Raw genomic sequence first — 144,179 nt, 5'->3', positions numbered from 1 at the left:
CCTTGTGAGTTAGTAACTACTTTTCCCTTGCTGCTTTTAAGATTTTTTTCTTTATTGCTCTGTTTTGCAAATTTAATTATAATATGTCTTGGTGTTGGCCTGTTTTTGTTGATTTTGATGGGAGTTCTCTGTGCCTCCTGCATCTGGATGTCTATTTCCTTCCCCAGATTAGGGAAGTTTTCAGGTATTATTTCCTCAAATTTTCTGCACCCTTCTCTCTCTCTTTTTCTTCTTGGACTCCTATGATATGAATGTCATTATGTTTGGTAGAATCACTGAGTCCCCTGAATCTGTTCTCATGTTCCATAATTCTCTTTCTCTTTTGTTCAACTTCATTATTTTCCATTTTTTAAATCTTCTGTATTATTTATTCATTTCTTTGCTTCTTTCATCCTTGTGTTCATTGCATCAAGTCTATTTCAGATCTGTTATTTTATTTTTCATTCCTTATTTTTTTTTTTTTAGCTCTTGTATCTCTGCAGTAAGGGTCTCCTTGAAGTCTTCCATTCTTTTCTCAAGCCCAGTGAGTATCCTCATGACTGCTGCTTTAAATTCTCCATCACACATGTTACTTATATCTATTTTACTTAGATCTCTGGCCATGACCTTATCTTGTTCTTTCATGTGTGATGAATTCCTCCATCTTCGCATTTTGTCTGTGTCTGTCATCTTCTGTGAGTTAGAAAAGTCCATTATGTGTCCTGCTCCTGAGAGTAACTGCTTTATAAAGAAGAGGTCGTATAGTGTCCAGGGTATGGGGCTTCAGGAAATGTCTCAGGTGTGTGCTGCATGCGCTCTGCCATTATGTTTTGGCTGCTCTTCCTTCAGGCCAGTCATCTGCCCAGGCTCCCCTTGCCTGCAGTGGGCAGTATTGATCCTTGGCTAGAATGTGGCGAGTTTTAACTAGGTATGCTCGGGCCTTCTTGTTAAATGAGACGTGATACCACGTCCACTAGAACTAAAGCCGTGAAGAGCTCTCTAGTTGGGAGATGTGGTGTGGGCAGGGATTCTGTTGGTCTTCTGGGAAAGGGGTCTATTGCACTGGGACTGAAGTAAACTTGACCGAGAAGGGCAGCACCACCAGAGCTTAGGGGTGTGGGGCTTGCTGTAAAGCAAGGTACGTGGTCAGTGTTGATGCTGTGCCATTTACCTGCAGGTGGCTTTGTGGTTATGGTGAGAGGCAGGGGAGGGCAATGGCACTAGCTAGCTCCTTTGTCTCCAGAGAGGAGTCTCTATGGATGCTCTTTCTCAGTGAAACATTCCAAGAAGAGCATATAATCTTCTGTTTGTGTGTCCCAAGCATTTTTCAAATGGCTACTTCCACACTCTATGTCTCTGAGTTGTTTGCCAGCCTTCTCTCCAGGAACAGTGCAGTGGCCTCTGGGCTCTCGCCCAGCTAACCCTGATGACTTTTTTTTTTTTTAATATTTTTATTTATTTCTAGGAGAGAGAGAGCGCGAGCAGGGGAGGGTCAGAGAGGTAGGGAGACACAGACTCTGAAATAGGCTCCTGGCTCTGAGCTGGCAGTCAGCACAGAGCCCGACGCGGGGCTCGAACCCACGAACCGCGAGATCATGACCTAAGCGAAGTCTGACGCTTAACCGACTAAGCCACCCAGGCGCCCCTAACCCTGATGACTTTTAAAACTCCAGGCTTTAGGGTGGTGTAAGCAGGTTAGGCAGCCACCGTCAGGGCTGAGCTGCTTCCCACAGGTGGCTCTGCATCTATGCTGAAGGGCAGGGGAGGGAAATGGTGCCAGCCAGCTCCAAGAAGAGTTAATAATCCCCCCACCGTGTGCCCCAGTGTTTTTCAGACCCCTGTTTCCATGTGGTCTGCCCCAGGTTTTTTGCCTGCCTTCTCTCTAAGAGCAGGACAGCACCCTCAGGACTTTATTCCACCCAAGCCTCTTCACCTTTAAAGCACCAATCTTTAAACCTTGCAGGTTGCAAGAACTCACAAAACTCAGCCCCGCTCATTCTCCCAGCCAATGGCTTGGGGGGAAATGTTCTCCTTATGCTTTTCCCTGTGTTCTCCTGTCTCTCTCACACTTCTCCGCAACCACAGCTCCCTCCCCCTCCATAGCACCTGTGATCAGTTTCTCCCCCACACATCTCTGCACCTCTTGCCTTTCTCAATGTGGCCTCTTCTCTTCCTCGAGTTGTGAAGTTTGTTCTGTCGGTCTTCAGGCTGATTTCTGGGGCATTTAGAATGATTATCATTTGACAGTTATCTGGTTGTGTTTGAGCTATGAGATGAGCCTAGGTTCCTCCTATGCCATCATCTTAGCTCTCCCCCACCTCTATTCTAATTTTTTGAGGAAACCGTATACTGTTTCCCATAGTGGCTGAGTCATGTTGCACTGCCACCAACTATGCACGAGGGTTCTCTTTTCTTCACACCTTTGTCAACACTTGTTATTTCTTGTCTTTTTGATCATGGCCAATATGATAGGTATGAGATAATATCTCATTGTGGTTTTGATTTGCATTTCTCTGATGATTAGTGATGTTCAACATCTTTTCTTGCATCTGTTGGCCATCTGTATGTTTTCTTTGGTGAAATGTCTTTTCAGATTCTCTGCCCATTTTTTTTATTGGATTGTTTGTGTTTTCATATTGAGTTGTGTGAGTGTTTTTCCATATTTTGTTTCAGTTGTATCATTTGCCAATATTTTCTCCCATTCAGTAGATTGCCTTTTCATTTGGTTGATGGTTTCCTTCACTATGCAAAAGCTGTTTAGCTTGATATATTCCCATTTGTTTATTTTTTCTTTTGTTGCTCTTGCCTGAGGAGAAAGATGCAAAAAAAAATTGTTGCTGAGACTGATGTCCACGAGCTTACTGCTAATGTTTTCTTCTAGGACTTGTATGATTTCCTGCCTTACATTTGAGTCTTCAATCTATTTTGAGTTTACTTTTTATATGATATAAGAAAGTGGTCCAGTTTCATTATTTTGCATGTAATTGCCCAGTTTCCCCAACATCATTTACTGGAAACTGTCTTCTGCCCATTGTATGCTCTTGGCTCCTTTGTTTTATATTAACTAACCATAAAACCATGGGTTTATTTCTGGACTCTATTCTGTTCCATTGATTTAATATCTGTTCTTGTGCCAGTACCATACTGTTTTTGACTATTTTGTAGTATAGTTTGAAATCAGGAAGCATGATACCTACAGCTTTGTTCTTCTTTCTCAAGATTGATTTGGTTATTTAGGATCTTTGGTGGTTCTATAAAAATTTTAGGATTATCCTAGCTATGTGATAAATGCCACTGTTATTCTGATGTTTTGAATCTGTAGATTGCTTTGGGCAGTGTATGGACATTTTAACAACATTAAATTTTCCAATCCACAAGCACAGAATATTTTTCCTTTTATTTGTGTTCCTCTTTAATTTCTTAATGTCTTAGAGTTTTCATTGTATGAGTCTTTCACCTCCTTGGTTAAATTTATTCCCAGGTATTTTATTCTTTTTGATACAATTGTAAATTGGATTGCTTTTTTAACTTCTCTAATAGTCATCGTGAATGTATAGAAATGCAATAATTTACGTATATTAATTTTGTTTCTTACGACTTTATTGCAGGATACTGCATGACTGCACTATTAACTTTTTAAATTAGTTCTAATATATTTTGGTGGAGTCATAAGGGTTTTCTCTATATAATATCACATCATCTGCACATGGTGACAGTTTGATTTATTGTGTTTCTTATCTGTTATGACTTCCAACACTATGTTGAATAACTAATGATCTTTTTAATGTCTCTGTAGTTTTGCCTTTTCCAGGGTGTCATATAGTTGGGATCATACAGTAAGTAGCCTTTTCAGATTGTCTTCTTTCACTTAGCATTCCTCCATATTGTTTTCATGGCTTGGTAGGTTTTTTTTTTCTATTGCTGAATAATATTCCACTGTCGGATATGCCACAATTTGTTTATTTTTCACCTTCTGAAGGATATCTTGGCTGCTTCCAAGCTTTGATGATTTTGAATAAAGCTGCTATTAACATCTGTGTATAGGTTTTTGTGTGGATATGGTTTTCAACTTTTTGGGTAAATACCAATGAGTGAGATTGCTAGATCATATGGTAAGAGTGTGTTTAGTTTTTGTGAGAATCTGCCCAACTGTCTCCCAAAGTGGCTGCAGCATTTTGCCTTCTCACCAGCAATGAATGAGAGTTCCTGTTGCCCCTCATTCTTGCCAGCATTTGGTGATGTCACCGTTGTGGATTTTGACCATTCTCATAGGTGAGTAGTGGTATCACCTTGCTATTTTAATTTGTATTTCCCTGATGATCTATGATGTGAGACATCTTTTCATATGCTTATTTGCCATCTGTGTGTCTTTTTTGGGTTGCAGTGTCTGCTCAGTTATTTTGTCCTTTTTTTTTTTTTTGAATGATGTGTGTACTTTCTCACATTTTTTTAAATATTTTTTTTATTTATTTCTAGGAAAGAGAGAGAGAGAGAGAGAGAGAGAGAGTGAGCAGGGGAGGGTCAGAGAGAGAGGGAGATACAGACTCTGAAATAGGCTCCAGGCTCCAGCTGGCAGTCAACACACAGCCTGACACGGGGCTGGAACCCACGAACCGCGAGATCATGACCTAAGTGAAAGTCGGACGCTTAACCAACTAAGCCACCCAGGCGCCCCTATTTTGTCCATTTTTAAAATCAGACTGTTTTCCTACTGTTGACTTCTAAGAGTACTTTATATATTTCAGATGACGATCTTTTACCTGATATGCCTTTTGCCAATATTTTCTCCCAGACTGTCTTCTCATTCTTTTGACACTATTGGCTTTTAGCTACACTTTTATTTTGAGTGATTGCTTTAAGATTTGCAATATCCATATTTAACTTATAGTTTACCTTCAAATAATATTATAGTGCTGCACATATAGTTAACCTTACAGCAATATATTTCTATTTCCCATTCCTGTCCTTTTATTCTTCTTTATACTATATGTTATAAATCCCACAAAACCTTGTCATTTTTGCTTCAGGCTGTCAATTGTCTTTTTTAAAAATTTTTAAAATTTATGTTAGAGAGAGACAGAGAGAGTGAGCAGGGGAGGGGCAGAGAGAGAGATGGAGAGAGAGGACTCAAGCAGACTCTGCACTGACAGCACAGACCCTGATGTGGGGCTCACACTCACAAACTCTGAGATCAGAACCTGAGCCAAAACCAAGAGTCAAACATTTAACCAACTGAGACATCCAGGCGCCCCCACTTTTTGTAAAGTTAGGTGAGTTTTGTAAAGTTAGGTTTAATTTTACTATGTAAAAGTTTAAGTTTTAAATGCTTTAAAGTAAACAGTTCTGTGGTATTTAAAATATTCACAATGTTGTGCAAACATTACCCTTATCTAGTTCCAAATCATTTTCTTTTTATTTTTTAATGTTATCTATTTATTTTGAGAGAGAGAGAACTTGTGTACAAGTGAGCAGGGGAAGGGCAGAGAGAGAAGGGGAGACAGAATCTCAGGCAAGCTCTACACTGTCAGTGAGGTGCTAACATGGGTCTCAGACTCACAAACCAAGTGATCATGACCTTAGCCAAAATCAAGAGTCAGACGCTTAACTGACTGAGCCACCCAAGCACCCTCCAAATCATTTTCATAACCCCAAAAGGATGTGCCTGCACCCATTTGCTGTTATTCTCCATTCCCACTCCCTGCAGCTCTTGGTAACCTCCGGTGTGCTTTCTGACTTCATGGATTTACCTATTCTGTATATCCCAAATAAATGGAATTGCACCATAAATGATCTTTTGTGTGTAGCTTCTCTCACTTTGTATTATACACACATGTGTGAAGGAAGTTAACTGCGTTGTTAGTTTATTATTTTTTTGCCACCACAGATTAATTTGCTAACAGAATCTTGTTTTGTTTTGTTGAGAGAGAGAGGGAGAGAGAGGGAGAAAATTCCAGGCAATTCCCATAACAGGGAGGGGTAGAGAGAGAGGGAGAAAATTCCAGGCAAGCTCCACACTCTCAATGTGGAACCCAACATGGGGCTCAAACCCACCAACTGTGAGATCGTGACCTGAGCCAAAACCAAGAGTCCGACGCTTAACTGACTGAGCCAACCAGGCGCCCCCCTAACAGAATCTTTTACTGATTTTTCCATATAAAAATACTATGAACTTATTTTAAAATAAAAGGCATACTAAACAGTTGAGAAAAGTTACAATAATTTTTATGAGATTAATCACCAAAAATTAATATTAATTAATACTGTCGATTAATATTGTTGATTTGCTGCCAGGAAGTGGCTACACACATTATTATGAGTACAGTTAATACTCCTCATAGTATTCAAGCAGAGAAATAATATCTAATTACCAAGAGTTTATGCAAAGTAACAAAAATAGAGTGAATGATATTACACTAAGGAATCAAGAAATAGGTTTTGATATACAGGAAGGAAAACTTGATACTGAAGACGCCAGCAATTCTTATTAACATTAATATATGACCTTAATTTCAGAAATGTTTTGAAAGGGATGGAAAAAGCTTCTGTAAATTCATATAAATCTGGCATATCAGGGGCTTTAACCTGTTACCAGCTGAGAGAAGCAAATTGACATAATTTTTATGCATATTAAATCAATTCTGTCCCTCTGCTTGGAAGCTTTAGGATAATAAAATGATTAATATGCACATTAGTTCCAACCCTACTTGCTACCATTTATCTGTATTGTTTAAGATAAAAAAAACATTAAAAGGAGTTTAATAAACAGATTTTGTTTCTGGCAGATGGTTCTAATGTGACTCTTACAGGTAACTCAGAATTCAGATAGATAAGCTGATTAAAAAATAATTGCTGCACAAGACTTTAGAATTTTGTGGAAGTAGAGCACACTACAAAATTACCCTCTCTTTGAGGAGGGGTAAATACTAGTATGTCTGATTCATATTCTTGTGCCCCTCTTCTGTTTCTGTTTAGCTAACTGAAGACTGTGGGTACCTTTTTATTTCTTTGAAAATGAGTTAAAAATTTTCATGCAGTAAAAGGGCATCAGGAAACTTGAATTTTAGCCTGGCTTTGCCTATAACTATAGAACATCAGAGCAGATGGGGTGTCTGGCTGGCTCAGTCGGTAGAGCATGTGACTCTTGATCTCAGAGTCGTGAATCAAAGCTCCATGTTGGGCATGGAGCCTACTTAAAAAAGAAAAAACAATGCAAAAAAACAGAACATCATAGCAGTTAATAGCCTCTCTAGGTATCAAATTATAAGCTCTGGGAAAAGCATATCTATTTCCATTTACTTATGCATTCAATAAATATTTATTGAACATCTAATGTATGTAATAGGCCGGTGTGAAGTCTAACGATACAGTGATGACCAAGACAGATAACTCCCTGTATGTAGGGTGCTTACATCCTAGTTACAAGGGGAGAAACAAACATGTAAACAATATGATATTAAAGCTGTAAGTGCTATGAAGGAAGTATGAAATAATGGATTAACAAATGACAGAGCCAGGGTGCTATATTAGATTTGGTGGTGAAGGAAGTCTTGTCTTTTTTTTAATTTTAAACATTTATTTATTATTGAGAAACAGAGAGACAGCACGAGCGTGGGAGGGGCAGAGAGAGGGAGAGACACAGAATCCGAAGCAGGCTCCAGGCTCTGAGCTGTCAGCACAGAGCCCAAGGTGGGGCTTGAACCCATGAGCGGTGTGATCATGACCTTAGTTGAAGTTGGATGTTCAACGAACTGAGCCACCCAGGCACCCCAAAGGAAGTCTTTTCTGAAGAAAGACTAGTTTTATGGAAGTCTTTTCTGAAAAGAGTAGTTTTAAGTAGTTTACGCTGAGATGATGAGTAAGGCATCTGAAGATCTGGTGAAAGAGCTCTTCATAATGAGCAATAGCAAAGGAACAAGTCCTGATGCAAGAACAAGTTTAGCATGTTTGAAGGAACGTTGTAAGTGAAAGATAGAGTGAGACAGTGGTGTGACATGAAGCCAGAGAAGTGGGCCCAGATCATTTTACCTACTGGATTTTTTAAAAAAAATTTTTTTTAACTTTTTTTTTTAATTTATTTCTAGGAGAGAGAGAGAGAGAAACAGCGTGAGCAGGGGAGGGTCAGAGAGAGAGGGAGTGACAGACTCTGAAACAGGCTCCAGGCTCTGAGCTGGCAGTCAGCACAGAGCCCGACGCGGGGCTCGAATCCACGAACCGCGAGATCATGACCTAAGCGAAAGTCGGACGCTTAACCGACTAAGCCACCCAGGCACCCCTCTACCTACTGGATTTTAAAAACAGCTTTGTTGAGGTACAGTCGACATACAATAAATTGCGCGTGTTAGTTTTCTAGGGCTGTTGTAATAGTACAAAGCTGAGTGGTTTAAACAACAGAAGTTTTGGTGTCACAATTCTAGAGGCTAGAGTCTAAGATAAGATGTTAGTAGTGCCAGCCGCCCTCTGGACGTGCCAGAAAAGATCTGCTCCAGGCCTGTGTCCTAGCTTCCGATAGTTCTTTGCTTTGTAGCAGCATATTCCCGTCTTCATATGGCATTCTCCCTGTCTACATGTCTGGGTCCAAATTTCCCCTTTTTATAAGGATACCAATCACGTTGGACTAGGAGCCTGCCCTGCTCCAGAATGACCTCATCTTAACTAATCACATCTGCAACTCCTCAAGTTCCCAAATGTAGCCACATTCAGAGATACTAGGGGTTAGGACTTCAATATATGAATTTTGGGGGTGCACAATTCAAACCATAGCACTGCAAATATTTAAAGAACGCAGTCTGATAGGTTTTGACTTACGTGTATGCTGTGAAATCATCAGAATCAAGATAAACATATTCATTAACCCTGAAAGTTTCCTCTGCCCCTTTGTAGCCCCTCCCTTGTGCCCTTCCTTCCCTTTCCCCGTATTAGGCACTCAGTAATCTGCTTTTTCTCTTATGATTAATTTGTATTTTCTAGAATTTTTTATAAACAGAATCATATGGTCTGTTTTTTTCATATAGCATACTTACTTTTTGAGGCTCATTCATATTAATTACTGTATTAATAGTATAGTCCTATTTATGGTTGGAAAATATCCCATTGTGTGTGTGTGTGTGTGTGTGTGTGTATAATCGTTTGTATATTGTGTATATATGTATATATAGTATATTCACATGTATATGAATATACGTGTATATAATCATTTGTATATTATATATATATAACCATTTGCTTATCAGCTGTGGATGGACATTAGTGTCTAGTTTGGGGGCTTTAGAAATAAAGATACTATGAATGTTTGTGTGCAAGCCTTTGTAGGGACATGTCCCTTAATTTCTCTTGGGTAAGAGTGGACTGGCTGGGGGCACCTGGGTGGCTCAGCTGGTTGGGCGGCCAACTTCGGCTCAGGTCATGATCTCACGGTTTGTGGGTTTGAGCCCCACGTCAGGCTCTGTGCTGACAGCCATCTCAGAGCCTGGAGCCTGTTTCAGATTCTGTGTCTCCCTCTCTTTCTGACCCTCCCCTGCTCATGCTGTCTCTCTCTCTCTCAGAAATAAATAAAACGTTAAAAAAAAGAGTGGACTGGCTGATCATATTATAAGTGTATATTTAACTTTTTAAGAAATTGCCCGTTTGGCAAACTATACCATTTTACATTCCTACCAGGAGTGTACAAGAATTTTACTTGCTCCACATCTTTGCTAACACTTGATAGAGTCAATTAAAAAATTTTAGACATCCAAAGAATTATGCAGTAGCACATCGTTGAAGTTTTAATTTGCATATTCCTAAGACTAATGATGGACATGTTTTTGCTTATTTATTGACATACAATGTTACATTGGTTTCGGGTGTACAGCATAGTGATGTGACAAGCCTATAGGTATGTCCTCACCACAGTGTAGCTACAATCTTGTCACTATACAATGCTATTTCCATATCATTGATTATATTCTCTTTGTTGTACCTTTTGTCCCTGTGACTTCTTCATTCCATAACTGGAAGTCTGTATCTTCTACTCCTCTTCTTCCATTTTGCCCATCCTCACACCCCTTCCCCTCTGGCAACCATCAGTTTAGTTTATTCCCTGTATTTATGGGTCTTTTTCTGCTTTTTGTTTGTTTGTTAATTCATTTTTTTTATACTTGTAAGTGAAATTATATGGTATTTGTCTTTTTCTGTCTGATTTATTTCACTTAGAGTAATACCCTCTAGGTCCATCCTAGTGTTTTGCACATGGCAAGATCTTTTTTTTAAATAATTTTTTTAATGTTTATTTTTGAGAGAGAGAGATACAGAGCATGAGTGGAGGAGGGGCAGAGAGAGGGAGACACAGAATCTGAATCTGTCAGCACAGAGCCCAACTCAAGGCTTGAACCCACGACCTGAGCGGAAGTCGGACACCCAACCGACTGAGCCACCCAGGCACCCCAAGATCTCTTTCTTTTTAAAGCCCAAGTAATATTCAGTCACTATTCAGACAAAATATAGAACATTATCATATCCCCCTCCCAAAAGGTTCACTCATGCCTTCTTTTAGACAAGTTCTTGAACAGCATGGGAATGGAATGAGAGTATGTACTTTCTGTTTTTTCAACTTCTTTTAGTCAACATTATGTCTATGAGATTCATCAATGCAATTGCATGATTCAGAGTTCATTCTTTTTTCACTATTGCATAACATTCCATTCTATAAACATGTCACAATGTATTTACCCATTCTAATGTTAATAAACTTTTGGTATATCACATTTTTTATCCGCGTTTATCTATTGATGGACACGGGTTTGCTTCTATAACTTAGCTATTGTAAACAATGCTGCAATGAAGATAAGGGTGCATATATCTTTTTGAATTAGTGTTTTTGTTTTCTTTGGGTAAATACCCAGTAGTGGAATTACTGAATCATGTGGTACATTTATTTTTAATTTTTTGAGGAATTTCCATGTTGTTTTCCAAAGTGATTGCACCATAGTTTTTACTGCTTTTTTTTTTTTTAATCATTTATCTTCATGTTAGCTAACATACAGTGTGTATAGTGTAATGTTGGCTTTGGGAGAAGGTTCCCATGATTCATCACTTACATACAACACCCAGCACTCATCCCTCCTCAGTGACAATCTCCCATTTTCCCCGCCCCTCCCAAGCATCCACCCCCAACAACCCTAAGTTTGTTCTCTGTATTTAAGAGTCTCTTACGTGGGGTGCCTGGGTGGCTCAGTTGGTTAAGCGTCCGACTTCAGCTCAGGTTATGATCTCACAGTTCATGGGTTTGAGCCCCACATAGGGCTCTGTGCTGACAGCCATCTCTCAGAGCCTGGAGCCTGTTTCAGATTCTGTATCTCCCTCTCTCTCTCTGACCCTCCCCTGCTCACTCTGTCTCTCTCTCTCTCTCTCAGAAATAAAACATTAAAAAATTAAAAAAAAAAAAGACTCTCTTATGTTTTGCCTCCCTCTCTATTTGTAACTTAATTTTCCTTCCCTTCCTCTATGGTCATCTGTTAAGTTTCTCAAATTTCACATATGAGTGGAAACATATGATATCTTTCTCTGACTGACTTATTTCACTTAGCATAATACCCTCCAATTTTATCCATGTTGTTGTAAATGGCAAGATTGCATTCTTTTTCATCACTAAGTAGTATTCCATTGTGTGTATGTACATGTGTATATCTTCTTTCTCCACAGCTTCTTTATCCATTCATCAGTAGATGGACATTTGGGCTCTTTCCATAATTTGGCTATTGTTGATAGCACTGCTGTAAACATTGGGGTACATATGCCCCTATGCATCAGCACTTCTGTATTGGACAAATTCCTAGTAGTGCTATTGCTCGGCCATGGGGTAATTCTATTGTTAATTTTTTGAGGAACTTCCACATTGTTTTCCAGAGTACCTGCACTGGTTTGCATTCCCACTAACAGTGCAGGATGGTGCCCCTTTCTCCACATCCTCACCAGCATCTGTAATTTCCTGAGTTGTTAAATTTAGCCACTCTGACTAGTGTGAGATGGTATCTCAATGTGGTTTTGATTTGTATTTCCCTGATGATGAGCGATGTTGAGCATCTTTTCATGTGTCTGTTTGTCATTTGGATGTCCTCTTTGGAAAAGTGTCCATTCAGGTCTTCTGCCCATTTCTTCACTGGATTATTTGTTTTTTGGGTGTTGAGTTGGTAAGTTATTTGTAGATTTTTGATACTAACCCTTTGTCAGATAATGTCATTTACAGATATCTTCTCCCATTCCATTGGTTCCCTTTTAGTTTTGCTGATTCTTTCCTTTGCTGTGCAGAAGCTTTTTATCTTGATGAGGTCCAGTAGTTCATTTTTGCTTTTATTTCTTTTGTCTTCAGAGACATGTCAAATAAGAAGTCGCTGCAGCTGAGGTCAAAAAGGTTGTTGCTTGTTTTCTCCTCTAGGATTTTGATGGTTTTCTGTCTAACATTTAGGTCTCTCATCCATTTTGAATTTATTTTTGTGTATGGTGTAAGAAAGTGGTCCAGTGTCATTCTTCCGTATCTTCATGTCCAGTTTTCCCAGCACCATTTGCTAAAGAAACTGTCTTTTTCCCATGGGGTATTCTTTCCTGCTTTGTCAAAGATTAGTTGGCCATATATTTGTGGGCCCATTTCTGGTTTTCTATTCCATTGGTTTATGTGTCTGTTTTTGTGCCAATACCATACTGTCTTGATGATGACAGCTTTGTAGTAAAGGCTAAAGTCCAAGATTGTGATGCCTCCCATTTTTGGTTTTCTTTTTCAACAAAACTTTGGCTATTCTGGGTCTTTTGTGGTTCCACACAAATTTAGGATTGTTTCTTCTAGCTCTGAGAAGAATGCTGGTGCTATTTTGTTTGGGATTGCATTGAATGTGTAGATTGCTTTGGGTAATATCTACATTTTAACAATATTTGTTCTTCTGATCCATGAGCATGAAATGTTTTTTCCATTTCTTTGTGTCTTCTTCAATTTCTATCATAAGTTTTATATAGTTTTCAGCATACAGATCTTTTACATCTTTGGTTAGGTTTATTCCTACACATTTTATGGTTCTCGGTGCAATGGTAAATGGGATCGATTCCTTTATATCTCTTTCTGTTGCTTCATTATTGGTGTATAGAAATGCCCCTGATTTCTGTACATTGATTTTATATCTGTGACTTTGCTGAATTCATGCATTAGCTCCTAGCAGTTTTTTGGTGGATTCTTTTGGGTTTTCCATGTCCTCTGCAAGAAGTGAAAGTTTGACTTCCTCTTTGCTGATTTGGACGCCTTTTATTTATTTTTGTTGTCTGATTGCTGATGCTAGGACTTCCAGTACCATGTTCAACAACAGTGGTGAGAGTGTACATCCCTGTTGTGTTCCTGACCTTAAGGGGAAGGTTCTTAGTTTTTCCCCCTTGAGGATGATATTAACTGCGGGTCTTCCATAGATGGCCTTGATGATGTTGAGGTATGTTTCTTCTATTCCTACTTTCTTGAGGGTTTTTGTCAAGAAAATATGCTATAGTTTGTCAAATGATTTTTCTGCATCTATTGAGAGGATTATGAGGTTCTTACCATTTTTTAAATTAATGTTGTGTATCACATTGATGATTTTGCTGATATTGAACCAGCCCTGCAGCCCAGGAATAAATCCCACTTGATTGTGATGAATAATTCTTTTAATGTATTGTTGGATGTAATTTGCTGGTTTTTTAAGATCGTTTATTTATTTTGAAAGGGAGAGAGCAGGGGAGAGAGGGAGAGAGACCCCAAGCAGGCTCTGCACTGTCAGCCTAGAGACTGATGTGGGGCTCAGTCTCTCAAACTGTGAGATCATGACCTGAGTCAAAACCACGAGTAGGATGCTTAACTAAGTCATCCAGTCACCCTAATTTGCTAGTATCTTGTTGAGAATGTTTGCATCCATGTTTGACAGGGGAATTGTTCTGTAGTTCTTTTTAGTGGAGTCTTTCATTTTGGACTCAATACTGACCTCATAGAATGAGTATGCAAGTTTCCCTTCCATTTATATTTTTTGGGAACAGTTTCAAAAGAATAGGTATTAACTCTTCTTTACATGTTTGGTAGAATTCCCCTGGGAATTCTATCCAGCCCTGGACTCTAGTTTGTTGGCAGATTTTTGATTACTGATTCAATGTCTTTATTGGCTATGGATCTGTACAAATTTTCTATTTCTTCCTGTTTCAGTTTTGGGAGTTTATGTCTTTCTAGAAATTTATTCACTTCTTCCACATTGCCCCCTTAGTTTGCATATAATTGCTCATAATATTCTCTTATTATTTGTATTTCTGCAGTATTGGTTGTGATGTCTCCTCCTTTATTCTTGATTTTATTTTTTGGGGTCCTTTTCTGCTTCTTTCTGATAAGTCTGGCTAGGAGTTTATCAATATTGTTAATTCTTTCAAAGAACCAGCTCCTAGTTTTGTTGATCTGTTCTTCTGTTTTTTTTTTCAATATCATTGATTTCTGCACTAATCTTTAGTATTTCACTTTTTCTACTGGTTTTGGCCTTTATCTGCTGTTCTTTTTCCATTTCCTTTAGGTGTTAGGTTAGGTAGTGTATTTCAGGCATTTCTTCCTTTTCAGAAAGGCCTGGATTGCTATATACTTCCCACTTATGACAGCCTTTGCTGCATCCCAAAGGTTTTGGACTGTTGTGTTTTCATTTTCATTGGCTTCCATGTACTTTTTAATTTCCTGTTTATTTTCTTGGTTAACCCATTCATTCTTTAGTAGGATGTTCTATAACTTCTAAGTATTTGTGGTCTTTTCAAATTTTTTCTTGTGAGACCATTATTCTTTTCTAAGGTATTAACTTCCCAGGCAGCAGGGGTATAAATTTCCCTCTCAGTACTGCTTTAGTTGCATTTCCAAAATTTTTATGTGTTGTGTTTTAAGTTTTAATTTTTAATTTTCATTCTATTCAAAATACTTTCTAATTTTCCCTTTGAATGTTTTTTATTCAACCCATGGGTTATATGAGGTATATTATTTAGTTTATAAATATTTGAAGTTATTTCTGATAACTTTTTATTATTGATTTGTAATTTAATTCAATTTTTTGTCAGAGATCACATTTTGTATGATTTGAGTCTTTTTATAAAAGAGTGTGTATCATATTGTTTTGGGGTGGTATGGTCTACAAAGGTCAATTAGGAAATGTTGGATAATGTTTAAATCTTTTCTAGCTTTAATAATTTTCTGTCCACTTGTCTATCAAATGTTGTGAGGGGCATTGAAATTTCCACTTATAATTATGGATTTGGAAATTTCTCTTTGAAGTGCTATCAGTATTTCAATAAATTTGAAGTTTTGTTATGTGCATAAACTTTTAGAATTGCTATGTCCTCTTGATGGATTGGTTCTTTTATCATTTTCAAATGACCCTTTTTAATTCTGGTAATATTTTTTTTTTTTTAAACATTTATTATTGAGAAACAGACAGAGCAAGAAACAGGGGAGGGGCAGAGAGAGAGGGAGACACAGAATCCAAAGCAGGCTCCGGGCTCTGAGCTGTCAGCACAGAGCCTGACGTGGGCTCAAACCCAGGAACCATGAGTCATGCCGTGAGCCGATATCAGACACTCAACCAATTGAGCCACCCAGATGTCCCTGGTAATATTCTTTGAAATTTAGTTTGTTTTATATTAACATAGTTACTCCAGGTTTCTTTTGATTGATGTTAGCATAGTTTATCATTGTATATTCTTTTAACTTTTAGCCTATTTGTGCCTTCATGTTTAATTATTTTTTTAAAAAATGTTTTTTTGAGAGAGAGAGAAAAAGAGACAGAGAGACAGAGAGAGAGAGAAAGAGAGAGAGAGAGAGAGATAGCATGAGCAAGAGGAGGGGAATAGAGAGAGGGGAAAGAGAATCCCTAGCAGGCTTTGCACTGTCAGCACAGAGCCCAACCTGGGGCTCAATCTCATGAACTATGAGATCGTGACCTAGGCTGAAATCAAGAGTCAACTACTTAACCCACTGAGCCACATAAGCACCTCTGTGCCTTCATGTTTAAAGTAGATTTGTTATAAGTGGCATGTACTTGAGTATGGTCTTTTTTCCTTCCGCTCTATGATAGTCTATGCTTTTTAATTGGTGTGTTTATAACATATGTTAATTTGCTGAGTGAGAAATTACTACAGACAACAATTTAAAACAACACAAATGTATAATCCCATAGTTTACATGGATCACTGGTCTGGTACACCCCACAAGGCTGACATTAAGGTGCCAGAAGATTGCATTGTCATCTGGAGATTTGACTATGGAAAGATTCACTTCCAAGCTCCCTCAAGTTGTTGGCACAATTGAGTTCCTAGCAGCTGTATGATTGAGGTTCTCTTTTTCTTACTTATGATCAAAGACCACTCTCAGCTCCCTGCTATGTGGTGCTTTCTTCAACATGGCAGTTTGCTTCTTCAAGACCAATGGAGGGTATCTGCTATCGCTTTGAATCTTTCTGACTTTTTCTCTTTCTGATCTTCTTTTAAGAGTCTATCCATAAGCAAGGGGAGGGAATTATACAAGGTGTGCATAATAGGAGTCAGGAATGTTGGGGGCTGAGATTCTGCCAGCACAGACTATTTAAATGAATACAGTTATTGACATGGTTGGATTTAAATTTGTCATCTTGATGTTTTCTATTTGTTCCATCTGTTTTATTGTTGTTGTTACCTTTTCCCTTCTTTTTATGACTTCTTTTGGATTGGGCATGTTTTATAATTTCATTTTATCTACTTTGTTGGCTTATTACCCATAGTTCTTTGTTGTGTCATTTTAATAGTTCAAGGATTATATCTTTATCCATCTTTAACTTAATCTTAGCTTACCTTCAGGTGATATATATTATATGTATATATATAATTTTACATAGGGTATAAGAACATTATAACAGAATATTCCCATTTCTTCCTCTTGGCCATTGTGCTTTTGTTGTTATATGATTAATTTCTTCATATATTATGAGCCCTATATTATGATCTTTTCCTCTAAACGTTTGGTTACCTTTTAAAGAAATGTAAATAATGATACAAAAATCGTTTACCCATGTAATTACCATTTCCAGTGCTCTTCATTCTATTTTATATATCTAGATTTCTATCTGGTATCATTTCCTTCTGCTCATGGTGCAGAACTCTTAGTGACAAATTCTTTCAGATTGTGATTGTGCGTGTCTGTGAAAGTCTTTATTTTCCCTTCATTTTTGAAAGATATTTTTCCTGGCTTAAGAATTCTGTTGATAGGGTTTTGTTTTGTTTTGTTTTTGCAGTACTTTAAAGATGATAATCCACTGCCTTTTAGTTTGTCTTGATTGTTGCAGTGAAAAATCTCCCATCATCCTTATCTTTGCTCCACTCTGCATGGTGTGTCTTTTTTTCTGGGTGCTTTTAATTTTTTTCTTTTCTTTTTGTTATTGCCTTTAAGCAATTTAATTATTATGTGTCTTGGTTGGGTTTTCTTCACATTTCTTATGTTTAGGGCTCACTGGGCTTTTTGAATCTGTAGATCTATAGTTTCAATCATGTTTGTAAACTTTTTTGGCTTTTACCTTCAAGTATTTTTTTCTGTATCCCCTGCCTTCAGGAGTCCCAACTACATATATGTTTGGAAGCTTGAAGTTGTTCCACAACTCAATCATATACTGTTAATTTTTCCCCCTCTGTGTATTTTATTTAGAATAGTTTGTATTGCTATATCTTTAGGTTTACTGATCAGTATCTCTGCAATGTCGCATCTATTGTCAACTCATTTAAATGTAGTTTTCTTCACAATCGTTGTTTTCATCTTTAGAAGTTCAATTTTGGCCTTTTATATCTCCATGTCTCTACCTACTTAATCTTTCCTCTAATTAACATACGAAAATTAGTTATAATACCTTTTTCCCAACTTTATTTATTGAGGAATAATTGACAAAATAATTGTATATATTAAAATTATACAACATGACAATTTTATACACACACACATACACACATACACAGTGGAATAATTACCAAAATCAAGATAATTAATATACCCACCATCTAACATAGAGTCTTTTTTCGTTCTGTAGTGAGAATGCTTAATATCTACTATCAGCAACTTTCAAGTATATATAATACTATATTATTAGGCCGTCTTTGGAAAGATGTCAATTCAGGCCATTTGCCTATTTAAAAAAAATTTTTTTTAATGTTTTATTTATTTCTGAGAGGAGACAGCATGAGCAGCAGAGGGGCAGAGAGAGAGGGAGACACAGAATCTGAAGCAGGCTCCAGGCTCTGAGCTGTCAGCACAGAGCCCAATGCGGGGCTCGTACCCACGGACCGTGAGATCATGACCTGAGCCAAAGTCGGACACTTAACGGACTGAGCCACCTAGAAGCCCCTACCATTTACCTATTTTTTAATTATATTATTTACTTTTTTTTTTGCTACTGAGTTGTATGAGCTTAATATATATATATATTAAATATATATATTTATAAATATATATTAGATATTGCCTCCTTAACAGATACCTGGATTGCAAATATTTTTTCCCATTCTGTAGGTTGCCATTTCAGTTTATCGATTATTTCATGTGCTTTCCTGAAGCTTTTAAAACTTGATATAGTCCTACTTATTTATTTTAGCTCTTGTTACTTGTGCTTTTCGAGTCCTATCCAAAAGGTCATAGCCAGGACATATGTCAAAGAGCCTTTTCCTATGTTTTCTTCTAGGCATTCTAGTTTCAGAGCTTACATTTAAATTTTAATACATTCTGAGTTCATTTTTTTTTTTTTTTTTGAGAGAGTGCACATGAGTTGGGGAAGGGCAGAGGGGAGGTAGAGAGAGAATCTTAAGCAGGCTCCATGCCCAGTGCAGAACCCAACCCATGACTGTGAGATCATGACCTGAGCTGAAGTCAAGAGTTGAACACTTAACCAGCTGAGCCACCTAGGTGCTCCCTGAGTTAATTTTGTTGATTAGTATAAGATAGGATCTAGTTTTATTTCTTTGCATGTGGCTATCCTATTTTTTCAATATCATTTGATTCAATAGACTACACCTTTTTCCATTGTGTGTTCTTGATCCCTTGTTAAAGAGTTGACCACATATGTATGAGTTTATTTCTCAGCTCCGTGTTCTGTTCATTGTGATATGTGCTTGTTTTTATGTGAGTATCATACTGTTTTGATTACTATATCTTTGTAAGACAGTTTGAAATAAGGAGGTGTGATGCCTTTAGCTTTGCTTCCCCTTCTCAAAATTGCTTTAGCTATTTAGAGATTTTTGTGGTTCTATACAAATTTTAGGATTATTTATATTTTTGTGAAAACTGTCATTGGAATTTTGACACAGATTGCATTGACTTTGTAGATTGATTTGGATAATATGGACATTTTAACACTATTATTTCTTCTAGTCCACGAATGCAGAATAACTTTCCATTAATTGTGACTTCCCCATTTGTTTTCATCAGTGTCTTATAGTTTTCAATCTATAAGTCTTTCACCTCCTTGTTTAAATTTATTCCTAAGTACATTATGGTTTTTTGATGCTATTTTAAATGGGATTGCTTTCTTAATTTTTCTTTCAGATAGTTTATTGTTAGTATATAGAAATGCAACTTACTTTTGGGTGATGATTTTATATCCTGCAAATTTACTGAATTCATCTATTAGTTGTAATGTTATTTTGGTGGAGTCTTTAGGGTTTTCTATATATTAGATTATGTCATCTGCAAACAGATAATTTTACTTCTTTTCTGACTTATATGCCTTTATTTCTTTCTCTGCCCTAATTGCTGTGGTTAGGACTTCCAGTACTTCATTGATTTGACAATAGTGAGTATCCATGTCATCTCTGATCTTAGAGGAAAGGCTTTCAACTTTTTACCATTGAGCATGATATTAGTTGTGGGATTGTCATATAAGGCCTTTATTATGTTGAGGTACATTCCTTCTGTACCTAATTTGTTGGTTTGTATCATGAAAGAATGTTGAATTTTTCAAATGCTTTTTCTGTTTCTTTTAAGATGATCATGTGATTTTTATTCACTTTACTAATATGGTGTATCACATTGACTGATTTGCAAATGTTAAACCATCCTTACATCCTAGAGATAAATCCCACTTGATCATGGTGTGCTCTTAAATTTGGTTTGCTACCCTTTCACTGAGGATTTTTGCATCTATGTTTATCAGGGATATTGGCTTATAATTTTCTTGTGATGTAGGTCCTTGTCTGGCTTGGTATCAGGGTAATGCTGACCTTATAAAATGAATTTGGAAATGTTCCTTCCTCTTCAATTATTTGGGAAGAGTTTGAGAAGGATTGGTATTAATTCTTCTTTAAATATATCTTTTAATTGGAGAATTCACCAGTGAAGCCATCTGGGCTTTTATCTTTGGGAGATTTTTGGTTACTGATTCCATCTTCTTAGTTATTGGCCTATTCATATTTTTTTATTACTGCCTGATTCAATCTTGGTAGCTTGTGTGTTCCCAGAAATTTATCCATTTCTTCTAGGTTATCTAATTGTTGCTTTGTAATTGTTCATAGTGTCTCTTATGGTTTTTTGTATTTCTGTTGTCAATGTAATGTCTCCTCTTTCATTTATAATTATTATTTATGTCATGTCTTTTTTTTTTTTCTTGGTGAACCTAACCTAGCTAAGGGTTCGTCAACTTTGTTTATGTTTTCAAAAACTCCACCTTTAGGTTCATTGATTTCTATTGTTTTTCTAGTCTCTGTTACATTCATTTATGCTCTAATTTTTATTATTTTCTTCCTTCTAACTTTGGGCTTTGTTCTTCTTTTTCTAGGCCCTTGAGGTATAAGGGTAGGTTGTATATTTAGTATCTTTTAATTTTCTTAATGTAGGTATTAATCACTATAAGCTTTCCTTTTAGAACTGCTTTTGCCTTACCCCATAAGTTTCTATATGTTGTGTTTCCATTTTCATTTGTTTAAGACTTTTTTTTCACTTCTTTTTTGACCAATTGGCAGGCGAGGAGTGTTTTTGTTTAATTTCCACATATTTGTGAATTTTCCAGTTTTCCTTCTGTTATTGATTTCCAGTGGGCAGAAAAGATGCTTGGTGTGATTTTAGTCTTCTTAAATTATTAACACCTTTTTGGTGACCTAACGTATGGTCTATCCTGGAGCATGTTCTGCACGTGGTTGAGAAGAATGTGTATTCTGCTGCTGTTGGGTGGAATGTTGTGTATGTCTGTTGGGTCCAACTTGTAGTTTAAGCCCATTATTTCCATATTGATTTTCTGTTTGGATGATCTATCAATTTTTGAAAGTGGGGTATTTAAGTTCCTGATTATTATCGCATTGCTGTTTATTTTTGCCTTCAGATCTGTTTATTATTGTTTAATGTAGTAGGTACTCTGATATAGGATGCATGCTCTTATAGGCAGCATATAAATGGGTCTTTTTATTTTTTTCATTCAGCCACTCTATATCTTTTAATTGGAGAATTTAAACCATTTATATTTAGAATGATTATTGATATGAAAGCACTGTCACCATTTTGTTCATTGTTTTCGATTATTTGTAGTTCTTTTTTTCTTCTCTTGTCATCTCTCTTTGTGAATTGATGATTTTTTAATATGGATTCTCTTCTCTCTATTATTTGTGTATCTATTGTGGGTTTTTCTTTGGGATTACCATGAGGCTTATATAAAACATGTAATGTTTATAATCTATTTTAAGCTGAAAGCTTTACTTCATTTGCATGAAAAACTTCTACACATTTACTTGCCTCCCCCATTTTATGTTTTTGGTGTCCCAATTTACACACAGTATAAATTAACAGACATTTTTTTCAATAGTTCTGTCATTTAACTTACATACTAGAGTTCAATGTGATTCACATAGTTTTCAATTCCAAAACTTCTGTTTGGTTATTTTTTATTATTTCTATCTCTTTGTTGAACTTCTTTTTCATGACTGTGTTCCTGAGTTTGCTGACTTGTTTACATTCCCTTGAATCTCTCTGAGATTCCTTAAAATAATTATTTTGGATTGTTTTTCAGGTAACTCTCAAATTTCTATTTCTTTGGGGTCATTTACTGATAATTTTTGTGTTCTTTTGGTGGTGTCAAGTTTTGATGTTCTTTGTCCACTAATTCTATACCATTTCTGGGTCAGTTTCAACTGATTAATATCCTTTTCATTATGAATTGTATTTTACTACTTTTTTAAAGTTTATTTATTTATTTTGAGAGAGAGGGTGTGTGCACATGTGGAGAGATAAAGGGGGAGAGAGAGAATCCCAAGCAGGCTCCACACTGTGAGTACAGAGCCCGATATGGGACTCAAACTCACAAACCATGAGATCATACCCTGAGTCAAAATCAAAAGTTGATCATTTAGCTGACTGAACCATCCAGGGGCCTGCACTGGATGTATTTTCCTGCTTCTTTGCATGACTACTTATTTTTTATTAAATTCCACATATTATGGCACATTCTTGGGTGCCAAATATTGTTGCATTCCTATAAATATTCTTTGGCTTTGTTCATTGACTCAGTTATGTTACTCATAAACACTTGATCCTTTTAGGTCTTGCTTTTTAAGCTTTTTTCTGGCATGATCAAAACAGCATTTAGTTTAGAGCTAATTTTTCCCCATAATTGCGGCAAAACCCTTCTAAAGTATTTTTCTCTTCCTACATGGTAACTTATTTTTCTGAGATTTAGAAGCTTCTGGCATAGCTATTCCTGGTACATAAACTAGATTCTGCCTTGACATCTCCTTCCCACCTCCAGGGAGACCCACCTAGACCAGGACTCATTTTTTTTTTTTTTTGCATTAACTTTTATTAACAATAAAGACCAGGACAAATAAAGATCAATGGGGTTGTCAATAATCAAGAATAGCATCTATAGTTTATTGAATATCTACCATGTGTCAGATGTTCTATTATTTTCTCAGATTCTATTAAAACCACTAACCAGGATAAAGGCGTTGGGGAATCAAGGCGCCCCTCTCAGTTAAGTATTGAAGGGTGAGTAGGCGGGTGCCTGGGTGGCTCAGTCAGTTAAGCGTCCGACTTTGGCTTAGGTCATGATCTCACAGTTCATGGGTTTGAGCCCCGCATCAGGCTCTGTGCTGACAGCTCAGAGCCTGGAGCCTGTTTCAGATTCTGTGTCTCCCTCTCTCTCTGACCCTCCCCTGCTCACGCTGCCTCTCTCTCTCTCAGAGATAAATAAAACATTAAACATATTAAAATTCAAAATAAATAAAAAGAACTTAAAAAAAATTTGAAGGGTGAGTAGGAATTAGGTGAGATGAGGCATGCAATGGGGGATCAGGCCGATGTTCCAGATACAGACAATGGTATATGAAAGGAGTTGGAGGCAAGAAAGAATGTGACTAATTTGAGGAATTCCATTTAGATTGGCTGAAGGACATAGAAAGTGGAGATCGGGTGGGGAAGTCAGGGAGAGGGTGGACAGATAAAACCAGAGAGGTAAAATAGATGGCAAGGGATGTGTAAGTCTAACTCCTAAACTAAGGAGTTTGGACTTTTTTTTCTGAGGGCAGTTGAAAATTCTCATTGAACTTTTGGCATATTCCCTTGTTACAGAGAGGCAGATGGATTGAAAGAAGTAAAATTGAATTACAGCTGTGTAGATAGAGATATATGTCTGTTGGTTTCAAAAGTTCAATGATGATTTTTTCATGCCCTCCCTCAGCCATTTATGCATTAAACATATATAATGCTGCCTGCTATATACTAGGCATTCTGACTAAATAGTTCTTAAACCAATAAGGGTTGAATTACCATAAATTAGCTGTCATTTACTGAGCACTTATTACATGGCAGACACTGCGTTAAGTGCTCTACATAAACACTGATATTACCTTTAGGTAGGTGAGGAAACAACTAAAGGTCGAGCATGCTAATGTCATGGTAAATGGCAGAGTCAGTATTTGATCTCAGATCAGTTTGACATCTTGTCAGATTTGGCCATTTACTTAAATGAGTATTCTCTCACACATATACATTTTATTTATTATTTCTTCAAATCTAAAGATGAAACAATAAAATATTTTGTTTTTTTAAAAATGTTTTTAAAAATTTATTTCTGAGACAGAGAGAGAGAGAGACAGCGTGAGCAGGGGAGGGTCAAAGAGAGAGGGAGACACAGAATCTGAAGCAGGCTCCAGGCTCTGAGCTGTCAGCACAGAGCCTGACGCAGGGCTCCAACCCATGAACCGTGAGATCATGACCAGAGCCCAAGTCAGATGCTTAACCGACTGAGCCACCCAGGCGCCTCTAAAATATTTTGAACTAATTAAAGATGGATTTTGTTTTAATCTGCAATGCATATGCTAATTGCCATAAAAAAAGTTGCCTTTGTTCTGCAGATGAGCAATAATCATCTATTATCTGTAAAGGAGCATTCAGGCAAAATTTGGGACACTCAAGCCCCAAATGAATTTATTTGTAAATCTAAGATTTACTTAGATGATGTTGAGGTTTTTTGTTTTGTTTTTTTTCTCCTTCTGTGTATATCCTTTGTTAATATTAACAAATATTAATAAAGGATGTATTTAAAAGGGTAATTTTATTTTGAAACAGGAGAGAGGTAAATTCATGCTGCAATAATGTCAGAGTTTCCAGGGGAATATGTTGTGAAATTGTTTGTCTAAACACATTTTATTTGGGGTTCAGTATGAATTTTCAATAGATGCTTTTTTCAGATAAGAAAGCAGTAATTCAAACGCAATTATATAAACAAGAAGATCAGAGAGGAATTATCCTGAAGGGTATAAAATGAACCAAGAGCTTTTAGTCTGGGTCATTATACCATCAGCTCACCAATGCAAAGTAAGGTAGGTGTCTACACTGAAAAGGCTTTGTGAAGTGAAATTGTTCTTACTTGAGTTCTTTCTTCATTTTCACCGTTTTAGCCAATATTCAAAAACGGCAAACGCTGAATGGTAATTTGCTTCAGAATTCTAATTATAGCTCCAAAATTGTTCAGTGGCGGTGGAGGTGAGTGAACAACGTATATAAAGATAAGAAAAACTTCATCAACTTAAAGAGGAACAACTGATCAGTTCTCTAAAGAAGGCTGATTGATGTTCATGGCTTTCTCCATTTACATTTTGATATCAATATTTTTATTAATTGACTAATCTGTGTTTTAAATCCTGTCAATTACTAATGGTTATGTTTGATGATCATATACTTCTGGGAAAACTTAGAGTAAATCCACTTTGGATAGTGTCCAATGGACACACCTGCCTTATAGTACATTTTGGTTTCTAGAAAAATATATTGCTTTAGTGCAGTTCTGGATTGTTCATAGGGTGGGCAACTGATTTTTTTTTATAGCAGAGTAAGAACTTTGGACACAAATGATTAGCAAAGGAATTTAGCAGAGTAGAGAGCAATGTGCTTATGAGAGCAAAAAAAGAGGGAGGGAGGGAAAGGGTGGGGTAAGTGGCAAAGGAAAGAAGATATAATAAGAAAAATCTCAAAAGTGTAGACAGATGGTCATGCCACTGAAAAAGGCATTTCTTATTATTAGGGCCTGAAATCATACCTTCAGGTGCTTAATAAATCATTTATGATGATTTTAAAAGAGGCAATTAAATTGCAGAGATGAGAATCCAGCTGACCATAAAGGAGAAATTATGGCAGATCATATAAGGGAGGTACTAATAGTGATTAATATAGTGTTATATAGTAACTAGTCTTTCTTCCACAGTGTTCCAGAGCTTCACATATATTGTTTTATTGTTTTTATGATTTTTAAGAAGGGGCATGTAGAGAAATGAAGGCAAATGATATTAAATTGCTCAGTTACACATAATTGTAATGAAATATGGAATCAGAATTCTAGATCACTAACTCGTATAGCACAGGGAACTGACACTAATTTACCACATAGAATCACAATCTTATTTGTGCTGAAAAGACCTCCCTCCTCATCTTCTGGTTTTAAGCCTTCTTTCTGCAGATGAAGAAACAGAGGCCCAGAAAGATTCTGTGGGTGAAGTTTTACTATTTGCAATAAAGGGGAAAGAATAATTCTTACTTTTTTTACACCCATAAAATTATACAGCTACTATTGCTTGTAATTCAGCACTTAAAAAATGTTTATTTATTTTTGAGAGAGAAGGAATACAAGTGGGGGAGGTGCAGAGGGAGAAGGGGCCGGGGGATCCAAAGTAGGCCCCTTGCTGACAGGAGGGAGCCGGAGGTAGGGCTCAAACTCAGGAACCGTGAGATCATGACCTGAGCTGAAGTTGGACGCTTAACTGACTGAGCCACCCAGGTGCCCCAGTAATTCAGCACTTTTAATTTTTTGTTTTGTTAGTTTAGAATTTTACATTTAGAAGAGGAACTCTCAAAAAATATACAGTATCCATAATAAATGTGACAACAATGGGTTAAAGTTCTAAAAGAGTGTTTTATCCTAGAATTTAAAAAAATGGTTAGGTTTACTTGTCTCTTTATGTTTTCCAAATGAGAAAATAACGCCCAATAGATTAAATATATAGTCAATTTCTCATTAATCCATGGGAGATCTTGAAATAGAATTCTGTTTCTTAACTCCAACCAATATTCTCACCCATAGATCACCACACATCTACTTTATGCAGAATTATAGCACTAATAGTTAAAATATGTGAGTTAATTATTTTATATGCAAAAACCTAGTAATTGGTTAGACAAGCAAGAACCATATGATGGCTGAATATTTTATATCATTTTTAGAAGATGGTTTTAAAATAATGGTACCAATTCTGTACCATAGAGGGAGCTCACATTCGTGAAGCACTTGAGAAAACCAGACTCCATGAGCAAAGAATTCTTATAGTTTCACTCCTTACCTGAAATACCAAAACATTTCAAAGAATACGTGAATATGCAACATTTTATCCAAAAGAGTCAACCAGAAAACCCTTTTTAATGGGTCACTTCGCTTCCCTGTTTATACAGAAGACATTTTTAAAAATAGTTTATTGTCAAATTGGTTTCCATATAACACCCAGTGTTCATCCCCACAAGTGCCCTCCTCCATGCCCATTACCCCCTACCCCCTCCTGTCACCCCATCTGCCCTCAGTTTGTTCTCGGCATTCAAGAACCATGAGAGACTCTTGAATATAGAAGACATTTTTTACAATTTTGTGTCTTGGAGTCATGATTTGGACTCTTTCAGAGCACTTAGAACAGTGTTTTTATTATTGGTGTTCATACTTCTCTACTTAGGCAACAGTTAGCGCTCAAAGTCACGGACCGTAGCTTATCCATTTTGTATTTCTCATTGTTTGGTTCAAATGCTCAGTATATGCTTATCTAATTTATCTAATATAAGTTGTAATAATATCCAACTCCTTAGAATGACCAGTCAATATTGAACAGACTCTCCATTAAACAGGTTCTATTGAGATGCATAATATTCTTCTGCTTGAGGCACAGTGGACCCTCTGTTACCATCCATGCAGTCAAACTTCATCTTACTTTCCTGGCTAACCCACACTGGATCTGTCCTTGATGGTATTATTCTCACTGCGTCAATCTCTATTTTTTGTTTCTATAATTTTTTTTAAGATAGTGCGTTCCATACATCTTCTTAGTAAAATAATTTCAACCATCAAAGAATGTTCTCAGGGTTGATAAAGGGGGGTTCTAGATTTCTAGGTTTGCCCTTTAATACCAGTTGGAATAACTCTAGAATAGTTGGCCTATTCTAGACTTTCTCTAGCTTCATTTTGTCTTCCTTGACAGGCATTGGATAGAATCACATGCAAGCTTACTTGCACTGAGATGGTGCTAAAGTTTGATTATACATTTTCTTGGTTTCTTTATGCTTTCCCATTGTGACCAGTCTGTTGGCCTTTTCAACTATGGAACCAAAGATTTTAGAAAACTACTGTTTTGAGAAAGCCCCTCCTGAGGCCTGTTAAGTCACTTCTTAAAATTAGAGGCAGGCATTTGGACTGTTTCCACTGAATGAATTGCTTTACACGGAGTCAATGTGTCTCTGTCACTCATCTGTTGTGATGCTTCAGGCTTTCCATTTCACTGCCCAGTGTTGCTAAGTGGCACTTACAAGTAGGACACACCCTATGTGAGTTCCTACACTATGAGATATAGGGCTCATGGCCATATTGAAGTGTATAAAGAAAGGTTATTGAGAGTATTAACTATGTAAAAGCACCTAATATGGGACTTAGGACAAAGTAGGCATTCGATAAATACATATATTTACACACAGACACACACACACAGACACACACACACATCATAGCTCTTTCTGAACGTCCCTTCTGAATGTCCTAAAGGATTCATGTAATAGACTCTTTAATTTTATCTTTGATGTAGCATGACTGCAATCTACCTGATGTCCATGCTTTTTGGCCTTGCATGTGGGCAAGCGATGTCTTTTTGTTTTCCAACTGAGTATATGATGCATGTCGAAAGGAAAGAATGTGCTTATTGCCTAACCATCAACACCACCATCTGTGCTGGATATTGTATGACACGGGTATGTAGTTCATCTCACTTCTTTGAGCTGAAAATTAGGTAAACCTAGACCCGGTCCATTTCTATCTAGAAAGGAAATGAGATAAATCACAACCTCATTTTGCAAATCTAATGGGTATTGGCTCCTTACAGGTAGAGTCCCTATGTTATAATATATAGACCTACTCAGTACAATTGGTACAGATAATTTTTATAACAGTTTTACTCCCAAAATTTATTTAAATCTTACCTTGCTCCCATGATCAAGGATAAAAGAGAGGTATATGTGTAGGTCATTTTTGTCTCTGTGGGGTTCAGTGTGGACATGTTGAATTGGTATTGGGGAATGGGACTAAAGAATCCCCCTGGCCCCTGTAGTCCTATCTGTATCAGTGGAATAGAAGTGAATTAACATTATGCTTCCTTTTCTGTTCTTCCCTCAGGATATCAATGGCAAACTGTTTCTTCCCAAATATGCTCTGTCCCAAGATGTTTGTACATATAGAGACTTCATGTACAAGACTGTAGAAATACCAGGATGCCCATACCATGTTACTCCCTATTTCTCCTACCCTGTGGCTGTAAGCTGTAAGTGTGGCAAATGTAATACTGACTATAGTGACTGTATCCATGAGGCCATCAAGACAAATTATTGTACCAAACCTCAGAAGTCCTATGCGGTGGGATTTTCTCTCTAACTTCAATAGCGATGCAAGTTGCGATTCAGTTAAATGTGTTCACCTGGAATAAAATTAATAAAATATCGATATGTTTCACAACGCATTGTGTACGTTTTGAGTACTATTTCATCCAAGCCTGGACCCACACATGCATTATAGAGCTTAGGGGATTTAGAAGAAAAGGGTGAACAAAAGAGCCTTTTGAGCGCATATAAAGGATGGTTTCACATGGAAAGGCAGAGTGCAGGGAAAATGGTGAACAGGGATAGCAAACACTAATGAAAGCCAGCCTTGGCCAGTCTTTCTTAACAGAAGGCCATGAGGTTTGTCTTGATATAGAAAATGAACGCAGGGTTGCTGCAATTAGAAGTAAAGGGTAATGAAGGGTAATGTGATCAGAAGCTGAAGGAACATGTGGCAACAGGGTACTGGAGAGGCATTACTTCCAAAGGCTAGAAGCAGGACTGGAGTGGAGAGGGAGAATAAAGGATATGTGAAATCTGCTACATAGCATTTTATTCTAGGTTATTTGAATGCATATGAGAAAACTTCACCAAAACTCAGTAGACAGTATATTCGATTCTAAAAACTGTTCTCTTTAATTTAATTACTCTGATGGGCCAACTGACTTATGAAAGTTATACCCCAAAAGCCTAGAAAAGAGGCCATGATCATTTTACATGTGGAAGTCTAAATCCTTTGTATTCTTTCAAGTAATAGGAGACACTTTTCAGCATTTATACCAAAAGCAACTTGTGCTTTTCTGGCTTTTGATGTCCTGAAAAACTAGTATGATTTTGAAAGATTTCAGAAAGGCAGGGGTGAGGGGTGAGGAGGATACTAACAGATTAAATAGCATAGGATCATCCTAAATTCTAAACCTTCATCAATATTGAAACACTGTTATCTGGCAAATGCACTTGGTAAGTGTCTGTTTATTTTTCTTTTCCTTCCTTAGGGACTCTTTCATGAGTTTGGTTTCAACACATGCGTGATGCGAGACAGACCTAGTGCCTTGCAGACTTGACCTCAAAAGGATGATTTATCCTGTATTCGCCCATTTCTCTCCATCTAAACAGCTACCATCAGGGTAAAAGTCAACGATCATCAGGGTTGGCTCCCTTTGCTGTATCCCACCGTCACTGGCTACATTCAGCCGGGCATCTTGTAAATGCCCGCATGCTGACATGGGCGAGTGCGCGTGCGTGTATGCATGAACGCGCATGCGTGCACGTGCGGAGATGGTGTAGATGGATTACTACCATGCCCATGCTCTCTCAATGGGGACCGAATAGTTGTACATTTATATACAAAGTCAGGAATCCACATTATGCTTACCTTCCTATTTGAGGTTGACATTAGCAGAGTTTCCCAGTATTAATCTGGGGCTTTAGTTTTTTTTTTTTTTTAATATTTTATTTATTTCTAGGAGAGAGAGAGAGAGAGAGACAGCGTGAGCAGGGGAGGGTCAGAGAGAGAGGGAGACACAGACTCTGAAACAGGCTCCAGGCTCTGAGCTGGCAGTCAGCACAGAGCCCGACGCGGGGCTCGAACCCACGAACCGCGAGATCATGACCCAAGCGAAAGTCAGACGCTTAACCGACTAAGCCACCCAGGCGCCCCGGGGCTTTAGGTTCTTAAATCACTTGATAACATGAATAGTTAAAGCTACATCTTTGATTGATTAATGAGTAAACTCTTTAATGTTCAAACCTAACTGGCACTAATCACAGATGGCTTCATGGAATCTGAAAAATATTTTCCAATGACTTGAACTGTGAAAAAGCTGGGAGACTTAGGGAGGCCCCTTAAAACTAGTTCTGCTCAGAAGACATTGCATAAATTAGCTTCCTCTAGCTGTAGGGAGGAGGCTAGGCCTGAACAACGGCATCATGGGCCACAGAATCCTAGAATGGCATACCTGAGACAACTTGTCTCCACCCACTGTAGGCAATCCATTTAGACTAGATGCACATATAAGTTATATGAAACTATTCTGAAAAGTGCAGGAGTCTAAGACAAAGAACCTTAGGAGAAGGGTCAGGGATTGGCATGATCATCAATTTGCCTCAACTGGATCCAGAAACATGCATATATGAAAATGCTGTTTTAGAGAGTATCAATATTTTTTGGGTTTAAGAGAGGGGGAATGAATAGAGAGCTTAGAGATAGAAAATAAAGAATCATTGCTGGTGTACTAAGGGAAAGATGGAAACTTTGGAATATCTTCTGAAGTGGTCTTTAAATTCAGCCTAAAGTTTTTATTTTTTTTTAATTTTACGTTTATTAATCATTGAGACAGAAACAGAACATTAGTGGGGGAGGGGCAGAGAGAGAGGGAGACACAGAATCCAAAGCAGGCTTCAGGCTCTGAACTATCAGCACAGAGGCCGACGCAGGGCTCGAACCCACAAACCGTGACATCATGACTTCAGCCGAAGTCGTATGCTTAACCAACTGAGCCACCCAGGTGCCTCCAAGCCTAAAGTTTAAAGGAGTCAGTTCTTGGCAGTAGAAGTTTGGGACCCAGGTCTTTAAAAAAAAAAACAAACATCCCTTTTGTTCCTCATTTGATTCTGAAATATAAGGAATTTTTTCCCCTAACTAAATGGATTTGGGATCAGTGCAGCAGCAATCTCTGCTTTTCTAATGGCCAAACTCTTCAGAAGTATGTAAGAAAAAGAAAGAAAAGGCATCCAAATTGCAAGTCAAACTGTCACTGTTTGCAGATGACATATTACATACATAATACCCTACAAACTCCACCAAAAACCTGTTAGAACTAAAATAAATTCAGTAAAATTGCAGGATACAAAATCAATCTACAGAAACCTGTTGCCTTTCTATACACTAAAAACAAAATTATCAGAAAGAGATTAAAAAAACAATCCTACTTACAATTATATCAAAAAGAATAAAGTATTTAGGAATAAATTTAACCAAGGAAGTGAAAGACCTGTATACTGAAAACTTGAAGACATTGATGAAAGAGATTGAAGAAGCCACAAGTCAATGGGAAGATATCCTGTTCATGGACTGGAAAAATTAATATTGTTAAAATGTCCATAGTAGCCAAACCAATCTACATGTAGATTCAATGCAATCCTTATTAAGATGCCAATGGCATTTTTCACAGAACTAGAGCAAACAATTCTAAAACTTGTCTGGAACTACCAAAGGCCCTGAGAATGAAAGCAATTAAAAAAATGTTTTTGTTTTATTATTGACGTGTAGTTGACATATATTAATTTCAGATGTACACCAGTGATTCAACAATTCTCACTATACATACGACAAAATATAATATACATATGTATATGGCATATGTTGTATACACTACAATATATATTACTCAGTGCTTACCACAGTAAGAGTACTCGTCGTCTGTCATCATACAATATTACTAAATATATTGACTATATTTTGTATGCTGTACTTTTCATCCCCATTTGAGTTATTTATTTATTTATTTATTTATTTTTAAATGTTTTATTTATTTCTAGGAGAGAGAGAGAGAGAGACAGCGTGAGCAAGGGAGGGTCAGAGTGAGAGGGAGTCACAGACTGAAACAGGCTCCAGGCTCTGAGCTGGCAGTCAGCACAGAGCCCGACGCGGGGCTCGAACCCACGAACCGCAAGATCATGACCTAAGCGAAAGTCGGACGCTTAACCGACTAAGCCACCCAGGCGCCCCGAGTTATTTATTTTATAACTGGAAGTTTCTTCCTCTTAATCCCCTTCATCTACTTCACCCACCCTGCCACTCCCTTCCACTCTGGAACACCAGTTTGTTCTCTGTATTTATGAGTCTGTTTCTATTTTATTTTGCTTGTTCTGTTTTTTGTTTGTTTGTTTTTTAGATTCCATATATAAGTGAAATCATATGATATTTGTCTTTTTCTGTCTGACTTATTTCACTTAGCATAATACCCTCTAGGTCCAACCATGTTGTTGCAAATGCCAAGATCCCCTTTTTTTTTTTATGGCTGAGTGATATTCCATTGCATATACATATTACATCTTCTTTATCCATTCATCCATTTATGGACATTTAGGTTGCTTCCATATTTAGGCCATTGTAAAAAATGTAGCAATGAACATAGGGGCGCATATGTCTCTTCAACTTGGTGTTTTCATTTTCTTTGGATAAATATCCAGAAGTGGAATTGCTGGATCATATGATACTACTATTTTTTATTTTTTGAGGAACTTCCATACTGTTTTCCATAGTGTCTGCACCAATTTACATTACCACCAACAGCATAGAAGGGTTCCCTTTTCTTTGCATTTTCACCAACACTTGCTACTTTTTGTTTATCCATTAAAAAGAATGAAATCTTGCCACTTGTGACAACGTGAATGGACCTTGAGGGGATTATATTAAGCAAAATAAGTCAGACAGAGAAAGGCAAATGCTGTTATTATCTCACTTATATGTTGAATCTTGAAGAAAAAGAAAAATAAGCTACAGATACAGAGAACAGAGTGGTGCTTGCCGGAGGTGGGGGGGGGGGGGTTGGAGGTGAGTGAAATAGGTGAAGAGGGTCAAAAGGTACAAACTTCCAGTTATAAAGTAAATAAGTCATGGGGATGTAATGTACAGCATGGCATTATTGCATAGTTGAAAGTTGCTAAGTGAAGGTAAATCTTAAAAATTCTCATCATAAGAAAAAAAATCTGTAACTATGTATGATGACAGAATAGACTTATTGTGGTGATCATGTCACGATATATACAAATATCAAATCATGTACATCTGAAACTAATGTTCTATATCGATTATAAACCTCAGTATCTCCTCAGTAGAAAAAGTTCTCATTTACATAAGAAATGCCCCTTCCCCACTTCTCAGTAGCAAGTCTAAGTACAGTAAAAAACATTTTTTATCAAGGTAACTTCCGCTCTAACCCTATTGTTCAGTGTTGGATTCTTTCCTGCCCTCTCATCTCTACTGGTTAATTCCTAGTTATCTTTTCAAATAACTCTCGCTCACTTTCGCTACTTCTGTTACCCTCCTTCCACTTGCTGTTTTTGTCTGCCTAGCATCCTGCCTTCTGGCAGGTGCACCTGGATTTTCCTTTGAGGTTCTTCCCACCCACGTTTCCTTCCTTCCTTCCTTCTCCCTCCTTCCCTCCCTCCTCTCTGTGGCACTGCAGCTCTTCTCTCCCCCAATTCACCTCTTGGCACCACATACCCGCTGTGTTCTCTGCCTCAGATTATGCAGATTGTTCTGTTAATCCTCAGATCAATTTCGTAGGTGCTCAAAATGGATTGATGTTGATCTAACAGTCCAAGGAATGAGACAAGTCTAGGGCCCCCTTACTACTCTGCCATCTTAACTCCTCCCCATATTGGAAAAATTTTAAACAATGAGTTACAAAATCAAATTTGAACGTTTCACTTAGCTTTAGTATGAACAATGATTAGAGGACAAAGGTCAGAGGGTTTCATGAGGATTTCTAAGCAATATACTGGAATCCCTACCAAGAAGTAGACAGATATAGGGGACACTGAGGGAAAGAGGAAACTAGAATCATTCCTGGGTTTCCTGACAGCTGGAAGATGGGGGCACATAGGAGGAAAAGCAGATTACAGTGATGAAGCAAGTTGGAAATGACTATAGGACATCTAAGAGGAAACATAAACAGGCACTGAATACCTGGGAAGGATACATACATTCCTAGAGCTCAGGAAGAGAGTCTCACTAGAATTATAGTTTAGGAATCTGCAACAAAAAGTGGTAGTGCCCATATTTGAACAATATGAGTAGCCTTTCACCTTGAAGACCTCAGTGAGAATGCTTCAAAAACGAGAATCCTCTACTTCAGTAATGTTTAAAGCCCAAAGCAGTTCTTTATTTCCTGTCCATTCCTTATCTCGGGCCGGAGAGTCTCTATCAGCTACCTGCACTTCAGGGGAGAAAGACAGAGGGGAAAGAGGGCAGTGCACTGAGTGTGTACAAGAAAGCAGTCCCCTTGAAAGCAGCTAGAAAGGAAGAGTGAAAACATGCACAGGGGACTGCACAATAAAATTGTTCCCCAAAAACATTGACAGGGGGAAACGGAGAGGGTTTCAATACTGCCAGTTTTTAATAAAAGCGGAGCACAGAGTCTGAAGTTTCAGAGGTCAGCCCCTGGGGGGTGCTCTGGTGAGGAAGCAAAGCGGAGGCCCAGGAGCAGGAAGCATGGTCTGAGGATCCCCTGGGTCCCACAGAGAGAAGTGGTTTCCCAGCTTGTGGTGCATTTGATACAGGTGATATGACCTCTCCGTGGGCAAAAGAGCTGGCAGGAACTATCAAGCTGCCATGTTCGCCCGGATAGGAACAAAGATCCCAGCTGAGGGCAGCAGACCCTGGTGCTGGCTGTATGTTCAATTCACCATGTACTCTAAGCCACTACCACTGTGTGCTGGTGTGCCTGTTTCCTGGAACAAGCAGCCTACAGCACCACGAGACTCTCCCAGGTCACTGTGGGTCGGAACCACAGACGTCTCTGAAATGTGGATTTTGAAACACAGCAGTGCCTGAGATAAAACTCCGGAGAGAGGCACCACCTCATAGGGACCACTTGGACACAGGGGGAAGGCAGGGAGGTAACGGAAGCAGGGGACACAGGAGGGATGAGGGCCCAAACTTCCCACTGTGGACAATACAGAGCGGGGTGAAGCCATTTTTACCATTAGCACACCAACACTGATGGACCCTAATGAGCTAAACAGTGCCACCAAGTGGAGAACTGAGTCATTACAGCAAGACCCTCCCCACTGTGTCCTCCAGGCACGCCTCCACTAGGGCAAGTCAGCCTCAGAGTCAGAGCAGCCTGCCCCTGCCCTAGACGACCAGCACAAACCCCTTCCATGGGCTTAGTCTACTGATCGTACTGAAACTGCAAAGTTTCAGCTCTAGGGAAAACTGGATCTAGCTTCATTTGGATTTTTTTGTTTGTTCTTTGGTTTTTTTGTTTTTGTTGGTTCTGTTGCTCTTGTTTTTCTTTTGTTTCTTGGCTACAGAAAGAGCAAAATTTTTTATTTTTAAATTAATTTTATCATTTTTAAATTTCTTTAATTTGTATTCTTTTTCTCTCTCTTCTTTTTTCTATCAAGCTTCTCTTAACAAGCAGACCTAAACACACCTAGGATCTAGCTTCCTTTATTTGATTTTTAAAAATTTAAAAAATGTTTACTTTATTCTATTGTTGTTGTTGTTGTTATCTTCCTCCAAAATGACAAGATGGAGGAATTCACCTCAAAAGAAAGAACAGGAAGAGGGGTGCCTGGGTGGCACAAGTCAGTTAAGCATCTGGCTTTGGCTCAGATCATGATCTCATGGTTCGTGAGTTTGAGCCCCGTGTAGGGTTCTGTTCTGAGAGGTCAGAGCCTGGAGCCTGCTTCAGATTCTGTGTCTCTTTCTCTCTCTGCCCCACCCTCACTCACAATCTGTCTCTGTCTCTGTCTCTCTCTTTCTCTAAAATAAATGAACATTAAAAAATTTAAAAAAATAAAGGACAGGAAGAAATGATGGCCAGGGATTTAGTCAATGCAGATATAAATAAGATTTCTGAACTAGAATTTAAAATGATTACAAGGATACTAGTTGGGCTTGAAAAAAAGCATAGAAGATACCAGAGAATCCCTCTCTGCAGAGATAAAAGAACTAAAATCTAGTCAGGCCAAAATTAAAAATGCCATAACTGAGATGCACACCAAAATTGAGGCCATAAAAACAAGGATGGATGAGGCAGAGGACTGAATTAGCAATACCTAAGATAAAATTATAAAAAATAAGCTGAAAAGAAGAAGGAAACAAAGGTCAAGGGTCATGAAGGCAAACTTAGGGAACTCAGTGATTTATCAAAATGTAATAACATTTGTATCAGAGGAGTCCCAGAAGATAAAGAGAGAGAAAAAGGTTTATGTAACAAATTATAGCAGAAAACTTCCCTAATCTGGGGAAGGACACAGACACCAAAATCCAAGAAGCACAGAAAATTCCCATTAAATTCAACAAAAGCCATTCATCACCAAGACATATCATAGTCAAATTCACAAAATAGAAAAGAAAAGAATCCTGAAAGCAGCATGGGGAAAACAGTCTTTAACCAACACGGGAAGATAGATTAGGTTCACAGCAGAACTGTCCACAGAAACTTGGTAGGCCAGAAAGACAAGTGGCAAGGTATATTCATCATGTTGAGTGGAAAGAATGTGCATCCAAGAATAGTCTATCCAGAAAGTCTGTCATTCAAAATAGGAGAGAGAAAGAGTTTCCCAGGCAAACAAAAACTAAAGGAGTTTGTGACCATTAAACCAGCCCTACAAGAAACTTTAAGGGGAATTCTTTGGAGTAAGAAAAAAAAAAAAAAGACCAAAAGCAACAAAGACTAGAAAGGACCAGAGAACATCACCAGAAACACCAATTCTACAGGTAACATGATGGCACTAAAGTCATATCATTCAATAATAATTCTGAATGTAAATGGACTAAGTGCTCTAATCAAAAGACATAGAGTATCAGAATGGACAAAAAACCAAGGCCCATCTATATGCTGCCTACAAGAGACTCATTTTAGACTTAAAGACACCTGAAGATTGGAAGTGAAGGAATGGAGAACCATCTATCATGCTAATGGGTGTCAAAAGAAAGCTGGAGTACACATACTTATATCAGACAAACTAGGTTTTAAAACAAGACTGTAACAAGGGACAAAGAAGGGCATTATATCAAAATGGGTTTATCCATCAAGAAGATCAAACAATTGTAATATGCCCCCAACACTTTCAGCTCCCAAATATATAAATCAGTTAATAATAAACATAAAGAAACTCACTGATAACAACAAAATAATAGTAGGGGACTTTAACACCCAACTTGCAGCAATGGACAGATCATCTTAGCAGAAAATCAACAAGGAAACAATAGCTTTGAATGACACACTGGAGTGGATGGACTTAACAGATATTATTCAGAACACTTCATCTCAAAGTACACATTCTTTTTGAGTGTACATGGAACATTCTCCAGAATAGATCACACATTGGGTCACAAATCAGCCCTCAACAAATACAAAAGACTGAGATCATACCATGCATATTTTTGGATCCCAATGCTATGAAACTTGAAGTCAACCACAAGAAAAAATTTTGAAAGCCTTCAAATACAGGGAGGTTAAGAAACATCCTACTGAAGAATGAATGGGTTAACCAGTAAATTAAGGAAGAAATTAAAAAATACATGGGAGCAAATGAAAATGAAAACAAAACAGTCCAAAACCCTTGAGATGCAGCAAAGGCAGTCCGAAGAGGAAAGTATATTGCATTTCAGGCCTATCTCAAAAAGCAAGGAAGGTTCCAAATAACAACCTAAACTTAACACCTAGAAAAGGAACAGCAAATAAAGCCTAAAGCCAGCAGAAGAAGGGAAACAATAAAGAATAGAAATGATATAGAAACAAACAAACGAAAAACACAGTAGAGCAGATCAATGAAACTAAGAGCTGGTTCTTTGAAATAATTAACAAAATTGATAATCCTCTAGCTAGACTTATCAAAAAGGAAAGAGAAAGGACCCAAATAGATAAAATCACAAATGAAAGAGGGGATATCACAATCAACACTACAGGAATACAAACAACTGTAAGAGAATACTATGAAAAATTATATGCCAACAAACCGGATAATCTGGAAGAAATGGACAAATTCTGAAAACTCACAGACTGCCAAACTGAAACAGGAAGAAATAGAAAATTTGAACAGACACGTAACCAGTAAAGAAATTGAATTAGTAGTCAAAAATCTCCCAACAAGCAAGAGTCCTGGGCCAGATGGCTTCCCAGGGGAATTCTACCAGACATTTAAAGAGTCAACATCTATTTTCTCAAACTGTTCCAAAAAACAGAATAGAAGGAAAACTTCCAAAGTCATTATATGAAGCCAGCACTACCTTGATTCCAAAACCAGACAAAGATCCCACTAAAAAGGAGAATTACAGGCCAACATTCCTGATGAACATGGATGCAAAAGTTCTCAACAAGATACTAGCAAATCAAATTCAACAGTACATTAAAAGAATTATTCACCATGATCAAGTGGGATTTATTTCTGGGCTGCAGGGCTGGTTCAATCAATGTGATACACCACATTAATAATAATAATAAAAGGATAAGAACTATATGATCCTGTCAAAAGATACAGAAAAATCATATGACAAAATACAGAATCCATTCTTGATAAAAACCCCTCAACAGAGTATGGATAGATGGAACGTACCTTAACATCATAAAGGCCATATATGAAAGACCCACAGCTAATATCATCCTCAATGGGAGAAACTGAGATCCTTTCCCTACAGTGAGGATCAAGACCAGGATTTCCACTCCCACCATGACTATTAACATGTATTGGAAATCTTAGTCTCAGCAAACAGACAACTAAAAGGAAGGAAGAAGTCAAACTTTCACTATTCTCAGATGACATGATACTCTACGTAGAAAACCTGAAGACTCCACCAAAAAATTTCTAGAACTAACACATGAATTCAGCAAAGTTGCAGGATATATAATCAACATGCAGAAATCAGTGGCATTTCTATACACCTCTAATGAAGCAACAGAAAAAGAAATCAAGGAATTGATCCCATTTTCAATTGCACCAAAAACAATAAGATGCCTAGGAATAAACAAACCTAACTCAAGTGGTAAAATAGCTAAACTTTGAAAACTATAGAACACTTATGAAAGAAATTGAAGAGGACACGCAAAAAACATAAAAAAACAGAAAAAACAAAACAAAACCCAAACAGAGAAGCATTTGTGCTCATGGACTGGAAGAACAAACATTGTTAAAATGTCTATACTACCCAAAGCAGTCTACACATTTAATGAAATCCCTGTCAAAATGCCACCAGCATTTTTCACTGAGCTAGAACAAACAATCCTAAAATTTGTATGGAACTGCAAAAGACCCCAAAAAGCCAAAACAATTCTGAAAAAGAAAAACAAAACTGGAGGCATCATGAATCCAGATTTCAAGCTATATTACAGAGCTGTAGTGATCAAGACAGTATAGTACTGGCACAAAAACAGACACATACATCACTGGAACAGAATAGAAAACCCAGAAATTGACCCACAACTATATGGTTAACTTGTTTTCAATAAAGCAGGAAAGAATATCCAATGGAAAAAAGACAGTCTCTTCAACAAATGGTGTTGGGAAAACTGGACAGCGACATGCAGAAGAATGCAGCTGGACCATACACAAAAGTAAATTCAAAATGGATGAAAGACCTTAATTTAAGACAGGAAGCCATCAAAATCCAGAGGAGAACACAGGTAGAATCATGTGTGACTTTGGCTGGAGCAGCTTCTTACTAGACGGGTTGCTGAAGGCAAGAGAAGCAAAAGCAAAAATGAACTATTGGGACTTCATCCAGATAAAAAGCTTCTGCATTGTGAAGGAAACAATCAACAAAACTAAAAGGTAACCTACAGAATGGGAGAAGATATTTGCAAATGACATATCTGATAAAGGGTTAGTATCCAAAATCTATAAAGAACTTATCACACTTAACACCTCCAAAACAAAGAACCCAGTTAAGGAATAGGCAAAAGACACGAACAAACAATTTTCCAAAGAAGACATCCAAATGGCCAATGGACACATGAAAAGATGCTCAATGCTACTCATCATCAGGGTTATGCAAATCAAAACCATTATGAGATACCACCTCACACTTATCAGAATGGCTAAAATTAACAAGAAACAACAGGTGTTGGTGAGAACAAGGAGAAAGCGAACTCTCTTGCACTGTAGGTGGGAATGCAAACTGGTGCAGCTGCTCTGGAAAATAATACAGAGTTTCCTCAAAAAGTTAAAAATGGAACTACCCTATGATCCAGAAATTGCACTACTAGGTATTTACCCAAAGAATACAAAAATACTGATTCAAAGGGATATGTGCATCCTGATGCTTAAACTAGCGTTATTTACAATATCCAAGTTATGGAAGCAGCCTAAGTGTCCACTGAAAGATGAATGGATAAAGAAGATGTGGTGTGTATATATACAATGGTTATTATTCTGCCATAAAAAGAATGAAATCTTGCCATTTGCAATGATATGGATCGATCTAAAGAGTGTAATAATGCTAAGTGAAGTAAGTCAGGGAAAGACAAATACCAAATGATTTCACTCATGTGGAATTTAAGAAACAAAAGGGAAACATGGGAAGGAGGGGAAGAGAAGAGAAGGGAACAAACCACAAGAGACTCTTAATGATAGAGAACAAACTATGGGTTGATGGAGGGAGGTAGGTGGGGGGAATGGGCTAGATGGACGGTGGGTACTAAGGAGGGCACTTGTGATGAGTACTGGGTGTTGTACGTAAGTGATGAATCACTGAATTCTCCTGAAACCAATACTGCTAACTAAAATGTAAACTGTCAGAAGGAAAAAATAAAGATCACAATATGTAAAAGTAAAGTAAAAAATATTTCCTAGGGGCGCCTGGGTGGCTCAGTTGGTTAAGTGTCTGACTTCGGCTCAGGTCATGATCTCGTGGTTCATGAGTTCAAGCCCTGTGTTGGGCTCTGTGCTGCCAGCTCAGAGCCTGGAGTCTGTTTTGGATTCTGTGTCATACTCTCTCACTCTGTGTCTCTCTCTCAAAAATAAATAAACATTAAGAAAACATTTCCTATGATCTCTATACAGAGAGAAGACACCTTGGTACAGTTTAATGGGGCCCTTCATCTCTTCCTGACTTCTTGACATGTCCTCATGGGATGTTTCCATGTTCTCTGTTTCAGGGTCTTTTATGTTGTTCCCCCCAGAAGCCCCCTTTTCTTCTCGACTCCTATTCCTTTTTACTTGGCTGATTTGCATGAGTTCTTCAGGACTCAGTTTAGAGACCTCAGAATTTAGGAAACCCCTCTCCCCTGACCATCCTTTCCAAGGTTGAGAAGGTCTCCGCGTGGTTAATGATTATCATAGCGCTTACCTCATGGGAGTTGTATTTGCCTGCTTTTTTTCCACTCTAGGTTTCGAAGGCAGAGACTTCTCTTGTTCATCTTAGCATATCAGTATTTTGTAAAGAGTTTCTTCAAATGTATAAAATAGTAGCTCCCGAATAAAGTAAAAGAAAATTCCAATATTAGAGTGGGTTGCATCTTATAAGGCAGGGCATGCCGAGGGGGATATATAGGGGCTCTGGCTCTGGCTATTGGTAACAAGCCTTTGAATTAAAATAGAATGGGGAAATAGATCAAAAGCTATTCATTAATTCAACAAATGAATCTGTTCAAATAGGTATTTGGTATCATGCAAAAGTTATAGTCAGTTGTGCATGGGGATGCATATTTGATTTATAACTGAAGTCCTTATCAATATAATAATTATAAAGATTTACTATTCATTAGTTGCCATGTTTTTGCTAAGCATTTTGTTGGTTTTTTCTTTTAATTTAAATTTCTTCTATTTAATGTAAGTAAAACCATCATTTAATTATACAAGGAAAAAACCCCCCAAAAAGAAATACCAAAGCTTCAGATGGGTTTCTGGCTAAAAACTTGACAAAATCAACATAGATTTTGCTCTGCGACATTCAGGACATACTGCTTCTCTCCATCACACTTTCCGTGTCCCCAGGAGATAGCATTGGGATAGTGGTTTCCCGGAATGCCTTTAACTTTTGTTAACACTGAGGATGATTAATATTTTGCATTAGTGTCGTCTTTTTTACCTTTCAGTGGGCACCTACATATAATTTTATTTTATACATAAGATATGTATTTTATAGGAAAAAATAAAGTCATGTTGAAAGAAGCTAGAAAACTTTTGTTCCCCTTAAAGTATACCTTCATACAAATTTGATTTTGATGAGTCCAAACTAAGATGCTGTAGTTAACGGACTAGCTTCAAGGGCCCACAACCGCTCCCTCAAAGGGATGTCAACAGAGCAGTGAACCAGGTAAGTTGGAGTGTACTGCCTGCATTTACAAGGGTGCCCCTTCCTTTTAATCTTTGATACTTCAGAAGGGAAGATACGCTATCTCCTTCGCTGCTGTCTTCCCACAAGCCTTATTCTCATCAAGCAAACCTATTAGCAGGGCACATGGATATTAGCAACTATCTTCCATGACTGCATGGGGACTACGGTGGCCCCAGGATCAGTGTGCTGCTTTACAGACTGAACCATGGACAACAAAGGAGCGATTCTGGGGAAGGGATGTAGAATTTGGACAAAACCATGTTAAATGAAATACAACTATTTGCATGAACGTCCTTAGGGTGTTGCTTTAAGTCCAGTTCCTCATAGTTAACTGTAGAAGGATTGCCTTTTTTAACCATATTCTTTTTTTTAACTCATTTTTTAACTCTTGCCTTTTTAAACCATATTTTTTGGTGGTTGGACATTTGTGTAAAGGTGTGTATAGAGATATAATAGAATTTTAAGATAAAAGCAAACAAGCAATTCCAGTACATAGAAAATTTAATTTGAAATAACTTAAAATAGTTCATCAGGAAATTTTTAATTCAGTGCCTTGGCACCAGATGCTTAAGAATATGTTTGAGTCTGATCTCAAATCAGTTCAGGTAAACAGACATAACCAAAAATTTATATATGTGTGTATATATGTGTACATATACGTATACACGTATGTATGTCTGTAAACACATGCATATATACGTATATTCAAGTTGCATATGTATATATTCGAGTTATATATTCAAGATATATAGATTCAAGATACATAGGAATTCAAGATATATATAGATTCAGGATATATATAAATCTACCCTCATTCAGGGGTGGAATTCTCTAATTTTACTCATGGTACATATTTTCGAAAAATTACTCCCCAAACGGGTACATGAATCATGTATGGAACAGTTCTCTAATCTTCCTAACTATTGTTGTCTTTAAGGTTGTTAATTCGGATATGGAATGAAACTCAGTTTTGTTGAATCAGAGAGGATTCTGAGCTGCAAGAAACCTGAGTATGCACCTGGGCCTGTCTTCAGGTAGACGGATGAACTGAAGCCAGAGAGATGGGACCGCTTGCTCTGTGCTTCGAAGGTTGTATCTGTCACTTACTGGGGTATAAGCATCTATTTCACGTAGTGACTTTCTTAAAATAATCTTTCCATCAGCTATAGACACAGTAAGGTAGCCATGTACGATTATATTTTTAGCTGGCTTCCAATGGTTTTTTCTGGAAAGGCTTCCTCCAAAGTTAGTGGCAGTAGCAAGTATGGCGGAAGCATGGTTCTCTATGCGCATGACACTATTTGTAGCAATTAGGCCTTTTCAGCAAAGCATTTTGTAAAAGTTTCTTGGGACTAAGCACATTGCTTTAGTGCACCCACAAAGACTTGTGTTCTCACAGGTCTGTGAACTTACCCGGGGGCTTCCGAAGTCCCCAGTACTTTGACTTTGCCTGGCCTTTTAAAATGTATTAACAGTAAACCCTCCACGATCTACCAAAAGTACCACGTTGTTAAAAATTGACAGATACGTCAGTTTAGATCCTATCTTTGGGTTTACATACCCACATTAGAGCATTGAGACCATAAAGAATACGAAAATTTTATTTTTATAGGGGACTTACACGAAAAAACATTTCTGTTCTGTGTGTTTAAAATTTTTAAATTTCCTTAGCTTGCCTCTGCTGTGTGCATACAACTAGTAGATGCTTTTCTTTCTTTATTTTGGTTTGGCCAAGGATGCTTACAATATTTGAATTAGGAAGGATTTTGTTTTCTTAAGTGGTGAAAACTGTAGTTTGTAATCTATGAAGAAGACTTCTCTAGGTGAATAAAAAATAGAAAGAATTAGGAAACTATGTAAACTCAAGTTATGAGGTATTTCAAGGATACAGTGCCAGTGAGAATTCTCTTTCCCACGACTTGCAACTGCCAGATCACTTGCTTTCGTCTTTCTATCTTTACATTTGGAGAAACATGGAAAATTCGGAGATAAAAGCACTTTTGTTTGTGGGAGGGTTGCTGTAGTTCAGAGTAGAGTCATAAAAGGAAAGTAAGTCATCAAGCAATGTTTAAATGTATTTATATAAGAAAAAAGGTCTTCAAAAAGTTATTGAAAGGTTGGGTTTTTTTTTTTAAGTCCTAAAAGCAGTCACTTTTATAGGGCACGTGATTGTCTGAGTGACCACTCTTTCCAGAGGGAGGTTTTTTTTTTTTTTTTTTAAATACTAGGAAAGTATGAGTGATTCGAATAAGAGTTTCCATGCTATATTTAGTTTTACAGATGTGTTTCATTCTAAAACTGTGGTTTACTGTGTTCCGGGAAGAGTAGGTATATAGAAAAATCCCAGGGAGCCCTGACACGCAACTTGGACGCAGTCAATTTTAGCACTACACCACCATCTCTCAATTCCTGTAGCTGCTTCTGTTAACTAGAAATCCCTGAATTCTCTGAATCTACCTTTCTGTGGCTAGAATCTGAGAGAATGACCCATTATCACTTCTTCTGAACAGCTAAGTTGTTAAAGTTTACCAAAGTCTTATGATTTTTTTCTGAGTGTTAAATAGGTTGCTCCTCTAACATCACAAGAACCGGGAATTTTCAGCAAGCAGATTTCATTCCACACAACGCGTACACCAGAAACCCGCAGATCACACGTGAATGTGCTCGCAGTCAACACACACAGCATTCGCTCAAGGGGTAAATTAGGAATGGGCCAAACATACATACATGTGCAAATGTACAATTGACAGCAAATTATTTTCGATGCTAATGTCCTTTGAGTATTAAAAACGAGCCAGGACACAAGTCCTGTGACAGCCGTGTGGAAGCTCTCAAGTGTAGTTATCACGCAGATGTAGCTTCATATCACATCTCGCGAGTTTCGGATTGCACAGCAAAGGACCATGCTGAAAATCATGCCAAAGATCTGAAAAAGAAGGTGCCTCTTGTTAATGACTTTCAAATGATAAAAATTGATAAAGCGGTTAGCAAACTGCCTGGGTGTCTAACAAATCATTAGAACCAATACTGGCTCTAAGTGGCACTTTTATATATAATACTTATGGCTGCAGGTTAAAGACTTCCATATTAAGTATCGACTATTAAGTGCTTATGCTTTGGTCTAAAGAGTTTTCTGTTGTTGGAAAAGTTTTGAATTTTTGCAACAGTGACCACATATTACAAAGTAGAGCATCTCTTCATTCTTGGGCCTTTTTAAGGCACAAATGATGCATCACTATTTAACTCAACAGTTTTCCCAAAGCATAAACTGAGGTGTTAGAGCAATGATATTACTGACGTCTTCTTCTAAAGAGCTTTTTTTGTTTATGCGAGACAGAGTGTGAGCAGGGGAGGGGCAGAGAGAGATGGAAACACAGAATCCAAACCAGGCTCCAGGCTCTGAGCTGTCAGCACAGACCTGACACGGGGCTTGAACTCATGAACTGTGAGATCATGATCTGAGTCGGAGTCGGACGCTTAAACGACTGAGCCACCCAGGTGCCCTGGTACTGATCCTCTATCTCTTGGATAATTCTTTGAAAAGCCAAGTGCTTGGCAAAGCCAATAGCCACTGGTGTGGTTTGAGCAGAAGGATGCCAGAAGATCCTTCCCGTTCTCAGTCACTTCCCCTGCACTGTGGCAGAGCCTATGGGATGTTATCTGTGGGTGCAATGTTTGTAAACTACTGTCAGTGTTTGTTTAAAGAAATCCATACCGTTCTCTCCTCAATCCTATCCTACATTAGACTAGAATCTGTAAATGCTAAGTTTAAAACGACATGTATTATCTGTTATTTTGGAAGGGAAGGGGTAGGCTTAAGTAGGAGAGGAGCCAGCGGCTGGGCTCCAAGCTTTACCAGCACGTGGCAGGGGAGACACCTAATGGACATCTGGTTAAACTGATTACACTTAAGAAAAAAGGAATTCAAGAACCTCCAGAGTGTTGATTCAAGATGACCGATAGAGGGCGTTCCCCTTTCAGCGGGGCTGTAAGGTGGGCTACAACCCCTGCTTCACCCTGCTGATACTCTAAAGGAACTTTTCCAGCACTGTCCTGACATTGTCACGAGTCACGGATGACTGCCTGCAGGACGCTCGCTCACTGAGATCGCAGAATTGTTAGGACCGTCTATTTGATAGACCCCCTGATGCTGCGCATTTTCAAGTCTTCTGCCTCAAATCTGTCCTCAGGAAGCCACAGAATAGCAACCAGGCGAGCCCCAGAGCAGGTGAGGAGGGCCGGAGAGACATGGGGATCGGGAGCTCCTCAGCATAGTATTTCACCCACATGTCCCACCCCTCTCTCCTCTAAATACAGAAAAGAGATGCTTGTGTGCCCTGGAAAGCTGCCAATTCACTGATTTTCCTTGCAATTCCCTTTGTGCCTGCCTTACTTATGCCATGAATGAGTCTACATGGAGAGCTAGAGGGTAAGTACTGCCTCGGCTCCTGGACAGTGGAAATCACCTCTTTCCTGGCCTGATTCCAATCTTACTTCCCTCCAACTTATCTCCACACGGCAACACAGGTCCTTCTAACCCTCGGTGGCTTCCTTCTACCTTAAGGATGAAGCCCAGCCTTTCAAAAGGGCACACAGAGACCACAGTTCTGTGGACCCTCACCCCCTCTTCAGTGTCATCTCCTGCTGCTATCAAATCCTTCAGCCTCTTAATATCCTTGCACTTGTACCATAGAGGCACTGAGCAGGTGCTTGGGTGCACTAGGCTTCACATTTTTTGTGTGTTATTTCCTTTGCCTGGAATCTGGGTTTGGGGACACTCAGACTATGCACAGAGCGAGCATCTGTTGAGCGCTATGTTCCAGACACCTTATAGGAGTTAATTCTTAAGAATACTTTATATGTATGTGTCCCATTTCATCTTCGCAACAATTTTATGAGGTTGGTACATTAAAATTCTCATTTTACAGAGGAAGGAATTGAGGAATAGAGACATTAGGAAACTATCCCATGATCCCAGGGCTTATGAGTAGTGGAGGTAGGCGCTGAATCCAGACAGTGTGATGCCAGAGCTTTCACTGTTAATCACGACACTGCTACATCAGCAAATCCTAAGTGAGAGGGATTAGCCCGATATGCTCTTTTAAGTTTCTAACAGCAAGAGACCGAGAATTGAAAATCACTTGTCTAGTTTACGTTTGGTGGCCTCAACATGGCAAGTTATAAACTCGAGGCCATAATTAGGTGAAAGTTAAAATGTGTATCCTATTTTAGAGAACCTAAGAATTGACAGATCTAATAAGCTTTGCTCTTTGAAGATGTCCTGTCAACCAATGTCTGTCTTTTATGAGAAATCTCTCCTAAGGTGCTGCCTTATCACACTCAAAGACAAACAACATGCAAAGGCTTCTTAGCAAAAAAAAGGTAAGCTCTGGAACTTTCTCACCGTGAGACCTGCGATTCCAATGCCGACGATTCCGATGAGCTGGAGCTTAACGCTGATTATGGCCTCAATTTCATCAATGCAGTTCTGTTTGGGGAAGAAAAAAAGGAGTAACAAATGATAGTCTGATTGAACCCTTTCCTACTCTACAGAGCCTCCTGGGGAAGTCAGTCCCTGTCAGCTTCTGCTCACATTTATTTTTTTTTTTTAAAGTGTTTTTTTTAATGTTTTTTTAATTTATTTCTAGGAGAGAGACAGCGTGAGCAGGGGAGGGTCAGAGAGAGAGGGAGTCACAGACTGAAACAGGCCCCAGGCTCCGAGCTGGCAGTCAGCACAGAGCCCGACGCGGGGCTCGAACCCACGAACCGCGAGATCATGACCTAAGTGAAAGTTGGACGCTTAACTGACTATGCCACCCATGCACCCCAGCTTCTGCTCACATTTAAACCACTCCTCTTCTCATCGTTCTGATAGCCGTAAGGGAAAAACGTACACTGGGGAAAAAAATATAATCCTCTCCTTTGGGTAGAATGTTCCTATTTAGGCCAATGGCTGCTTCGGAGCCCTGAAACCTGGCTGGGGAAAACTATTCTAGGACCCGAAGCATTTAAAAATTTAGGGCATCTTCTCACTTTCAGCATATAAAAATAAGTAAAATATCCCTCCAGATAATAGCTCCTTGCTTTTGTATTGCCATGAATAGTTTAAAAGACTTTTCTACATATGTGGTTCAATTTACTACGCAAGGTAGGCATTACTTAGAAAGAGGCTTAAAAGACCATACAGGTTCGAATTAAACAAAGGGAAACCAAACGTTAGCAGTTAGGGGACCGACTCTTTCCCGTGATGGCTGGGCTGGGTGGGTCTCTATCCTTTCACCTGTGCACATGAAGACTAGTGCAGGGCAGGTTCAAAGAAGGGGGGGTAATTGGACAGGGAACAGAACAGATCACTTGTACTTACAGTTAGTTTCTCCAGCTTCTCATTGGAATCCTCTTAATTACAGAGTTATGCTGTCTATTCAATTTTGTCTTTAGGCTGACCAGGTCTCTTTGCTTGTCACTGGTTAGTTCCCTCTAATCCCCACATACACTATTTGAAACCCTCACCACGATCCTCAGGTCTCCTATCATACTGTATTCATTCATCATTCATGCATCCAACAAACATTTCTCCAGCAATCTACCTTCACCAGTCTGTCACTGGAATGGTGTGGCAGACATGAAGATAAGAAGACATGATTGCTTCTGCCCTTTGGGAGCTCACAGTTTATTTAGTTTATTGATTTATTTTATGAGAGAGGAAGAGAGCGAGCGAGTGAGCAGGAGAGGGGCAGAGAGACAGAGAGAGAAAGAGAGAATCCCAAGCATGAAAAGTGCAGAGCCTGATGCCGGGCTCAAACTCACGAGCTGTGAGATCATGACCTGAGCTGAAATCAAGAGTCAGTCGCTTAATCAACTGAGCCATCCAGGTACCTCAGGAAGCTCACAGTTTAGAGAAAGATACAGACCCACACAAAAAATAATACATTATAATATACCACTGCACTTCTTGAGAACCACGGCACTTACTGGAGAAAATTCCTCAACCCTCCTCTCCACCTCTAACACTTACATGCTCCATTCATGCTGTGCCAGGCATGCTGTAGGCAGTCGGCATGCCAAGTGAACACTGCCATTTCCTTCTGTCATTTCCTTCTCTCTCATCAAAGCCAAGGGAGTACGCTTCTCAGTGGAGAGTTAATCCCTTTACTGGGGCGGGATCTCTCGTTCCCTCTCATCTCCTCAGGAAGCCTGTGCTCTCACTTATCTTTCTCATTTAGCCTCTCCTTCTCTATTGCCTTTTCCACTCATGGCGTCACACCATGCCTGGGTTTCTCAGTCTAAAACAGAACAGTCTTCTCCTCCTCCCCCCTTCCTCCTCGAGCACTAACTCATATTCCATCCCTGCTTTCAAAGCCAGCTTTTGGGGGGAAACTAACTTGTATTGGTTTGCTTAGTTATAAAAGAAATAGGTGCTTACTGTTGGAATTTGGGAAATACAGTAGTTCACCTTTATCCGTGGTTTTTGCTTTTGTAGCTGGTTACCCATGATTCCACAAGTCTGATTGCAGATCCTTCCCGTGACATACCGTCAGGCCATCAGTAGACTAATGCTACATCACAATGTCTGTCACTCACCTCACTTTATCTCAGCACATAGGTATTTTATCATGTCACATCACCTCACAAGAACAAGGGTAAGTACAGACAGTACGATGTTTTGAGTGAGAAAGAGACTACCTTTTATTACACTGTATTATTGTAATTGCTTTATTTTATTATTGGTTATTGTTAATGTCTTACTGTGTCTAACTTACAAATTAAACTTTATCGTAGGTATGCATGTGTAGGAAAAAAGACTGTAAATAGAGGGTTTGGTATTATTTGTGTTTCAGCCACCCACTGGGAGACTTGCAACATATTCCCTGCAGATATGGGGGAACTACTGTGGAATAAAAAAACAAGAAGAAGACATATTTGTATTACTACACTAAAGATAATCATTAACACTGTGAGTATATTCTTTTTCTTAAATATTTTATTCTTTTAAGTAATCTCCAAACCCAAGGTGGGGCTCGAACATATGGCCCCAAGATCGAGAGTCACATGCTCTACCCACTGAAACAGCTAGATGCCCCAGTTGTTGTATTTTTAAACTCAAACACACACTTATAGGCAACTCTGTGCTTTTTAAACTTAATATTATGACTTCAAAACTACTTTCATCAAAAATCCTTTGAAATAGTAGCTTTTAATGGCTATAAAACAATTCACTGTCTTATAGTACATAATTTAGAATGAATATGAATAGTACTGCAATGATAACACATCTCTGTCCATATCTCTAATTTCTTTTCCTTAAAACAAATTGAAGAATGAAATTTCTGGATAAAGAGCATGAATATACTTAACTCACCAGTCTATTTAAGTTTCTTTTTAAATTTAAGTTTTTATCTTAATTTCAGTTGCTTAACATAGTGTGTTATGTTAGTTTTAGGTGTACAGTAGACTAATTCAACATACATCCATACATGTGATCCATACATCACTCTATGCTCATCACTACAAATGCAGTCTTTAATTCCCTTCTCCTATTTCACCCATCCCCCCACTTCCCTCCCCCCTGGTAACCATTAGTTTGTACTCCGTAATTAAGAGTCCGTTTCTTGATCTGTCTCTCTCTCTTATTCTTTCTCCTTTGCTTATTTGTTTTATTTCTGAAATTCCACACATGATTGAAATCATATGGTATTTGTTTTTCTCTGGCTGATTTATGTTGCTTAGGATTATATTCTCCAGCTCCACCCGTGACATTGTAAATGGCAAGGTTTCATTCTATTTTTTGGGCCACATATTATTCCATCATATATATACCACGTCTTCTTTATCCATTCATCTATCAGCGGGCACTTGGGCTGCTTCTATATTTTGCTTATTGGTAATAATGCTGCTATAAACAGAGGGGTGCATATATCACTTTGAATTAGTGTTCTTGTATTCTTTGAGTAGATACCCAGTAATGTGATTGCCAGATCACAAGATGGTTCTATTTTTAACTTTTTGAGGAACCTTCATACTGTTTTCCACAGTAACTATAACAGTTTGCATTCCAACCAACTATGCACAAAGGCTCCTTTTTCTCCATATCCTTGCTAATGCCTGTTCTTTCTTGCATTGTTGATTTTAGTCATTCTGACAGGTATAAGGGAGTATCTCATAGTTTTGATCTGCATTCCCCTCATAATAAGTAATGTTGAACATTTTTTCATGTGCCTTTTTTGGCCATCTGTGTGTCTTCTTTGGAGAAATGTCTGTTCATGTCTTTTGCCCATTTTTCAATTGGGTTATTTGGTTTTGGGGTGTTGAGTTTTTGTAAATTCTTTATATAGTTTGGATACTAACCCTTTATCAGATATGTCATTTGCAAATATCTTCTCCCATTCTGTTGGTTGCCTTTTAGTTTTGTGGTTTCCTTTTCTGTGCAGAAGCTTTTTATTTTGATGTAGTCCAAATAGTTCATTTTTGCTTTTGTTTCCCTGCCTCAGGAGACCTATCTAGAAAAATGTTGCTACAGCCAATGTCAAAGAAATTACTGCCTGTGCCCTCTTCTAGGATTTTTATGGTTTAATGTCTCACATTTAGGTCCTTCATCCATTTTGAATTTATTTTTGTGTATGGTTTAAGAAAGTTGCCCAGTTTGATTCTCTTGCATGTTGCTATCCAGTTTTCCCAAAATCATTTGCTGAAGAGACTGTCTTTTTCCACTGGATATTCTTCCCTACTTTGTGAAGATTAATTGACCTCATAGCTGTGGGCTTATTTCTGGATTTTCTATTGTGTTCCATTAATCTATATGTCTATTTGTGTGCCAGTATCCTACTGTTTTGATTACTACAGCTTTGTAATATAACTTGAAGTCTGGAATTATGATGCTTCCCAATTTGCTTTTCTTTTTCAAGATTGCTTTGGTTTTTTGGGGTCTTTTGTGCTTCCATACAAATTTTAGGATTGTCTGTTCTGGCTCTGTGAAACATACTGCTGGTATTTTGATAGAAATTGTATTAAGTGTGTAGATTATTTTGGGTAGTATAGACATCCTGACAGTATTTGTTCTTCCAATGCCTGAGTATGGAATGTCTTCCTATTTCTTTGTATTGTCTTCAATTTTTTTCATCAGTGTTTTACAGTTTTCAGAGTATAGGTCTTTTACCTCTTTGGTTAGGAATTGTATCATTTTGGGTGCAACTGTAAATGGGATTTTTTTCTTAATTTCTCTTTCTGCTGCTTCATTGTTGTATAGAGATGCAACAGATTTTTGCACATTGATTTTGTATCCTTTGACTTTACTGAGTTCATTTATCAGTTCTGGCAGGTTTTTTTTGGGGGGGGGAGTGTCTTTGGGTTCCCCACATATAGTATCATGTCTGCAAATAGTGAAAGTTTGACTTTTTCCTTGCCAATCTGGATGCCTTTTATTTCTTTTTGTTGTCTTATTGCTGTGGCTAGGACTTCCAGTACTGTGTGGAATAAAAGTGGTGAGAGTGAACATCCTTGTCTTCTTCCTGATCTTAGGGGAAAAGCTCTCAGTGTTTAGCCATTGAGGATGATGTTAGCTGTGGGTTTTTCATAGGTGCCTTTATATGTTCTGAGGTATGTTTTCTCTAACACTACTTTGTTGGATTGTTTTTTTTTTAAATCAAGAATGGATGTTGTACTTTGTCAGATGCATTTTCTGCATCTATTGAAATGATCATATGGTTCTTAACCTTTCTCTTATTGATGTGCTGTATCACACTGATTTTCCAATATTAAACCATCCTTGCAAGCTAAGAATAAATCCCACTCGATCACAGTGATGTTTTAAATGTATTGTTGGATTCGGTTTACGAGTATTTTGTTGAGATTTTGCATCCATGTTCATCAGGGATATTGTCCTGTAATCCTCTTTTTTATTGGTGTTTCATTTGTTTTGGTATCAGGGTAATGTTGGCCTCATAGAATGAATTTGGAATTTCTCCTTCCTTTTCTATTTTTTGGAATAGTTTGAGAAGAATAGGTGACTCTTCTTTAAATGCTTGGTAGAATTTGCCCGTAATGCTATCTGGTCCTGAACTTTTGTGTTTTGGGAGTTTTTAAAATTATAGATTCAATTCTATTGTTAGTATTCAGTTTGTCCAAATTTTTTATTTTCTTCCTGGTTCAGTTGTGTAGGTTATGTTTCTAGGAATTTATCCACTTCTTTTAGGTTGCCTAATTTGTTAGCATACAGCTTTTCATAAGATTATGAGTTCATATTTCTGTGGTGTTGGTTGTTATTTCTCCTTTCTCACTTGTGGTTTATTTGAGTCCATTCTCTTTTTATCTAGATAAGTCTGGCTAAAGGTTTATCAATTTTATTGATTTTTCAAAGAACCATCTCCTGGTTTCACTGATATGTTCTCTTGTTTTTTAAGTTTCTGTATTATTGATTTCTGCTCTGATCTTTATTTCCTTTCATCTGCTGAATTTAGGTTTTACTTGTTTTCTTCTAGCTCCTTTAAGTATTTACTTGAGATTTCTCTTGCTTCTTGAGGTAGGCCTGAATTACTATAAACTTTGCTCTTAGGACCACTTTTGTTGCACCCCCAGAGGTTTTGGACTATTATGTTTTCATTTTCATTTGTTTCCTGTGCTTTTTAATTTCTTCTTTTATTTCCTGTTGACCCATTCATTGTCTAGTAGCATGTTACCATTCATTGTCTAGTAGCATGTTATTTAACCTCCATATATTTGTGTTCTTTCCAGATTTTAAAAAATATTTTAAAAATGTTTTTTATTTATTTCTGAGAGGGAGAGAGAGAGACAGCGTGAGCAGGGGAGGGTCAGAGAGAGAGGGAGATACAGAATCTGAAACAGGCTCCAGAATCTGAAACAGTCAGCACAGAGCCCAACGCAGGGCTTGAACCCATGAACCATGAGATCACGACCTGAGCTGAAGTCGGACACCTAACCAACTGAGCCACTCAGGTGCCCCTTTTTCCAGATTTTATCTTATGGGTGGCTTCAGTTTCATAATGTTGTCTTCAGAAATATGCATGGTATGATTTCAATCTTGAATTTCTTGAGGCTCCTTTTGTGGGCTAATATATGATCTGGAGAATGTTCCACATGCAATTGAAAAGAATGTGTATTCTGTTGTTTTAGGAGAGAATGTTCTGAATATATCTGCGAAGTCCATCTGGTCCAGTGGGTCATTCAAAGCCATGGCCTCCTTGTTGATTTTGTTTAGATGATCTGTCCATTGTTGGTAAGTGGGGTGTTAAAGTCTCCTACTATTATTGTATTATTATTGATTAGTTCTTTTACATTTTTTATTAACTGCTTTATGTATTTAGGTGTTCTTATTGGGTGCAGAAATATTTATAGTTGTTATATCTTCTTATTGGATTGTCCCTTTATTATGATATAGTGCCCTTCTTCATCTCTTGTTTAAAGTCTAGTTTATCCAAAGTAAGTATTGCTACTCCAGCTTTCTTTTTATACCCATTTGCACAATAGATGTTTATCCCTTCACTTTCAATTTGCATGTGTCTTTAGGTCTAAAATTAGTCTCTTGTAGGCAACATATAGATGGGTCTTTTTTTTTATGCATTGTCACCCTACATCTTTTGATTGAAGAATTTATTTCATTTACATTCAAAATAATTCTTGATATGTATTTACTGTCATTTTATTATTTGTTTTGTGGTTGTTTCTGAAGATTTTCTTTGATCCTTTGATCCTTTCTTGTCTTTCTTTCATAGTTTGCTGATTTTCTTTAGTGATACACTTGGATTACTTTCTCTTTATATTTGCATATTTATTTGTGGTTTTTTAAGGGGGGGAGGGGCAGAGAGAGAGAGAAAGAGAGAGAAAGATTCTCCAGCAGGTTCCACACTCAGCACAGAGCCTGACATGGGGCTTGATCTCATGACCATGAGATCATGACCTGAGCCAAAATCAAGAGTCAGAAGCTTAACTGAATGAACCACCCAGGGGCCCCTAGTGGTTTTTGATATATGGTTACCATTAAGTTTGTATATAACCACTTCTGCACATAGTAGTCTATATTAAGTTGGTGGTTGTTTAAATTTGAACCCACTGTTTTCTCCTCCTCATGTTTTAGGTATGTGTTATTATATTTTATATCCTTTTTGTGATTTCCTTGGCTGATTTTTTTTACAGAAATATTCATTTTTACTCCTTTTGTTTATCTTACCTCTATACTGCCACTTTTGGTCTCTTTTTTTCCACTCAAAGAGTCCCCTTTAATATTTCTTGCAGAGCTAGTTTGGTGGTCATGAACTCCTTTAGTTTTTGTTTGTCTGGATCTGAATGATAAGAGTATTCTTGTTGGATAGAGTATTGTTGGCCACATATTTTTCCCATTTAGCACTTTGAATTTATCATGTTACTCCCTTCTGGCTTGGAAAGTTTCTGCTGAATTTATCATGTTACTCCCTTCTTGCTTGGAAAGTTTCTGCTGAATTTGTCATGTTACTCCCTTCTGGCTTGGAAAGTTTCTGCTGGAAAATTCACTGCTAGCCTTATGGGTTTTCCCTTGTAAGTTACTGATCTCTTTCCTTGTTGTCTTTAAATAGTTTTCTTTATTACTGTATTTTGCCAATTGAATTATAATACGTCTTGGTGTGGATCTGCTTTTGTTGATTTTGATGGGAGTTCTCTAGCTCTACTAGATCTGGGTGTCTGTTTCCTTCCCCAGATTAGAGAATTTTTCTGCTATTATTTCTTCAAATGAATTTTCTGCCCCCTTTTCTCTCTCTTCTCCTGGAACTCCTATAATAGGAATGTTATTATTTTTGATGGAGCCATTGAATTCCCTAAGTCTCTTCTCATTTTGCATAATTCTTTTCTGCCTTTTGTTCAACTTGATTACATTCAAACACTGTGTCTTCTAGGTCACTAATTCATTTCTCTGCTTTTTTCATCCTGCTGTTCAATCCATTAAGCACATTTCTCATTTCATTTATTGAGCCCTTTATCTCTGCTATGTTACTCCTTATTTCTGTTTTAAGCATCTCACTCAGGTTTCCTACTCTTTTCTCAAGTCCAGTGAGTATCCTTATGATCATTGCTTTAACTACTCCATCAGGCATGTTACTTATATCTGTTTTGCTTAGATCTCTGGCTGTGGCCTTGTCCAGTCCTTTCATTTGGGATAAATTTCTTTGTCTCCCTTTTGTCTGCCCCTCTGTCTGTCTCTCTGTGTTAAGAAAGTCAGCTACGTCTAGTGATCTTGAAAGTGGTGACTTTATTAAAAGGAGGTCTTGGCAGTTCAGGAGAGTATCCTATGTGTGTGGCTTATGCCCTGTTATTGTGTCTGAGTCACTTTTCCTTTCCATTAAGTCATCTGCACTAACTCTCTGCCTGGTGTGGGTTGTGCTTGCTCTCTGTGGTTAGTGGGACTCAGGCAGGCCAGCTCTGAGTGGGTGTGCCTGCCAGGGAACTTGGGAGCAGGGTGGCAGTGTTAGCAAAATTTGTATTGGGCTACGAGTCCTAGGTCAGATCCCCCAAAGCACTGTGGTGGCTGTGGGCTATGTGCCAGGGCAGCTGGGGATGTGAGGCTGAGCTTGACTTGCAGCTGGGTTTAGCATGTGATGGTGGCTGGGGGCGTTCAGCTGGGTGTGGTACAGGGGCCAGGCACTGAACATGGTGGCAGCTGTGCCCTCAGAGGCTAGGTGGGGTGCATACGCAGCTTTAACAAGATTTTCCCTGAGCCCAGGGCCAAGGTTAGCAGGCTTGGAGTGGGTGAGTCCTCAGGAGATCTCATGGGCATGGTGCACTGCTAGCAGGTTAGGTAGCAAGTGTGTGTGCAGTCCTGCCTCCTACAAGTGGCTCCTTGTCTATGCTGGGGGTGAGGGGAGGAAAATGGTACCTGTCAGCTCCCTCATTTTTTGAAGTCCTCCAACATGCTCTGAAATCAGTATGAACAGATCCATCTCCTGATGCCCTTGGCATTGTGTAAACCGCCATTTTCATGTTGCCCCTTCATACAGGCTGCTCTTTAAGGGCAGTGACCCAGCTATCACTCACCTTCCCAGCTTGCCCAGGGCTGAGTCACCTGACTTTTAAAGTTCCAGGATCCAAGTCCCACAGATTTCAGCCTCTCTGGTTTTTAAAGCCAAACATTATGCGGATTAGTTTTCCCTGTGTACATTCTGGGGTGCAAAGGCCCATTTCTCTGTCCTCTCCACACGTGTAGCTCCCTCCCTCCTGCGGGCAAGCCCCCCTTTGCTTTCCTGACCTTCCTAACCTTTCAGCTGCAGCTTCCTCTCCATATTTAGTTGTGAAGTTTGTTTTGCCAGGCTTTGGATTACTCTCCAGTTTATTGACTTGGATGTGGGCAATATCTAGTTGTAAACACGGGATGGGGGTTGATCAGGGTCCTCCGACTCTGCCATATTCCTAAGCTCTCTTAACTCACTAGTAGGACACAGTCATACTGACCTCTAAAAATTTTCTACTGGTTTCTCTGAAAATGCTCACTTCATATCCTTTTTGTCAACACTGCATATAATTATTAAGAAAAGAAGAACTTGGCTAATTTCATAGGTTAAACAATGTCAGCTCCTAAATTTGTAATATTTTAACTTTGCTATTAATTGCCTATAGTTTTTATGGGTTTAATGGTAATTTGGATTTTGTCTTTAAGCTTTTAAGAATTTATTTGCATAATTCCTGCAGGCAAAGTGGAGCTCGAACTCATGATCCCGAAATCAGAGTTGCATGCTCTTCCAACTGAGCCAGCCAGGTGCCCCTGGATTTTGTCTTTTCTGAACTCTCCTTTTCTGTCCTTTGCCCCAAGCTAGACTACTTGAAAGGGCACGCTCCCTCTTTACATCTCATGTCATGCAGGATGGGGTCTGTTGTCACTCTCCCTGACATCAGGTTACCTTTTTAAGATGCTCAATCCTGTCAACATTTCAGTCGTTATCTTACTGGACCTCCTTGGACTTTTAGTTCCCCCTTCATATTTTCTGCTTCTGTGTCACTGTTTATGCTCTTTCCTCTGCGGATAGGTCTCCCCCTGCCTTCTCCTGCAATGCTTCCATGGTTACTTCTCACACCTGAAGAGTTAGCTGAGACATCATTGTCAGCTTTCCCCATGAACCCTCCGGCCTCCGGCCTTACGAAGTAACCCTTTGTGCTTTCAAAACACTTGCACCCTCTGTGCATACCTCTGTTACTGCACTTTGTCCATATCTGTGTTCATCCTGTTAGACTACACATTTCTTGAGAGTAGAGATTTTGTGTCATTCATCTTTTTTATCTGTAGTGCCAGGCACAGAGTAGATATGGATAAATGCTGAGTTGACCTCAATGGCAGCATGTGACCCTGTTAACCATTCCCTCCTCCCCCATGCATCTCCTCACGTGTGTCTGTCTACTTTTTCTACTTATTTGGCAGCTCTCCCTCTCCCCTTCTTAAATGTTGTTGTTCCCTGGAGTTTTATCCTTGCCCTTATTTCTTCTAAACCTAATGAATTAAATTCTTATACACAGCCTTAAGACTTCCATAAAGTACTGACACCCAAACCTCTCTCCTGAGCTGCAGGCTAGATTTTCCAACTGTTTATTTGGACGTTTCCAGTTGGAAGTTTCACTAGCTCCTCAAAATTACCATGTTGAGCACTGAACTCACTTTCTTTTCTTCAAAATTTGTTTCTTTTTCTCTATTTCTTAGCTCAATAAATGATACCATTTATCCAGCTAGTAAAGCCAAAAGCAGCAATGGAGTCCTCCCTCTTCTCTCATAGTTAAATGGTCACCAGATCCTGTAGATTTTACTTTCTAAATGGTTTTCTCTCCACTCCTGGTGCTCAGTCCAGCTTGTTACCAGGTAGCAATCTTGGCTGACAACGAGGATCGCAGCCCTCCCAACTGGCCTCCTCGATTCCAGATTTTCATTTCCCGTCGATCCTCCAAATGGCTACTACAGCAAACTCAGGAAAATGTAAACCCTATCCCAGATTCTAACTTTAGTACTTTCCTAAGGATACACTCTGGCTTCACCAGAGTACTCAGAGCCCTTCAGGAATAGCTACCTCCTCCTTGAAGGACTCATCCCCACAGGTCCATGAGCCAAAACCCACTACTGGGACTTTCCTGGGTACAATTATATTCCCTTGTTCTCATTGCCTTTACCTTCTATCCTTTCTACCTGCAATACCCTTCTCTTTTGTTTGCTAGGCTCTGATTCATCCTTTAAGACTCATCCTAAGAATTACATCACAGGAGAGGATTTCTGGAAAGATGGCAGAGTAGGATGACCCTAAAACTCACCTCCTCCCATGAGCACACTTCTAATAGCTCCATCAGTACAACCAACACAGAAAACTAGAAGACTAGCAGAATGGACTTTCCACAGTTAATCATAGAAAGGAGGCCACATGGAAGAGGGGAGGGAGGGCAGAGATGCCATTGGGAGCCAAATTCTTGGTGAGACTAACCACGAACAGGAGGGGCACCACAAGCATGGAGAAGGGAGACAGGCCCCACACCAGTCAGCCCAGTCACAGGCGGTTGGCACTGGGAAGACAAGTCCCCATAGCATTTTTCTCTGAAAACCAGAGGGCCTTAATTTTGAGAGCTTTTACAATTTGTGGGGCTTGACACCAGGAAATGTAAAAATCAGCATGCTCCTCTCTGGGAGAGCCAGAGGGTGGTAGGAAATGGAGCTGCTACCCTTAAAGAGCCAGCATAACAAAGAGGCCTGCTGAGGTAGAATATAGAAGCAGCAATTTGAAAAGTGGCTGGGGTATGCGGGAATGAGATTTATTTACTAATCTCAGAACATGTGCTAGAGGGGCAAGGGTCTTGAGGAGACTTTTCTAAGAACAAAAGAGCTTGTGGGCACCATTTCTGAACCCCTGCCCCCCAGCCTAGATAGCTAGAGACCTGTGGGAACCGGTGAGAACACTGGCCACCTAGCTTGCTAATATCACATTGCCTGTCCCTGTGCTCTCCTGTGGGTCTGGGTCCACCCATCCAACCAGCCCCACTTGGTGGGATTCCCTCTGGAGTGGCTCCTGCCACGTCTCATCCTGCAATCAGCCCAGGTAGGGACCCTGGGGCTCCAAAGTGACTCCTGCCCTGGGAAGAGGGGGAGATAACCACACACACCAGTTTCGCTGCAGCTCCAGCAGCTGAACCTTAGAAGTGGCAGCGCAGAGGGAGTGCCTTGACAACGCTTCTGTAGCTCCAGCAGACAGACTGGGGGCAGACCTCTGATCTCACTACTGGCTCTGCTCACAAACAGAAACCTCTCAGAGACAGCGCAGGAAGAGAGCCCTGCAGTCTGGGCTCACAGCAGCCTCAGCAGATGGATTGGAGGCAGACATCTGGCTGGACTTCAGGCCCAACCCATCAATGAAAGCCTCTCAGGGGACAGGGCAGAGACAGTGTCCTGCAGTTTGGTATGACCACAGCCCCAGCCAATGGGAGGAGGGCAGACATCTGGTCTGACTGCTTATACTGCCTAACAACAAGCCCACTGTGGCCCCAGACGGGCACAGGGACCAAGCCTTGTCCACAACAGGCAAAGTGGCCCACTGAAGGCACCTGGACTGAAGGTAAACAAGGCTCAACCACAACAGTGGCCTCTATGCAACTCACATAGAAGTCACCAGAAGCTCCTGGTCCTGGTGAACGGGGGACACTGCACTGCAGGCCACCACACGACCTCTTCCTCATAGGTCACTACGTTCAAGAGCAGGAGACATAACTGTTTCCATAGACTAGTAATGTCAAACACAGAGAATTAGACAGCATGAGGAAACAGAGGAATATGTCCCAAATGAAAGAACGGGATAAAAACACAGCAAAAGGACTAAATAAAATGGAGGTAAGCAATATTCCTGATAAAGAATTCTAAGCAATGGCCCTCAAGATACTCATTGGACTTGAAGGCACACTTCTTCAGAGCATCAGAGAGCTCTCAAGACCCTGGGCTCTGCAATCAGGTTGGTTCCAGCAAGTCTCTGAACCAATTTAAGTACCATTTGGGGCAGAAATCGGGAGGGTGATATTTTCTACCCTCTAAAGCTCTGGAGCATGCTTTGATAGAAGGTTTCAAATCAATACGATGCAAGTCACACTCTAAATTTCTTTAGGTGGGGGGGTAAGGTGGCTCTGTACTTCTCGCCCGCATCTCTCAAAGAAGGGCTGAAGTCAAAGGACTCTGAACTACAAGAGTCTGGGAGGAAAAAGGACAGAATCTACTAAGAAGACAGGCTCATAGGTACGTAATTCCGACTGGGGCCAGGATGTGGAGGCACGGAGGGGAGGGAGCCCCTTCTGCGGAGAGACAAAGGGAAGAGAAAGAACAGCTGCGGAAATGTAGAACTGTATCTGGACAAGAGAAAAACCTTGGTCTGGGGACAGAGAAGTATCCTATCATCCCATCTCTAATTGCAAGGCTTTAGGAGAGAGATTCTATCTCTAACTGCAGAGCTTTCTTTGGGTTGGGTGTCCTGGTCCCAGAAATGCCCTCCGGGATAGATGGTATGCAGGGACACAGTTGGCATCAGGAGGAACTGGTCCTCTGCTCGGAGCCCTGCTAGGAAATGCCCCGGCTTGTGGGATTACATTTCGGGTGGTATCATTAATATGCACGGAGTAAGATCTGGAAATGAGGCTGGGTGCGGGACATAGAACATCGCCCACCTTGGCTGTGCCTGTAGCACAGTGAGGTCGGACCCAAAAGGGTGATTTACAACACCTGGTTCCAGGAGAAGGGACTGGAGGGGTCACTATTTTTCTCCCCACAACCACAAAGGCAGGGCCTCAGGGAGCCAGACCCGCCTACACCAAACCACGACCACTTTTGCTAGGTAGCAGCACCCCCCCCTTTTTTTTTTTCTTACACAGGAGCCTGGTTAGATTGCTGTGGAAACAAACAGCCCTTAACCCAAGACCTGAACTGATGCACTGCCATGATTAACTCTAGATCAATTCTTGCTATTCAGATATATTGTCCCTTATCTCATTCTTATCTCTCCCCTCCTCTGGGCTGGGTATTCTGGCTATAGATTTGCTTAAACAGGCATATTTAATCCATTCTCTTGATGCATACTCTACACCTTCTTCATTACCTTCCTTTCTCTCTCTCTGAAATAGACTATATAGTTTCTCCGGGTAACATTACCTTCATTTTTTTCCTCCTCACCTCCTGCTGTATACTCCTTTATCTCTCTCTAAATTAATCCTTTTAGTCTCTCTGCCTGGCCAATGTTCAATTTCTCTTTCTCTCCACCCCTGTCATTTCTCTCTTTGTAAATACTCTTCCATCAGCACTGCCTTCATTCTGCTCTTTATTTGTAGCTGGGGTTTTTGGTTTTATGCTTTTAGACTGTCCTCTGTCTTTTGTTGCTTTCCAGTTTGCTTGCTTGTTTGATTTGTGTGTGCGTTTGCATGCTTTTGTCCCGTTTGTCTGTCTGTTTTCCTTTTCAGGGCTACCTCAAGAAACAAACCAAAGTATACATGGTGGAGAGTCCCAAATATCACTACTAGTAGGGAAAAAAGGTAACCAAAGTCACAACAAGAGAGACCAAGGGACACCATTAAAAGAACACTTCCTGAACAGACAGGCCCTGGACAGACTATGAGCCTCCTTTAATATACCAATACTTGCAGGTGCAGAGTGCATAACAAGCTTTTATAACATACAAGAGACAGAAAGGTGGCCAACATGATGAAATGGAATAACTCTCCTCAAAAGAAATTCCAGGAAGAGAAATCAAGAAACTGATCCCATTCACAATTGCACAAAAAACCATAAAATACCTCGGAATAGACCTAACCAAGGATACAAGAGATCTGTATGATGAAAACTACAGAAAACTTATGAAGGAAATTGAAGAAGACACAAAGAAATGGAAAAACATTCCATGTTCATGGATAGGAAGAATAAATATAGTTAAGATGTCATTACTACCTAAAGCACTCTACACATTCAATGCAATTCCAATCAAAATTGCACCAGCATACTTCTCAAAACTAGAACAAACTATCCAAAAATTTGTATGGAACCACAAAAGACCCCGAATAGCCAAAGTAATACTGAAAAATATAACCAAAACGGGAGGTATCACCATCCCAGACTTTAGCCTCTACTACAAAGCTGTCACCATCAAGACAGTATGGTATAGGCACAAAAACAGACACATAGACCAATGGAACAGAATTGAGAACGCAGAAGTGGACCCAAAAGTATACAGCCAACTAATCTTTGACAAAGCAGGAAAGAATATCCAATGGAAAAAAGACAGCCTTTTTAACAGATGGTGTTGGGAGAACTGGACAGCAACATGCAAAAGAATGAAACTAGATCATTTTCTCACACCATGCACAAAAATAAACTCAAAATGGATAAAGGACCTGAATGTGAGACAGGAAACTATCAACACTCTAGAGGAGAAGGCAGGAAACAACCTCCTTGACCTCCACCGCAGCAACTTCTTACTTGACACATCCCCAAAAGCAAGGGAATCAAGAGCAAAAATAAACGATTGGGACCTCATCAAGATTAAAAGCTTCTGCACAGCCAAGGAAACAACCCAGAAAACTAATAGGCAGCCAACGGAATGGGAAAAGATAGTTGCAAATGACATATCAGATAAAGGGTTAATATCCAGAATCTGTAAGGAACTCACCAAACTTCACACCCGAAAAACAAACAACCCAGCGAAGAAATGGGCAGAAGATATGAACAGATACGTCTCCAAAGAGGACATCCAGATGGCCAACAGACACATGAAACGATGCTCAGCATCCCTCCTCATCAGGGTAATACAAATCAAAACCACACTGAGATACCACCTCACGCCAGTCAGAATGGCTAAAATGAGCAAGTCAGAGAACTCTAGATGCTGGCGAGGATGTGGAGAAACGGGCACCCTCCTACACTGTTGGTGGGAATGTAAACTGGTACAGCCCCTCTGGAAAACAGTGTGGAGGTTCCTCAGGAAACTAACAATAGAACTCCCCTAGGACCCAGCAATAGCACTGCTAGGAATTTACCCAAGGGGCACATGTACCCCAATGTTCATAGCAGCACTCTCCACAATAGCTAAAACATGGAAAGAGCCTAAGCGTCCATCAACAGATGAGTGGATCAAGAAGATGTGGTTTATCTATACCATGGAATACTACATGGCAATGAGAAACAATGAAATCTGGCCATGTGTAGCAACATGGATGGACCTTGAGGGTGTTATGCTGAGCGAAATAAGTCAGGCAGAGGACAAATATCATATGTTTGCACGTATAGGAGGATTAGGAGGAACTTGACGGAGGAACAAGGGGGAGAAGAAGGGGGGAAATGGTGGGGGAAAGGGAGAGAGGCAAACCATGAGAGACTCCTGAATGCTGACAAAAACTGAGGACTGATGGATGTTGGGGGGAGGAGGGATGGGCATGGAGGAGGGCACTTGTGGGGATGAGCACTGAGTGTTATGTGGAAACTAATTTGACAATAAACTATTTGTAAAAATAAATAAATAAATAAATTAAATTAAATTAAATTAAAAAAAGAAATTCCAGGAAGAAGTGACAGCTAAAGAATTAATCAAAACAGATATAAGCAACATAGCTGACCAAGAATTTAGAACAATAGTCATAAGATTGATCGCTGGGCTTGAAAAAGGCATAGAAGACAGGAGAGACTCCACTGCTGTAAAGATCAAGGATCTTGAATACAGTCACAATGAATTAAAAAATATTATAAATGAGGTGCAAAATAAAATGGAGGCAGCCACAGTGCAGATTGAAGAGGCAGAGGGGAGAATAGGTGAATTAGAAGATACAATTATGGAAAAAGAGGTAGCCAAGAGATAAATTGATCCAGGAGCACAAAAGGAGAATTTGAGAACTGAGTGATGGAATCAAACAGAACAATATCCGTATCATAGGAATTCCAGAAGAATAAAGAAGAGAGAGAAAGGGGCTGAAGGGGAACTGGAACAAATCATAGCTGAGAACTTCCCCAATTTGGGGAAGGAAACACATTGAAATCCAAGAGGCACAGAGAACTCCCCTCAGACATAACTTGAATTGATCGTCTGCACGACACATCATAGTGAAACTGGTAAAATACAAGGATAAAGAGAGAATTCTGAAAGCAGCTAAGGATAAGAGGGCCCTAACATACAAAGGTAGAGACATCAGGGTAGTAGCAGACCTATCTACCGAAACTTGGCAGGCCAGAAAGGAATGGCAGGAAATCTTCAATGTGATGAATAGAAAAAATATGCATTCGCTGGACTTGAGAAAAGAGTGGAGGATCTCACTGAGATCGTCATAACAAAGACAAAATGTAAAAAAGGACCAATCAAACATGAAGAACTCAATAACTGAACTTAAAAATACACTAGATTTTCAGCCCACATCGCAGAGAAGTAAGGAAATCTGTACTTCCCTGCCTGCATCTCTCAAACAAAGAAGGGCTGAAGTCAAAGGACTCTGAACTGCAAGAGTCTGGGAGGAAAGAAGACGGAGTCTACTAGGAAGGCAGCGTCATAGATGTGTGTATGAGAAGTAGGGGAGATAAAAATGGGCTAGGACACGGAAGCATGGAGTGGAGGGATCCCCTTCTGCAGAGAGACAAAGGGAAGGGAAAGAGTGGCTGGGGAAATGTAGGACTGTATCTGGACAAGAGAAAAACCTCAGCCTGGGACAGAGAGGGATCCTATCATCCCATCTCAAACTGCAGGCCTTTCTTTGGACAGGGGCTGGTTGCCCTGTTCCTGCGCCGTGGGGATGAGGGGAGTTCCCTCTGCGTTTGGTGGTACCTCAGGGGTGCAGTCGCTATCAGGAGGAACCTGTCCCCTGCCCTGAAGTGCTGTGGCTCACGGGATCACATTTCGGGCAGCATCATTAATGTGCACTGAATGGGAGCTTAAACCACAGCTAAGTGTGGGGCACAGGAGACAGCCCACCTCATCTGCACCTGCGGCACAGTGAGGACGGATCCAAAGGAGTGATTTGCGGACACCTGGTCCATGGAGAAGGGACGGCGGGGGGTGGGGGGGGTCACTATTTTTCTCCCTACAACCACCAAGGAGGGGCCTCAGGGATCAGGCAGCAGGGCCCAGAGTGGAGGTGAGACCCACCTATACCAAACCATGCCCATCTGCGCTGGGTAGCTGCTTCTCAACGGGAGCTGGACAGATGCTGTGGAGACAGACAGCCCCCTCCCTCAGACCAGCACTGCTGCCATGGCCTGGATTAACTCTAGTCAATTCTTGTTACTCAGATATATTCTCCCATTTCTCCTGATCTCTTCCCTCCACTAGGCTGGTTACTCTGGTTATTGGTTTGCTTAAACAGACATATTTAATCCATCTCCAGATGCATGTTCTACACCTCCTTCATTACTTTCCTTTCTGTCTCTCTGGAATAATCAGGACATAGAGTTTCTCTGGGAAACATTATCTTCATTTCTTTCTCTTCGCTTCCTTCTGTATTCTCCTTTTCCTCTCTTTGGATTAAGTCTCTTAGTTTCTCTTCCTGGTCAATGTTCATTTTCTCTTTCTCCCCACCCCTGTCATTTCTCTCTTTCCATCTGCTCTTCCATCAGCACTGCCTCCACCCGGCTCTTTACTTGTAGCTGGGGTTTCTGGTTTTATGCTTTTAGACTGTCTTTTGTTTTTTGTCTGTTTGCTTGTTTGTTTTATTTGTGCATCTGTGTGTTTGCATTCCCTGTTTGTCTGTCTGTTTTCCTTTCCAGGGCTACCTCAAGAAATAAACCAAAGCACACACTGTGGGGAGTCCAAAACATCACTAAGAGTAGATAAATAAAATAACCAAAGTCACAAAAACAGAGAGCAGGAACACTCTTCAGAAAACACCTCCTGAATGGCCAGGCCCTGGACAGTGTATGAGGCTCTTTTAATATAGCAGTACTCACAGGTGCAGAGCACATAGCAAACTTTTAAAACTTACAAGAGACAAACAGCTAGCCAAAATGATGAAACGGAAGAATTTCCCTCAAAAGAAATTCCAGGAAGAAGGGACAGCTAAAGAATTGCAATTGCAAAACAGATATAAGCAACATAACTGACCAAGAATTTAGAATAATAGTCATAAGATTGATTGCTGGGCTTGAAAAAGGCATAGAGACAGGAGAGACTCCACTGCTGCAAAGATCAAGGATCTTGAAAACAGTCACAATGAATTAAAAAATGTTATAAATGAAGTGCAAGATAAATTGGAGGCAGCCACAGTGCAGATGGAAGAGGCAGAGGGAGAATAGGTGAATTAGAAAATACAATTAAGGAAAAAGAGGAAGCTGAGAAAAAGAGAGACACATTGATCCAGGAGCATGAAAGGAGAATTAGAGACCTGAGTGATGCAATAAAATGGAACAATATCCGTATCATCAGAATTCCAAAAGAAGAGACAGAAAGGGGCCGAAGGAGCACTTGAACATATCATACCTGAGAACTACCCCAATCTGGGGAAGGAAACAGACATTGTAATCCAAGAGGCACAGAGAACTCCCCTCAGACGTAACTTGAATCAATCTTCTGCATAACATATCATAGTGAAACTGGCAAAATATAAGGGTAAAGAGAATTCTGAAAGCAGCTAGGTACAAATGGGCCTTAACATACAAAGGTAGACACATCAGGGTAGTTGGAGACCTATCTACTGAAACTTGGCAGGCCAGAAAGGAATGGCAGGAAATTTCTAATGTGATGAACAGGAAAAATATGTAGCCAAGAATCCTTTATCCAGAAAGCCTGTCATTCAAAATAGGAGAGGTAAAGGTTCTCCCAAACAAACAAAAACTGAAGGAATTCTTCACCACAAAACCAGCCCTACAAGAGATCCTAAGGGGGTACTCTATGAGGGATTATTGCAAGGAACACAGAGTTCCAGAGACACCACTATAAGCATGAATCCTACAGAGAACACAATGACTCTAAACCCATATTTTTCAGTAACAACACTGAATGTCAATGGACTAAATGCTCCAATCAAAAGACATAGGGTATCAGAATGGATAAAAAAACAAGACCCATCTATTTGTTGTCTACAAGACAACATTTTAGACCTGAGGACACCTTCAGATTGAAAGTGAGGGGATGGAGATCTATCATGCTACTAGAAGTCAAAAGAAAGCTGGAGTAGCCATACTTATATTGGACAATCTAGACTTTAAAGAAAGGCAGTAATAAGAGATGAAGAAGGGCATTATATATTAACTACAGGGTTGATCCATCAGGAAGAGCTAACAATTATAAATGTCTATACACCAAATTTGGGAGCACCCATATATATAAATATATACAAATAAGCAATCTTTTTTTTTTTAAATATTTTTATTTTTATTTCTAGGAGAGAGAGAGAGACAGCGTGAGCAGGGGAGGGCCAGAGAGAGAGGGAGACATAGACTCTGAGATAGGCTCCAGGCTCTGAGCTGGCAGTCAGCACAGAGCCCAACGCGGGGCTCGAACCCACGAACCGCGAGATCATGACCTAAACGAAAGTCGGACGCTTAACCAACTAAGCCACCCAGGTGCCCCACAAATAAGCAATCTTATTGATAAGAATGTGATAATTGCAGGGGACTTTAACACTTTACTTACAGCAATGGATAGATCAACTAGACAGAAAATCACTAGAGAAACAATAACCCTGAATGACACATTGGACCAGATGGACTTGACAGACATATTTAGAACTCTACACCCCAAAGGTATGGTATTCACTTTCTTCTCAAATGCACATGGTACATTCTCCAAGATAGATCACATACTGGGTCACAAAGTAGCCTTCAATAAAAGAACTGAGATCATACCATGCACACTTTCAGATCACAATGCTATGGAACTTGAAATCAACCACAGAAAAAAGTCTGGAAAACCCACAAAAGCATGGAGGTTAAGGAACACCCTGCTAAAGAACGAATGGGTCAACCAGACAGTTGGAGAAGAAATTTAAAAATATATGGAAACAAGTGAAAATGAAAATACAACAATCCAAACTCTTTGGGATGCAGCAAAGGCAGTCCTAAGAGGAAAATACATTGCAATCCTATCGCAAGAATTAGAAAAAGTGCAAATACAAAATCTAACAGTGCACCTAAAGGAACTAGAAACAGAGCAGCAAGAACACCCAAAATCCAGTGGAAGAAGAGAAATAATAAAGATCAGGGCAGAAATAAACAATATAGAATCCAAAAAACCAGTTGAACAGAACAATGAAACCAAGAGTTGGTTATCAAAAAAAATAAACTAAATCGATAAGCTTCCATCCAGGCTTCTCAAAAAGAAAAGAGAGAGCACCCAAACAGACAAAATCACGAATGAAAATAGATTTATTACAACCAGTCCTTCAGAAATACAAGTATCAGGAAATACTGTGGAAAATTATATGCCAACAATCCGGACAAACTAGAAGAAATGGACAAATTCCTAAAAACACACACACACTACCAAAACTCAAACAGGAAGAGATAAAAAATCTGAACAGATCCACAACTAGTGAAGAAATTGAATCAGTTATCAAAATTCTCCCAACAAATAAGAGCCCTGGGCCAGATGGCTTCCCTGGGGAATTCTACCAGACATTTAAAGCACAGTTAATACCCATTGTTCTCAAGCTGCTCCAAAAAGTAGAAATGGAAGGAAAACATCTGGACTCATTCTACTAAGCCGGCATCACTTTGATTCCCAAACCAGACAGAGATCCAGCAAAAAAAGAGAACCACAAGCCAATATCCATGATGAATATGGATGCAAAAATCCTCAACAAGATAATAGCAAATCGAATTCAATAGCATATAAAAAGAATTATCCACCATGATCAAGTGGGATTAATTCCTGGGTTCCAGGCTAGTTCAAAATTCTCAAAATCAATGTGATACATCACATTAACAAAAGAAAAGATAAAAACCACATGATCCTGTCAACAGATGCAGAAAAAGCATTTGACAAAACACAGCATCCTTTCTTAATAAAAATCCTCGATAAAGTCGGGATGCAAAACTTACATAAACATCCTAAAAGCCATTTATGAAAAGCCCACAGCTAATATCATCCTCAATGGGGAAAAACTGAGAACTTCCCCCTGGAGATCAGCAACAAGACAGGGATGTCCACTCTCACCATCGTTGTCTAACATAGTGCTGGAAGTCCTAGCATCAGCAGACAACAAAAAGAAATAAAAGGCATCAGAATTGGCAAAGATGAAGTCAAACTTTCACTTTTCGCAGACGAAATGATACTCTACAAGGAAAACCAGACAGATTCCACCAGAAGCCTACTAGAACTGATCCATGAATTCAGCAAATTCTCAGGTACAAATTTCAATGTACAAAATCAATGTACAGAAATCAGTTGCATTTTTATACACCAATAATGAAGCAACAGAAAGAGAAATCAAGAAACTGATCTCATTCACAACTGCACAAAAAACCATAAAATACCTAGGAATAAACCTAACCAAAGATGTAAAAGATCTGTATGCTAAAACTATGAAGAAAACTTATGAAGGAAATTGAAGAAGACACAAAGAAATGGAAAAACATTCCATGCTCATGGATAGGAAGAGTAAATATAGTTAAAATGTCATTACTACCCAAAGCTATCTACACATTCAGTGCAATCCCAATCAAAACTGCACCAGCATTCTTCTCAAAGCTAGAACAAACAATCCTAAAATTTGTATGGAACCACAAAAGACCCCAAATAGCCAAATTAACATTGAAGAAGAAAACCAAAAAGGGAGGCATCACCATTCCAGACTTTAGCCTCTACTACAAAGCTGTCATCATCAAGACAGTATGGTATTGGCACAAAAACAGACACATAGACCAATGGAATTGAACTGAGAACCCAGAATTGGATCCACAAATGTATGGCCAAATAATCTTTGACAAAGTGGGGAAGAGTATCCAATGGAGAAAAGGCAGCCTCCTTAACAGATGGTGCTGGGAGAACTGGACAGCAACATGCAGAAGAATGAAACTAGATCATTTTCTCACACCACACACAAAAACAAACTCAAAATGGATAAAGGACCTGAACGTGAGACAGGAAACCATTAAAACCCGAGAGGAGAAAGCAGGAAATAACCTCCTTGACCTCCACCGCAGCAATTTCTTACTTGACACATCCCCGAAGGCAAGGAATCAAGAGCAAAAATGAACTACTGGGACCTCATCAAGATAAAAAGCTTCTGCACAGCAAAGGAAACAACCCAGAAAACTAATAGGCAACTGATGGAATGGGAAAAGATAGTTGCAAATGACGTATCAGATAAAAGGCTAGTATCCAAAATCTATAAGGAACTCACCAAACTCCACACCCAAAGACCAAATAATCCAGTGAAGAAATGGGCAGAAGACATGAACAGACACTTCTCCAAAGAAGACATCCAGATGGCCAACAGGCACATGAAATGATGCTCAGCGTCCCTCATCATCAGGGGAATACAAATCAAAACCAAAGTGAGATACCACCTCATGCTGGTCAGAGTGGCTAAAATGAACAAATCAGGAGACTAGATGCTGGCGAGGATGTGGAGAAACGGGCACCCTCCTACACTGCTGGTGGGAATGTAAACGGGTGCAGCCCCTCTGGAAAACAGTGTGGAGGTTCCTCAAAAAATTAACAATAGAACTCCCTTAAGACCCAGCAATAGCACTGCTAGGAATTTACCCAAGGGATACAGGAGTGCTGATGCATAGGGACACATGTACCCCAGTGTTCATAGCGGCACTCTCAACAATAGCAAAAATATGGAAAGAGCCTAAGTGTCCATCAACTGACTAATGGATCAAGATATGGTTTGTCTATACAATGGAATACTACACGGCAATGAGAAAGAATGAAATCTGGCCATGTGTAGCAACATGGATGGACCTTGAGGGTGTTATGCTGAGCGAAATAAGTCAGGCCGAGGAGGACAGACACCATATGTTTGCACATATAGGTGGATTAGGAAGAACTTAATGGAGGACCATGGGGGAGGAGAAGGGGAAACATAGTTGGGGAGAGGGAGGGAGGCAAACCATAGGAGACTCTTGAATGCTGAGAATAGACTGAGGGCTGATGGGAGTTGGGGAGAGGGGAAGGGGGGTGATGGGCATGGAGGAGGGCACTTGTGGGGATGAGCACTGGGTGTTATATGGAATCAAACTTGACAATAAACTATTAAAAAAAAAAAAGGGAGAAAGAAGTAAAAGCATTGGAAGCCAGACTGAAAAATCCTTTGATCGGACTTCGAGACTGTTCTGTTTAATAAATTGAAGGCATTAACTTTATGCATCTGACTATAATGCACCTAATTAATTAAGGTTATCATTACTCAGGATCCTACTAGGAAAAAAAATAAAAACTTATGAAGCTTTAGAAATGTTGCTTCTGAATAAAATATCTTTGAAGAAAACAAAATTTAATATACCCAAATTAGCATATTTCTCAACGAGTTCCTCTTTTTGAATAACTCAAAATCATTGATATTTTCTGTGAGAATGGGAGAAATCCAGGAGTTATGATTCTCCTACTTATTAATTGTATGTTTGGGAAGCTTTTTAAGCTTTCTGTGTTTCTGATACATAATCTGTTGAACAAAGTAGCATAGTCACAAGACCATTTTTGCAACTTTAGAATTTTGTTTCTAACCTGTTAACAAGCGTATTTCCTATAAAAAGAGCCGTGGATTCCCACCCCCCCCCCACCGTTAGCCTATTCTAAATAAATGCATTGTATAGAAAAAAGAAAAGAAAGTGAAGGGGTGAAAAAACCTTTACCATGCAAATGGAAGCAAAAGGAAAGCAGCAGTAACAATACTTATATTGAACAAATAGACTTTAAAACACAGACTATAATAACAGACAAAGAAGATCATGACATAATGATAAAGGAAACAATCCATCAAGAAGATATAACAATTGTAAATATTTATGCATCCAACAAGAAAGCACCTAAATACATAAAGTAAATATTAGCACACATAAAAGAAGAAATTGATAGTCATACAATAATAGTAGGGGACTTTAACACCCCTCTTACATCAATGGATAGATCATCCAGGCAGAAAATCAACAAGGAAACAGTGGGTTTGAATGATACATTGGACCAGATGGATTTAACTGATATATTTAGAACATTCCATCCAATAAGTGTGGAATACATGTTCTTTTCAAGTGCACATGGAACATTCTCTAGAATACATCACATATTAGACCACAAAATATATCTCAAATTCAAAATGACTGAAATCATATTGTGCATACTTTCTGACCAGAACACTATGAAACTAGGTTTCAAAATCTTTGCGATGCAGCAAAAGCTATTCTACAAGTGAAGATTATATTAATACAAGCCTACCTCAAGAAGCAAGAAAAATCTCAAACAACCTAAACCTACATTGAAAGCAGCTAGAAAAAGAAAAACAAACCAAGCCCAAAGCCAGTAGAAGGAAGGAATTAACAAACATCAGAGCAGAAATAAACAAAAGAGACTAAAAAAAAAGGAATCAGTAAAAGTTTTAGTAAATCTTGAGACTCCTCAAAAAAGGAAGAGCAGAACTCAAATACATAAAATCAGAAACAAAGGAGGAGAAAAAACTGATACAACAGAAACACAATTACAGGAGAATATTAAGAAAAATTATATGTCAACAAATTGGACAACCTTGAAGAAATGGATAAATCCTAGAAACATATAGCCTCCCACAACTGAATGAGGAAGAAATAAAAAATTTGAATAGACTGAATACTAAAAATGAAATTGAATCAGTAATTAAAAAACCCCAATAAGCAACCATATGGGACCAGATGGCTTCACAGGTGAATTCTATCAACTGTTTAAAGAAGAGTTAACATCTATTCTTCCCAAGCTATTCCGAAAAATAGGAAAGAAAGAAAAAGCTTCCAAATTCATTCTAAAAGGTTAGCATTACCCTGATACCAAAACCAGACAAAGACATTACAAAATAAAAGAACTACAGGTCAATATCTCTGTTGAACAAAGAGGCAAAAATCCTCAACAAAATTCTAGCAAACCAAATTCAACAGTACATTAAAAAAAATAATTCACTATGATCTAGAGAATGTTGGCTCTTATTATGCAAGAGTGATTCAATATTTTCAAATTAATGAATGCGATACATCACATCAATAAGAGGAAGGATAAAAACTATATGACCATCTCAATAGATGCGAAAAAAGCATTTGACAAGGTACCTCATCCATTCATGATAAAAACACTCAACAAAGTAGGTTTAGAGGGAACATACCTCAAGATAATAAAGGCTATATATGAAAACTCCACAGCTAACCTCACGCTCAGTGGTGAAAAACTGAGAGCTTTTCCTCTAAGATTAGGAACAAGATAAGTATATCCACTCTTACCATTTTTTTCCTTTTTCCCCACTCTCACCACTTTTATTCAACATAGTACTGGAATTAGACAACAAAAAGAAATAAAGCCATCCAAATTTGCCAGGAAGTAGTAAAACTTTCGCTATTTGCAGATGACATGATACTATACACAGAAAACCCTAAAAGCTCCCCTAGAAAACTACCAAAATGGATAAATGAATCCAGTAAGGTTGCAGGATACAAAGTCAATATACAGAAATCTACTGCATTTCTACACATTAATAATGTAGTAACAGAAAGATAAATGAAGAAAACAATCCCATTTATGATTGCACCCATAATAAAATACTTGGGAATAAGCTTAACCAAGGAGGTGAAAGATCTATATTCCAAAAACTATATAACACTGATGAAATAAATTGAAGGTGACATAAACAAATGAAAAGATACTCCACACTCATGGATTGGAAGAACAAATATTGTTAAAATGTCTATACTACCCAAAGCAATCTACGGATTTAATACAATCCCTATCAAAATACCACCAATATTTTTCACAGAACTAAAACAAATAATCCTAAAATTTGTATGTAACCACAAAAGACCCTAAACAGCCAAAGCAGTCTTGAGAAACCAGAACAAAGCTGGAGAAAACCAATCTCAGATTTTATTTTATTTTATTTTATTTTATTTTATTTTTTACCAATCTCAGATTTTAAGATCTAGTACAAAGCTGTAGGAATCAAAACAATATGGTAGTGGCAAAATAATAGGCACACAGATCAATGAAACAGAATAGAAGCCAAAAATAAACCCACGCTTTTATGGCCAACTAATCTATGACAAAGGAGGCCAGGATATAAAATAGGAAAAAGACATCTCTTCAACATCTCATTTCATGTGTTACACTCATTGGAGTGTAAGCTGGTCCAGGCACTGTGGAAAACAATATGGAGTATTACCCTATAATCCAGTAATTCCAGTACTGGGTATTTCCCCAAGGAAAACTAATTCAAGAAGATATATGCACCTCTATGGTTATTGCAGTATTAGCTACACTAACCAAGATATGGAAGCAGTCTGACTGTCCACTGATAAATGAATGGATAACAAAGAGGTGGTGTATATACTGAGGGTTGATGGGTTGGGGAAGAGGGGAAAAAGAGTGATGGGCATGGAGGAGGGCCCATTGTTGGGATGAGCACTGGGTGTTATATAGAAACCAACTTGACAATAAACTATAAAGAAAAAAAAGATATGGTATATATATACAATGGACTGTTACTCAGCCATGAAAAAGAATGAAATCTGCCATTTGCAACAGCAGGGATGGACCTAGAGAGGTATAATGCTAAGTGAAAAAGTCAGAGAAACACAGAGAAAGACAAATCCCATATGCTTTTACTCATATCTGGAATTTAAGAAACAGAGCAGATGAACAAAGAAAAGACAAAAAACAGACTTAAATACAGGGAACAAACTGGTGAGGAGATGGGGAGGTGGATGAGGAGATGGATGCAATAGATAATGGGGATTAAGAGGTATACTTGTTAAAATTTTTAAAAAATAAAAATTTTTAAGTTTATTTCTTTATTTTAAGAGAGAGAGACAGCACGGGTAGGGGAGGGGCAGAGATAGAGGGAGAGAGAGAATCCCCAGCAGGCTACACACTGGCAGCACAGAGCCAGACCTGGGGCTCCAACTCACGAAACCATGAGATCATGACCTGAGCTGAAACCAAGAGTCAGTCGCTTAACCGACTCAGCCACCCAGGTGCCCCTAAAAAATTTTTTTAATGTTTTTAATTTATTTTTGAGACAGAGTGAGAGCGAGCGAACATGGGCAGGGAAAGGGCAGAGATAAAGAGGGAGACACAGAATCCGAAGCAGGTTCTAGGTTCCAAGATGTCAGCACGGAGCCCAACAAGGGGCTTGAACCCATGAACCACAAGATCATGACCTGAGCTGAAGTCGGATGCTTAATTGACTGAGCCACCCAGGCACCCCAAGAGGTCCACTTGTGATGAGGACTCAATAATGCACAGAATTGTTGAATCATTATATTATATACCTGAACCTAAGTGAAGACTGTTATGTCAATGATACTTGAACACTAACAAAAAAGAATCCCATCAGGAGGGCCTCCTGCAACCCTTCAAATTGCATGCCCCTCTCGCGCAGTCTTACTCCTGTACTACTGTGTGGTGGTGCTGGCTCCCTATAGGTCTCTCCAGCAGCCGCTGAGCACTTTGAGGGCAGTGGCTGTGCCTAATTCCTGTCCTCCAACTCAAAGGGGGTCAGTAAGTGCCCAACGCAGGCCTCATGACACAAGATGGAGCGAAGATCTCATCAGGCCCTTCCCTTCACAGCTGTGTGCTTAGAAGCCTCCGTGTCATTGTCCCCATGTTCTCATATTTCTCCCCTCATTTCCCATAATGCATCTGTGCTTCCCCCACCCCCTTCACTGAAACTGCAGAGCCAACATCATTAACGAGTTAGACCAAATCCCACACATTATTTCCAGCCTTCATTGCCTGGTCTTCTTCCCAACATTGAACTTTACAGACAAACTATCTCCTCCCTCGCTTCCCACTGTCTTTTGGGCTCTCCCCAATTCGACTCCTCCTTCACAGTCTTCTTCTTTCTGCCTTCTTGTCCTTTGCTTACCCCTTAAATGTCAGGGTTTTCAGCCCACTTCTGCCTTATTCCACACACTCTCCCTGGGTGAGGCCACTCCTATGGCTTCGGCGACCACCGCTAAGCCGGGATTCCTACGCCGGTCTTTAGCTTAGATTCCATGTAAGTCCCGTGGGCACCTGAAGCGCAAACTTGACCAAAACTGCCCCAGAGTGTGCTCTTTTCCCTCCAGGCACCCCTCTTGGGGAGCAGAGTCTCCATCCACCCATTCTGCTCAAGCAGAAGTCTGAGGTCTTAGCTTCCTCCACCCCCTCCCCACTCACACACACGAGGTTGGCCAGGCCTGTTGATTCCACCCTCTGAACATCTCTGAATCTGCTACTTCCTCTCCATCCCTACTGCCTGTGACTTCCATTAGCTCCTCATCCTCTCCTTCCAGGGTGACCACAAGTGCCGCCTAAGTGGCCTCCCTCCCATGCTCTCCAAACTTTTATTCCACCTGGCACACCCAGCAGCCTGAGCACTCTCTACAATGCGAAACTGACTGGGTCAATCCTCTGCTAAAAGCAACACCTTTCCCAAACTTCCAGGTGTAAAAATCACACCTTTGTGTGCCTCCCCAGGAATGTCCCTCACCATCCCCTCCGGACCCCATACTGTCCTGCAGTCCTGGAGGTCCATACTGCCATGCCTCGGTTCCTGCTGTCTTAAGGACCTGGAGTGGCCTCCCTTTGTGAAAATGAATCTCAAGGATCCCAACTTCTGTGAAGCTTTCTGTGTCTCCACTGTACTCTATATGGACTCCGGACACACACCGTCTCCCTTGGCTAGGCTGTGAAGTCACTGAGGCAGGAGCCATGTGGTTTTCATCTCAGAGTTTTCAGAACCTGGCCCAGTGCCTGATGCACAGCACTTGCTTAATAAAGCATTCATCAGGGACTTCCATGGAGAGGTGTGGGGCGACATTCTCAGGGTGCACACCTCTGGCCCTGGTGAGTAATTAATGCCAGAACATTTGCACCATGAGGGGCAAGTCAGCTTCCCAGGGGACCGGGAGACCGGCACTCAGCATTGCTTCATGTATTTTCCATAGAATAAAGCTGAGGCACAGAAGCCACTGGGAGATGGCCTTCTGGAATTACACCCACGGGCAAGAGGCATCTTACCCTATAGACAGGATAGGAACCCTGGTAGAGAAGCTTACCTTGTGCCCCAGAAGTTCCTTTGGGCATGTGGGTTGGACCTGTTCAGAGCTTTCTTTTCCACAGCACTGAAACTAGAGAGTCAGAGAAGAGCTTTTAGGGCCCAGGGAGGAGGAGTACGAGCTCTAAGTCTGGGCATCGCGGCCGAACACTGGGGCACTGAGGCAGTAAAGCAGCTATGGGACCAATCAAAGCAATGCAAACTGCCATTTCTAGAAAGATAGTGGAGTTGCATAACCGTGCTAGCAAAACAAGAAAAGAACTTAGGTCAAGTTGTCCAAGTTTTACGATGGGAAGTGACTCAAGGCAATTCAAACAAAACAAGAAGCCAATGACGGGGTCTGTGTGAACTGCTATTTTTTAGACAGGAACTGGGCTGTTAGATTCTTTATTTCAGCCCAGGAGTAATTTTAACCTGCTGAGTAGCTAAAGTTTTATGAGCTTCAGGAAGGGCTCATTAACTGGGGAGAGTGTGGGACAGAGAGGAGAACTGACCGCCATAAATAAACCCCAGGGGCTGAAAGGCCAGGGCATGAAGACAGGCCAGCAAATAGGTGTCCTGCCTTAGGGGGCTGGCCCTTCAAACACAAAGGAGACTGTGTGTTGCTTAATGTCCCTGGGGCGGCTGAGGCTGAACAGGATAAATGGTTGGCACCTTCCAGGACATTCCTGTGACAAACAAGAACCGGGCTACCTGGAAGCAATTGGCCCAGGAGGTCATAGGTACTTCTCCATATTGCAGTGGTTAATAAATCAGGAGGACTCTGACCTGGTTCATCTCATCCATAAGCCCTCGTCGGTTAGCTGTGTGGAGCCCTCAGCACTGCACTGACAGCACAGTCCCACAGAATGTTCTAGAATAAAGGGAGCATAGCTGTCTCCGTGCCCTTTCATTTTACCCGTGGGGGAGCTGAGGGATTATCAGGGAGACAAGGAACTTGCTCAAGGTCACAAAGCTGCTCAGTAGCAGAGCTGCTGCTGGGAAGACCTTTTCTGACTTCAAGGTCATGGTTGCTTCTATTACACCACCATGCCACCTTCTCAGACAGCTTGGTATTGACTTGGGCTGCTTTCTGGGTGCTCTTGTTTGAGCTCTTTTGTCGCTCTGGGGCACATGTCCTGACTTCCTCTTGGGAACTCTGTGTGCTAGGCGGGTCTCTTCCTCTTCTAAGTTCTACACATTATGCCAACAGCAGCTCCCATGAGGGCCAAAATACAGTGCTACAGCATGACCTCACCAAAGTTATTCTGATCTTTAATCCAAGTGATGAGAGAGAGCCTGGCTAATGCATGGTCTTCAGAAGATATAATTTTAAAGAAGTAAAGTTACTTACTGTGGAGTGGAAGGTAATGAGCGTCCCATTTCCCTTTTCCCTGTCTTTCAGGTAATCATTATAAGCTTCTTCATACATGGTCTGGACATGCCGTATAGCCTGAAAAAATACCAGGAAAACTAAGGGAACCGTGACTGGGAAGTTTCAAACACTCCTCTTTCATCCAGGAAAGCCCCCTCTTCCTTACCTTTGGAAAACACAGCCTGTCCCTGTGTCTACCTGTGTTTTAAGTCAATTCTGCATTTATGGAAGAGATTATAGAGTCTGGAGTTTCTTGGATACTTCTGGAGATGGGAGGATAGACTAACCAAGAATAGCTTTCATAGACTAGAAGGATTTCTTTAAGTGGAGGTTCTCACACCTGAATGGCCATCAGCATCCACTGGGTGCCAGACTCGGGGGCTCACCCAGGAGATCTGACATACAGTGAGTGGGGACTTTCGCATTCTTGGTACCCTATGGGTTAAGAGTACTCAAGCCTATTCATGACATGGTTTGAAAGACGCTCATGACCAAGGAAAGCTATTTCTGCATATAAATATCATAGAAAACTTAGAGAATGCTTCTTCTGACATAAAGGCATGTGATCTGACATCCACAGAGATCTCATTAGATCCGATTCCTCCAACCTACAAATATAAGCAGCTACTTTAGAAACATTCCAAAGGAGGTGAAATTTACTTATTCTACATGTTTACCATTTTTTACATCTAAAATAAGTTCATAAACACAATATTGATAGCATATGAATTTACATGAAATACAGTAAACTTAAGATTCCATTCTTCCTCCTTTTCACTCCCCTCTTTCCCACGGTGTGTTTTAACCTTCTAAAAAGGCCATTTCCTCTGCGGATTCTACTGATAACCTACTTTGGACACCTACAGTTTGATCACAAGTCTAAAGAGACTGGCTTCACCAGCACACAGCAGGTCAGACTTCAGTCTTTGAGGATAATGTGGCCTCTTTCCAGGCCAAGCCCTACGGACAAATAGTAGTCTAACACGGGAAGAAAATGCATGTTCCTCTCCATCCCTCTTTCTCATGAATGCAATTTACCCCCTTTCCCCCATTATGAATAGGGTAATCTTAAACTAAGTATCCTTCAAAAAATCATAGACCCCTTCATAAATCTAATGAAAGCTATGAACTGTCTCCCCAGAAAAATGTGTGCATGTTACATGTATGCACACGCACACAGACACACGCACAGGTCTGCGCGGTATTTCCAGGTTAAGACCTTCTGCATCAACGATAAATGCAGGGGTTATTTAGTTTCGTAATACCATTGTGGGTGTAATAGTCTCATATCCTTTGCCATAAAGAAACACTTTAACCATCGTAAAAAGAAATTGTAAGTAATTTCTACTTACTACCCCCTTGCCTATAAAAGCAAACACTCCAGTGGTTACTTCGGCAGCAAAGATCACCAGGAGGCAGGTAAAGAACTGTAGAGGAGAGAAAACACTCACTTCATTAACTCAATACCTTGTCAATTTATTTGGCGTCTTTAATTCTAGTTCCATTTGGAAAACATGAGGCAAGTTCGAATTGATCTAGTAGGAAGCATTACTCCCATACTCCCCTGTAGCGTGTTTATGCATTCATTTGCTCATTAATTCATTCGGCAATTATTCACTGAGCATCTACTCTGCACCAGGCACTGTCCTTGGTACTGGGTATTCAACGGTGAGTAAGGTAAGATCCCAACGTCTCTGCGATCATGGGCCTCGTATCAGAAAATGATAAATCAGAAATAAATGATAAATGATATAAATATAAATGAGAAATCAGAAATATGATAAATGAGTAAAGCACTACAAGAAGGGAGTTAGATCATTTCAGACAGTGATAAAGAAATTTCACCACTTAGAACAGTGCCTGGCACCTACGCGCTCAATGAATTCTTGAACAAAAGAGATCCTATAAAGATATAAAACAAGGCCAAGAGATAGGGAGTGACTGGTGGGGCCTGGGGCCTGTGGGCTTTGAGGTTTCTCTGGGGGGTGGTGGTGAGGGGTGTCCTCCCACGCAGATCTCTGTTCCAGTCTCTAGGGTTGGCTCTATGTTCAGAGATCAGGGAAAGGCAGGCAGAAAGCAGGACTGAGGAAAGGAGTTAAGAGATCTTATGCAGCAAGAGATCAGAAGTGGCAGGAACGGTTAAAAAAATCAAAGATTGCAATGGGTAAGGAGAGACTGCCCCCTGAAATGGCTGTTTCGGACCCCTTATGATGGAGAAATATGAAATCTTTCTCTCTTCTGACCCCTCCTCCTTCTCCCTGTTTCTCTTAGATCACTCTGGCATTGGGTGTATACAGCAGTAACTGAAATTCGTTCTTTAAAAAAAAAAAGAAAAGAAAAGAAAAAAAAAAAAGACGCAGGCTGCTTGTTAAACCACAAGAGGGAGGTTTGGCTAAGTTACTGATCTCAAACAGCAATTCCTGTCTTGTAGGCAGCAGCACCTCCCTGGCTAGAGGACTCTTAGCTGCCTCCCTGTGAAGTAATCTTGAAAGAACAATCATAATTATCCCCTTACGATTATTGGGCACCTTTCTTTCCAAAACATCTTCACACTAATGACCTCATTTTTTTTTCATACTTCCCATATGAGGCCGGGACAAAGATTATATTATTCTTAAGCAAGAGATGGAGAAACGGAGACTCAGGGAGAGGAAGTGGGTGCCAAGGTCGCAGTGGGCCGGAGGAGCCGGCGCTGGAGGCCCATCTCCGGTGCCCCTCGCACCCGTTTCCCCCCCGCGGTGCCCCACTTACAGATCCGAGCACACACTGTGACTCCCGCATGGCTCCACAGCACCCGAAGAAGCCCACGGCCATCATCAGGGCCCCTGCTCCAACCAGCACGTACAGCCCTGCGGGGAAGAGGTCGGAGGGGGTACTGAGCACCCAGCAGCTCGCGCCCCTGCTGTGCCAGGTCCCCGCCGGGCAGAGCCTAGGCTGCTGACAATTTAACAGGGAGCACTCGGTGAGTGCTTGGGCAGAGTAGCATCAGCTGCCGACAGTGTAATGAGGAGCACTCGGTGAGCGCTGGCTGAGTGCGCACTTGAGGGAACCTGCACCAAGGTCCTGAGAGGGAGGGGCTACGGTTATCCCCTGTGAACGAAGTGATATTTACAGAGGTAGTGACCTACTCACTGTCACTTGGGGGACAAAGACTAGAAACTTGGTCCAAGTTCCACGACTCATGCTCTTAATCACCTCCACATGCCTCCTACCTGCCAGGCACTTTACTGTTCGGATTTCTACCTCCCCTGGGTGTTCCTCTCATTTGCGGGAAAGTGATGCAGTGAGTCCAGGGTGGTCTGGAGTCAGTGCGGAGCTGGGACACAAACCCATGCCTGTCTAGGAGCCCCTTGGGCCTGCATGGCGCTCTGGAATTAATGGCTGTCTCCATCACAGGAGAGGCTGAGGCTGACGGTCTGCCCATGCACAGATGAGGAAGCAGGGACAGGGTGGGACAGAGAGGGGGCTCTTCAGTCACTGAGAGGAAGACACAGAATAAGGCAGTCAAGTTTTGTGAGAATCACCGACTGTAGAGGGCATCACCATGTACACTGGACACACGGGAGGCCACAACGTTCCAAGAAGTAGCCGAGAGAGGAGGGGACACCGGCTAACACACACCAAATGCTATTACTAACACCATAGTAGCTACAGTTGTTAAGGGCTTATTTTTTCCAGGCACTGTTCTCAGCACCTGGCACAGACTTACTAATTTCATCTTCCTGAGGCAGGTACCATTGTCATATCCATTTTCTGGAGAAACTAGTCCCCGAAAGGTTAAGCGATTTGCTCAAGGAGAGGGAGCTGGGATAAAAATACCCATCTGCCTCTAAAGCTAGCTCGTCACCGCTAGCCTACGCTGCCCTGCCTCGCCGGTAATAACAGCAGCCTCGTTCCTGGCACTGATTCCACTTGCTCCTGAAGTCAAGCCACGGGAGCCGTTGTTCTCACAAGAGACAGAAAAGGACAGAAATGTTCTTGTTCGGAGAGAAATAAAGCCAAGCCCTTTCTTATTTCCTTTTCTGATCCGGAGATAAGTCAGAACACAATGTAGGGGCCTGGCACTTGACTTGCTTAGAGCGACGCTAATTGCCCTGATTTTATTTTTTTGCATTTTATTCATCTGAGTCACCTGGAAGCCACTCCCAGTGTCCGAAAGGGTGGGAGCCAGCTGGCACCCCACCTCTGTGGGGAAAGCCTGAGCCGGATGCCTCCGGGGGCCCCTCTCCGTGCTTTCGGTCATTTGTGGGCAAATCTGTCTGGTCCCTGACACAGACAGGGTGACACCCAGGAAATTCCACTTCCTGTAGCACCCCGGCTCTTCTCGGGGCTCTTGGGCCAGGGAAGTCCTGCCGATCCATGGTCCTGGGGCAGGTGTTTACTTATGTCCTGCTACCCCAGCTCTGCCACTTCCTCCCGTTTCCTTTCCACTAAAACAATGATTCCGTGCGGAATGGACGTGGGAATGAGAAATGATACCATGTTAAAGACAATACTGTTGTTGGTCCACTGCCCACAAACCTTACTATTTTAAAATTTTTATTTTTCAAAGCTCTTTCACTTCCATCATCTTACTGGCTTCTCAAGCCCATAAGGTAGGGCAAGTGTTCTATTTCTGTTTTGCCGACAGGGGTCGGAGAGGCATGATGGCTCCGGGCCGGACACAACCTCCTGAAAAAGACCACGGTGATGCGGCCACACTGTGCTCCGTTCCCTCCCAGATGGTCTCATGGGTGGACTGCCTTATATATTGATTTCCCATTTAAAATGTTCACTGTTGGGGCACCTGGTGGCTCTGTCGGCTGAGCATACTACTTGGGCTCAGGTCACAATCTCGAAGTTCGTGGGTTCGAGCCCCACATCGGGCTCGCTGCTGTCAGCGCAGAGCCCGCTCTGGATCCTCTGTCCCCCTGCCCCTCTTGTACTCTCTCTCTCTCTCTCCAAAAATAAACAAACATTAAAAAAATTTTTTTAATGGTCATGGTCTCCCCACTGCTACAAGATATAGTCTACAGATTCTGCTTAGAGTAACAGCCTAGGGACCGGGCCTACCTGGATCCTTACCTAGCCCATGCTCCGGCCACAGAGGAACTCACCGTGATCTGGCCCGGCCGGCTCTTTTCTACTTTGTGCTTCTGCAGGGTCTCCTATTTGTCTTTCTTTTTTTTTTTTTTTTTACAAATAGTTTATTGTCAAATTATTTTCCACATAACACTCAGTGCTCACCCCCAAAGCGCCCTCCTCCATGCCCATCCCTCCTCCCTCCCACATCCATCAGTCCTCAGTTTTTGTCAGCATTCAAGAGTCTCTCATGGTTTGCCTCTCTCCTTTTCCCCCACCATTTCCGCCCTTCTTCTCCCCCTTGTTCCTCCGTCAAGTTCCTCCTAATCCTCCTATACGTGCAAACATATGATATTTGTCCTTCTCTGCCTGACTTATTTCGCTCAGCATAACACCCTCAAGGTCCATCCATGTTGCTACACATGGCCAGATTTCATTGTTTCTCATTGCCATGTAGTATTCCATGGTATAGATAAACCACATCTTCTTGATCCATTCATCTGTTGATGGACACTTAGGCTCTTTCCATGTTTTAGCTATTGTGGAGAGTGCTGCTATGAACATTGGGGTACATGTGCTCCTATGCCTCAGCATTTCTGTATCCCTTGGGTAAATTCCTAGCAGTGCTATTGCTGGGTCATAAGGGAGTTCTATTGTTAGTTTCCTGAGGAACCTCCACACTGTTTTCCAGAGGGGCTGTACCAGTTTACATTCCCACCAACAGTGTAGGAGGGTGCCCGTTTCTCCACATCCTCGCCAGCATCTAGAGTTCTCTGATTTGCTCATTTTAGCCACTCTGACTGGCGTGAGGTGGTATCTCAGTGTGGTTTTGATTTGTATTTCCCTGATGAGGAGGGATGCTGAGCATCGTTTCATGTGTCTGTTGGCCATCTGGATGTCCTCTTTGGAGAAGTGTCTGTTCATGTCTTCTGCCCATTTCTTCACTGGGTTGTTTGTTTTTCGGGCGTGTAGTTTGGTGAGTTCCTTATAGATTCTGGATATTAACCCTTTATCTGATATGTCATTTGCAACTATCTTTTCCCATTCCGTTGGTTGCCTATTAGTTTTCTGGGTTGTCCTATTTGTCTTTCTTCTGTAGATTTTAAGTCCACAAGCAACCTTTAATCACCCTATCTAGACTACACCAGACACAAGGCAGAATTCCTGATCAGTGTTTGTTGGATGAGTGGATAAAGAATGAACAAATCAAATCTGAAGTTCTGGGCTGGCTGGCTGCCACTGCCCATCCTGGCTTAGAGATACATGTGAGGAATACATCTCAACCAACGTCCACAAAGCCGCCACAGGGCGGGCTCTCTCAAGGTCAGGCAGATGAGTGCACATCTGTATACCCTGAGAAAGGGTTCCCAAGAGGCTGGAATGTAGGAAAGAGGGGTGCCCCTGAAGAAGCTGGGGCACAGTGGACAGAGGCACAGGGGCCTGAGGAGGCCACAGCTGTTCTCCACTGCCAACAGGCTCCCTCGGTTTCTCGGGCAACAATCCTCTCCCTTCTGAAATGATGTGAGCTCCCCAAGAAAATCTGATTTGTATGGGAGTCCATCCTTAGGCTATCAGAGTCTAGAGCTCAGTAAAAACACCTTGAAACTGACCCAGCAGCTCCAAGTGCAAAGGCCTCTCCCCAGCAAACCTCAGTTTGGGTATGCATGGCCCACGTGACTCGGCCCAGTGCCTAATGAGCAGTGTTTGTTGGAGCTTAGGGGAAAATCAGAATTCTGTAGGCCTCCAGAAAGCAGTTCCCAGGCTGGTTGTAAAACTGCAAATCATGAGGCCATCCATGGCTTCCAGAGACCCCTTTATCCTTTTTCTGATCAATCCCTCAAAAAATAGCTGTTGAGGGGCACCTGGGTGGCTCAGTTGGTTAAGTGTCCGTCTTAGGGCTCAGGTCATGATCTCATGGTTCATAAGTTCGAGCCCTGTGTCGGACTCTCTGTTGACAGCTCAGAGCCTGGAGCCTGCTTCAGATTCTGTGTCTCCCTCTCTCTCTGCCCCTCCCTGGCTCATGCTCTGTCTCTCTCTCAAAACATAAACAAACATTAAAAAAAATAGCTATTGAATGAATACACTAATTGGCAGTCACATTTGAATTCCAAGATGGTTTCTGTAGAGCCCTTTCCCTCTCATGGCGTCTGGCGTGACAAGTCCATTACCTATTTCTTAAATCCCCCGTGCTTTCCAAGTCCTATTTCCCTTGATTTGAAAAAAGAGAGAGAAGACACCTTGAAACAGCATTTTTTTCATTAATAGCTGGGACGTGTGATACAAGTGCTCTTCCAGTGACACGCTGCCACCAAATCCCAGACAACCCCGTCGCTCGTTTCTTACATTTCAGATCTTCTTTTTAAACCAGAAGCGCCCTTTAGTTAACATGGAGAGGAGACAGTAACCTCCAAAAAGCTTTGTCGGCATCAAGTCATTTTAAAATGGCTCTCCCTTTCAGGGACTGTAGAGTGGTGTGGTCATCCATTTCAGAGGCTTTTTGGCAGCAGATGGTTTTACACACCTGGCTAATGACCATTTATCAACTAGACTATTGGATGGGACTCAGCTTATGGAAGGGAAAGCCTTGGGTTCTAGCTAAATAACAACAGCTCTCGGTTATCGCATACAGTTCTAAGTAGCTTAACACGTATTAGTCATGGGGTCACTCAGCACTAGAGGAACAAGTGCCACTTCCTGGTGCCTCAGCCTGCTCTGTGTGGCGTCTGCACTGTGAACTTGACAGGCACCATCTCAGGAATCAGCCGCTGACGAGCCTCAGTGCCATCAACTCTTGTCTCATTCTGACTACAGGGCACCTACACCATTCCTTTCTCTCTCCTTCCTTCTCGTATTGGCCCATGTAATTATGGCTCCCGCAGCTCCTTCCTTCATTGAGGAACACGATACCCTGCCCACACAAAGCAACAAGCCCACACGACAGGTACTGTGCGTAAGCACGCTCACGTGCTAAATCGCCTGGCACCATGAGGGATGTGGTGCTGGCCCTCCTCTGTCACAGCTGGGGAATCAGATACAGAACATTTAAGTCATTTCCCTGGGCCTGCACAGCTTGAGAGGGGCAAAACTGGAACTGAACTACGGGGTCTCCTCCAAAGTGCACCCCCCCCCAACTCCTACGGGGGCAATTCCAGAAGGAACAAAGAAGAACGGGGACTCGCAGCAGGAAGTCTGCTGTTTAATTCATAAATGTCAGGAGAGTTCGTTCTCCTTCCTTGAGAAAAGGGCCTGAGGAGTCTCTAGTGCCTGATGTCTGGGTTTTCCTGGAAAATACAGGGCCGGGAGCCAGAAATCCAGGCCTGTCAATGAGCTTTAGGTACCTCCTCTCCGTCCTCAGTTTTGTCATCTGCAGTATGGGAATAATGATCTAGCTTGTTGTGAACAGGCTTCGGAGAAATTGTCTCAACGATGTAAGCCACAGTGCATCTCTTCTGCAGCTACTACAGTGTCACAGACCACTGAAAACCAAGAAGTAAAAAAAAAAAAAAAAAATCAGCAGGGTGAGTCAGAGTTTTGAAAAGAGGCAGGCCGGCTCCTCAGCGTTCAGCACTGGAACCTTCTCCTTACACATTGTGTCCAGCCTGCAGTCAGAGCCAGGCTCCTGGACTCTGACTTCCACAGGGAGACCCAGCTGTCGTCAGCCAGCCTGTGAGCCTGGAGGTCTAAGGGGCTGCTGTCTGCGTAGGCAGCCCCTTCGTGGAGAAAACCCTCTGCTCACGGACATGACTCCAGGCACTGTGGCTCATGCCATCCGTCCAGGCTTCCAAGGGCTTCGGGGAAGCCCCCCACCCAGGCTCAGCACTCCTGATAAGAAGCCCCCCGCAGTGTCCGCCCCTCTGAGAGGCAGCCCTAGACACACTGCGACAGGCAGTCAGAGGGGCAGGTTGGCGGAGTTTGGAAGGCACAGGGTGGGAGAGCTTCCCCCTGGGGGGGCGGGGTCGGTGGAGAGAGAGCAGGAAGCCCCAGGCCACCCAAGCCTTTCTTGCGGCAGTTCCTCTCTTGCCAGGCTCCCCTCCGTCCATGTTAGCGGTCAGGGGACACACAGACTTCCCGCGTCAGCCTCCAGACCTCGGCCTGGACTCAGAGGATCCAGAGAAGGGGCAGCAGGTGGCTGTGTGACCGCCCTGACGCTTTGCCCGCGGCGCCAGCTCCCTCCAGGGCTCGCAGCTGGGTCCTCTGCACCCTGTCCCCGCCTCCCAGCAGGATGGATCTTTGTCACAGGAAGGGAACCTCTCTCCATCACAAGGAGGAAGAACCAGAGATGCCAGACAGGAAAGCACCCCCCCACCAAGACGGAGGAGGTTCTCCTAAAAAAGTGTGGCAGTCATCGGCCCAGAAGCAGGGAGCTAGCCCGCGTGTCCTTCCCTGGTCCCTCTTGGAGGGGATGGCCTCTGGGCCATGAGGCCCTGTTTCTTTAAGAACCACTTGAATGGGCCAAGCCCGTTCACCAAGGCTCTTTAAAAAAGGGGCAATAAGAGTTTGGTGGGCTGATGGCTCTAGAACTTACTCTGAAAAGAGAGCACACAGATTAGTGACTGGTACCCTGTGACATGAAGCGGGATTTCCCAAAAGCTGGGCCTGCTGCTTTTTAAAAGTCCTATCACCTCACACTGTTTGCTACGCAAGTCCATTAATGGGGTCTGGGTGTATTTTTCTCCTCGTTTTATTCCAACCGAGCAGGTATCTTTCTGATCTGGAAAGTTATTTATGGAGGAAAGAAGTATCGCCTTCTATAAACGTGGATTATATTGCTCCACTTATGAGAAATATCTGAAGTGAAGAAAAGGCATCTGACTTCTCAAGGCTTTTTACTGATGCCACTGACCAGAGAGGCAGCTTGGGGAAACACACAGGCAGACTTGGGTGCGGGCTGGGCCCTGTCACCAAGAGCTGGGACACCACTGGGGACTGCCAACCCTGTTGCTTTACCCACTGGCTTCTAGTTTCTTGATAGCACATTCCTCTGCACTTCAAGCACTGACCACGAACATCTCAGCCACGCAAGGGCAGACACAGTGAAGGAGTTCTTTTGAGGAAGGACTAAGGGTGGGCAGACCCCCATCCATGTCCCAGACCACCAAGAGCACACAAGACAGACCTCAGGCCCCACTTATAGGCTGTTGTTTTCCCTAGCCTGAATTCACTTCCTCCTCATCCCTGTGAGAGACCCAAACCTTCTCCGCTCGGTCCCTGGGGTCTGAGAGGGCTGCCTCGCCTCAGCCTCTAAGGCAGACATGAAGCCCAGGCCTCAACCAAAAAGCCCGTCCCAGGAACTGGTATGGGAGCAAGCATGGGCCCCAAGATTCCCAATGAGAGCAAGGCTCGGGACTCTGGTTGGAGCTGCTGGAAGGAAAGAAATATATACCCCCATTGCCAGTGTCACTCAGAAGATGGCACCTGCGGCTGTGAGCAGCCATGTTGTCATGTCAACTGGAAACCCGCCCAGGAATGGAGCCAAAGGGGAGCAGGGCTAAGAGACAGGTACGGGCTGGACTCTGACCGCCTCACCTGCACCCCCGAGAGGAGTACTAATCCTGGGCTTTTCAGTTTTGTGAGTGGAGAAATTTCTGTTTTGCTCAAGACAGTTGGAGTCAAGTCTGTGATTGGATTTTAAAGGAGTCCTGACAGAGATGTCCGTAAAGACAGGACGTTTTCTTGCATCTTGAGCAGTTCATATTGCTTTTGTTTTGAAAACAGGATCGTGGGGGCACCTGGGTGGCTCAGTCGGTGAAGTGTCCAACTTCGGCTCAGGTCATGACCTCAGTTTGTGAGTTCGAGCCCTGCGTGGGGCTCTGTGCTGACAGCTCGGAGCCTGGAGACTGCTTCGGATTCAGTGTCTCCCTCTCTCTGCCCCTCCCCCACTTGTCTCTGTCTCTCAAAAATAAAGGAAAAAAAAAAAGAAAGAAAACAGGATCAGAAATGTCTGTATGGCGCTACTTCACCCTCTTACTCAGCATAGAAATCTCCCGAATTCGGGGCGCCTGGGCGGCTTAGTCGGTTAAGTGTCCGACTTTCGCTTAGGTCATGATCTCGCGGTTTGTGGGTTCGGGCCCCGCGTCGGGCTCTGTGCTGACTGCCAGCTCAGAGCCTGGAACCTATTTCGGAGTCTGTGTCTCCCTCTCTCTCTGACCCTCCCCTGCTCGCTCTCTCTCTCTCCTAGAAATAAATAAAAATATAAAAAAAAAAAAGGCCTTACTTAAAAAAAAAAAAAAAAGAAATCTCCCAAATTGATAACCACTCCTTCCACTCCTTTAGGATTTTTGCCACGTTAGTGGTTACATACTGATGCAGAGGAAAGTTCGCTTTTATCCGTGGAAGTCTGCTCAACCTCTTTGGTTTACAAAAGCATTAAAAAGGTTCTCCTACGTTGGCCCCAAATGTACACCTGTGAAACTGTTGTCAGCACTTTGTTTCCGGGACAGTGCAGCCAGGATGCTCCCCAGACTGGCTTCTACCTCAGGTCCACATTCCCCCCACCCCGCCCCCTTCTCTCTGAGCAGGATCCCTTCCTTCTGTAACTCGAGTTCCCACTGAAAATCATGAATAATTACTACTAAGCTTGACTCTTCTATCACTAATATCTTCTGTCGTTTTGATCCTTTCTGTCCCTGACTTTAATAATAATGTTTAATCATGTTTCTTATCTTCCGGTCTCTTTCTTCACAGTTCCTACTGCTAACAACCGCCAAGGGTTATGTCCTATGTCTTTTTTTTTTTTTTTTTAATTTTTTTTTTTTTAATGTTTTATTTATTTCTAGGAGAGAGATAGAGACAGCATGAGCAGGGGAGGGTCAGAGAGAGAGGGAGTCACAGACTGAAACAGGCTCCAGGCTCTGAGCTGGCAGTCAGCACAGAGCCCGATGCGGGGCTCGAACCCACGAACCGCGAGATCATGACCCAAGCGAAAGTCGGACGCTTAACTAAGCCACCCAGGCGCCCCGGTTATGTCCTATGTCTATGTCAGTAATCCAGCATGTTCTTTTCTGTCTCCCCTCTCATTCCACCACTGCAAGAAAAATCTCTTTAAAATGATGCGCCGGGGCACCTGAGTGGCTCAGCTGGTTCAGCGTCCAGCTCTTGATCTCGGCTCAGGTCATGATCTCACAGTTCATGGCTTTGAGCCCTGCGTTGGGCTTTGCGCCGACAGCACGGATCCTGCTTAGGATTCTCTCCCTCTGTTTCTGACCCTCCCCTGCCTGTGCTCTCTCTCTCTCTCTCTCTTTCAAGATAAATAAACTTAGGGGCGCCTGGGTGGCTCAGTCGGTTAAGTGTCCAACTTTGGCTCAGGTCATGATCTCACAGTTCATGGGTTCGAATCCCGCGTCGGGCTCTGTGCTGACAGCTAGCTCAGAGCCTGAAGCCTGCTTCAGATTCTGTGTTTCCCTCTCTCTCTGACCCTCCCCTGCTCATGCTGTATCTCTCTCTCTCTCAGAAATAAAAAAATTAAAAAAAAAATGAATAAACACTAAAATTTTTTTAAAAAGGATAAGTAAACTTAAAAAAAATGCAGCGCCGGTCATCTCTCTCCCAAACCCTGAATTATTGCTCTAGTGCTTACCAAATTAATAAGTGTTGACACTCAGGGTCCTCTGTGATTGTCCTCCTCCCTCCCTGGCACTTCTCTTTTTTGTTTGTTTAACGTTTATTTATTTATTTGAGGGAGAGAAAGAGAGTGAGCGAGTGCATGAGCAGGGGAGGGGCAGAGAGAGAATCCCAAGAAGGCTCCGCACGGTCAGTGCAGAGTCCATCGTGGGGCTCGATCTCATGGACCATGAGATCATGACCTGAGCTGAAATCAAGAGTCAGACGCTTAACCGACTGAGCCACCAGGGCGCCCTCCCCTGGCACTTCGAATCCTACCACCCACCTTGCCCCAATTTGTTACAGACTCTGACGAGAGCTCTCTGTCCAGCCTGGGCTCTCTGATCACTGTCCCGTGGACGCACCTTGTGCACGCCTTGCACTACAGCCTTCGTTGTCCTCAGTTTGCTTCCATTTACAATTACAGTCTGGTCTCTCAAACCTAAATCAGATCCTTGCCTCACCATTTTAGAATGACCCCTGATGCAGCCACAGCAAATACCACTTGGCTGGCATTTACGCCCTAATTTCTATTAGAATTTAAGCTGTTAACTCTGTGAGTCTTTTCAAATAGATTACAAAGATACATGGGAGCAAGTACAATGTTCTCATCCTTTTTTGTGTGACTTCAGAGCCCAGGACTAAAGACGCGGATTGATATATCCACGAACGGGTTATGTATATATATATATATATTTTTTTTTTTCCCAAAAGGAGAAACCTCTAAAAACATGGAAGGAAGAGAGTGCATAACTTGAATGCATAACTGTGTTTGTATCAGCCCAAATATTTGATGAAATCCCCAAATTAAAACAGCCATGAAGGGATCACTAGACCAGATGCTTATCATCACTGAAAGGGAGACGGCTTTTGCTACATGTGTTTCCTATAACCCAGCCTGTCACGGTCTCTTAAAATGGCTTTTCTTCATGGTTGTTAAAGATTTCCAGTTCAAGCTCTGAAACTGCATTACAGAGACTTGCATCTGTCAACCTCAACCTTGGCGATGAGGTGGAAGGTTGCTGGGTCTCAGGCAGTTACTTATGGTGAAACACCTCGAAGGAGAATGTCTGCAGGTGAACTAGTAGAAGTTTCCCCATGATTTGGTTCTAGCAAAGGGCGGGCTCCTCCCCATCCACCTGAGGGCACAAATGCAGCTTCCAATGGGAAGTATTTAGAGTCCCCCCCCGCCCCCCGGCGAAGAGGAGATAAATAGTGGTCTCCAGCGCAAAGCCAAGAGCACATGAAGAGAAGACAGACCGAATGCTAATACCCTGAACATCCGCGTCCCTCGATTTCAGGAGCAAAAGATCTCCACTGTTTTACTGGGACGGATGTCACGTCAGCACGTCAGGTAACTACTGAATTCAGAGCAGGGAGAGAAAACATTGTTCACGCTGGGCATCAGCGATAGTTGGTTGGACGATCTAGGTTAGGAAGACTCCGGGAAGGGAGTATCCTGAACAATTAGCCCTCCCTTCCCCAGGCCAGGGAAGCGATGGGTAACCGCCTTGTGTTTGCCAGTGCTAATTCAGGGTCATGAGTAAGGCTCTCCCCACTTCAGTGTGTCTGAAACCAGGCTTCCAAGGCCTCCTTCAAGCAACCCTCTACCTTGTGGCTGTCCTGCCAGCCCCCAGTGCTTTCTCTCACTCCTTCTTCTCCTTTTGAAGTGGAGCTCAAAGTCATGAGCCTGAGATAAACAGTAGCATGTTCTTCTGACCCAGTCCTCCAGGCGGCTGTTAGAAGTTTCTCCTAAATCTGTGATGCTGGTTTAATGTGACTGTGCACATACGCCACCACTGCTCGCATGCAGAATCTTTTCTGTTTGTTTTTCAGTAGGCTCTATGCCCAATACGGGGCTCGAACTCATGACCCCGAGATCAAGAGCTGCCTGATCCACCGACTGAGCCAGCCAGGCGCCCCTTCTCACTTCTTAATTCTTACGTTGGTGCCACTCCCGCCCATCCCTGGGGGGGGGGGTGGTGGTGGCACAGGACAAGCATAGGCTGAGCCTTGTCCTGGGGCACGGGGGGCCTGCTCCGGGATGGAGAACGATTCCGAGGGGGTTTTCGGAGCCAGGAGTTCCTCAAGGAGAAATATGTTAAATGTGCACATGGGCTTTGGCGGGAAGCCTGTGTGCCACCACCTGGAAACCACGGGAGGGGCAAAGAGCGTTTCAGTGCTAAGCACGGTGGCTGATTCCTCCCTTCATCATTGTAACAAAACTCTGCTCTGTCGCGTGTCCGAGGCCCTCTGGGGCCCGCGCGGTACTGTCCTGGCCAGGAGCTGCAGGGGAGGTCTGCTGGGGGCCTCTTTAAGGGTCATGCGCTTTAGATGGAACTTCCTTTTTTTCTCTTTTGGAGGCTGCCGGACGAGGCTCTGACACATGGAGCCACAGCGCATTCTTTCACACCTGGGGGGAGGGTTCGGGGTGATCCGCGGACGGCCCGCAGAGAGCCTTGCTCCCCGATGACATGGTGGGACCCCGAACTAGCTCTGGAGACGCCCCATCGCCCCTCGCCTCTCCCCGCGTGGAGCCATTCCGATACACATTTTACATATTTACACTAATGTTTCTAAAATTAGCGTGCATAGTTTATGGGATGTCACGGCTGAGTCGGCAGCATTTCTTCTTCTCTGAAGTGGAACTTAATTGCGTGTTTTACAGAAGAGGCTGCATCTGGGGTTTGGTGAAACGTGGGGCGTCCTCGCCCTTACCCATCTTGCTCCGAGAAGTAACCTCCTGATTTGGCTGCCTTTGGCTGCCGTCTGCCCTCCCAGCCCTCATCCCTTCCCTCACCTCCCTGCGCCTCCAAACCTTGAGATGTCTCCTCATTCGGAACCCAGTCTCTCTTACAGACAATTTAAAATAGCAGATCACACCTAAAACCCGGACTTGGCAGGGACCCCGTCAGCCCTGGTGGACGCGGGGGTGACGGACTTTGGGGTGTGTCCACTTCATTCCGCGGGCAAGAGGGAGTTTTCAAATTCTTTGGAAATGAGCCGCGGCTGAGAGAAGCACAGCGCGACGGTCCTCCCACACGGCTCTTTCTGGGTTTTGATGAACCGCGGGAGGAGCGGGCAGGGTAGGGGTGCGCGGGTGCGCCTGCCATGACCACATGGCCCTGTACCCCCAGGGCCAGGTGGAGTCTGCAGGGGTCAGGTTTTGCCTCCTCACTACCCTGACCTGCGCCTCTCCCCCTCCCCCCCAGAAGTTCAGATGCAGGTTCTGCCCCAAGGCAGAAGGGGGTAGAGGGGACTCTGGTAAGGCTGGAGTCACTCACCCACGTAGAAATACTCCGGGGACTTGTCCTCCGATGAGAAGTCCTTCATGGTGCCCCCAAACCGAAACCATAGTCCAAAACCAATGACAGCGGACCCTGCCAGCTGAAGGGAAAGAACACTGGTTTTTCAGCGAATGGAAAGGGTTGGCGTTCACATAACCAGGGGGCGGGCTGGGGGCACAGGGTCCTGAGGCTGGATGAGGGTGTCTCCTTAGAAATCAGCTTGTCTGCCCTTCTGGTGACCTAGGGAAGGTGAAACAATGTGCTCAAAGCCTCTCGGGTCCCTGATGTGATCTCAGAACTGGGGGATCCTGATTCCAAGCCCGGAGTTCCCCCCATTCTGCCAGGCTGCTCGGTGGGGACCAGGCATACACAGCACAGCCCAGAGGCATCTCAAAAAGGATGTTCCAATAACAGTCTCCATGGAAGGCATCTGTCCACTGCCGTGCCGTCCCTCGCTGGGCACTCGGGACCTCCTCACCAACAGCACGGAGAGAGGGGACTGTCACCACAGCAAGCTGACCTCTAAGCCCTGGAAGAAACTCACTTTTCTAAACTTGAGAAAACACACCACCTCAGAACCCACCTCCAGCTCATGGGCACACAGTGCCCAGTGAGAAAGCGATTTTAGAGAGATCTAGAACCCTTTCTCCCCCAGGGCCTCTAGGATCTCAGTACTATTCCTGGGGACGGTTTTGCAGGCTGAGAGGGAGCTCGGCCGGGGTTTTTTTTGTTTTGTTTTGGATTTTTTTTTTTTTTGGTTGCTATTTTGAGTTTCCATGGAAAGTGAGAAAGGAAAAAATAATTTTCTGAAAAAGCAGGGTCTGTGTGCCGTGCGGCTCCCGGAGAGGCCGTGTGGCAGGCTGGCGGCTGGTAGAGTCATCGTCTGCTTCCTCCTAGCCCCTGAGGACTTCTGTGAGGCTGGGCATCGGCGCCAGGAGGCCTCCCTCTCTTCGCAGGACTGTCACACGGCCTGCTAGTCACAGACACCCATCTCGAATTGTGTCCTATCGGTCAATCACAACAGATGCTCGCTGCGTACCTCCTGGGCTAGAGGCACATGGGGAAGCAAGCGGGGAAGCAAGCACGTGTCAAGATCGCCTCCTGGGTCAGCCCAGCCCTCTAGTTGGGGAAGGGGGGCTAGCCTGTCACCAAGGTAACAGTTCAGAGGCTGCTCCTGCCCCCACAGCGAAGAGCACACACGCGTGCAACAGGATGGGATGCGGTCAGAGCAGTAGAGGTTTCCCAAGGCTAAAGGGTATCAAAGTCAGGGTCAGACCAGAGCCCTTTGTATACAGCGTCCCTCTATCCGCAGGGCTGGTGGTAAAGGACCTGGTGCTACCCTGTGGGGCTGTCTGGCTGGACTTCTGTAAGGACTCTGTCTTTCCCTTGTCCTCTCCCGGCTGCTTCCCTCTGTGGCCAGCTTTTCCAGAAGGGCAGGGGGAGTCAGCGGCTCTCCCAGCTGGACTCTCTCATGCGGAATAAGTAAAAGTTTCCAGTACTTAGGGGAAAGCACTAATTGGATAATGTGAGGGACAGCTCAAGGAGCTGGAGTCCGCCGGCTTTTTGCATGTTTAAAAGGGTAGCACGGCACGGAAAAACGTTGGAAGAAGTCATGCTAAAACATTCCGAGTATCTTTGAAGGTGGGATTACAGGTGGCTTTTTTTTTTTTCACTCTACCCTCTAAATTCTGTGCACTAAACACGTATTCCTCTTGTAAGTTTAAAAATGTTGTTTTTTTAAAAAGCATTATATGGTAGTCTATCGGCTCAATCCAGAAGGAGCGGGGAGGCTCTTCTTGGGCCGTGCTTTAGTTTGGGGGGAAGCAGCTTGGAGGTCACTGCTGTTCTGGTGCAGGAAAGAGAATGATGCCCTTGGGAGGACGCTGTCCTCGAAGCTCCCTGAGGCTGCCTGGGACAGACGTGTCCAGCCAAGCCTCACAGGCAGCCCTCCCCCCTCTTGCCTCTGTGGAGACTAGATGGAAAGACAGTTTCCAAATACAAAGCAAAATCTATTGACAGAGGCGGCAGGCCAAGGCCCGCAGTCACCAAGCAGACTGGAGGAGGTGGCTGGTCCCAGGGACACCCTACCACGCGGCCACATTTTTGGCATGTCTGCACACAGACTCTAATTTATTGCTGTCTGGGATTACTGTCCCAGACGGAATACATGTGTCCGCTTCTGGCACACATGCATTCGCTGCATAATGGAAAATTAAAAGAGAAGCTGCAATTTAAAGCCACGGGCGAGGAGAAAAAAAATCCACACTTGCTCGTCCACGCCCCCACCCCCAAACCGCACGGGTTTCCTCCCGGGTCAAGGAAACTGTGGCTTAACTGAATGTCATCACTGTGTGGAGGGAATCCTGGCCGTGTCAGGGGTAGGCGGGGGAGGACCAGGCAGGCCTGGGGCTGCTCATGACAACTGTGAGCGCTGCTTTGGAAAGTGACATCACACAGCCCACGTAGCCCTTGGGTGTTTTCAACCTCACCATTCCGGTTAGGCTCTTGTAGTACTCGGGTGGCTGGACTCTGACTGATCTGCCTCATGCTCGAAATGGGACTGAGTTGAAACACTTCACCCCAATTCCAGTGCAGTCGGGAGCAGAGAGCAGGGGGAGTGTTGGGGAGTCCCACAGCTCTGTGTGCCCCAAGCCCGGGAAGACACATCTCACTAAATGATGTGAGGGAAGCCCTGAGGCCCACTAGGCCTACATCTTAACCCCTTCTACACCCAAACCCCTCTGTTTCCCTGCTCTTTCTTCTTCTTTTAATCTCAGCCGCCACACGCACCTCAGCCAGTGTTAGAACAAACAAGGAATGAGGCTTGCCCCTGCCCTCATCTCCTCCCCCTTCCTCCCGTCTTTCAAGGAATCATCTGCGGTCCCCGTTGGGGATGTGCGAGGCTTTAGGGAAATCGATGCTGAAAGACAGGACTCACTGTCTCACACGGAAACTGAGCCCATGAATGGATACGTGCAATGTCATGCAGGAACTGTGCTCAATGGAAGAGCGTCACGCTGCGCAGAGAGCGGAGCAAAGTGTGACAACCGGTGTTCAGCAAGCAGAAGGCATTTTGATTTACACCTTGAAGAATGAGCTGGAAGTCACCGAGCAGGGGAGGGCTGGAGGGAGGAGCAAACATCAGGCAGAGGGAAGGCTTTGCTTCCTTACCTGGAACCTGGGTTGGGCAGAGAGAGAAATCTGGGGCTGGAAAGGCACGTTGGGGCAGACCATGTGTGGTCCATGGCTTCTACTTAGCTTGCTGCCATCTTGGAAAGCCCAAGCAGGGCCTTGAGGGGAGGGGAGATGGGAGATACTCGTTTTCGTGGAACAATCAGGAGCATGGGTGCTTCCTCATGCCAGACAGGGAGAAGCCAGAGATAAAGACCCGATGGCTGAAGGAGAGAGCAGGGACACTAGGGAGGGGGTGTGGCTGAGAGCTGAAGACCACAAGGATCCACTCTACTCTGTAAAGAACTTTGCTGAGGGCTGCCCTGCTTCCCATCCCCATGCCTTTGGAATAATTCTCACTAGAAATGTTGTTTTTCTAGGAATGGATGTTTTCATACAGCAGCTTGAGTGGGACCTTGATGTTGGTCACTTAAACATTTATTGAGCATCTATTGTGAGCCAGGAGCCAAGGACAAATAGGAAAGGAAGATCCAGTTCCTTCTTAGAAGGATCTCAGGGGCTCATGGAGAAGCCAGTTCCCACCAGGTCACCCACAATGGACACCAACCTTGCAGGGAAGAATTCGACCACAGAACCAGCCCACCAGAAGATGCCAGGTGTCACTATCCTTTGTGTGACATTTCTTTTCTGAGTCCCAACTGTGCATTACGAACTCAGAGAATGTAATGGAACAGAATTTGGAGGGCGAAAGTGTGCCCACCATTTAAAAAGAGGACAGGAATAAAATCGAAAAAAAAAAAGCACTGAAGGGAACAGTGACATAACAATCCATGTAATTAAATAGGGGGTCACGGGATCTAACTGTATTATGCATCTTCACAGGCAAGAGATTTCAGTATCTAACCATATTCTAGAGTGTTTGCAGGACACAAAGTTGCAAATTGTAAGCCCTTAGAGAAGGCAGTTTATGTTCTAAAACTAAAGTAGCACAGGAGAGGGGCACAGACTTCCTCAGAAAGCATTTAAGCAAGTAGATGAACAAAAAGTTTCCTTTAAGGTACCGCTATCTGTCAGAAACAGATCATTTGGCGTGAAGCAGAGCTTGTTAAAGGATTTCAATTTTATTTTACAGTATTTACTTCCACCTTCCTGGGATTGCTAATGAGATGTTCCATCTTGAGGATTTTTTTTTTTCTTCACTTGACAAAAATAAAGATTTCATGAATCACAAGCATGGTTCTTTGGAAGGCACTAAGTTGGAAAGAGGGCTGTACTGAGATACAAAAATGCAAAGATCACTCTCCAGACTCGGGTCACCCAGGCGGCCCAGCTTCCCTCCACCCCCACCCGCACCCACACCCAGAAGTGGGCCGCCAACCCTGCTCACAAAAACCAAATGCGTGCTACTCTGCTAGCTGATAACTACACCCAGCAGAAAGCCCCCGATTTGGGTAAAAAGCTTCACTTGGGGGAAGTTCTCTGCACATATTTTTTTCACCTAGATGGGAGACCCAGTTTCGATTTCTCCTCACACTTGGGGGCCTCTGCTCTTGCCCTCTTGCTGTTTCTTCAGCTTAGAAAGCTCTCTTCCCCTCCCCCTCCCCACAGTTCCGGGCCCCCGCACCCCCAGCTGTCGGCTCTCTAGTCAGTTCCTCTGGGAAACCTACCCTGGCCCTGGGTGTGTATTTTCCTTCATGTCTCACATAACCACTTCTATTTAAATATTTCTGGAATTCGGGGGCGCCTGGGTAGTTCAGTTGGTTAAGTGTCCGACTCTTGATTTTGACTCAAGTCATGAGCTCACAGTCTTGGGTCGGAGCCCTGCGTGCGGCTCTGTCCTGACATGGTGGCGCCTGCTTGGGATTCTCTGTCTCTTTCCCTCTCTCTCTGCCCCTCCCCCCCCAATGAAATAAACATTAAAAACAATAAAACACTGTAAATATGTCTGGAATTGAAAAAAAATCAAGACCTCTTGAATGCTGACAAAAACTGAGGACTGATGGATGTGGGGGGAGGGGTGATGGGCATGAAGGAGGGCACTTTGGGGATGAGCACTGAGTGTTATGTAGAAACTAATTTGACAATAAACTATTNAATATTTAAAAAAAAAAAAAAAAAAAAAAAAAAAAAAGAAAAAAATCAAGACCTGACCTGTGTGAGGGTAGGGACGGGGTGGATGCTGCATTTATCCCTCAGCCCTGTAGAGCAGGCTCCCAGCAGACATCGGTTGAAGGGAAGAGTGGAGGGTCTTCATGAAGTCCCCTCTTAGGCTGTGCTGTGGACTGAACTGTCTCCTCCGCCACCACCCAGATTCAGATACTGAAGCCCTACCCGCAGTGTGACAGTGTTTGGAGGTGTGGCCTTTGAGACACGATTAGCTTTAGACGTGGTCATGATGGTGTGGCCCCCATGATGGGATTCCCTTATAAGAGACCCTAGGGCATGCACTCTCCCTCCCTCCCTCCCTTCCTCTCTCTCTCTCTCTCCCCCCCGCCTCCTTCTCTGCCATGTGAGGACACAGTGAGAAGGAAACCATCTGAATACCAGGAAGAAAGCTTTCACCAAGAACCCAATCGGCCAATACCTTGATCTTGACTTTCCAAGCCTCTAGAACTGTGAGAAATGAATTTCTATTGTTTAAGCCAATCTTTGTGTTTTCTTTTTTCTTTTCTTTTTTTTTTTATCGCAACCTGACTTGACTAAGACAGGCTCACAGGAATGATGGCCCCTCAAGGGAATACTTTGCAAAATACTATTTTCAAAAAGCTCTGTGCCTGGAAACACTGCACAGACACCTTGGAAGGCACTGTGTGAACACACGGCTGAGTATATTCAGCTAAATGCTTTCCCACAGACAAACAAAACAAAACTAGTGCAGGTAGTATCAGTTCTGGGTTTTCCTAAGCTCATGCAGATGTGTTCTGTGCCTCAAGCACGGACACAGAGCACATCTCCACATGCCTTTTGCAGCACCTACAGGCAGGGGCATTCAGACACTTAATGCAATTAGGGCAGCACACACACAATCAAAGGACTCAAATGAAAGAATGAACAAAATCAGGGTGCCTGGGTGGCTCAGTGGGTTCAGCGTCCGACTTTGGCTCAGGTCATGATCTCGCAGTTTGTGGGTTCGAGCCCCGCATCGGGCTCTGTGCTGACAGCTCAGAGCCTGGAGCCTGCTTCAGATTCTGTGTCTCCCTCTCTCTCTGCCCCTCCCCTGCTCGCTTTCTCTCTCTCTCAAAAATAGAAAGAAACATTAAAAATTAAAAAAAAAAAGAATGAACAAAATCAATTTTGTATTCTTGCTTCTCCAGCATGAGCACCATGTCTGCGAATCTCTTCTCCAGGATGAAGTCATGCGAAGCTGGAAATGACGCTTTAACCCCACAGTTTTCATTAAAAGCTTTTAAGCTTGGGGGCAATTCTCACCCCGGATGGAATCATGTAATGAGCGCTCACTCTTGATGTGACTACAGACCACATTAAGACACTGCAAGGGTAATGGAGTTTCATCCTTTAAGCAGGCAAACGTCGGAAGCACATTTGCTCTGGATGATGACACTAATTTTCTCAAAGAGGAAAGCCAGCTCCCAATATTTTCATCCCCTTATTCACTGAAAGGAGTCAGAGTGGCACTTTCTCAAAACCAAGGATTTTGTCGGAGGAAACATAAGAGCCAAATGCCACTGGACATCCATGCAAAAACGCATCTGAGGAAGCTCACAGCCTCTGACCTGACATCAGGAACAGGTGAGGTGTAACGGGGAGGCAGGGCTGTGGCGGCACATGTGAGCTTGGAAATGTGCCAGCCAGATGCCAGGGTTTCTGACGTTCCCTATTATCATTTTTCTCATAACAGTTTCATTAGAACAAGCTCATACTAAGAAATTCCTGAACAACTGCCTTCACGTAAGGATATATTTTAAAACCAATCCGTGACGAATTCTCTGCCCTGATGGTAGTGTTCTGCGATCAAAACCACGACAGAATTGGAACGTTCTAGTCCTCTCTGGAAAAAATGCCAGCTTTTATACTTGAGCCAAACACACCTTCTTGTGCGCTTGTTTAGGTCATTGGGAAGTTAACTTGGATCCACAGGCATCACTCCACCCCAAAGCAGGTGCAAGACAGGGGCTGGAAAGTGTGTTGCATTTATTCAGTGGTTCTTACCTAGTGCTTTGTCTCTAAAGAAAGACAGGGCAAAGGAGGAGGGAGGAAGGATCAGCAAGAATTAGGGAAAAGGTGACGGCTGTATAGTTGTCTCTGACAGTGACACAAATATCACAGACTGCTGGCTAATGATTCCAGTGAGCAGATGGCTTCATCAAGGGAAGATCAAATACAGAACGAAGAGCCAACCCACCAAGTCACCGAAGTGAAGGAAATCCAATGTCTGCCTTGGCTCACCTAGCCGATGACTTCCCAGAAGCACAGTAATGGCCTTTTCTACATCCTCTGACTTCTTCCTTGCAACACCTGGCTGGCTTTTCTCCCAGGCCCACCCTCTGAATAAACATGTGCCTTGAGGGCTCCGATGCCTACTGCAATACCTCATCTGTATCAAGCTTTATATGAGCAAAGACTGGGCACGAAGCAATATTTGTTTTACAGCCTAATACCTGTCAAGGTAGTTTGAGAGAACCACTCTTGAGATACACAGGATTCCTAAATATCAATTGGTGATAATGCTCTCCGTCCAGTCTTAGATGTTATCAAGAGACAACGGGAGGAAATAAATGTTTCAGGTAGAACTCAGGTTAGAACAAGCCTAAAAGCTTTGGTTTATTAAAAAGTTAGCTTGGATGGAATCCCGGAGAAATCCTGAAAGTCCAGCCTGGTGTTCTAGAGAGCTTTTACTTACCGGCGATTTTGCCAGAAGCCATTTGTGCCGCGGAGGCAGACAGCACTGGGGCATTTACAGGGGACCAGACAGACTCGAGTGTGAGCAGGGAGAGCAAATGGGCTTCCTGGCTGAGTGACAGCAGATTTCAAGGCACCTGGCCCTGCTCTGAGGGGGCTTTGCCATCCCTGCCCAATTTCCTTGCCCCAGTTTTTAAGCTGCCTCTTTCCCAACCACCATTACAATGGGGAGGATGGGGCGTGGCACGCCCTCAGGAACACTGCCAATGGCTCTTCTTGAAAATGTCACCTCTCCTGAATGTTCACACTGCATACTGATGCCCTCAGGCAGGATAATGACAACAACATCCACCATCCAGTGCTGTGGTGTCCAGAAACTAGAGCAGATACAAGGGGGGATTCTAGGCATCCTTGATTGGCATCAGGCTCTGTCACTTACTAGTCCGTGATCTTGAGCAAGACACCTGATCCCTCTAACCCTCAGCTTCCTCATATGCAAAGTGGAGGTATTCACAGTGCCTCCCTAAGAGGTTAAATGAGTTCACGGTTCACACTCAGGACAGGTTGTGTCTGATACTTGGTGTTATTATGGTGGTAGACTTGCTAATGTTACAGTCAAACTGAAAACTGAATCCTACTCAAGGTAGGAACCACCACTCCGGGAGTACTAATAGCTAAGTCCTCTGCTGCTTTTCTCTACTTATTTTAATTTTAGCTCTATGCTCTTTTTCAGGACAGCCAGAATCCCCTTGAGTTTTCTCAAACATCTGAACTCCAGATGTCAGTGTTCCTTTCTAAAAACTATACTCCCCTCTCTCTTTAGTTTTATAAGACCTAATAAGAGGTAAGCAGAAAAAAATGGTTCAGAGAGAAAGAATAACTCGATTCAGGCGAGAGCTATCCAATAGAACTTTCTCTAGTGATGTAAATATAGACGTTCCCTATCTGTGCTGTCCAATATTGTAGCCACTAGCCACCTACGGTTATCAAGCACTTTACATGGGGCTGCTGTGACTGAGGAGCTAAATATTAAATCTCCTGTAATATTAATTAATTTAAATTTGAAGAGCCACATGTGACTGGTGGCCACCATATTGGAATGAACACATTTGTCATAGCTCCAACCTTCTCTCCTGTTCGTCTGCAGATGGAGTGGGTAACAGCAGAGACTTGGGGACAACACATAGAAAGCCAGCTCTGCTGCCGGCTGGCTCGGAGTCCCTGCCAAGCCTCTTAAACTCTCTGCACCTCTGTCTCCTCCTGTGCAAACCAGGGGTAACAACAGCCGCTATCTCGGATAGCGGCGCGAGGACTTAAGGAGCTAATGTAGAAAATGCGCTCAGGAAAGCGGCGGCACACAGCTTACATATATACGATGCTTCCTCCAGTTTCTGCTACTGAAATTAAGTTTAAAAACTGTCTCTTGATACAGATACACCCTTTCTCGATTCCCATCTTGCCTTTCTTCTGCCTTAAACTGAGCAGCCATGTTCTCAACCTCTCTCCTGCCTCTCATATACTGGGCCTGACTTGCGGCTTCCACATCTGTAAAAGGGGGATAATTACATTATGTCACGGGACCACTGAAATTCATGATCAAGTGAGATAATGCATGTGAAAGCATTTTGTAAACTAAAACATCCCATGAATGCTAATTAGCATTCTTATTTTTGTTTCCAATTAAGTCCAAAAAGGATGAAAAAGGCAGACCAAGGAAGCCCTTCCTCATTGGCTCCCAGCCAATCTGATATTCTCATTTTACTTGCTTCTTCCTCAATTCCCTCTCCTAATTCCTTAGCGACCATGACACGCTTTGTCTCAGTGGGCAGTACAGCATCCCTTGCTTTAGGAGAACAGCCCTATTGTGATGTTCATTGTCAATATTAAGGTAGGGGATGGAGGTTATGTTCTCTTTCATCACACATGGTTGGATACCTGAGGATACCACATGCATGCTCTAGAATAACACAGTGAGATGAGTGGACAATGGACATGCGGCCGCCTGGTAATTCTAGAAACCATCAAGTCTTAATATGAAAGAAGAAGTCTTTTAAGAGAAGGGCCATCGGGAAGCCGAGACAAAGGGTACTCTGTGCCTCATTCAGAAATGAGAAGGACCAGGAGGTCTCCGACCCCTTCGGGCCACATCTAAACCAAAGTGGACCAACAGCATCAGCATCACTGGGAGGCTTATTAGAGGCGCAGACCTACCGAGCAAAATATCTGTTTGAACAAGATCCTCCAATGATTTGCATCCACACTGAGGTTAGAGGGGCACCGACCACCAAAGGCTTTCCCGTCGCTTCTCAAGGCTTCCCCTTGGTGGCTGAGAGGCAGGGCAGGGGGCAAGCAGGCAGCCCCTGTGCGGACATCAGCGAACACAATCCTGTTGGCTGGAGCTTTGCCAGTGACTGCTGAGCGGAGGGATGAAGGAGGATCCCAGCAAGAAATGGTCACTGCCCTCAAGGAGCAAAGGCACTAGAGAGGAACTAAGCTACAACGAAAGGCAAAATGGAGTGCTAATACAGAGGCACGAGCGTCTCAAGGTCAAGGACCGTGTCTTAATCATACGTGAATGTTCAAGCACTTGGCAGGGCGCCGGGTGCACAGCAGGTCGTCAGCATATGTCTCCCGAGTAACCGCAGAGGAGGAAATCTCTCCTTTGGACTCTGTGCCTTTCAGAAGCTATGAAACTTCTGCCCTTTTCCTAAGCCGGCTGGCCCTAACATACCTATTTGCCACTTCTCTTCACCTTTACGAACCTCTTGGATTCTGGCTGCTACTTGTACTTCTAATGCTTAAATATGACCACTGCTGCTACCACCTCACGTTATTGGGTGTTAACTATGCATAAAGACTATACTTACTATTTTACATATAGTAACTCATTTTATCTGCACAAAATCACAGATTGATATTGGTACTTAATTGTGTCCATTTTAGAGATGAGAAAACTGAGGCTCAAAAAGGTTGAATGGCTTGTCCAAGGTCCCCCAGTTAGTAAATAATACAGGCAAGAATGAACTCAGGCAGCACAATGCCAGTATCCACCTTCCCGGCTTTGAGTTCCTGAATCTGAATGGCCACACTGCCTGGACCTGTCCGAGGTCTACTGGACTACTGGCACTATACCTCTAGCCTCCAGGCCCTGACCCTGGCATAGGCTCCTTGCCCCTTCCAGCCATGCTAGGCCCCTCTAGTCCACATTAGGGGAGCCTGGCCTCCACTGCTATCCCTCCACCTCGACAGAAATCAGAGACGAAGACTATCCTACAAGAAGGCCAAGGAAATTCCTGTCCGCCTTCTGGGCTGGTCTAGCTTTTGGGTGGATTCCAAAGCTTAGATATTTTTCCACACTGGTGTTCCGGACAGGTGGTAACTCTGAAGTTACTGTTTGAAATAAGTTTGAGAGCGTGGAGGAGGCAGCCTCTCTAAGCTTCAAGAACGTCAAATATCTTTTACTTCCCAGCGCATGGGACACAGTCTTCCCTAACAGCACCTGCTAGGCATCACCGACTGAAACCCCAAAGCCGCATGAATAGTGGCAAGAAGGAAAGGAGAGAGACTTCAGACAAGCCATATATGGCATGAGACTTTCAACAATGAGCCGTCCTGCTTCCTGTCAGTCGCTAACCCCGAGTTGCTCGCTGTAACAGCACAATGATAGGAAAACGCTGAGCGTACAACAATAAGCCAAGGAATAAACAGCGCCCAGGTTTTTCTTGAAACCAACATATGCAGCGTGGTGACTGTGGTGTTTTGTTTATATTGCTATGCGACAGTAGAGAAAACATAAAGGTGATTTCAGTGAAAGGCACGGGAATATACTGTGCTATCTGATTGCAGTGTCCGAATTTAGACATGACAGATGCTGGGAGGCGTTCTGTGGTAGGCATCGACCACGGTGACAGACATGAAATTAGTGGGGTTCACGGTTAGGCTGCACTTCTGGTTTTAAAAATTCAGTGGTGAAAACTGTCAGCAGCCCTGGGCCAGGCAGTGCTGGGCTGGCTCGGGCAGGATCTAGCTGAATGTTTATAAAATCAGGAGCACAGCCTGGGGAGGCTTAAACCAAGCTGCCAGAGGAGGCTGCAAATCGATTTGTCAAACTGCAGATCCCAGAACACACCCACCCTACCTCCTTGCCTGCCTTCTGTTGGAGGCCTGATAGGAAAGACAGTGCGGTCCCCGAGGGTGACCTTCTATCTCAGAGGGGCAGGCCCCTAAACATTCAGCGGTGTGTGGGAATATTACACTTGAAGTCACAACTAAAGCCCAGCCTTCCAGGAAAAGTGGCCCCCACCCTCTGCCCGTTCCCCAAACTTCCCACGAACCCCTCCAACCAGGAAAAACGACCTCAGAAACTTCTGGAATCAGGTTCCCTCAGTTAGAGTGAAGGAAGAGATCTAGATAATTTATCCTAAATAATCACTTTCCCTTGGCCCTTTCCCTATGGCTTGCGTGGATAAGACCTGAGAAGGCCTCTTGTAACTGCTGCTGCTCCTCTGTGACCCTCAGTCCCCTCCCTCCCATGGGGTTGGGAGAGAAGAAGGCCCCATACCTCCCCCCCCCCACCACCTCGCCACCCCCTCCCCCAGTCCTGGGCTCCCTCTGCCCAAGAGAGAACAGATGGACAGGTAATGAGCGGGAAGAGATAGGCTCAGTGGTCCAGACAGAGTTGATCATTGATTATCCGTGCAAACTGTAAAGGTGATTTGTACCAAGTCCTCTAACCTGCAGATTCATGAATTCATTCTACAGATATTTACTGAGTGGCTCCTACATGCTGGGTTCTGTTCTAGGCACAAGAGACACAACTGTGAACAGAATATAAAAACAAAACAAACAAAAAACCCTGCTCTCTGAGCATTTCAAGCTGGGGGGGGGGGATTCACGAGTACAAATTGAGAAGATAATATGTAATTATCCTAAAACAAAGGCAAGCTGCAAGTCACTTGGCAAACATACAGGCTAGTCCCCCAAAATAAGGGACTCGGGGAAGAGAGCTAATTTTTACTGAATGCTTCCTTTGTGCACCAATAATGCTTTCCAAGCATTTACTATGTACTACGCTCATAGGAAGATGAGGGCAGGTGCTTTACACATTTCCCTTTAATCCTCTTGACGTCCCTGTTACCCCAATAGTCTGGACGAGAAAACAGACCCCTCGAGATGAGAATAACTTACTCAAGCACACCCTGCCTGGGAACTCCACACTGGAGTCTGACCCCTTTGTCAGGCCGGCTGGTGGCACGTCACTCTCTCACCTTGCCTACCTTCATCTGACCAGTCCTAAGGGGTTCAGTGTAAGCACCCTCTTCTTCACAACAAGAGTCCTGACTCCTCACTATTGCTGCGACCCCTTCTCTGGACTCCTTAATTAGATCATACATATAAAAGGTCATGACTAACCCAGTGGCTAACACATTGCTTTGTACCTACTTCCCTTCTTTACTATGTTTGTGGCCAGGAGTGAGAACTTTATCACTTCGTTATGTGCTTATTAACTTGTTCTATATGCATTGGGCTTGTTTCTGTAACATTAGCAACTCAGGGAACAGCATTTTATAGTTACGAATTATATATGTTCATTTATATTTATCTATTATAAATTATCTTTATAATACTTGTTTGACAGTGGTTCTCAAACTTGAGCATGCATCTGAATTACCTGGGGGGCTTGCTGAAATAGATTGCTGGGTCCCTCCCCCAGAGTTCCTGCTTTAGCAGGCCTGGCTCTGAGCTGAGAATATGTGTTTCTGACAAGTTCTACAGAGATGCTGATGCCGCTGGCCCAGGAACCCCTGTTTGAGAGCCACCGCTTAGGCGTGTGATGTACCACAGTGCTTAGGACCACGGCAGCTGAGTTCGAGTCCCACCTCTGCCACTCACATAGCTATATGACTTTGGGCAAGTAAACCTATTTGAGTCCCTTTCTTCGTCTGTAAAAACAGGGACCAACATTATACACATGAGGACTGTTGTCAGGGTTAAGTGTAAGAATGAATGCGATGTGCTCAGCACTGTCCCCGACACACTGAAAACATTCAAGAAATGCTTCCTATGATCATCCCTGGAAGGGCCGGCATAACATCAGGCACTAAGTACGCACTGAGTCCAGCCTGAGAATTCCTTCCAAGGCTGATAGAAAACTTGCTCTGAATTTGTAAGCAGTGAGACTGAAGGGTGTCACCCAAGTGTGACATCTACCATGAACAGCTTTTGAAATTAAGCCAGACTATTAAAAAGCACAACATAAAGGGCCTTTAGGACTGTCCCTCCCTAGAGTAGGCTGAGTGTAAATGCCTGGTACACAAAACCATGTGTATTTTTAAAATTCAGGGGCTGTCTTTGGGGTGCCCCCTTCACACCTGCCCTGAGGATGCCGAGCATGGCAACTTGTCCTCTGAGACTGAGCTCGCTGGAGTCGCCCAGGGTCTGGGCTAATGGGTTAGCAGACCGAGCAGAGCCCATCACTCAATAATTAACTAGTTGCAGCCACGGGAAGACAAACTCCCTAGAGCCCACAGGACAATCAACCTCCTCTTCCTTCAGTGGTTTCCAAGCACCCGGGCCACTGCTGCTCCCCACCAGCTTCAAGAACCTGTTCAACCAAAACAAGATTTCAATTCCCCGCCCCCCCCCCCCCAACCTCTTCCCGGTAATATAGGAGACCAGGGGCATGGCCCTCGCTCTCTGTGAACCACTAATCCGGGGAAATGCTGGTTCAATGCAAAGTTGAATGAGATCATCTGTGGTATTTAGCAGAGGCTGCGGGCTAGGGGTTGGGGAGACGCGGCTGCCCTTTGCAAACCTCTCTCTTCCGTCCATACTTCCATCCGCTTCGCGGAGGAGCACCACCCCCTCCTCCCAGCCCGCGGGACCCTCTCCTAACACCCAGAATAAGGACGACAACCCCCCCCCCCCACCAGGTTCCATTTTCACTCCTGGCCCCAATTTCCTAAACAAAACCATCATCGCCAGGTGGTGTCTCCACACACACCCTTTGCGAGCACCCCCCTACACAGCCCCCCTCATGGGCCCGGGGGATGCTCTCCCGGCGCCCCGGCCAGGCCCCCGCTGCGGTGGAAAGGCAGAAAGGCAGAGCGAGAAGGGGTGAGTGCCCTGGAGGCTGGAGGGAGCCACTCCTCAGGAGGTGAGGTGAGGAGGGGCTGGTGTCCCCGCATCTGGAGTCACCAGCAGGAGCAGAGGTTCCTCAAAGGTGAGAGCCACAAGGTGTCCCCCCTTCTCACCGTTTCTTGTCGCTCCATCTCTCCCTCCCTCTGTGCCTCCACCCCTTCACCCCTCCCCCGTATTCCTCCCCTCCCTCTTTGTCTGCCTCTTCCACACCTCCGCCTGTTCGAACACCCAGCCTTGTGGGGCCCGGCTCGGACGCCGCAGAGGCCAGCTCCCCCGGGACCCCGGCCCCGCGCTCCCGCCCGGCCCCTCCCCTGCCCGGCCCTCCCGGCTCTGGGGCTCACCCAGAAGAGCAGGTTGAAGCCGAGCAGCAGGTACTTGATGCACCGCAGGCCCCCGCGGAAGCGCCCCATGCTGCGGCCCCGGCGGCGGGATCCGGAGTCCCCAGGCCCGCGCTCGGAGCGCCGGGAGCGGCGGGAGCCGGCGGGGAGGGGGCGGAGCGCGAGGGGCCGTGGGCGGGGCCTGCGGGGGGCGGGGCGGCGGGGCGGGGTCTGGGCCCGGCGCCGGGCTGGAGCGGGCCCTGGGGGACCCCGGGAGACTGGCGTGGGGTGGGGGCGCAGAGGGGGCGGGCACCCGGCGGCCGGAAGGACGCGTCCTCCGCTCGGTCCCCGCCACGCTGGGCCGTCCCCGGGTTGCGGGGCCCCCCGGGTGCAGCGCTCTCGGCCCTCCCGCGGGCATCTGCGGGGTAGGAGCGTCCGCTGAGGACCGGAGACCCATTTAATCAGCGCCCTGTGCAGAGACTCATCTGAGGCCTGCGGTGGCGGTTGAGAATGAGGACGCGGCCCCGGTGGCTATGGAAACCTAGGAAGGTGCCCTCGCCTAGGAGAGAAAAGTAGGACGCGGGGCCGCCCTGAAGCTGGCAGGACCCGTCGCGGGGCACTCAACCCGGGGCTGTGCTCCCTGGCGCTGGGCGAGCGCACAGGCCTCGGGGCCCTCCTGGGGACCCCCCGAAGACCCCCTTCGGTCCCTCCCGCGTTGCTCTGAGAACTCTTACCTTAATAGGCAAGAGCTGGCAGAAGGCGCGGGATGCGGCTGCCCTGCGCCCTGACGGCTCCCGACCCTGCCCCTCCTGGACAGAGGAGGGGAGTCGGTGACACCCCTCGGGTCCCGCTGGATTCGACTGATCGGAGGGCTAAGAAAGGAATCCAAATCCTGGGGGATTAATTGTGATGTGGAGACGGGAGGAAAAGGGGGCGGGTCTTGTTTTGCTCTGTTTTATTAAGTTCAACTGCTGGCAGGGAAATGAGGCTCCCGCTCCCATTGACTAAGTGTCTGCAGTACGTGCCAGACGGTATGGGGGCGACAAGGAAGTGTAAAATCCAGGGATCCCGTGCATCGATTCAGCAAAACTTGAAGTGCCTGTTATAGGCGAGGCATAGTAGCAAGCCCCAGGGACTCAACAATGAGACAGTCAGGCCTGGTGGTATCTTCTCTGGTGGTAGAGAGCGATCTATCAGCACATAGTTGTAGCAAGATGAGGAGGTTGGCCAGGTGCCGGCCAGCGCAGCCCGGCCTTGCCTCATTAGACTGGGGAAGACTGGGAAGAGTGGGTCTCCAAGAATGAGGTGGGCACAGAGGCAGAGCAGTCCGGGCAGATGGGACAGCATGTACAAAAGCACAGGTCTGGAGGGACCAAAGACACCTCCCCACCGCCCAGCCCCCGCTCCCCAACTAGGAGAAACGTAGTGAGGCTAAGTAGAGGTACATCTGGGAGGTGCTGGGCATAGCTCTCAGCTGACAAAGGTCTGAAACTACCCTTAGATCTTAGTTTCCTCACTTGCAACCTGGAGATCACAGCACCTGCTTCATAGAGTTGTGAGGATTAACGGCTACAGTTTGTAAGGTGCCCAGAACAATGCCTGGCACAGAGTAAGTACTCACCAAAGCTTGGCTGTCACCACCTCGCACTCTATCAATCAACTGGTTTCTACCATGTTGCCATCTTTGCCTCCATCTGTGTCTTTGGACAGTTGTTTGAATGGTGAATTGTATTTATGAAAATGAGTAAGAAGGCAGAAAAATGAAAGTGCTGATTCTGGTAAGAAGTTTCAAATAGTGCAACAGAGACAAAGATGTGAGTCGTTAGGTATGCAGACAGAGGCAAATAGCTTCAATTGAACACAGTTCTCAATCTGTCATCTCTGTTCTATTATGAAGAAAAAGAACTAAAAAGTAGGGTCTAGTACATAGTGGGCATTCAATAAATCTCTGAACTGAATGAACAATCCTGATATTATATTTTAAATATATTGTTGAATTTTAAGTCTCTAAGACAAAATGCATTTTAGAGATGATATATTCAATACTCTTTGGGAACAGAACCCCTATGATAGCATGTAAATGTATTATTCTTTCATACTATGATTTTAGCACACACTAAGTAGTTAGAGACAGACGGCTGTCTACCTAACATAACAGGTTTAGATTTTGAATATCGACTTTCCCAGCTCCCTTGCACCCCATCTATAAAGCTGTGCCTTAGGGAAGCTAACCCTTGACAAGACTCGGGCACCTTAACTGGTAATACATTTGCAAGAGTACATTATTATATGAAACTGAGGGACTACATTACATGACATACTGAGGAAGTTAGCTTTCAAACTGGGTGTTATGCAAAGCCACAGACAAGATCTAGGCAGGAGATAAGATGGTTAGATGTCTGTTTTTAGAATGGTCAAGCAGGGGCCACATGGGAGATAGTTTCAAGTTAAGACTTGGGACTAAACAGTTCAGGGAAGAAATGAGAACTTGAACCAAGACAGTGGCAGTGGACATAGGAAGGCAGCTCCGATCTGAGAGAGACTCAAAGACTGAGAAAAGATCAAGACAGTCAATCTGAGGAGCAGAGGGGAAAGAAAGGTAAGGATGACTCCTGGGCTCCTTCCTAGGGTAACTAATCAGATCCTGGGACCATTCATACAGATGGGGAGTATAGGAGGTAAATCAGGTTTGGGGGAGAATGTTATAGATACTGTAGATGGGCTTACCCATCACCCAATCCTACATTCAATTTTCAGGACAGGGAAGCTGGGTACTTGCCTCTTGGTTTCCTTTGCTGCTAGGGCCACATTTCTGATTAATGGGATTTATGTGGAAGTTGGCTGGAGGCTTTTGGAAAATCTGAAGTTGTGTTAATAAAAGTTCAATTGTCACTGGCATTGCTTCCTTCCGTTTTCCTATCTTGAACTCAGACATGATGCCTGGAACAGTAGAACACTTTGTGGCTATGAGGGAAGGCCAGGTGGATGGCAGTCAGGAGACGGTTAAGCGGCTGAACCAATGCCAGCAGCCACCCACCTCCAGATCTCTTGTTACGTGAGAAAAATTGCCCTCGTTTTGTTTGTTATATTCTGATACTTGATATTTCTAACTGACACAGGAAGACAATAAACTCATATTTGGATCTGTTGAGTGTTAGATCTGATGGGGATTCCAGATGGAGCAGTCTGGGAGACAGATGGAAAGATGATTGGGATTCGGGAGAGAGGTTTCAGTTAGAGATTCATTAACAAATGGTGATAATAGAAACCAATGGTCTTCAAACTTTTGCCTGCACATCCCTCAAAGAATTAGGAAAAAATATTCCCATTTGTACACTTTCCCCAATAAGTTACTGTGAATATTTTCAAACATACAGAAAAGTTGAAATACTTGAGCAGTGAACAACATATACACACCACCTAGATTCTACTGTAAACATTTTGCTTTAGTTACATTACTTATCTTGACCATTTTCAATCCATTTTATTTTTTTATACATTTGCAAATATATTACTTATTTATTTTTTACAAATAGTTTATTGTCAAGTTGGTTTCCATATAACACCCAGTGCTCATCCCCACAAGTGCCCTCCTCCATGCCCATCACTCCCTCCCCCCTACACCCATCAGTCCTCAGTTTGTTCTCAGCATTCAAGAGTCTCTCATGGTTTGCCTCTCTCCCTCTCCCCCACTATTTCCCCCCTTCTTATTCCCCATGGTCCTCCATTAAGTTCCTCTGAATCCTATACGTGCAAACATGGTATCTGTCCTTCTCTGCCTGACTTATTTCGCTCAGCAACACCCTCAAGGTCCATCCATGTTGCTACACATGGCCAAGTTTCATTCTTTCTCATTGCCATGTGGTATTCCATTGTATAGATAAACCACATCTTCTTGATCCATTCGTCAGTGGATGGACATTTAGGCTGTTTCCATGATTTGGCGATTGTTGAGAGTGCTGCTATGAACATTGGGGTCCATGTGCCCCTATGCATCAGCACTCCTGTGTCCCTTGGGTAAATTCCTAGCAGTGCTTCCAAATATATTTTTGACGCCAATGCATTTCACTTCTAAATTCTTTGATATGCATAACACTACCCAGAGTTCATATATTTGTAGTTTTTCTTTTTTTCTTGAGGTAAAATTTCCCTCAATGAAATGTACACATTTTAAGTCTCCCATTTGATGTTTGACAAATGCTTTTGCGTTTACAACAGAGTCCCCTTGAACTTTTTACAGTCAGTCTATACCCCCATCCCTACTATAGGCAAGCACTGTTCTGATTTTTTCATGATAGATTAATCTTTTCTGTTCTGTAACATCATATAAATGGAATTATACAGTATTTATCCTCAGTGTATTTAAAAATTTTTTTTAAGACTTATTATTTTTTTTTGAGAGAGAGCAACAGAGCATGCATGGGGGAGGGGGAAAGAGAGACATGCACAGAAATCCGAAATAGGCTCCAAGCTCTGAGCTGTCAGCACAGAGCCTGATGCGGGCCTCGAACTCACGAGCTGTGAAGTCATGACCTGAGCCGAAGTTGTACACTTAATCGACTGAGCCACCCAGATGCCCCTACCCTCACATATTTTTAAATTGACATATAAAATTCTTTTCTTTCATAAGTTTGAATATCTGCAAAAGATGTCATTTCGAATGTATTTTAAGTATTGACATAAAAAATGGTCACATCCCTCATTTTAATGCAGCCAGTGGAAACTTAGTGCCAGTGTCATTTCTTTTTATGTATCAGGTTTAGCACTGAAAATGACAATACGAAATATTTAATCAGGCCTAGTAGATGACAGTTACTCAATTTTTAAATTAATTCAGAAAACTGAATTCAAAATAAATTTTTATTGAGGTGCAATTGACATACATTAGATTAGTTTCAAGTATACAACATAATGATTCAGTATTTGTACATATTCATCACCCATTTAAAAAACTGTATAAACAAACTCATCTTCAACAGAGTAAAGGTTTTACAACTTTTTCTCCTTGAACTTGAACTTCCATTCCATCTTTTCCATGTGATGTAATCCTAAAGTAATTTTTATGCTTGAAAGCTTTTTCTTGAATGTCCTTTTATACTTGTCTGAACAAATACTACTATATGTTTATTAAAAGAAATTTTGCCTCTGGAGACCCTCAGCCTCTAAGTGTTAATTAATTTATTCTAGCTTGAGCTATCATTAATTATTCTTAGTACACAATTGATTCCTGATTAACATAATAATTATAGTTTAAATTTGCAATCATTAAACAGAAACGTAAAATATTACAGGAGCTTCATCTTTTAAGGCCACTGGTGGGCCTAGGATTTTTCTCCTACTAGTTCATATATCCATGGATGAATATTCCTTATTGCTAGAACTACACAGGGCTCAGCATAAATTCTCTTAATATTTTTCCTTGCTTTGATGTTAATACTAAGAAACCTTGTTTAGATAAATAAGTGGATGAGAATGGAAGAAGTTGTTATAGCAACTGCCAATTAGTTCTTCAAACCCCTTCTGAGTTAGAAGCCCCAATTCACATACAGATCTATCATCAAAAACTATCATCAAATGATCAATAAGCTGACAATTCCATTTGGTCTTTCTTCAGTTTTATTTATTTTATTTTATTTTTTAAAATGTTTATTCATTTTTGGGAGAGAGAGAGTGAGCAGGGCAAGGACAGAGAGAGAGAGAGAGAGAGAGAGAGGGAATATCAAGCAGGCTCCACACCGTCAGTGCAGAGCCCAATGGAGGGCTGGAACCCACAAACCATGAGATTATGACCTGAGCCATCTGAGCCACCCAGGCGCCCCTCTTCAATTTTATTGAAAGCAGAATTGGAACCCTTCTAACTTACAAGAGCATTTATTACCCATATTATAATCATTCACTATATTACAATCATATAATGCCATAAAAAATGCCATAGATATTGAGACTACCTATATTGTAGGTAATCTCAATACCTATGGCTTATTTTTAAATTGAAATATAGTTGACACACAATCTTATATTGCTTTCAGGTGTATGACATAGTGATGATGTGACAAGTCTATGCATGCATGCCGTGCTCACCACAAGCGTAGCTACCATCTGCCACCATACAGCACTAATTACAATACCATTGACTGACTATATTCCCTCTGCTGTACCTTTCATGCCAGTGACTTATTCGTTCCATAACTGGAAGCCCGTATCTCCCACTCCCCTTCACCCATTTTGCCCATCTCCCAACCCCTTGCCCTCTGGCAGCCATCAGACTATTCTTTCCTACAGCAACTTTCCAAGGTGCTGGCCCAGAGATATTTACATACGCTCTGAAGAAATGTGCCCTTATCAGATTTAGGATGAGCAAGAAGGAGCTTATGAAGGAAGATGCCTGTTATCAAGGATTCACGTATTCTCAGGCGGATTGATTCTAGGAAGGAAAACACATGGCAGTGGAGGATCTGGAAATGGGTCCTCTTGAAACTATTCACCTTGGAATGCCCTCTGGAAAGATTTCTTATATTGCCAGGTTACGCCTACCCCAGAGGTGGACTGCTCTTAAGCCCTGAGAGTGGATGATATGGCCAGGGAGGAGGTGAAAAGGGTTGAGAATGGAAACTTTATTTTTTTTAATTTTTATTTTTTTAGAGAGAGAGAGAGAGAGAGCACAAGTCAGAGAGGAGGGCAGAGGAAGAGAATCCTGAGCCGGCTCCATGCTGAGTGGAGCTCAGATCCCACACCCCTGGGATCATGACCTAAGGTGAAATCAAGAGTCAGATGCTCAACTGACTGAGCCACCCAGGCACTCCGAGAATGAAAACTTTAAAACAACTACATTTTAAGAAGTGAGCAGAGCAGACATAACACTCAAAGGAATCTAGTTGGAAATGACCAGAGAGGTTTAGAGGAAAATCAGAAGGGAGCGATGTCATAGAGGTGGGGGCGGGGGTGGTGGTGGAGAAAGTTTCTGAAAGGAAGGACTTAGTCACAATGCACCTACCTCCGTGGGAGCAGGTAAGATGAAGATGATTGCGTTTGGTGATGTGGTAACTCAGGATACCAGGGTAAGGGCTGTTTCAGAAGAGTGGAGGTGGGGGGGGCGGCGTGTGGAAGCTGGGAGCAGTGTAGGGGTGACTGGGCAGTGGGGGGGATCACCGTAGCTGCCCTTCAGGAAGAGCAAGAGTAGTAGAGGAAAAGTGGTGGGGGGTGGGGGACAGATTTTCTTTCCTCTTTCCGTTCTGTCTTCCTGGAAAGATTTGGACATTCTCGTAGTGCTTTGGGAAGGTGCCTGTGGAGAAAGAGAGGTCAAAAAAGACAAAAAGCAAGAGCAGAGTCTCGGAAGAAATAGAAAAGGCATGGAGACACAGAACCCTGATGGACATTTACATATGGAGACAGGAGAAAACAGGCGAGGGACGGCATCATCGAGAGAGCTCGCATTCTGTGTTGCCTCATCTCAATCCTTAAACTCTCTGTCATCTGATTTTGCTACCTGTGGAACCCTCTCCCTGTTTATTTTAGTGTTTTGGTCCTTGCATGCTGTGTGATTTCTTTCTCTTTTCTTACTGTAAGCTGCTCATTTCCCTTGGAAATTTGTGGAAATGCTTTGTGTCCTGAGTTGAGGGTTTGCTTCTCCAGAGAGGGTATACTCTGATGTCTGCAAATCAGTCATCTCAAGGCACCACGGAGTACGAATGCAGACACCAAACCCATTTCAAGGCTGGCTTTACGAGTTCCCAGGGGGAGATTCCCCCTGGGAATTCACTTCATTTTGGCCTTTGTAGATTCTTTTCCTTTGGTGCGAGCTAGGCAATATGCTTGTATATTTTATCCCATGTTTTAGTTTCAGTGGAGGAAGTCATTTGGGGTATTGAGTCTGCCCTAGTGCTGGAAAAAGAAGTGTGATAGACCTGATATCTTAACTTTGGTTTTGGTAAGCAGGACGTGAGTGGTTTTTGACTTCTGGGTTTGTGATGTATTAATCCTGTTGCTAAGTGGTTGTTGCTGGAAAATAGTGTGGGCTCGGAGCTTCTGAACCAACCATTTCTTGGATGCCCAGAGGAAAGAGGAAGGCGAGGGCCTTGGTTTGCTGATTACAACTCATCTCCATGGTCACAGGTTGCTGGGCTCTCCGCTTTCAATGTTTTATCTGTGGCATTCAGGCAGTAGTAGCTTCCTTTCGTCATTTTTTAGCTCGTGGTGTTTGCCAGTGAGAGGAAGCCGTGATACCTGCTTCTGTAGACATGTATGGAGCAAGAGAAGGGACTGTGGCCCAGGAGGGACAGCAGACACAAAGGATAATTGATTGTTTCCCTAGGGCCCTATGGGAATAGCCTACTCATTTTTGTTCTCACTTTTCTGGGCGAGAAAGGAGAGAACAGAACCCATTCAGGTCTAAGTTCTAAGTCTGAATATTTATCATATTTCATAGATGATCCCCATTTTTATCGTCTGAATTAGGAAAAAATTTTAAATTACAGAATAATAATCTGTATAATATTTTTTTTTGAGAGGAAGAGAGGGAGAGAATCTTAAGCAGGTTCACGCCCAGCATGAAGCCCTGCACAGGGCTCGATCTCACGACCATGGGGTCATGACCTGAGCTGAAATCAAGAGTCAGACACTCACCAGACTGAGCCACCCAGGTGCCCCTCTAATCTGGCATAATTTTAATGTGACTTTTCTTATTGCTTCTAAGTTTTGACAGAGACCTCAAAGACTGAGAACAAAATCTTAAGGACCTTTACGTCCTAAGGCAGACAAAGGGATGTATATGTATGTATATTAGAAGGAATTGGCTCATGTGACTGGGGAAGTTGAGAAGTCCCAGGATCTGTAGTCTGCAGATGCAGAGTCAGTGATGTAGTTCCAGTCAGAAAGCTGGCAGGCTTAAGGTTGAAACAGAGATGGGGCTCCCAGGTGGCTCATTTGGTTGAGCTCAGGTTGAGCTCAGACTTCGGCTCAAGTCATGATCTCACGGTTCGTGGGTTCGAGCCCCGCATCAGGCTCTGTGCTGACTGCCAGCTCAGAGCCTGGAGCCTGTTTCGGATTCTGTGTCCCCCTCTCTCTCTCTGACCCTCCCCTGTTCACGCTGTCTCTCCCTCTCTCTCTCCCAGAAATAAATAAAACATTAAAAATTTTTTTTAAAAGATTGAAACAGAGATGATTTTTCAGGTGACATCTGAAGGCAGGGAAAGACTGGTATCTCAGCTCAAGGCAGTGAGGTGGGAAGAGATCTCTTACTCCAGCCTTTTGTTCTATTCATATCTTCAACTGCTTGGATGAGGCCTGCCCGCATTAGGGGGGAGGGTAATCTGCTTTACTCAGTCTACCAACTGAAACGTTAATTTCATACATAAACACCCACAAGACACACTCAATAATGTTTAGCCAAGTGTCTAGGTACCCTGTTCCTGGTCTGGATGACACATGAAATTAACCATCACACTGTCTATGCAGATTTGTAAAAGGATTCAATGGAACCTAGTTCTGGTAGCCATGGGCTGCCCTATCACCTAGGCTTTATAAAAGAAAGCTAAAAATACCCTGACAAATGGGAGAGAGAGGGTCAGTCTCACCCCATTAGGGTGAGAGGATAAGGGTGGGGATGCTTCTCCCCAACTCAAGCCAGATCATGAAAGACCCTGTCTCTTGATGTCTGCTAAGTCATTGGGACTTTATTTTGTGGGGAGCGGGAGAATGATATGAGCAGATTTGTGTTTTACCAAAAAGAGCACCGGACAGTGAGCAGAATTCACTGTGAGGCATTCATCCCGGGAGCGTTTGTTCGCTGAGCAAGAGCCTATGCAAAACAGCCAGCTATGACCTCTGGTCTAAGAAAGCCTGCAAATGTTCTGAAAGAAAAGGTGTTCATCCACACCTCATACTTCGAAGGGAGCCACGTAGAGTCCTCAGGGAGAGGCCCTGGGTGCTCCACGCACAGGGAGAGCCTGGGGAGGCAAGCTCCCTGCAGGCTGTGGGAGTCCGGGAAACCTCAAGAGGGGGTGGCTGGGGCTTGAATGATTAGTGTGAGGTGAGAGGTGGGATTGGAGGAAGGGACAAACATCAGAGTGAGTGGTGTATGCGGTGGGGGGGATGGTGAATTGCCCACTTTGGCCCGAGTGCAGGCTGTATGAACAAGGGTGCTTAGGGGCAGCCAGGGACAGTGCAGTGTCGCTAGGGGATGTGTGACACGGTTTTTGGTGGTTTATGATGGACATTTTAGAGTTTATCACATAGGCATTTATATTAATGCACCTTGGACACATTTAAACAGTAATGATAATATTCTTTACAATGAGGCACAGTAAAGAAAATGAGGCAACTTAATATTCAGGAAGCAGTAATTTGGGGGCACCTGGGTGGCTGAGTCGGTTAAGCAGCGGACTCTTGATTTCAGCTCAGGTCATAATCTCATGGTTCATGAGATTGAGCCCCGTGTCAGCGCGAAGCCTGCTTGGGATTTTTCTCTCTCCCTCTCTCTGCCCTTCTCCCTTCTGAAAATAAATAAATAAATAAATAAAAAACATGTAAAAAGAAGGACATAATAACTTGGATGGTGCACAGACATGACAAAAAGCATCAAGGAACAATTCAGGGAGACTGGGCTCAGTTTAGAATGATTTAGGAAGGCAGGCACACTAGCATGGAAGGTGGGGCTTTGGTAGAAAGATTTGAGAGCCGGTGTGAAGTGGAGTAAGGTGGAAAAAGTGATCTAGGCGGCAGGGACCAGTAAGGAAACTATTGTAACGCATTAGTAGTAAGAGTTTCCTCTTTAAGGAACATGCGGCTGCTTTTCCTTCACACGTTCCTATATTTGCTCAAGGTCTTATTGTAAATTCATCAGCTTGCTTCACATGGCAGCAACATGTGCGGTTGGAAAGTGGCTGCAATTTCCCCCACTGCCTCTCTGCAAATAGACATCTCTTGGTTCTGGCAGTGGTGTTTTGAAGCTTTGACACATTACATGTCACAGTTTCTTCGCTGAGCTCCTTTCCTTAGAATCAATGCCCCTCTTTTTTTGCACCAAAAAGTTTTCCTCTCAATGCAATGAAAGAAGGGCTCCGTGAAAAAGCTAGGGATGGGGGAGGGAGAATGAGACCTTCCCAAAAGGTCAGGCTGGTGCCTTGAAATTGCACAGAGAATCTTGAGTTCCTTTCCAGTGAAACAAAATTGCAAACATTGTGGGAGGCAAGCAAAGGCTTTCTGTCTCCCCCTCTTCCTCCATCAATGTCCAGCGCTGAGCCCTTTTTATCTTTAGTTCTTTGGCAATGTCTACATTCTTCGAAGCACAGGATTTCTTAAGCTACTGCAATGCACATTGAAATATGCTTCCTGTAAGAAATGAAGCACTGAATTAGCATCTGGTGAAGGTAGTTGCCTGTCCAGGAAGGAAACGACTGCTTTTCTAACGGCTAGATCTTCAGGATCAGGATGAGTGGCTCTGGGAGGGCTCTGGTGGCTTCCTGCCTGTAGTCTGTCAGCTTACTTTCCTGGCTTTCTGTTCTGACATCTGAAATCTCATCGATGAGTTAACCCTTATCCCTTCCTTCATCCTCCCGAAGCCAGGGGACGCTTCAGTCAGCCTTCTTCCTTAGATAAATGTGTTTATACATAACTGTTGGTGGAACGAATACATTCCTTTTTGGTCCCCCCCCCCAACCCCCGGCCGCCACTTCTCACTAGCGTGGTGGTGGCTTATTTATTTAGTGGTTGGTTACCTTATCTCTCTGAAGGCTACGGATGAGTCAGAGAATGAGGCCTGGGGAGGGCTCTGTGGTGTGCAACCTGATACAAGGTGCCATCTGGCACCTCCTTTCTCTGCCTCCCATCTCCCAAACCTCCTCTACGGCCCACCCCCGGACACCCTTGACTGTTTCCTAGGCAAACCCACAGGGAAATGCATTTTGTCCTTAGTCATCCCCCAGGCCTTTTTTCAGGATCTGTAGTAGACGCCTGATTTTTTTTTTTTTTTTGGTCCAGACTCCCCTTCTCAATTCTTTGGGAATGTCGCCCCAATGTCCCTGTGATTTTTCTCTGGAGGAAGACTCCTCCCCTTGGAAGCTGTCTTGTGGAGAGTCTGTCGGTGTAGATGTGTCATCTGGTGGTCAAGAAGTGAGCTCGGGCCCCAAGCTGAGTGTGTCAGTCTGCCTCTAGGGAATCGGAATGTGAGCGGCACAGCACAGAGCTGGCAAGTGCTCGGCAGCTACTCTGGGGCAGCCTGTAATCCCTGCTTCTGGGATCTGTGGCGCTTTCTTTGTTCCCGTCCTTTTCAAGGCCCTGTGGTTCAGCCTTTCCTTTGATGCCCTGGCATCTGCTTCCAATAAATGAGCTTTTCCTGAAGCGAGTCAGACTCCGTTGCTGTTGTTTATGATCAAAGAACCCCGAAAAGGCCACCCTCTGCTCTCTCTTGCTCCCCCCCACTGCTGCTTTCAGCTCTGGGGGCTTCCCACTTCTATGAGAGCAGGACTCAGCTCCCAGAGCGGCCTGCAGGCCCCGCCCACACCGCTCTGGGGCGTCTCTGCCTGCCTTCTTGGGGAGCACTCTCTCGTGCCCCTCACCTTCTCGCCCTCCTTGAGTGCTCCATGCACTCCTGCGTGGGGCTCGCCCCAGCTGCCTTCTGCCTGCGGGGCTCTTGGAGGTGGCCTTCCGGTAGCCTTCCCAACCCTTGCCCCGTGGGATGAGAGAGTCTCATCCTAACATGCATTTGGGACTTCTGTATCTGTGTGCGGCTTATCTGATCATTGTTTGTCTCCTCCGCTAGACCAATAAGCTCCATGTGGACAGGAACTATATTTTTGTCCCTGACTGTATTCTTGTGTCTAATAGGGCACCTGCTAAGTGATAAGAGTCTGAAACACTTTTGTGGGATGAATACACAGAAAACATGCAATCTGACCCTGCCAGCCCACCTGAGGTATGAACTCGCTTCCAGTCGCCCTCTCCTCGGGACTTCTTGGCTTCATCCATTCTCTTGAGGGCGCTGGTCTGCACTAGGCAGTGCTGGCTGGAGTGGTGGCAGCAAACACATGAACACAGTCTTTGCTAGAAGCTTTCTCGCAGCTCTCCTTTCTTTGATCTTCGGTCATGCCCCTGCCTGATACGCCCTGATTATATTCTCCGACAGAGGCCCATTTGACGGTAGGGTTATTATATATTCCTTGAAGGCATTGATTAGGAGTGTGAAGACTAATTCTTACTGTGGTTCTGCGCTTGAGTAGCTACTTCAATTCGTCTCACCCAAGCTAGTGTCCTCATCTTTAAGATGGGGATAATAATGTCTGCACTACTATATATACTGCCTGGAGGTGGTGACAATGTGAAGAGATAAAGTCAGAGCACTTGAAAAATTGCCAAATGGATATAAAATGTGAGACATGTTTATCATTGCCTTATATCTTTCGGACATACGTTATAATATTTAGTCTTTTCTAGGCACGCTCCAAATATTCTATTGCCTTAACCTGCCTGTCCTTACTCCACCTAGTAAGTGAAATGAGATATACTACTATTTCCCACTGAATACCCACTGGGAGAGGCACACGGAGAGCTAAGGTCTTCATCGAATGTGTTCAAGACCATGAGGTGGACATTAGTGTCCCTCATTTGACTGAGGAGAAAACTGAAGCTAGGAGAGGTTAAGCCACTTCTTCAAGGTCACACAGCTTATGAACTGGGGAGCTGGGATTCAGATCTGAGCCCGCTGACTCCGAAGCCGGTGCTCTTCACCAGGACCTCCGGGGCCCCTCCCCTGCGAATCTCTCAGAGGGCTGATCCTGGGTCGTACTCTGCTAAGTGCCCACTATGACATACTCTTTGTTCATTTCACACTGTCATTATCATTTCACATGGAGGAAGCGGAAGCTGAGAGAGAGAACTTGGACACTGAATCCTGGGTAGGAGAGAGTTGCAACAGGCTCCCACAACTACTGCAGTAACTAGAACACTGGATACGTTGCACAGTGCTGAAAGACAGTGGAGAGCCTGGGAAGCAGTGAGTGGGAAATGAACATTAGAGAAAAGCCTCAGAGGTCTGCTGATCGGCCCCGCTTTCTTCCCTGGGGGCATTTGCACAGGCATTTACTTGACCTGAGTGGACTGAGACTCCACAGAAGGAAAGGGAAAGCCCAGAGGCTGTGGCCCTGTCGATAGGCTGGCAGGGCAGCGAAACCAGAGGGGCCCCAAAGGGAAGGCTGGTTTTCTCTAAGGAGCATTTGCTGAGCGGTGGGGAAGCTGGTAAGAAGTCTCAATAACCCTGGAATCTAGCACTCTCTAAATCTGGGACTGCAGCATAGGCCAGTTTTGTTTCAAGTTTCTTTCCTGGGGACCAGGGGGGATCAGGGATTCATTTCCCCTTCTTCCCTTTGGGATCTGTATTCCTAGGCACCAACTGGGTCTACATTTTCCATGGCAAGTAGCTTTTCGCAGACATTGTCGCCCCCTGCTGGCAGAGATCTGTGTTGCAAGGGTTTGGAGCCTGCCCTTAGCGTCTTCTGTTCCGGACACTGTTCTCTCAAAAATTGTGGGTTTCACCCTGATGATCAATTCCCAAGTCAGAGGTTTTTGTCTCACTGGTCTTCTCTACCCCTGAGTGTTAACTGTCTAGACTGGTCGACGGCCGTGGCTGGCAGGTCCTCATCTGTGAAATAGTGTCAACGGTGCCCGTTTCGCAGGTTGTATGTTCTTTGAGGCAGGAAATTAAGTTCTTAAGGCTACCTAGTATACAGTAGTGACTGGTAAGTAGTAATAACAGTAGCATCCACTGTGATCCTTATCAGAGCTCCTCAAAAGAGGCAGCCCCAGGTGGGGCTTTCAGTGGTGGTGAGAGCTGCCTGGACTCTGGCTGTTTTGGGGGGGGGGGGGCATTCAGACGTTCTCAGCCCTCCTCACTGGAGTGCCCCAGGAGCCAGGAGCCTGGTGCCCAAAACCAAGGAAGAGGAGAGGAGGGGAAGGCTGGACTGGAGAGTGCCAGGCAGCTCCCTGGATGTTAGCATTCAGTCTGTTAACTGGTTACCATTGGCGATTCTCAGGCCTCAGGGCCCCGGGAGCTGAGGTCGCACCTGCCTTTCTGAAGGCTGCACCTTGGTCCTCTCTTATGAGACGGGACCCCTGTCCCCCTTAGATGGAGGCACGCCGAGTTGACTGATCTGATGGAGAACAGTGGTCACGTATTTCGAACTAGTTCTTGACTTGGTGAACTGCTTTGCTGTCTCACTGTGTGGGCCCCGTGCAGTGGGTGTGGGGGCTTCCTGTGGCCGGGATCCCGGGGTCTCGTCGCCCAGCATCTCAGGGAGCTCAGACCTTTGGGGTCTGTGGCTTCAGCTCTGGATGGTGCCCATTTCCTGTTTGCCCCACTGTCAGGTTCCCGTGATACCAGCACCCCTCGCTGCGGCCCTCATGGAGGCTTCTTTCCTGGCGACACAGAAGCCTTCCCATCATTCGGCAGTTTGAAAGCACACACTGTCCTTTGGGCACTCGGCTGCGTTCCCCCAAATCTTGGCACACTTTCCCCCAGGGCGCATCCAAACTCTCTCTCCCGGTGTGCTTGCCTCAGCTCTGGCTTGATGCGGGATGCGAAGCCCCAGGGCTTCTTTCTCTGAGCCCCCAGCTCCCTACTGCACAGGGGGCCAGCCGGCAGCCACCTGTGGTGATGGGTCCGAGTCTGAGGCAGCCCCAGGGAGCCCACAGGCCCAGCAGCACCCTGCTGACTCCGAGCCACCCCTCCTTTTCTGTCCCCACCGCATCATGACCCCGTGACGTGTTCATTTCTACCCGCTGGCATGTCACCACATACTAGACTCAGGTCTGGGCCTTGTGATTTTGTGCTGGTCTAGATAAAACACACGACGTCCGCTTACATTTAAATTTCGAATAGGCGAGGAATCGTGTTTTTAGTTTAAGCATGGCCTATATATTGCATGGACATACGTGTCCTAAAAAAAGATCCCCTGTTCATCTGAAATTGAAGTTTGACTGGATGCCTTGTGTTTTTATTTGCTGAATCTGGGAACTCCGTTCTCCTCTGCCCCATCAGGGGCCTTGAGGGGCTTGGGAACTTTCTGGGGGAGGCTCCTTTCCTGAGAGCAGGGGCTTCGTCTCAACCTTTAGGTTGGGAGATTAGGAGACCTGTCTGCCGTGATGTCTTCCTTAGACTGGGAGACCTTTGGGGAAAGGACTTGTGCCCCTGTCTCCCACTCTCAGTGTTCAGATTCTCCGGGCTCTCCCGGCTGTGGGTGCAGGGTCTCCAGCTAGGGTCTGAGGGCCTGCCTCGCTGTGAACACTTTGGGTGTGGGGCTCCCTTTCCTGCAGAGTTAGCCATCAGAGCTCAGCCCACGCGCGTTCTGCCTGCTTGAGGGAGCGCATTTCCCGAAGCCGTCGCGGGCTGGGGAGCAGCAGGGAAGGGCGGAGGGGCAGTCCGCTGTCACAGGTCTGGTGATGGCGGCTGGCCTGGGAGACTTAGCTCTGAGCGGAGTGAGCGTCCTCTGGGTGCCTCGTGTAGTTTTTGCAGGACACAGAGCTCCGCTTTATACTGTCCTGTGGCAGGTGGCAAAGGGAAAATATCAGGCCCGGTGCTTGTTCTTTGTCTGATGACCTTTCAATTTCTTGGCATGTGCTTCATTTCAAAATCTCTTTATATAGATGAAGGAAAGAGCTCGACCAGGATCTGGCTCTGGTGACTGTCCGTCCGGAGCTCAGCACGAGGCTCTCTCTCTGGGGTGCTGGGGTGGGGGTGGGGGGTGAGGCCGAGGAGGGTGACCTGAGGCAGGAGGTTTACCCAAGGTCCAGGCTCTGGCAGCACTGACTGGTTATTGCTTCTCTTCTCAGCAGAGATGACAGAAAGTGTCAAAGCCAAATATTCACTGGAGGCAAAGTCTGAACACTTCAAAAAAGATTTTGTGACTCATCGGTCGTGGGCAGCTCAGGACTCTGAGAATCCCTGCAGGTGATGCACCGATGGCTCGGCTAATCTTAGGAAGATGGACAGGGGCATTTTCTGGTGTTTGCGTTTTGAAATTTCTCCTTTTCTCCTCCCTACAGGAAAAATAACTTTTATCCTTAGACGTGAAGTTGAGGAAGCCTCTGGAAACCTGTGACTGGTGAGCGACAACCTCAAGGTCTGAACACCACTGACAGATGATAGCCTTTGGGCTCAGACAACCCCATTCCCTCTTTCCTGTCTGCCTGTGGTGTCCACTCTGTCCACGGACTGTGCCAGTGTGCAGATCACCCCAATGCTCGCTCCCTTACAGGCCACCCCAACTGTCTGCTGCCTCACTGGGGCCCATCTGAAAGGGTACCTCTTTCTTTAGAAGCACAGCCTCTCTCGCCTTAGCCTGAGCTTTCCTTAGGGTGTTACCTCCACCCTCCTTTATTATCATCTTTTCCCCCCCACATTTCAAATCCCTAAGTGCCCTTTAGAATTGTGTGTTGGGACTTGCCAAGTTCCTCTGGCGGGGGGAGGGCTACTGTGCTGGCTGGTATTTCTAAACTGTAGCCCCTTCCCTTGGGCTCTTTCCCACTTCCCCCCACCTCTTGCCCACCTGGCAGCTCTTAGAGAGTGATTAATGGTGTTTTCTCTCGCTCCAGTTGCTAGAGGGGAGAAGGTAATGGTGCTGAATGAGAGAGAGGGGGGCCCGGATTTGGGGGGAGGTGGGCTTTGGAGGGGCCCGAGGTCCTTTGTAAGATGTTGAATTTCATGCATGGGACTCTTCTGTGGTCAATAAAGTAAGCTTTTAATTAAAAACAAAGTTTTAGAAAGGACTGCTCAGCCACCCCCACCCCCCAGCACTGATGCTCTGGTGTGAGAATTTATTTTTAAACAAGACATAAAAAGAATTTCCCACACCATTGATTAGATTAAAATAAAGGCTTTCTGCTTATCAGACATCTTAATGAGAAGTTGCATAACAGGGGGAGATCCTCAGGGTGCATACACTTGCAAGAGAGTAGTATCAAGATTACATGTACCTCCTACATTTCAATAAAGAGAACAAACAACTCAAGAGAAAAATAGACAAGTCAGATGAATAGGGGTCTCACAGAAGAGGAAAGGTATGTGGCTAAAGCACACACGAAGAGGTAGTCAACGTCTTTAGTTATCAAGGGAAAATAAGTGAAGACAACGGTGAGTTAACATTTATCTGCTTAATTGGCAAAAATTACGAAGTAATTTAGGGAATTGGAAAAGGTCCAGATACTCATTGGTTTATTCAATAAAAATTCATTCAACCCTACCTTGCACTGGGTCCTTTTATAGGTGTTTAGGCTACAGCAGTGAACACAAAGATAAAAATGCCAGTACTTGTGGTGGCTTACATTCTTCTGGGGGGAGAGGGACAATAAACGATAAAGGTAATAATCAGCTAGTTATCTAGTATCCTAGCAAGGGAGATGCAGAGGAGGGTAAGGGCAATTGAGCAGGATGGTGGGGATGGTGGGGTAATTTTAAATTTAAAGGGAGTAGGTCAGGGTACATCTCAATGAGAAAGACGTGAAGGGACTTGAATAGACTATAGATCCAGCTGCTCTCACAGATACCTAAATAACACTGCACTGCACGTAACAGTAGCAGATCACCTTCTTCTCAGGGGCACACAGTATATGCTCCAGGATAGATTATAAAACAAAAGTCAATAAATTTTTATTTTAGTTTAGTTTAGTTTTAATTCCAGTATAGTTAACATACAGTATTATATTAATTTCAGGTGTACAATATTCAACACTCCCATACAACAACCAATGCTCATTGCAACAAGTGTGTTCCTTAATCCCTATCACCAATTTAGCCCATCCCCCACCCCACCCCCATAGTAACTGTCAGTTTGTTTTCAATAGTTAGGAATGTTTCTTGGTTTGATTCTCTCTCTCTTTTCCTTTGCTTTTTTTTGGTTTGTTTATTTCTTAAATTCCACATATGAGTAAAATCATATGGTGTTTGTCTTTCTTAGCTTAGCTAACTCTATAGATCCATCCATGTCATTGCAAATGGCAAGATTTCATTCCTTTTATGGCTGAATAATGTTCCATTGTCTGTATATACCACCTCTTCTTTATCCATTCATCAGTCAGTGGACACTTGGGCTGCTTCCATAACTTGGCTATTGTAAGCAATCAAACTTTAATAAATGTAATACAATTGAAATAATATAAAATCTGTTGCTGACCACAGTGGAATTAAATCAGAAGTCAATAACAGAAGCCAACTTGGGAAATTTATAAATATATGGAAATGGAGCAACATACTATTAAATAACCAGTGGGTCAAAGAAGAAATCACAAAACAGTTTTGAGATGAATGAAAATGAAGACACAACACACCCAAACTCATGGATGATGGGGAAGGCAGTGCTGTGAGGGACTTTTCTAGCTGTAAGCATGTTAAAAAGGTGAATATCTCAAGTCAAAACTACCTTCCGCCTAAAGAAACCAGGAAAAGGCAATCAATTTAAAACATTTCAAAATAGATGAGGCTAAGCATATGGCGATTATCACTGTCACCAATATTACATTTCTTCTCCTATTACAGCCTTTATAGCATTTTTTTTCCCCATCCAACTTGAGTGTCAGTCTCCTGAGGGTAGGAGCAGCGGCTGCTTATACTCAGTGTTTTATCTCCAGTGCCTAGTACAGTGTCTGGTACATGGAAGGGCCTGGAAGGTTGGTGGGATAAAAATAAGTATCCTTATCGCTGCACTTGTGGGGTATGGAGCAAGGTATAGATTGTCCAATCACTACATTGGGCATCTGAAGCCAGTGTAACACTTTGTGTCAATGATACTTCAAAAAAATATATCCTTAGAGGCTCTTTTGTCTGTCTATGGTGGGTCTCTCAAACTCAGCACTATTGATGTTTTGGGCCAAAGAATCCTTTGTTATTGTGGCTGGTCCCGGGCATCGAAGGGGGTGCAATGATCTCTTCGGCTGCGACCCAGTCAATGTGAGTGGCATCCCCCAGTTGTGACAACCAAAAATGTTTCTAAACATTGTCACGTGTGCCCTGGAGGACAAAAAAGCCCTTGGTGGAGAGATACTGGTCTGTTGGCACCATTGTGCACCTTCCTGAAGTTTTGATGAAGGACCTTACGGCCTTCTCCTGGATTTGATGCATTTCTTTCTTCTTTTTAAAACGTTTATTCATTTATTTTGAGAGAGAGAGAGAGAAAAAGTGTGAATGTTTGTAGGGTAGGGACAGAGAGAGAGAGGGAGAGAGTCTCAAGCAGGCTCAGAGCTCTCAGCACAGAGCCTAATGTGGGGCTCAAACCCGTGAACCCTGAGATCGTGACTTGAGCCCAAATGAAGAGTCAGATGCTTAACCAGCTGAACTACCCAGGTGCCCCTGATGCATTTCTTATATGAGAATTTTTGGCTGTGGAGAGTTTGGGAGTGAGGAACTTTGGTTTTCAAATGCTCCATCCTTTACTTCATTTCTCTCCATTCCCATTTAATCCCAGGGAATGAGAAGCAGCCAGATGGCACTGCCAATATTCTGCCTGGAAATTGCAGAGCATCAAGCTAGTTAGGGGGGTGTCCTAGTTTCCATGCTACTACAGGTGAGCATATTACCAAAATTTGTGCCACGATAGAAACAGTGCCTTTCTTCCAGCTCCTGTAGCGTTTTCCTTTAAGCCCTCGGTGTCAGACTCCTAGAGGCCATCAGGCTTCGTAGCAGACAGTATCTTCTTCCAACTCCTCCCCCCACCGCCAGTTAAAAAGTCACTGCCAAGTACTTTTAGCTTTGTTAAGGCAGCACCCCACTTCTAGGTACCCAGCTCCATTCTGGTTTACCACTGCTGCGACAAAAAATTGCTCTTGAACTTAGTGCTTTAAAATCACAATCACTTTCTGTCTCTTGTGGATTCAGGAAGGGTGCGTCTTGGCAGTTCTGGCTCAGGGTCTCTGGTGGGGGTGCCATCGGGCGGCTGGCACTGAGGCGGTGGGGATGTGAAGCGGCGAGTGTCTCCTTTTCTCTGTGTGGTTTTAAGAGCCCTCTGGCATGGACTTGTTTGGACTTCCTCACAGCATGGTGGCCTCAGGGCTGTGGGACTGCTTATATGGGACCGCCCTCCCCCCAGAGTGAGCCCTGAGCAGAAGAAGAGGAAGCCCACAGCACTGTATGAAGTTGAGCAACATAGCTTTTTGTCACACTATACTGACTGAGGCAGTCCCAGAGATCTGCCCGGGTTCAAGAAGACATGTCCCCCCCCCCCCCCCCCCCCCCACTTTGATGGGAGAAGTATCAAACTCACTCTGTAACAACAGCTTGTGAGTGGGAAATATCGTTGAGGTCACCTTTGGAAAATACAATCTTTCGCAGCAAACATATATTCAAGTGTATTGCCCAAGAAGGTTATGTCAGCCCTTCAGGAAAGAAGAGGCAGGCAGGCAGGCTAGGAGGGAATGTGTGCGTCTTTTGCTTAATGTTCTAGTTGTTGGATGGGTGGTAAGCAGGGGCATCTGGTGTAGCCATACCAGCCGGACTTTGAGCAACTCCAAGTCACAGTGTGAGTAGTATTTCCAGAGCTGTGCAATATGGCAACCCTGGGTGGGCTCACAGATCAAGTGTTTATTATCTGTTAATGTGATGTATGATAATAAAAATGACAAATAATATAAAATGAATACACAAAAAGAAAAATTCAAAAAATAAGAAAGGGGGAAAGAAGAGTGTAAGTTTTAGTCAGGCAGCATTGTGGAAGCAGCCAAGAGCCACTTCCTGGGAGCAGTCCTGAGATACAGGGGCTCTCTCTAGAGAGAGGAACACCTCACTGTGGCAGACTCGTGGGACTGCTGCTTGACCCAGAGCCATTCTTCCTTCTCTGGGGACAAGCAGAGGTGGGTTCTGGGTAGCCCTGTGTCATGCCCCGGGTCTGGCTGGCTGATCGAGACGTCAATACCTGACCCCATCTGTGCTTATCAGAGAATAATACCTGGGTCCTCGCCACAGGGATGGTCACCTGACCAAGTCAGGCCTGGTAGTTATTCCTCAGACTGTTCCCAAGCTGGAATAGGAAATAGGAGCCAAAGGTTTGGAAGCTTTTGGGCCCTCAGCCGGGAGGCAACCCAGGAGGGATGCAGTCAGCCAGTAAGAGACTGAAGCGGCAGGCATAAAAAGAAGAGCAGGCAATGGATGGCCACCTGGTGGCCTCTGAGTCCAGCTACATGCCGACCGCACCTCGGGTGTGGGGTGCAGCCTTCCTTTGGTCACGTGACCCCGGCATCCTCCCAATAGCTTGCCCTTTTGGCCCTGCCTAGTTTCTGTCGCTGATCCTCACGAGGTCAAGGGGAACACATCCACCTCATGACTAAGGAGCGTCACAGAGCCACGTTTCAACATGCAAATCAAAAATGAGCACCAAAGTGTGAATGCATTTCTAAATAAAAAAGTAAACCTTTAAGGTCCATCGGAGAGGCCTGAAGGCATGCATTCATTTATTCATTGTATTCATTCTTTCAGCCAACAGCTATTTTTTTTTTTTACAAATAGTTTATTGTCAAATTAGTTTCCACATAACACTCAGTGCTCATCCCCACAAGTGTCCTCCTCCATGCCCATCCCCCCCTCCCCCCCACATCCATCAGTCCTCAGTTTTTGTCAGCATTCAAGAGTCTCTCATGGTTTGCCTCTCTCCCTTTCCCGCACCATTTCCGCCCTTCTTCTCCCCCTTGTTCCTCCGTCAAGTTCCTCCTAATCCTCCTATACGTGCAAACATATGATATTTGTCCTTCTCTGCCTGACTTATTTCGCTCAGCATAACACCCTCAAGGTCCATCCATGTTGCTACACATGGCCAGATTTCATTCTTTCTCATTGCCATGTAGTATTCCATGGTATACATAAACCACATCTTCTTGATCCATTCGTCTGTTGATGGACACTTAGGCTCTTTCCATGTTTTAGCTATTGTGGAGAGTGCTGCTATGAACATTGGGGTACATGTGCTCCTATGCCTCAGCATTTCTGTATCCCTTGGGTAAATTCCTAGCAGTGCTATTGCTGGGTCCTAGGGGAGTTCTATTGTTAGTTTCCTGAGGAACCTCCACACTGTTTTCCAGAGGGGCTGTACCAGTTTACATTCCCACCAACAGTGTAGGAGGGTGCCCGTTTCTCCACATCCTCGCCAGCATCTAGAGTTCTCTGATTTGCTCATTTTAGCCACTCTGACTGGCGTGAGGTGGTATCTCAGTGTGGTTTTGATTTGTATTTCCCTGATGAGGAGGGATGCTGAGCATCGTTTCATGTGTCTGCAGCCAAGAACTATTGAGTGCCTGCTGTGTGGCAGGCTTTTATACACTCTGGTTATTCATAGATGGATAAACCCGCCATGACACTGACCATCATGAAGCTCGTAGTCTGAGGAGAGGCAAGCATTAAATGAAATCAGCCCCCATATAATTATGTAACTATAAATCCGGATCAATGCACTGAAGGAAAAGGGTAAGGTGTTATGAGAGAATAATAGGAGGGGCGGATTTGGGGGCAGGTGAGCAGAAAGCCATCCCTGGGGAAGAGCCACATAAACCAAGACCAAGGGGGGAAAGGAGCCAGCCAGGTGAAGAATGGCTCAGTCGGTTGAGCGTCTGACTTCCGCTCAGGTCACGATCTCACAGTTCATGGGTTCGAGCCCCGCGTCGGGCTCTGTGCTGACAACTTGGAGCCTGGGCCCTGCTTCTGATTCTGTGTCTCTCTCTCTCTGCCCCCTCCCACTCATGCTCTGTCTCTTTCTTTCTCTCAAAAATAAATAAACATTAAAAATCATTTTAAAAAAATTGATCCTCACAACAATCCTGTGAGGTATTATGAGGTTTTTTGTTTTTTTTTTTTCCTTTTCAGAACTGGACAGCCAGGCATAAAGAAGTTAAGTAAGGTGCCCGAGTTCACACAGCCAGTGAATGGGAAAGCTGCGATTCTTACCCTGGAGGAGGCTCCTGAGGTCGGAACTGGAAGGTGAGGGCAGGAACCACAGGAGGCTTGGGCTGGGGTTCAAAGGAGAGTCCGGGTCCTGCCCCGTCTAGCAGGCTATGGAAAAGGAGTTTAAATTTATTCTGTGTGTCATGACAAACTATTGAAAAGATTTTAAGGGAGAGTTCATGATGTATTGTACAAGTAGAAAAGCTGGTAATGTGAATGCGGTAAAGTCATAGGATACAAAATCAATATACAGAAATCTGTTCCACTTCTGTACACCGATAATGAAACAGCAGAAAGAGAAATTAAGGAATTGACCCCATTTACAGTTGCACTAAAAATAACAAAATACCTAGTAATAAACCTGACCAAAGAGGTAAAAGACTTGTTCTCTGAAAACTATAAAACATGGATGAAAGAAACTGAAGATGATACAAAGAAATGGAAAGACATTCCATGCTCACTGATTGGAAGAACAAATATTGTTAAAATGTCTATACTACCCAAAGCGATCTACATATTTAATGCAATCCCTATCAAAATACCAACATTATTTTTCACAGAGCTAGAACGAACGATCCTAAAATTTTGATGGAACCACAAAAGATCCCAAATAGTGAAAGCAACCTTGAAAAAGAAAAGCAAAGCTGGGAGCATCACAATTCCGGACTTCAAGTTACATTACAAAATGGCAGTGATCAGAGTAGAATGGTACTGGCACAAAAATAGACACACAGCTCAATAGAACAGAATAGAAAACCCAGAAATGGACCCACAATCAGAGGGTCGACTAATCTTCGACAAAGCAGGAAGGAACATCCGGTGGAAAAAAGACAGTGTCTTTAATGAATGGTGTTGGGAAAACTGGACAGCAACATGCAAAAGAATGAAAATTGGACCACTTTCTTGCACCACACACAAAAGTAAATTCAAAATAGACCAAAGACCTAAATGTCAGACAGGAAGCCATTAAAATCCGAGATGAGAACACAGGTAGTAACCTCTTTGACGTGCCATAGTGAAATTACTAGATGTGTCTCCTCAGGCAAGGGAAAGAAGAACAAAAACAAACTGTTAGGACTTGGTCAAAATAAAAAGCTTCTGCACGGTGAAGGAAACAATCAACAAAACTAAAAGGTAACCTGCAGAATGGGAGAAGATATTTGCAAATGATGTATCTGATAAAGGGTTAGATCCAAAATATATAAACAAGTTATAAATCTCAACACCCCAAAAATGAACCCTCCAATTAAAAAATGGGCAGAAGACATGAATAGATATTTTCCTAAAGAAGATGTCCAGATGGCCAACAGACATATGAAAAGATGCTGAATGCCACTCATCATCAGGGAAATACAAATAAAAACCGCAGTCAGATATCCCCTCCCACCTGTCAGAATGGCTAAAACCAACAACACAAGAAAACAACAGACGTTGGTGAGGATGCAGAGAAAGGGGAACCCTTCTGCACCATCGGTGGGAATGCAAACTGGTGCAGCCGCTCTGGAAAACAGTGCGGAGGTTCCTCAGAAAGTTAAAAATAGAACTCCCCTATGATCCATCATTTGCATTACTAGGCATTTACCCAAAGAATACTGATTCAAAGGGATATGTGCACCTGATGCTTAATACTAGCATTATTTACAATAGCCAAATTATGGAAATAGCTCAGGTGATCACTGACAGACGAATGGGTAAAGAAGATATGGCATGCGTATACACAATGGAATATCATTCTGTGGTAAAAAGAGTGAAATCCTGCCATTTGCAATGATTGGCTGAATCCAAAGAGTATAATGCTAAGCAAAATAAATCAAAGAAAGACAAACACCATATGATTTTACTCATATGTAGAATTTAAGAAACAAAACAAATGGTCATAGGGAAAGAGAGAGAGAAACTAAGAAATAGACTCTTAACTACAGAGAACAAATTGATGGGTGGGGAGGGATTACATAGTGGTGGGGATTAGGAGCGTTCCTGCTGCAATGAGCACAGGGTGACGTATGGAAGTGCCGAATCACTGATATGACAATTGCATGTGAACTACCTGGAGTTTAAATAAAAACTTAAAAAAGAAATAGAAAAGCCCGCGATGAGTTTTATTATTTTCTAAAAATAAACTAACTATATCTTATGAATCTAAAACCCACATATTGTTCATTTGGAACACACAGAAAAGCACAAAGTGGAAAATGAAGTCACCTTTAATCCCACTTCCTGAAGACAGCAGGTAATCGCCCTTCACCTTGGCACCTGGCTTTCCAACCGAAGACAAATATATGTATTCTAATTGCGGCCCAGTTGAACGATCGCCCTATACGTATTGTTTTGTCAGCCAGCCCTTGAGAAACATAGAGTGTCCTTGGTGGTTCTGTTCCAGGAGGAAAACCTGAAGGGCTGGGGGTGGCGGGGAGGCTGGAGAGAAGCCCTTGTGTTCCCAGCGGGAAGCCGGGGCCGTGGCTCTGAGCCATGGGTTCAGGGTGCCACTTTAGAAGGATGCTTTTGAGACACCTGTGAGCTCCCTGAGACCTGAATTTCCCTGAGTTCTCCAGGGAACAGGTTAGAGCCCACACCTTCTTCTTCCGCCGCAGGCAGGCCTTCGCCACAAAACCCCAGCGATCCTTCGCGACTCATAATGCGGGAGACTGTCCGGTGCTGCTCTGCAGGCCTCTGCGTCCCTCCGTAGGTCACAATTCTGGCGTGAGAGGATGGGTGGGTCACACACTGCGGCCTAGCCCACCTGCTCATAATTACAGCCCCTGCCGGTTTTGTGTCGGGCATGGTGACAAGCACTTTTTATAGGTGTCCTGTTCGTGCCTCCAGCCTATGCTTCTCTGAGCTAGGTGCTATCAGGCCTTTCACTGTTGAGGAAACTGACGATCAGAGACTTAACAAGGGCTGGAAAGGGGTGAAGCCAGTGAGCCTAAGTATGTCAGACCTCCCCCCCCCCCCCCCCCCCCCCCCCCCCGTGTTTAACCTCTTTGGCCTATGGACTGCGTACTCGGGACCCCTCTGTCATCATCCTGCTTTGTTGGCAGCAGGAGTCCATCCGACTCTGGAGTCTGGGGTTGGGCCCGGCTGAGCTTCTGACCCCAGGTTCCTGGTGAGGCCCAGGCAGCCCTAAAGCTGTGGGTAGTCAAGAGGTGCAGCTAATGGGGAGGTGTTTGGCAGGCAGCTGGCCGCTCGCAGGAACCGCAGGCTCGGGGAGGACTGCCAGGTGCAGCCGGCAGAGAGAGCCTGTTGGCAGAGGCCGGGCCACCTCCCCGTGAGAGCAGCCCTGAGAGTCTGCATCCTCACGCCCGCCCTTGGGGCCTCGGCCACGGCCGCATCAGGCTGGAGTCACTTCCCCAAAGCCAACTGGGAAAATCCCCGGGATGCTGGGCCTTTCGGGCAGTGTTCCCAGGGCGGCAGGCCCTGCCGCTGCCCCCTTTCCTCCATTCGTGGAAAAGTACCGGCTGTGCCCGCCCCGCGGCCCTGCAGCCTCCAGGCAAGCGCCTGGCTGCCCTCGGCACTCGCAACTGCGAGCGCTGACTTGGTCCAGGGCTGGAGGAAAATAGTTTCCCAAAAAAGCAGCTTAAAAAAATGTGGAAAATATCCACACCCCAAGTGTCTGCAGAGCGGGGGCGGGAAGTCTCCCAGACGGGCTTGCAGCCGGGGATTCGCGGTCCCTTGCGAAGAGGCAGGGAAGGAATGTGAAACCCTATCACCCCGAGGAGGAGACATGCACAGTGTGCCTTTCACTTTCTGCTGGCTCTTGGAGGCCTGGGTGGGGGTGGGGGCGGGGGCGTGGATCATGCCGGGAAGTGATTGCCCCCCAGAGAGGCTGCCTCAGGCGGCAGGGGTTCAGTGGGGGGCTGAGCCAGCATACCTGGTCCGGTGGCCACGATGCTCAGCGGGGGCCTGGAACATGCATTTATTTTCTCAAGGATGCTGGGCCTGCCTGGCCTCCCGGTGCTGTCTGTGGCCAGTCCTCACTTCTACCTCGTGCAGTGATTCACAGCTTTCCACATGATCTCATTTGACACTTGCTGTGAGTGAGGAAGTGAGGTGTAGACGGCAAGTACTCCTGGGTCTGTGGTACAAAAGAGAGACTCGGTTCAGGGGGGGAGGTGTTCTGCTTGGGGCCGCAGAGACCCCCAGCTTCCCGTGAGTCCAGTGTCCTTTCTGCTAGACCATACACGTGTAAGCCTTGCACCTTAGACACCCTACGGGTCCCTGCTGCATTATCTCAGAAGTGGGAAGTGCTGGGGTCAGGAGCCCGACCTTCATGGCACTGTGCCTGGTCCACAGGTGGCCTCTTGATTGTGTGAAAGAATGAACGGATGACCTTGGGCAAGTTGTTTTAATCTTCCTGTGCCTCAGTTTCCTCATCACACAACATAAGTGTGGAGTGGGATAGTCTCTGAAGTCTGAGCCCCTCCTGTTCTCCAGCTTTCAGGCGCTAAACTTCCTGATCAAACCCACACTTCACGCCCCTGCCGATGCAGCCGTCACCTCCCCGGCCATTCAGCCACCTGTCCTGGCAGACTCTGCTGGGACCCTTCCTGCTACCCACTTGGCCCTGCTGACGTGGGCTGAGCACAGAGTTGGAGGCTCGAGGCCTCCTTTGCCTCTGCCTGTCCACACGGGGCCCCGGCCAGGTAGCCCACACCAGTCTGCAGAGTGTGGGACCTCCTGCACGACCCAGCCACGGGAGGGCAGTGCGAGGCTGGGCTGGGGTGACAGCTGTGTGGAAAGGAAACCCCGGGATCTGTGTGTGTGTATATGGAGTGGGGGGAGTGAGGCATTCATCTGCGAATCATGGTGAGGGGTGAGGTTTTCGAGCAGAACTCGGTCACCCCGGGCCAGGTGTCCTCTGGATCTAGATTCAGTGACTTGGGGGGTGTATTTCCTTTCCAAGGTCTCAGATGGCTGGCTCCTTGACTGGGCTCATTGTATGGGGCGCAGAAAAGGCGGGCGAGGGTCTCTACTGACAGGTGTCAGGGGGATACGTCCTTGACGCCCCCAGGTGTGCTTGAGAGAGTCCAAAGGCAGGATTTTACGCATGAGTGGCTGAGCCTTGTTTGGAAGTCCTTCTGGCGTGGCTCCTCCACGTGCCTGGCCTGAGCCGCGCTGGCCCTGTGGCCGATGCGGGAGGGCACAGAGAAGCTGCCTGGGGGCTGGGGGACTGGCAGTGGACAGAAGGGCGGAGTGGCGTCCCTGTCAGGGCCGGAACGGCCCACTTCTGTGTGTGCAGGGACGGGGAAGGGGGTGGCAGGCGGCGTGTGGCTCCAGGCTTCCCCAGCCCTGCCACCATGTTGGAAATCCAGTTTATTGAATTTACAGTAAAGGTTTTACAGGGCTTTCCTGGAAGCTTCACATTACGGAAACTCTTGTGCTGGCAGTTTGGTGGCTGGTGTCTGGTTTGTTTGGGAGAGGTTGAGTCAGGTCCTGTCTTGATGGAAAGTTCCTCTGCCTGGGTCACTCGAGGGGAGCGGGCCCGGGAGCCCGAGCGGGCCTGCCAGATTCTGAGAGGGGACCGGCTGTCCCCTATCTTGGTCCCAAATGGGTCCCCACCTGTTTCCTATCTGACCATCATTCCCTGTGGGTTCCAGACATCTTTTTCAGGGGAAGCTGTGGCTGAGCGGGGGTGGGGGGGGAGTCATCCCAGTTATTAAAGCCATTTTCATTATTTTCCACATATGCGAAAAATAGGAGGGGTTGGTTGACTGAGCAAAAACAAGCCAACTCCATGAAAATGGATTTGCTGATTACAAACATCAGGAACACACAACACACAAGGCCACGGCTGGACCGAGCCCCGGGGCGTCCGTGTGAAGTGCCCCCAGCTGTCCCTTAGAAGCTCCTTTGTCTGACCTTTCCAACTTCCTCTTGGACTCTGATTTTGCACCTTCCTCACCACGAGGCTCACATTGCCACCCCAAGATGCCTGACCTTGAGGGGAGAAGGGCGGGGCTTTGGCTCTAGGGTCTATGAAAAGGGCCAGAAGCCCAGTTTATGAATGTTGGTATTTCACCGACGCCCCAAAGTGGAGACTGATTCACAAGTCACCAACCTCCCTTTGCCTGTGGGGGAGACCATTCGATCTGGTAGCACCGGGTCAGGAGTCCTTTCCTGGGTGTTCTTTTTTTTCTTTAAGTGTTTATGTCACTGGTGTTCTCATTCTTTAAAACCAATGCCATTCATAAGACAGAACATGCTGCTTGGGATTTAAACGGCAGTTGTGAAAATCAGCTGGTTAAAGTTTCTCTGGGGACCGATGCGTGTCCCTTTGTACAGGGTGTGGAGGAAGACCATGTGGTCACTTTGCTGGGGATGAGTGTGGCCCCTGTACAGTGCTGCAGGACAGCCATGTTTCTAATGGTCCCTCGGTGTCCACGGGTGTGGTCTGTGCGACTCCAGGGCACAGTGAGCTGCCTGTCACCAGAAGAACCTTCTGGGGCTTTCACTGACCGCTCTGGAGCGAGGCTGGCCGGGAAAATCTCTGAGCTTCCTGACCTGAGTTCTAGGGGGAAGTCATTGGAGCGAACAGCTACCAGCTCTGCAGTCCAGCAGACCTGGGTTCAAGCCTCGATTCCCCCCCACACTTGGCTTCCTTCTCTGCAAGAGAGAAGACAGTAATATCGAGTAATATCGAGGCGGCTTGAGCATTGCACCTTGGGCACCTCAAACTCGGATGGCGGCTTGCTATTACTCCTCCTCTTCTTTTCAAGTCAGTTGCGGGCTCAGAGTATAAACAGCCACTTAGCTTCATTTGATACACGATATACACACACACACACAAGTGTTTGCATCTTGTTTTGATTTATCCCCGCTCTCTGTGTTTCCCACATGGATGTCTGGATGAGTGTGTCTGTCCTAGCTGGCAGAGCAGGAGGGACCCAGGGCCACACCAGGCACAGCTCTCTGCCTTGTGATGAAGATGCTGATGCTGACATTGCACCTGACTTACGCAGTCACCCCCCCCCGCCCCCCCCTGGTGGCAGGAAGGACTAAGGAGGCAAAAGGCACTGCTGACCGAGAGACCCCCCCCCACCCCCCAAGGGCACACAGCCGGGGCGGCAACAAGACCGGGCCCAGCTTGTGGGCTGAGCTGAAGACTCCCCAGGATGGCTCTCTCTTTGTCTCCCCACTACTCGCCCCCCAACCCCCCACCAGACGTTCTTTTCTTGAACCCCTTTCTTTCTGGACTTGGCCTGAGTCCCAGTAACCAAATTAGATGGCGAATTTTCCACGTGGGCTTTAAGCATTATCTGAAAGGCAAGGGAGCTTTTTCCTTGGACCCTGTAGGCTTGGGCATCTGGGGTGGCCGAGGGCCCCAGGGAGCAGAACAGGGGGCCTGAGGCCAGAGCAGGGCAGAAGATGCCATTTGTCCAGGGAGCTATGGGCCAACTGGCTTTTGACAGTTATCTGGTCAGTCTTTTCTTTTCTCCCCAAATTAATATGTTCATTCATTCATGCCTCTGGCACGCATGCATTTCTATTCAGTGCTTTGTCATACGCAGGAAAAGTGAGGTCCTCCCTGGCCTTGAGGATTCTGCAGTCTGGTTGATGAGTCAAATAGACAATGAACATGGGCAAATGGAAACACCAGAGAATAATCTAAAGGCTGAGAGAGAGAGAGAGAAAATTCAAAGCCAGGGTTTGGTTCCTGGCCCACTGTGGGGGCTGAGGGGCTGCTGTGGAGTCCCGGGTGAGAAGGACAAAGGGCTTGGCTGGGGGTCACCTGCATCTGAGCGCACTGGACATGGCCGTCGCTGTGTTGCTCGGCTGGCCTCCCACTTGCAGCTCCTTGCTCTGAGAAATAGCCCAGGGCTTTCATTTGTGCACAAGGCTGGTCCCAATCGGACAGGCATCTGCCCTAAGCACCACTAACCCCTTCGCCTGCCTATACCTTGGTTTGTTTGAAGCGATGAGCTGGGCCAAGTGAGATTCTCCTCTAGCTGCTCTGAACCAGAAAATGCCGAAGAACGGGCTAGCTGTGAGAGCTGAAGCTGCAAGATCACAACATGGGACCGGAGGGTGGTCAGGATGGATGCGTGCAAGATGCTCTGAGAAGCAGAAGCTGTGGGTGGGGAGAAGCTGCAGAAGGCAGAGGCATCCAGAGGGTGCCACTCAGCGGTTAGAATTGAGAGGAAGGCACAGAAGGATGCCAAGTCCTGTCTGAAGAGGTACAGACTCTGCTGCTGAGGGCTGTTCAGAGCCAGGACCACCCCCTGCTGCCGCTCCTCCCCAGACGCCAGCTTGCTTGACTCCTCTGGGTTC

General features: G+C 43.6%; 2 protein-coding genes across 2 annotated transcripts; one reads left to right on the top strand and one right to left on the bottom strand.

Moving 5' to 3' along the window:
- The first annotated feature begins 27,421 nt into the window (after positions 1 to 27,421).
- Positions 27,422 to 29,185, top strand: TSHB (thyroid stimulating hormone subunit beta). The gene is made up of 3 exons (XM_039249118.1): positions 27,422 to 27,477; positions 28,306 to 28,468; positions 28,890 to 29,185. Exons 2-3 carry the CDS (start codon positions 28,307 to 28,309, stop codon positions 29,142 to 29,144), a joined length of 417 nt encoding a protein of 138 aa, XP_039105049.1. The 5' UTR covers positions 27,422 to 27,477; position 28,306; the 3' UTR covers positions 29,145 to 29,185.
- Positions 29,186 to 43,589: 14,404 nt separating this feature from the next.
- TSPAN2 (tetraspanin 2) lies at positions 43,590 to 112,160 on the bottom strand. The gene is made up of 8 exons (XM_039249067.1): positions 112,037 to 112,160; positions 96,561 to 96,663; positions 83,368 to 83,465; positions 81,969 to 82,043; positions 80,596 to 80,694; positions 79,264 to 79,335; positions 48,511 to 48,594; positions 43,590 to 46,032 (listed from the first exon to the last, which is right to left on the bottom strand). Exons 1-8 carry the CDS (start codon positions 112,103 to 112,105, stop codon positions 45,967 to 45,969), a joined length of 666 nt encoding a protein of 221 aa, XP_039104998.1. The 5' UTR covers positions 112,106 to 112,160; the 3' UTR covers positions 43,590 to 45,966.
- Between the last annotated feature and the right edge of the window lie 32,019 nt (positions 112,161 to 144,179).

This window comes from Hyaena hyaena, unplaced genomic scaffold (assembly GCF_003009895.1).
Source record: "Hyaena hyaena isolate Hyena2069 unplaced genomic scaffold, ASM300989v1 scaffold_330, whole genome shotgun sequence".
Lineage (NCBI taxonomy): Eukaryota > Metazoa > Chordata > Mammalia > Carnivora > Hyaenidae > Hyaena > Hyaena hyaena.
The sequence above is the reverse complement of the archived record's forward strand: the minus strand, read 5'-3'. Positions and strand labels throughout refer to the sequence as shown.

What these genes read in the sequence shown, in the direction of transcription:
- TSHB (XM_039249118.1), top strand. Translation starts at nt 28,307, where the DNA reads ATGACTGCAATCTACCTGATGTCCATGCTTTTTGGCCTTGCATGTGGG. An exon ending in CTGGATATTGTATGACACGG is followed by an intron (nt 28,469 to 28,889) that starts GTATGTAGTTCA and finishes TTCTTCCCTCAG; the next exon opens with GATATCAATGGCAAACTGTT.
- TSPAN2 (XM_039249067.1), bottom strand. Translation starts at nt 112,105, where the DNA reads ATGGGGCGCTTCCGCGGGGGCCTGCGGTGCATCAAGTACCTGCTGCTC. An exon ending in CACAGTGTGTGCTCGGATCT is followed by an intron (nt 82,044 to 83,367) that starts GTAAGTGGGGCA and finishes TCTCCTCTACAG; the next exon opens with TTCTTTACCTGCCTCCTGGT. An exon ending in TCATTACCTTCCACTCCACA is followed by an intron (nt 79,336 to 80,595) that starts GTAAGTAACTTT and finishes CTGACTCTCTAG; the next exon opens with TTTCAGTGCTGTGGAAAAGA.